This window comes from Macrobrachium rosenbergii, chromosome 42, assembly GCF_040412425.1.
Source record: "Macrobrachium rosenbergii isolate ZJJX-2024 chromosome 42, ASM4041242v1, whole genome shotgun sequence".
Classification (NCBI taxonomy): Eukaryota; Metazoa; Arthropoda; class Malacostraca; order Decapoda; family Palaemonidae; genus Macrobrachium; species Macrobrachium rosenbergii.
In genome coordinates this window covers 25,698,879-25,843,057 of record NC_089782.1, presented here as the reverse complement: position 1 = coordinate 25,843,057, position 144,179 = coordinate 25,698,879, and the positions used below count along the sequence as shown (strand labels likewise).

At 37.5% G+C, this 144,179-nt stretch overlaps 2 protein-coding genes and 1 pseudogene across 2 annotated transcripts; 1 reads left to right on the top strand and 2 right to left on the bottom strand.

The window, feature by feature from the left end:
* Window positions 1-21,959: 21,959 nt before the first annotated feature.
* LOC136828103 (zinc finger protein PLAG1-like) lies at window positions 21,960-53,709 on the bottom strand (annotated as a pseudogene).
* Window positions 53,710-58,913: 5,204 nt separating this feature from the next.
* On the top strand, window positions 58,914-131,707 carry LOC136828101 (ER degradation-enhancing alpha-mannosidase-like protein 3). Its single transcript, XM_067085880.1, is given in 20 exon segments — window positions 58,914-58,936; window positions 81,729-81,774; window positions 83,686-83,786; window positions 91,309-91,504; window positions 101,077-101,187; window positions 101,500-101,716; window positions 104,790-104,905; window positions 106,176-106,301; window positions 108,619-108,723; window positions 110,019-110,206; window positions 111,250-111,409; window positions 111,790-112,080; window positions 113,341-113,380; window positions 113,383-113,537; window positions 113,845-113,964; window positions 115,020-115,242; window positions 119,205-119,768; window positions 124,393-124,541; window positions 124,815-124,925; window positions 126,500-131,707. Coding segments are annotated over 19 exon segments (3,573 nt in total). The 5' UTR covers window positions 58,914-58,936; window positions 81,729-81,744; the 3' UTR covers window positions 127,070-131,707.
* Window positions 131,708-133,842: 2,135 nt separating this feature from the next.
* LOC136828105 (probable RNA-binding protein EIF1AD) lies at window positions 133,843-142,350 on the bottom strand. Its single transcript, XM_067085881.1, has 3 exons — window positions 142,218-142,350; window positions 137,256-137,405; window positions 133,843-134,548 (listed from the first exon to the last, which is right to left on the bottom strand). The coding sequence occupies exons 2-3, from the start codon at window positions 137,373-137,375 to the stop codon at window positions 134,102-134,104; spliced, it is 567 nt and encodes a 188-aa protein (XP_066941982.1). The 5' UTR covers window positions 137,376-137,405; window positions 142,218-142,350; the 3' UTR covers window positions 133,843-134,101.
* Between the last annotated feature and the right edge of the window lie 1,829 nt (window positions 142,351-144,179).

Here is a 144,179-nt window from a genome sequence, read left to right as displayed (position 1 = left end):
GTAAAGAATATTTCGACTTTATGGCTGTATGGACTTTACAAGTTTCAATGTTTCCCAACCCTGTATGTCACATAATGACTTCAGCCATTTAGAAAAGGAGTTTCTATCTTTTCAGGAAACTTGCTTACAGCCAGATTCACTTTTAAATTTATTTTCCCAAAATCTTGTACTTTATTTACATTAATGATAATTTTGTTATACAGCATCTCAGAATACAAGATGTATCCAAGGGCCACCACTAATTTTCCTTCAAGTTGAATACCATCATCTGCTTCACTTTATTCTAATATTAAACTCGTTTAATTTGCTATTTTGGCCCTTGGACATTTAATATGGTTAAAACAAAAAAAAGTGTTTTCCACCAAGTCATTTTCTAGAAAATTCAAGTTCTGCATCAGCAAGTTGCATGAAGGAGGACCTCCATATTTACATGCCCTAAAAAATCAGATTGCTTTTATATCCCTTTCTGAAACAAGCAATCCTCATTCAAGTGGATTTTCATTAATTTTACATTAAGCTTGGGAGGGGGGTACTGTTATCATCTACCATAGAATTATATATCTTTCACTGACAAAATTACCAAGTAAAACCATGCATCTCATAGGTATTTAAGATCTTCTTGTTACAGTAGTACTGATGGGACAAGAAACATGTTGACATTCTGTAGAAATGAAAAATGTTAAAACTTATGAAGTTGAAGAAATATAATGCTGTACTAAACTAGTGAAATCAGCATATTTGAAAAAAAAAAAAAGTATAATATACTTTCGGAAAACTGATGAACATTACTCATTAAGAGCCATATTAAGAAGGAACAGTATATCATTTACTGTAGTCATAAATGTCTAGGACAATATTTTACTACCACTACTCGAGGCTACTGAACTTGATGGAAAGGAGGATGCAAATGTATTTTAAAGTGTGCTTTAATAATTTTATGGCCTTTGATAATTATGGTAATCTCCCTAATTTTATACTGTTTACTTCTTTCCTGTTGCCAGAACACACTCTAAAAAAGGTGTACATGGAATTACAGTACAAGGAACAAGATTTTTTCTTCAAATATGTAGTGTACATAATTTCTTAAATTTATTTCGTATAGTTTAGATACCCCATCACTACAAGCATTGAACCCAACTGAAACCCTTACTCCAATGGCAGGATCCAAAGCCATGTATTTTGAGGCATGATACAAAATCCAGTTGGTTGCGATTTCCCCTCTTTTATCTGACAGTCATTGAAAGTTTAAACAGATGATATTCCTGTTGTTTGGAAATTATTTTGAAACATTCTCATAAGTCCTACATGGTTGTTATTGAAAACTATGAAGATGGTGCTTTTAATATTCTGTCATTAAAAGATCCACACGAGGTACGTAATTATAATCGTATAAACTTATGATTAGAACTTTGATGAAAATATGAGTGTTTTTGGTGACAGAGTAGCGTAGATTTTCTCAATTGTTACTCTATCGAAATGAAATACTAGAAAATAATTTATTGTCCACATGATTTACAAAACCCTGTGTGTGGAAAACATCATCAACAAAATGAGACTGGTGAGTTATCTTTGTCATCTGTTTAAAGTGGTGATGCAAGCCTTTTCAGCAGCATATTATTAGTATTTCTGTATTAAAAAAATTATCAGAAAATTCATCTGTAAAGCAAATTACCATAACTATTAAAAGCTTTTTTAATGAAAAACAAAATTATAGAACTGCTTTGAATCTATACATATCCACAACTTTAACATAATCACCATTTTATGAAATATTTTGCTGACAGTATTGACAGACAAGCATTTTTATATTCCATATTCCAGAGTATGAAACTTTTTACAGAACATGGCCACTTTTTTTTTTTAATATCAGTTTAACCAAAAAAGATTGTGCAGCCAAAATTCAGGGTGATTTCTAAACAGTTAAGACTAGTATATTTGAAAATCATATATTAAATGGAGTTGAATACAGTAATCTATAGAGGTGACAGCTTTTTCTACAATATATTTCATGCTGAATCAGGAAAATATTAATGTTTTATTGTATCTTTGTTCCATCCAAGATATTTAATTACAGTATTCTCTTGAGGGAAATAACTGGAAGGGGATTAGCATATGTCAAATTCTGGATAAAAAGCATAATTGGTTCAAACTTAGGCTCTATAATTAATATTTTTTTAATGAAATCTTGGACTTGATTCAGCTTTAGTGCTTTAAAATATGTTATTTAAAATATGTGAAGTTTGCACAAAATTAATTTTTTTCCATTCTATTTTTATCCTCATGGCAACAAGATTTTTATAAGTAACTTCAGTCTGTGTTATAATAACATTATTATCAATAGAGATTCGTTGCATGTTTTACTCTAGTAATTGGGTTTCCTAACATCAAGTTCAGCCTAACACAATAGTATCATTTGGCATTGATTTTCAAAAAGACACTATTCAGATCACCATGTAAACTGTCTTCATCTCTCCAAATATTAAACAAGACTCCTTTAGTCTACGCACTGTTCTACTGAATTGCCTTAGAATGTCACATACCTAAGTGAATTTTCATTTATGTAACATGTCACATATCTTAAGTGATTTTTCATTTATGTAACTTAACTTTAGACAATAAGCCTGCCATTGCAATAGGCATCTCACTAAAAAATCAATTAATAAAACAGGTGGAAAACTTTTCTTTTTCTCATTTTATAAGAACAGTTTTATTGCTTTTAGCTGCCCACATAAAATACCTTACCATGAATTCCATAAAATATAATTGTAAACATGTACAAAAAACACAGCTCAGTAGACTGATTCATCAATGATTACTGTTAAGAATGAAAGAACAATACTGCTGTCAGATGAGAAAAGGAAAGTGATGACTGGGGGAGAGGGGAGCCATCATTGCACAATACCCTTCAAGAGAAATGAAGAGGAGTTGGCATGATGGAGAGTAGTGCATTTGTGGGTAAATAAAGCATTTGCATATACAGGCAGTCCCCAGTTATCAGTAATCCAGTTTTTTGGCGCTTGTATAACGACGAAAATTGGCGATCTTTGGCGCCGATATGCACCAATTTCCGCTTACTGGCGGCAATACATAGCTAACAGAGGCGCCGATCTCTGGTTATTGGCGCCGAAACTCGCCGATTTTCGGTTATCGGCGATTTTCACTTATCGTCAAGCCGTCGGAATGGAACCCCGCCAATAACCGGGAACTGCCTGTACTGTATTACCATAGTTCCCTAGTAATTTGATAGCATGACCAATAAGGGTGTAAATCTATCTGAAAAGATAAGTCTGTAATACTAATATAATGACAGTCACATTTTACACTACAAAGGCATTAGGTACCTTATTACTAGACTAAGTTTTCAAAATATAAAAATAGATAAAAATATAAAGTATAATTTAAATACTATTAAAATTTTATTTATGATGTTGTTGATCTATAAATACTAAAGAGATGCATGCATTTTCTTTCAAAAGCAATAGTATAGCACTTTTAAGTATTGTGCATATGGATGCAACTTTGCAGAGTCAAAAGATTAGAATGTTTCATAGCAGTGTGAATAACTGCATGTGCTTTTTGAAGGATGCCATATGACATACAGAAAGACTCTGCTAAAGCTTTCTTCAGAAAGACTCTGCTAAATCTTTCTTCAGAAAGACTATGCTAAAGCTTTCTTAAGTACAAAAGAAAATCTTACGTAAGAAGCACCAAAATATATGTAATCTTGGGAAGGCTCAATGAACACAATGGTAGGGTTCTTTTTCATCACTCTCTTCCATAAATTTTCCTTTAAAAAATATACATTATTAACAATTTTTTCTCAAAACATTTTTTGTATATATTTTCTCCATGATATTGATGATGTAAAATAGCCATACCACTGTTGCCCTTACTAGCTCCAATACAGCATGAATTTGAGGGAACCTCAGCAATGTTATTTATCAAATATGTTTCAAATTTTCTCCCAATTCCTACTTACTAAGAAAAATTCATATAAGCCTTAATATAAAAGATGCAATTAAGGATATCTGGATCAATTCTTCATAGTGTGACTAATCAAGGACCTCCACACTTCAAAATCACAAACAGCTCATGGGTTCATGTCCTAACAGGGAAGATGGTGAATTCCCTCATTAAAAATTTACAATGTGAAATCTACAGACGTTTTTATTCATGATTTTCAACTGTTTAAATACCGAACAGCAATTGATAAAAGACAAAGCTGCGAATAATTCCTTTACGTAGACATTCGCCCAGAAATACTTCACCACTTTACGAAGACTATGTCCCCTGGGTAAAGAGCTAGCTGGCCATTGTTTAACTCTAAATACTAACATATGAAGAATGAATCTTGACTTTCCTATATTTACTAATGAAATACCTCTTACATACAAGTTAGATGAAGCTTCTTTCTGCTACAATTTCAAGGTAAAACTCTAATCATTCCAACCTTCACCTTGTCAAATGTGTCACTGGTGTAAATATATCAAAATGAGAACTGCATTTTACAAGGTGGTTATGACTGACACATGACCCATGACATTGTGTCCTTACCAAATTCAGGTCCTCCTAGCACCAAAAAGGCAATTGGCAGTGATCCTTTACCCTACCACAGGTTTAATTGGATATTTGCCTATGCTGAAGCTACTACTTATCATGTACTATGTTTAAAGTGACATTTTTATACCTTTTGAGATTCCTATCACAATCCTAACTTACAAAATCTGGTTTAAAATAGAACTACACCCAGAATTTGCCACCATTTCCAGTTCTTTGGTAATTCAACACACTTCACTTCAAATAAGCAAGTGGAAAAAATAACCAGGGGTAGATTTGATTGATGCTTATATGACCAAGCTACATTTGAATCTCTTACAACATACGAAGTTTTACAAACCCTTAAACCACCGAAAAGCAACTCATGGCAGTCATTTATCTCTTGACATAGAATACTTATTCAATTGCCAAACCAACCAATGTTATTAAAGGATGAACATCGTGAATGTGAAAAGAAAAGAAAATAAACAAACGACTTACCCCAAAAATAAAAATGGGTCATATTTTTTTAAAATCTGCTATTTTGTTTCATCCTCTTGACAAAAAGCTACTGAGGAAGAAACAATCTTGGAACGTACTTTATAAAGCATCAGGTATTACTAGGTAACTTTTTCTGTTGACATTTACTTTATCAACACCAACAAAAATTACTGTTAATTTGAAGTATGAATATTATATTAAAATTTTCATATACTATTCTCTCTCTCACAGATGATTTTTTTTTTTAGAAACCTAGACTACACAATGCGTAACACAATTTGTATACAAGTGGGACCATCATTCTAGTAACTATCCATTTTCATTTTTGATTTCCTTTGTTACAAAGTATTTGGTAAATAGTGGATTTTCCATGTATTAATAGCACCAAAACCATATTTTGAGTGTACATCCAGCACTTGATTTTTTTATCTTTCCCTGAAGGAATTTCAGCCCTTGACATTTGGGTGACATGCCCATTACTCTAACAGGGCCACAGAAGACAGGGATGTCTTGGCCTGACTGCAATCACATATGAGATAGCAAAGGACATGTTACCCAGTGGTCAAAGATCCAAATCAGACAAAAAGGGCAGATAGAAAACAAAATTAGATGTAAACAAAGTTCTGGTCTTGCTGCTATAATATACATATGTTACTTCCAAATAATTTACAGACATTGGGGTTTGTTGCTACTGAATATATTTACAGATAAAAAAAACCTACTATGCCTTCTGATTTACTCCAAGTAATCCTTTTGATATTTAATTTTTATAGTTTGACAAGGTCTGAAATTACTTCACATGGTAAACAATACAAATATGACATAAATAAATAATCCATTACACAGGTAAAATTTGAGTGCACTGAAAGTAAAGCCCAGCTCTTCATAAGCACTTGAATTGTTTGCTTTGCAGACCAATTATTGAAGTGCAGGACATGTCAGAGAAAATGGGATCAAGTTTTTTACCCTTTTTAATAAACATCCTAAACTACCTTAGTGAATAAACCTAAATCAACACCACTCAGGTCAGTTACTTGCAGGGAAAAAAATTAAATGCTCTGTGTACGTTGGTTTTTCAAGATGTTATGAAAACATTTCACTACAGTGGATTAATTCCTAACCTTCAAGTAATCTGTTAGCTTTTGCTAAAATGGTATTCCTAAGTTTTACATACCAATGTTAAATCTGTAACTTTAGCAAACTCTCCAGTGTGCATGCCTCAATAATTGCCAAATGAGTGGTCAATATTGGGAATTTAAAACATGGGCCCTTAACCGTTCATTTTTCTGTGCAAATCTGCAGTTTGACTTCAAATTGTGCTTTGACTAACTATCCTAATCCTCTTAATCCTCTTGAGTTCTCATGACATAATACCCCTAAAAATGCACTATTTGACCTTCAAACATGAGTATTTATTTGGGCATGAATTTTGGCAAAATATCAGATGAGAAAATACATGGAGGAGAAATTTAGTTTTTTCTAAAATTCACTGCACTGATCAAAGATATTATAGTGACTATCACAGTGCAAAAATTACAAATGTTCATTTGTGTACTGGGTGTCTAGACATTTACTACTTACATAGTAAGTCATGAAAAGTGCATGAAAATAAAACTTGGCCATAGCATTAATGAGTATTCAGGAATGGGTTGCCTTAACACTTTTTCACCACTGCACAATGCTTTGTGTCAATGATTTACAAATGAAACATTTCAGGATAAATGTCTTGACTGCAAAGAAAGTTTCTTTAAGACAATCCAATTTGAGTTCAATGTCATCTTGGCTAGTTGATACTTATAACTGTGGCTATGAGTCTAGTACAGTAAAGAATTCACAAATTCATAAATCTATGGCTTCTGGATAATACAAAATTATCCTACAATGGCAACTTTTTTATCTCCTTTGAAATAAATGCCAGTATTAAAAAAAATATTTCAAGACAGTATCTTGTGGCAGATCTCTTGAATGTAATTTCAAGTTATGAACAGTATTTGAATTGACTCCACTTAGGTGTACTCTATCAAAGCATACCTAAATCATTCTCGTTTTGTGTTCTCTGTTGAAAATGTCTTAATGACAGCATTAACAATATCTCATATTTATTTATTACTACAAATTGTTAAACTAAATTAATGAATGGTGAACTGTACAATCCTCAAATAAGGCTGATTAACATTCATAAAATACATATGGCACACTTGATAATACGAAAGAATATTTTCTGACATGAATTGATCTGAATGGGCAAAGCATACAAAATCAAGACTTGGTGCTTGCTGAAGATGCTCATTGGCAATGTCATCTCCATGACCCAAAAGATGACCCAGAAGTAGCTTTTCTGAACAGATGTTGAGTAACTGATCACACTTGAAAAATGACAAAATAATTCTCAAAAAACAAAAAAAAAATTAAAAGAAACAACTTAGCTGCAATATTTGTACAAAACCCAGGTGGTGCACTACAATAGTTACAGATATACAGCACAATATGGTACTCAAATAATCTTCAAAATTTCCTTGATATTAACCTATCTTAAATCAGGTATTTGTGTGTATAAAGAAATCAAATGATTCTTAAAGAGAAATCAGGTAATGCCTAAGTATAAAAATATAAATAATATATCTCTCCTTTACTTCACATAGCCTCTAAGTAATGGCAACGCTGCTTCCATCTGCTGCACCTTATCATTTACTTGAGCCAACCTCACAATACCCATGGCCAAAGTGTCTATCCTCTTCTCTGAGTCCCTGTCCAAATACTCATCTGGGTGCCAGCTTTTATTATCCTTTTTGATAATTATACAAAAACAATGGTTTCTATTTTGGCTAGGTTGTGCAGAACAGTGAATAACAAATTTTAAATCTATGGCTTATGACTACATGCATTTTACTATTTCAAGAGGAGAGTAGACTTTGATAGCTTAGGCCAGAGGCAGGAGCATAACAAAATTACACTAACACACTGGATCATATACATAACACACCCAATATTATGGCAATGTGCTTATCAATAACAATATTTCACCCTGTGTGCCACAACTAGCTGCTTAAACTACCCTTGAATTTTTCTTTTACATTTTTCTTACTGCAGGCATTAATTAATGGCTACCTGTACTTCACTGATACCACTGTACCACATTGTAGGAAGCTAGAATATGTTGCAGTTAATTGGACTTGCGCTGAAAAGTCAACAATTGCAAACAAGATAAAATTCACTGCTGTACTGTACTGCAAAATAATATTCATGTACTGTAATACTGAACTTCAACAACTACTATACAACCCAAAACATCATCAGTATACCGTAAATTTGGTAACACTACGCAGCACATTTGTTTCCTGCAACTGACAAAGTTCCTTTCACTCATTAACATCAACTACAAAATGGAACATTTTAATTTTATACACACTTGAGGTATTCTTTGAAGACCTACTCTCAAAAGATGATAAGGTTATATAAAAAGACCATCAAGATACAAGTCCCAGCTCTCACAGGGCTGGCTAACATATGTATGCATGGCAAACCGATACATTCATCCTGTGATTCTGAGTACAGTATTTTCGGTACCTAAAACAAATTATAAAACAGGAAGGGCACTTAGAGGTTTTGCCATTTAATTGATTTAAAATTATACTGAAGCATTATTATTAAATAGTTCTATTTTGTAGAGACTGTTATATCAAATCACCTTTCCTGCAACACTACCTTCTGAAATGAAATGAGCAGCTTCAAATGCCTAAGAACATGGAGTTAACAAATGATGGCTCCCCTAGAGACTATGAATAACACCATCATAAAACAATTTCACATACAGTATACTTGTCATCCAAGCATTTACTCCTACAAAGTAGTATACTTGTCATCCAAGCATTTACTCCTACAAAGTAAAAAAGCAAGAACACTCTATATATGTAAGGCAAATTTCTCTGGGATTATAAAACCAAGGCTTCAGAATGACTACTATCTCATCTTAGGTAAAATTTGACTTTGCAGACTCCAACAATACTAAATATAGGAGTAAAATATTCAGTCCAATAAACATCAGCTGTATTTTTACTACATTCAGCAACTAACACTGGAACTCAGAGAACCCTGGCATTATTAGTGTATCTAGAACATTATGATGTAAAAAGAAAAAAATTGTGCTCTCTAAATATGAGCCTTGCTTGCCTGAATGCTTTGGTTTAAAATAACACTTAAGCATCATCTTTGCACTTTATCAAATCGCTGGATTTGCAAAGAAGGCCAATCTTAGAAAATTTCTCCATGTTATTAAGCACTAAAACTGTATCCTAAAGGACTGCTATCATGACTTAAAATCAAAGTTCTGTCTCTTTCACTACAGCCCCATTAATCACATAAATGGCTTAATTTGCTTCTGCAAATGTTTCCTTTTGTGTCTGAAAACAAAATACTCCCAGGATCATCAGGTATGTATTAACTAATAACCTCATTTTTCATGATCCTGCAGAGCTTTTAGCAGCTCTCATAGTATTCTCAGGGGATTTTTTTCTGGGTCACATTTACAGCACTATTTTATTTTCCAGTGTTTATCATTTAAAATACAATAATTTCTTTGGGTAATTTTTTTTTATTGCTGTAATGCTTCGTGTAGGCGATGAAAAGGTAAATTTTACTTTTGACAAGTACAGTACAGTATTTCCGTTATTATCCGAGTTTTGTTCTGAAACTGTAGTTCTTTTGCAGTGTTGCTTCATTCTGGCTTACTAATATGTATAAATATATATTTCACGTAGGGAAGGTTTCTGTAGTATACTTGATTTAGGGGAAGTTCCTGCACTGTAATTGAATTAGCGAAGTTTCTTTTTACTGTGTGTCGTTAACCAGCTACGAAGTTATCAACAACAAGGCGCACATGAGTTATTAGCTTGTGCCTGTTTGCTTTTGTCACTTTCTTTTTACCCTTTTTGTTTTCTATAATAGAAACCTCAGAGTAAGTACTGTATACATTTTTTCTTTGCTACAGTTTCGGCAATTTATGCGTTTACTTTAACCTTTTCTGTGAAATTTCTCTTACACTTTAAAGAGTAAGCAGGCTAAGTTTTGTTCCTTTGCTTCATACTGTACAGTATTTGTTTTTACCTGATTATACCTTCCAAGCAATCAAGATGGGATCCTTCTTCCTCAAAGTAGGCTATTTTACTTACTTTTACTATACCATATGCATCAATTTCTCTTGCTATCTGAGCATGTACCTATCAGTTACTAATCACTTTTCAGTGTAACAGCAGGTTTTGGATAATTTTGACTGTCATATGTGATGTGTAATAACAGACTGCATGTTTATCTAGTTGTGCTTTGCTTGTGCTATTACACATATTTAATGGTTATTATTACCTTTGTGGCATTTGCTGTGCAATGAGCAGGTATCCACTACATCTCATTGCACTTATCAAAACTTTGTAGGGTATAGGTCCTTCAAATGAGACTTTCCATTTCCATGAAGTTGTGGTCTCAATCATATAATAATACTGACTCCATTTCCCTTTGCTGTGCTATCAAGCATCAAGTCTACTGCCCTAAGCTACTTTTGCCAGGCCTACAGGGATTCCCGTACTGAAGGGTCTGCTACTTATGCTTCAGAACATCTGACAATGATGTCAACTTGTTCCACATCTGGGTAAAGAATGCTGATCCTCAAATGCTGGCTTAGTGCAGTTGTCACACTATCCCTATCTGCAATTGCTTGATCATTGTGGCCAGGATGGTGAGGAAATAAAACATCTTGTGTGAAATTTTGGCTGTCATTGCTACATCAAAATAGATCCATGGGCTGTAAGGGTTTCTCTATTCAATCCTCACCGTCCCTGTTTACAGGCATGACCCCAACATTTCCATTTTTGGTGCAGTCATTGATCTTGGGAAGTAGAAACCATGCTTTGAGACAACCATTAAAGGAGATGTAGAACAGTTCATTTGGTGTTCTTAGCTACCTGTCCACATTTCTGAAGACTTCCACAGTCACATGTTCAAATTGTACAGCATTCCTCTTCAGGTTGGAGATGGCAGAGTCTGTGGAATGATCCATTAGGAAATGAGAATGTCTGATTAGTTTTGTGTGTCACATACTGCATCTGATCTGATTTTAGTGACATGCATGCATAAAAGATGGCATAGTTTGCAAGGATATTCAACTGAACCCAGAGATGGTGACAATACTGGCAGTGATGAATCAACTTCTGGTCCTCCTCTCAACTTCTGGTCTTCCTCATCACTCAAGTTATTTTTGGATGAGAGATTTTCATCTTGTTTAGTAGTTTGAGCATATCCTTTGGTCAAATGGTGTTAATCCAGGAATGAGCACCTTGGCTCATCAGAACATAGTCCATGCATCTACTTCAGTAACATTACAGTCAGTCCCGGTTAACGGCTTGGTTTATGGGGCATTAGCAACGAATCGGCAATTTGAGCGCGAAAAATAACTGATTTCCGCTTATCAGCGCCCGATAATTGGGTATGGCACCGATACACACCTAACATAGGCGCTGATAACCCGAAAATCGTTTCGGCCCAATAACCCACCCCCGTGATTTTCGGTTATAGAGGCAATTTCGGTTATCATCACACCCTCCAACGGAACCCCATAATCTGGGGACTGCCTGTACCTAGATTTAACCCCACACACACCCCCCCCAAAAAATTGTAAACAACAATTTGACTGGAAGACTGTCCAGTTATAGTCACGTAAGACTCTTTTAGAACCTTCATGATGACAAGATGCAGTTCTTGTGATTAATAGGAGTCCTGCCATCTCTTTTCCCATGGGGAATTTGATATACTGGCTATTCCTATTCAAAAGCAGTAAGCCAGCCTCTGACAACAACAGATGACTAGGTGCTGGACATTTGGGGATAGAACAGCATATCACTGTTCATGAGTTAGTCTTCTTATGCCTCAATCCAAATGACTTCTGGTAAAAAGTACCTTTCAATTGAATCTCTCTAGCAATCACACTTATAGCTGTTTTTCTTAAGAATTTGGACATCCTTCATCTTCACTTGTTCCTATCTCCTCTTGGCTGAGAAGGATTTTTTAGAACTATCTGCTGGTAACATTGCAAAACATTTTTCAAGTTGGGAAATTTCTGAGACATTTCTACCACCACCATCAGACTTGTACTCATTATAACAAGCAATCACAATAGGTCATGCTATCTTTGGGAGTGAGGTTACAAATAATTTATGACCTCATATTTCATTCATGACACTCGCCTGTTGATCATTCATGGCACTTGAGAGGTGTAATCTTCAGATATTTTGGCTGAAGGTCTGTTTTCCATTTCTGAAATGAAACATTTGTGTAATATAAGCCTTGCTCTCCATTACACAGGTTTTGGACCATAGATTTTACAGGCTTATGAGCCAATAGACTTTGTTCCAACCTCCTCTTAGTACCCAAGCATTTTGCTAGACCCTACATGCACAAATAAACACTAGGATTTTCAACATTTCAGCTTGACAGTCAATAACGATGCAGGCACATACAGGATTAGTGGAGTTGTGATGAAATGAATCAATTATCACGGCTCAAAACAAGCTTTTTATACAAACCCATTAATCATAGAAAGAAACCTGCCTCCTTGCAGCCGATCATACCACCTGGCTTAAAGTTTCCACAAAAAGTGAAGTTATTGGTTAACTACACACCTAAGGTTCAACTTGGCATGTGTATAGTGCAACCAACTTTTTTTTTAGTTCAAAAAAAGTGACCAGGGGGCATTTGCAGATGCAAAATAAGTCATACTGTACATATACATAAGTAATGGGTTTGTATAAGAACTTACTTTGTAATTAGTTTCATCACCTACTGCTGTCAACTTCAAATGTGCTGGTCATAAGATATATATAAAATTTTCCACAAAAATAAATAAATAATGCACTGCCTGCAGTGTAACTGCTAATATGTCACAAGTTAAAAGCACACCTATTTCATGCATCACCATACTCTGTACTTACCTTTCATTACTCAACATAAGAAACTGAGAGAGGAAGAAGGGAGTACACTTTAGAGCAATGCATACTGAAAATCTAATGTCACTTATCAAATATTACCTAAATATAAAAATTTATAGAAAATAAATATAAATGCTTTATATGCCAAGGATCATGAATATACACATCTCAAAAACAGCCAGATATGGGTGTCAACTATAAAACATACATGGTAAGCTTAAAAGGCCCTTTCATTTGTGAACACTAAGGACAATTAAATTTAACCTGTTCTCATAATTACTCAAGTCCACTGTGAAAATACTTAGGGGTAAAGGGCTGTTTTTAAAAACTTTAAAAAATTTTATAAATCGTAGAAACCACTTTAGTACTCACGATTTCAAATTTAAACACTTTAAGATAATTCAGCTGAGAATGTATAAAGTGTCACATATCAGCAAATCTATTTAGTTAAAATAGTCAACCGTTCATATACTTGGGATTAAACTCACGAAATTTTGGATGCTTACACTGTCAGCATTGTCATATAAAATTAATCCATGCACAATCAGCCCTCTTTTAATATGGTCTCAAAAACCTAATCTGTCATACTTGCTTTTCAAAACTATTCAGTGATACTTTTTACAGAACTCCCATGGATACCACCATACAGAATGCCAATAGAAAGAAACACTGTGATCACCAGCCACACTGATAGCAACTACCATTTGAACTAAACACAAACGGCAGCTGTTTTCCCAAAACAGTAACCAAACCCCGTATTATTTTCCTGCTTCTAAATATATCAATGGTGGTAGTTTATGTAGCTTAAAAAAAAAAATTAAGAGCGCAAGGCAATAGTGTACCTTGTTATGAAGGTACAATATTGTGAGAGTTTACAAGGTCTTTTAACTTTTATATCAATCATTTTTATCACTTGCTACAGTAAGCAAACATACCCCAAAGCAGTCAGTTCTTAGGGCACAAAATGTATTATTATTATTATTATTATTATTATTATTAAGTAGTTAACTATATTGCCGTAAACCCTCAAAAATGTTAATAGCTGAATGAGTTTACATTGTTGAAAATTTCAAGAGGTGTTTTTAACCGGATTTTTTCGCTTACCATACAATGTTTTGTGAAATTAGGTCAGACAACATTTCATGGCTGTCATGCCGAATTTTGTGTATAAGGGCTGGATCATAAGGGAGAGCAATGGCTCACCACCACCACCAACCAATGTACCTACACATCATTTCATGTAAATTACAGCAAAACAAAATTTATTCAGTATCCTTCTTATAGTGTAATTATTACTGAATACAATAGATGTTTTTATGGCATTTATTTTGTGTTGAGTCTTCTCTATACAACTTTCAACATTTTCACAAGTGTGTAGCTATAAGGATATTTTACTGATGTTTATTTTTTTATTTTCTTTAATATTTTCGTCTTGTGATATGACAGATATCCACTCAAATTTGCTAAAGTGAATTAATAAGATACAAAGTACACATGTTTATAGCAGATTGGTGGGCAGCAGTTACAGGGAAATTGATGTGGTAATTTGTGACAGGTCACTCGTTTAAACTGTTGAGTAAATTCCAGGGGCACTGCTGTCTCCTTTCCATTCTACCATATTGTTGTTTAGTACCATTTGTGCTGACCTTCTAGTCTCCTCTATGTTTTCTCTCCAAGTGGAGCTGTGTGTGTGTATGGGCGTTCCACGTGTGTGGGCATGACAGACAAAGGCACTGAATGGTCACACTGCCAGGTCAACAACAGATGAAGGCATTCACCATTTCACATGTCAGGGCATTTACAGGAACCATTAAAGCAGATGCATTCAGGAAGGGGAGGATATCATGCACAATATGTCTGCAAATGCAATAGAGAATGTATGTAGCATTATTTGAAAGTCCTTAATATTTCCGGGTATTCTTCATTGTCTATTCTTTTTGGTGCAATCCAGTGATGGGTTTTCTAGCGAGATATATGCCATTACATTACTCAGGAATGAATCAACTTTAGCTACCAACTAAATACGATTGCAGCACCTAGGACACAGCCTCTGCAGGTACATTTACTACTATTAAGGAGAATATGTTGTTTAGGAAGAGCAAATGGACTGAATGGTTATTTTTTACAGAACTTTAATCTCCTAGGATTTACAAAAAGAATAATTTTGTAAATAATACATTCAAAAATGAATAAATTCCTTTGCCAAGATGAATATGTGGCTTAGGTTTCATCCTTGACATAGTTGCACAGGATGGATTTAACTGACTGCTGCCTTGCTTTCCAGCGCAAACATCTCTCTTGGAAAAAACTATGTTTGTAAAGCCTTTTAAAAACTGTGCAAATAAGTCCTAAACAATATCCTCAGTATGAAACAGACAAGGTATAAAGCCAATAGTTGTTCCACCAAGACATCAGGGTGCCCATTTTCTATGCTCTGAAGTTTGAGAATGGTGAGCACTGAATCAGTAGTTCAGACAATGCACATAGGTTTACTAACCTGGTGTGAGCTTCTCTTGCTGTTTGTACATCTCTGCATGTGTTGACCATTCTAAAAGACCACCAGATTTCTTTTGCAAGAGGAGTTGGTCAGGATATTTACACTACCCAAAGGCATGCCTCAGGTAGATGGGCTGAGGTTCTTCCACTTTTTATTTAAATCTGATAGCTGTACTGACTCAAACTCGAGCCTCCCCAAGCCCTGGGTGTTTTAAACATGAACCTTCAGCCCTCAGTACCAATCATAAGGAGAAAAAAGTCCTCCACCAATGTGGGGCAATCTGTCCCAGACCTGTTGAGTATGAAGGATTGTTAAGGATTTCCCTGAGATATTGACTTTTGAGTTGAGCTTTCCCATAAAGCAAGTTCTGCTGGGTGGGTTCCCTGTAAAAGCTCGTAGGACAGGTATAAATGCATAAAACATCTGATTCTGAGGTCTAAACATACAGTCCTAACTTTGCATCCTCATGCTGAAAGACACAGGGAACCAAAATGGCTTCAGACTGAATTGTGCACTCATATGATTAATGACAAAGTTGACCAAGATTTGATGACCAAATACAGACTCAGTCCTCAGCCCCAAGTGACTGCAGAAAAAGAGAATCCAGCAAATATTTGTTCTGAATTTCTTTTAAGATGGTACAAGAATTAATAATCTTAAGTGACAGTCAATACACTGGGATCTGAGTCTCATTTCTTGTTTATGGAATGCCTATCCTTGAGAAGTGTGACTTCTAAGGAGTAGGTTTTATGGATTCCTGCTGATTCTAAACTGACCACTACCTCAGCAAAATTAATATCCAATACTGTAGTGTACGCTTCTTGGTAAAAGCTCTCACAGTATTGTTTTTCTTGCAAAGTTCTGAGTACTTTTATGTGAAGAGGGTGTCTCTTCTCTTTAAGTGTATCCTTGGATTCCATGATTGCATTCTTAAGCTGTTAATTTACGTAGCAAAAGGATGAGTCTTGGCTCGTAAGATGTGGTAACCAGGACAACTTGGAGCAAGCAAAGGTAAGGTGATATCTGCTGGGCAGTACTGTCAAAATCTTAAAATACAGATCAGCTATAGCCCCAAACATTGCTACACACTTAAGACACTGTTGGTCAATGCAATTTCTGTGTATGAGCTTGAAAAAATCATAAAAGTATTTTTTGGAACAAAAAGTATATTGTAATGTATGAGCTTGAAGAAATCAAAAAAGGATTTTTTGGAACAAAAAGAACTGAAAAAATTATAAAACTCTACAAGCCTTAGGAGCCAAAGCCACAGTACATAGTGCATTGAGACAGTCGAATGTGCACACACACTATCCAAAAAACAGCCACCAACTTGAATGTTGCCACTTATTTTTTTCTTTCTCAAGATTTTGTCAGTAAAAATGGGGTGCATCTTCAAGGTCACAATGTCTTCAACCCCAAGAAATGTATTTTAGACATTATAATTAAATAAATCTGTGGATTAACCCATAAACTTTGAGGACTGACCCATAAACATGTTTGGAACTGGAAGGGGAAATAAAATGGTGGGACATTTTATTCTAATAAATGCTTGCAATGAACTAGAAAGGTAGTGACCTGATCATTTGGAACTTTTGATCATTCTGAACAACTTGGTCCCAAAGAAGGCAAATACAGTAATTGAAATTCTACTGTGCTATCAACTATTGAGTAAGGTGAAAGAAATGGATAGCCTGGCTGCTGAAAAAAACGAGCCAATCAGTGATAGATGTAAGTAATAAAAAGCTGACTAGATAACTCTAGTTAACCCTTAAAACCTGAGAGTGTGGAAATGAGCTTGGTCAAGATAGATGATGGACACAAATCTTAGTGACTAGTGCTTGGACTGGGTCTACTGTAATGGGGAGTGGTACCAATAAGTGCCAGCAGTTAAGTGCAAAAAGTTAACCTTGTTAAGAACTTTTAAGCTCCAAACTGTTCCTGGGACAGGCTTTTATTTAAGAAAAAAAAAAAAAAAATGACTATTAACAATTTTGATGATTTCACTGCTAAATAAAGTCGTCCCTCGCCATATCGCAGTTTACTCATCTTGGTCTCACTATACCGCATATTTTTAACTTATATATATCTAGATTTGTATTGCGGATTTTTATCTAGATATGTATCATGGATCTTTCACTATATCGCAGGATTTTGCTGTATTTATTATTTTTCTTTTGGGGTAAAATAAGCATTTTCCAGACTAAAAAATTAGAAACAATACAGTGGTACCTCATTTCTTGAACGTTTATGTCGAACATTCCGTTTTTCGACTGAAACTTTTGAAGAAATTTTGTGTCGTTTATCAAACAAATATACTCGTACTTGGACCTGACTGACTGTCTTGTTTATACTTGTATTTGACGGCCTACTGCGTACTACGAGAAAAACTGTATTAAAATGTTTTTTCCTTTACAATATATAGTTTCATGATAGCCACATTCAACAAAATAAATAGAAGAACAAAGCATTTCACGATAAAATTTAACATAAAAAGATGAAAAAAATCACGTCACCACGGTGACGCACAGCTGCTTTGAGATGGGAGGAGTGTTTATATTGTTGAGAAGAGAGTAAAAACATTACTGTATGTACGTAAAAGCAGTAACAATTCACATAAAGGAAATAAAAGAAGGAAATTTCACAATGATACAATATAAAAACAATCAAATGCAATACAGTAACAATAAGAAATCAAAAAGAGTCTTACTTGAGCAAATGTTCGGGACTGGGCTGAGAGAGACAGTAGAGGAGAGGGAGGGGATTGTGGTGGGTTATTGGGCTCGGAATATTTATCTCTTTCACTATGTTTCGCCCATTCCTTTCATCTACACTTGACTCATCCGAACCACTTCTTTTTGTTACAGTAAATTACCTATCGAGTGACACTTGCTTTTTTACAATTTTTTAGCACTGTAAAATAACTCATCCCCACATCATAAAAACCCACTGGCACCGTGTTCAGCTTCTGCGTGCCTTGGATTGTTTGTTTAAATGACTTCCATGTGAAAAGTTATTTGATCGTTCTTTCCTTTTCTTACTTGCATTTTTTACTTATTACTTGTTTGTTGCAAAATCCTCATTTTTATTGGATAATTTTAAATTCTACCGTTTGACAACAGTAAGTTGATGTGTTATGGCATAATTGATCTCCTAGTACTCAAGATCCAAGTGTAAATGCATCAACAATCATGCAAGCGCAAGGAATTGTTTTCACATTTGCTGGACGCTGATTACTCTCTCTCTCTCTAACATACATGCACACAGACACAGAATCGGACACACACACTCGATTCCTTTGACTATCCTTGCAAAATGTGAATAAAATTGATTTTGTTATCAACCTTTGCCTACTGCGACCATTTCGGTTTTATCGAGGGTCCGTCTCTCCTCCACGTCAATCCCGCGGCCATCGCCATTTTCTGCGACAGTTCATAATTTTTTTTTTAATTACGTAGGCTTAAGAGTGTAATCACCGGAATTATTTTTAGATTCTGTGAATGGACCCGTCTATTTATAAAACATCTGGCACTCCGGGGAATTTCCCGGGATGAGAAGATAACAGTAAAAATTACCTTAATTTTCCCTTGAAGCAGAGTTCAGATTTCGCTTTCCTAGCACCTAATTCGAGTTTTAGCTAAACTGAGAGAGAGCAATGCGAGCTGATTTCGTCTTGTCCCGCGTGGGAATTTATTTGCACCTAAATAATTCGCTAATCCGAAATACAAAGGCTTAAGAGTGTAGAAAGTGTATAAGTGCATAGGAAGTGTTTATAAGAGTGTGGGAAAGGTTTCTCAGAGTGGGGAGGGTTTATAAATCCTTAAAATATATATAAATAATAAAATCAATATAAGTTCGCTACTTCGTGGATTTTCGTCTATCACGGGGTTTCTAAAACCTAACCCCTGCGATACACGAGGAACAACTGTATGTACATTTTGGCTCTTGTATTTTAAAAGTATCATTTCCTAATACACCACAACAAAACCATGATCACCTGTCCCTAGGATGGTACCCATTAACACCACACCCAAGAAAGACATTATTCAATATGCACCTTAATGGAAGGCATCAACCATTATGTTTAAAATGAGGTACTATATTGTAAAAATACCAATACCCATCTCTCATGCTAAAATATTGTGAAACTACAGAAAACACATCTCGCTACCTTCTGTTATTAAAAAAATAACCGGAAAATGTAAAAGCACAAGTTCTAACCAGGCAACAGACAAAAATTCTGTATGTCAGGACCCGGTTAAGCAAAAGAATAAGAAATAACAGCTGAGGGCATTTCTTTGCAGCTGAACATTCCCCTGGCAGAACAAGGGAAGCATTCCTTCAAGAAAGTTAATTTCTTGGCCAATCAGTTACACAAAATGCAAGATGTAGAAGTATTTTAAAAGATTTGTTCACTGAAGGCACACCTGGGGATTAAACTGATAGGGCAAACGTATGTAAGTAGCTGAGTGATATGTGATTAGCATAAAAAAATCCCTTTATCATTACAAACAAAATTACTAAGACATTATCTACATGTCCACAGAATTTTCACACAAAAGCAATGTTTAAATTATTATAAAAAAAAAAAATTAAAGTCTCTCTGGAAGTTCCACCTAAACTCTATAATATAAAAGTTAACATGACCATCAAACTCTTGATGAGCTCACATAACTATCAATTAAATGTAAAGCACCCACTTGAAAATGGCTGACAGACAAGCAAACAAAACTTCGTTTTAACCTTTGATAATGCACTGTAATAAGAAGAAAAAATAACTTGACTTTCCATCTAAATTAACAAATCGGGTGTTAAGCAGTTTCTATTTTTCAAAATTATAAATGGGTTCACAACAGAAATTTTGTATCCCTATAGCAATACTTCACTGAATAATAATAAATGTCAACAACAAATCAAAGATAATTTTAGCATACTGAATAACACATTTAAATATATGTACCTTATAAAAAAAATAAAGAAATATTTTTGTGAAAACTACAACTGAGGTAAGAACTATATAGAACTAGAGGTAGAAACAGAAATCTTGCTTGGATACAAATACATCTTTACATCCTACTATAAATTGTACAATGCCAGTTTCACTCATAAAGACTTGCAATATATCACTAAGCCCATTCAACCACCATAAACAAATATAAGACTAGCAGAGTACTGTACACTAATAAAGGCTATCTGTAAAGATACATATAGTAATTTTTTACAAAGTGATTTTGTTATACATTGTAATTGGTTTCCTTTTTTTAAACCTGTGAATAAAGAGTAGACTTGACTCTTGAAACATACCTTTGCAGATAGTTTCAATATGACTGCTTGTTTCAACATGACTGCTTTGTTCACACAGTGGAAGTAAGGGCATACTGATACAACATGCCTTTACAACAAAACTGTGACATGCCACTAATTCATAACAATCCCAGAGGCAAGAATTGATAAAAAACAATTCATACATTCAGTTTCCATGACATACTCACACATACCACCACAGGTCTCGTAAGACTTCATAAGCAGAGTAACAACAGATATCTTTGTAAACTGTCTCATGCAACAACTTTCAAATCACCAAAAACGAGCAATTATAAACCCAGCAAAAACATTCTTCACGTTGTATCTGACATTTGTTACGGATAAGGTAATTCAGGATACTCTATGAAATAATCTATTTTCATGAGAAATTTAAGTGTAACTGGCTTTCACTCCAGAAATACCTAGAAATAACAGTAACAGAGACTCTCTCTCTCTCTCTCTCTCTCTCTCTCTCTCTCTCTCTCTCTCTCTCTCTCTCTCTCTCTCTCTCTCTCTCTCTCTCTCTCTCTCTCTCTCTCTCTCTCTCATCTAGAACACATGTGACCAGACTACTAGAAAGTAAACACTAGCTAACTCTGAGCTGTTCCTGTGGTCATTCAAGTTTCATTTACTAATTTGCATCTTTCACTAGCCATGCTAGAATAATTATGTTTACAATTCACTGGAAGGCCTTTGTTAGTGTCAATAGTTTTTCATCTTCCATCAAAGTTACTTGTTACTGAGAACATTTGATTTCAGTGAAGTCACTGTTTCACAACAACATACAGTATGCAAATACAGTATATGGACGCAAGTCACTGTAGTAATTCTTAAATTGGTTTTCTGTTCCTGTAGATCATTCCTAATACTGTAACCATTTTTTTTTTACTCTTGAGACACATGAAATCTAAACTACATCCCACTTGCGGAGATTGTACAGTACTCGCCTAATGGACAAATTTTGCCTACAAAAAAGGTTGTGATGGAACCACTTGAGTTTGATTAAGTGAGATTCGTGCACTGCTGAGGTGACTATTTAGCCACTTTTCCCAGGTTGTAGTTACCATAAGGTGATGATAATAAACCATCAAGAGATTCAGCTCCTTGGCATGACTTATTACCACTTGGGCCTGTCCTGCTAGAAAGACATCTTTTTGATTTTTGCTCTCTGAATTAAAACTGCACATATGACAATGAATTTTATACACAAAGTTGTGCATTAGTCATCATACTATAAGGTTTAACCAGGTTCATAACTTACTCCTGGCACAATGGGTTCCTTATAAAATGTGTAAGCTGTGACATTCTCCATTACCCAAAGAGGAAGGAGTTCCAGAACTGAAGAATTACAACTGCAATTTCTTGTTAGCTGTAATTAAGAATAAAAAAATTTTTTGATCCAATGACCATACAGTTAGCACATCACTCAACATAGATTCCCAATCACAGTTTAGCCATGAGTGGTTCACTGTCTGTCTGTAGATTTTGTTAACATTTTGAAGTACAAATCTGAGACCTTCAACACTAACTGAATCTAAAATTCCCAAGTTTACCATAGATGAATGGAGTAATTGACCTTTATATAAAACCAATGGAATATTACCTAATTAAATTATAATGTAATGCCCTTGGCATCTTGTATGTATTGTCAATTCCTAAAGATCATACATTATTCTCAGCCAACCGTTTTCATTCAATCTTTGAAAACTGTCCATTATATTTACATCACAGCAATATTATCACTTAATGACCCATGACCCTTGTCATTGTCAAGGAAGAGTAAAAAGTGAGTAAGGAGGTAAAATGGAGAAAAACAGGAAACCAAAAAAGAATATAGAATATTTGGACTACATCTATGTGCACAGTTTCTAAAAGTTCAAAAGCCGCTTTGCTAAACTTATAAGCCCTACATGAGAAAGTAACTTAATACAGTCCACTACTTCCATGCTTTAGCTTATGGGATATGACAACCTTACATTCCATGAATAATTCCATCATTGATGAAAGGTGTAAGTATTGGATGTATCTGAAATGTAAGAGAATGTAACCTATGTACGTCCCAAAAGGCAAGTGAAAAATACTACTTTTTTGCACATGATGCACTGGTTTCCCTAAGAGCGATGATGACTTTGGGTCCCGATACAAGAGTACATTACACAAACTTAGATACATATCACACATACAAAGTGTAAGGACTTTCCTACAGCCCCAAGTGTAAAGACTTTTCTACAGCCCTTCCAGGGAGATCTTATTGCAGAGTTCTGCAAAGATCACTGGGGACCAAATATTTCAACATTCCTTTTTCAAATTTCCTTGTAAGTAAATCACTTATACTGTACATCCATAACCATTTTCACAAACTCCTTCAACTTCATGCACACATACAAAGCACATGCAAACAAAAGTCTTATCTTGCACACACACACATACTTTACAGATATGTATACACAGGGTTTGAAAATATTTTGAATGTGAATTTCGCTTTTAAGGGAAAAGAACAAAACAAGTCCTATCTCTTATGCCTTGGATAATCGTAATTTTTAAATAAATAAAATTAAATAGTGCAGAAATAAAAATATAAGCCTACCCAAATTCCATGTAGACACCCATGAAGCTACCTTACTAACCAATCCATCAACTTTGTACTCCAGTTCGCTTACATCTTCCTTAAATCTAACAGAGGTAGAAGAAACTTAAAAATGAATATAATCCAATCTTAACAATACCTCTACAAATCCTCTACAAATGTAAAAGAAATCAAAAGATAGAGGAAAAGCTATAACTACAGGAACTACACAAATAATGACTACTGCAATACAATAGCATAGAGGGGATTTTGCCATCCAGGTACTTTGGTCCATCTGATACATGGTTGGTGAGAAGCGCATAAAGCTCTATGAAGTTTTGTTTGAATTCGTTTTTAAAAGTAAGTGTAAAAAACTCAGAAGTTACTTTCAACTTACATTTTTCTGACAATACCAATGCCTAACAATATGACTCATTCTCCACAGAATATACCAGGTACACACAGACTATGGAGTAATGATTGAATATTGCAGCAGACGCTTATAACTAATCTGGCACTACATTAAAAGAAAAAATAACAATTCATCACTATAAAACATGAGGGAATCACCACTTTTCTTTTCATTAAATGAATTCCCATGCCATACTTTTTAGTAAACATACCATTTTCACATTTACATTGTTTACATGTTACACATCTTAAATAAAAAAGAACCCTGCCTGTTTTAAGTTAAAACTACTTCCCTGTTCACTATTTCTTCCCTGCACAAGACAACATTAGTTCAGCTTGTATCACAGATTTCACTCAGTCCCCTTAAGGGAATGCTTGGTCAAATCCTGGAAGTGTAGGAAGAAGCGAAGCAGTTGTGGTAACTGCGGCACTAGTGGTTGGTGTTGTGGTGGTTCTGACAGCAGGGATCTCCTCTTCAGTTGAGAGCTGTGCTATGGACCCAGAGGAATGGTGAACTGAACTGCCGGAAACGCCTGGTGAATCTTCCGTTAAGATAGTAGACGGCATCATTCCTCCTTGTCCAAAACCTTCACTCTGGATACCACCGAGGATGGAGTGTGTCACCATTGGCTCTCTGGTAAATATGGTTCCTGGTTCAAGCACTGAAGGGCCCTTTTCCTCCTGTGGGAGACGTAAAAGTGTTGATTCTAAAAGAACTCTATGGGACTCCTCTTCTGTCCGCTGAGATGCAGGCTCTAATAATGATGAACCAGCAATATTCATGGAACCAGATGGTAAATACATGCCCAAAATTTTACTTAAATCATCACCTCCCGGATCTATTTCTTCCATACTTGGCTGAAGTTCTGGCTCCTCTTTGATACTCTCTTCAAATATCCTAAAGTCTGGCTGGAATGAAGGTGATACAAACTGAGTGTCACCTGAAGGATTTAAAAGACCTGAAGTGCTTGGCAGACTGGATGTTCCAGAGAGTCCAGATGGTCCTGCCACTGGCTCTGGAAGAAGCACCATTGGTATGGACTGACTCCCAGATGCAGGAGGTGGAGATGAGGCTACACTAGCAGTGGGAGACATTGCTTGGGTTGCTGATGATGTACCTGGCGTACTGACATCTAATCCCTCTAAACGACTAACATCTGACATGCCATGGCTTTTTTTCATATGTCTAACTAAGTGATCCTTTCTTCCAAACTTTTGGGGGCATTTTGTACAACTGAAGTCTCTTTTTCCCGTGTGGACCACAAGATGTCGTTTCACATCTTTTTGTACCAATAATTAGTCTGTGAAGTGATCTAAAATTTCTTCTCGTCACTCTTAAATCTTAGAATCAACATGAACCGTCAAAGAATAAATTAGGTCTGACTTTGTTTCAAACATTTTCTGGCAAATTTTACACTGCAAATCCCCTTCTTCTGCAGCATGAACAGCGCAGTGTTTTCTATATGACATATAAGAATTATATTCTTTCCCACAATCAGGTCTCTCACACTTAAACTGCTTATTGGGATCATGAATCTGAATATGATTCTTCAAATGATCTTTGCGATGAAAACTACGATTACAAAGGGGACACTGGTGTTGTCGTTCAGTTGTATGAATAAGCTGATGACGTACAAGTTTAAACCTTGATGAAAATGCTTTATGACAAAAAGTGCATGAAAAAGGTCTCTCTCCAGTATGTGAATATGAATGTTGCTTTAGCTTTCCTGGGCTAAGAAATACCTTCTGACAAACTGAACATGAATATACACTTCCTCGGCCACGGGGACTAGATCGAGGACTTCGTCGTTCTGGAGTTGCAACAGGAAAAGGCTCAGGATCTTCTGACTCTGTGGATGATGCAGGTGAACCAAGCTCTTGCTTTACAGAAGTCCTCACCTTTTCCTCTCTATGCTGTGGAATTTCACTCTTGGGTGGTGTTTTCTTACCTGAGGTTGATGGTGCTAATCCAAGTTGACTTCCACCACCTCTACTAATACTTTTCTTACCTTGTCTCCCACGAACACTTGTAAGTGTTTCCCCTTTTGAACTCTGATGCGCTTTTGAGCAACGGTGATTTGAAAGGCTGGCAGCACTACTAAATACAACCTTACATCCTCGACAACTAAATCTCTGACGAGTGCGAAACTGCCATGAAACACCTTCCTCTGAAAATACAGAATACACGGTAAAAAACATATGAAAAATTCTTACTGTGCGTGCAGTGCCCTCATCAAGCCTAATAAATCATTTTTAGAGCATTTTACATAGGTTTCTTCATCCTCTGACAAGTGAAGAGAGGATAGTACCCATGATATTCAATTTTCAGCCCTTCTGTAGTAAACCTTAAGTCCTGACAATATACAGTACAGGGAACATGCAGTTGGCTAATAGAGTATCTCTTAAAATGCGAGAGGATTCTCACTGAATCACATGTTGCATTCTCTCAGCAAAGGATTTGTTGAAGTTGTCATCATGGAGTCTGGACATTAAGTACAGTATGTTCAAGATACATCCTCTTAATGCTTGGCCCAACTCCTATCTACAGGATGTTGCTAAAAAAATAAATTTCTATACTGTTTAAAAATTTCAGTTTTCTTTCTCAACCAAATAATTATAGTTGGATTTACCCAATGAACTCTGCAAGAACCATGACCAGGATAGTTTGTATACCAACCCATCACCAGCAGCATTGACACTTACAGGCCAGCCAATATATGCATTAACAAACCCATGACCAGGCAAACTTTAAGGTCTGCCAACTTTAAAAAACAAGGACATCAATGGAAAACGAGACACTCCTCTACTTATGAAAGAGTTAACATTCCAAACGGCTGTTCGTACATTTATTTTGTTCATAAGTTCAATTTGGTATACGCAAAGTCAATACGTACAGTACTATTTATGTTTTTTCATACTAAAACCTAAAACTAGGACAGTACTGTTACTGTATTTTATAGAGCATTTTATTAATACAAATGATATATAAAACCTAACACTAAACAAATTATGATCATATATAATACAGTAAAGTACATGCACAGTTTTCTTACCTTTGAAACTGTGTCGTACGCTTGTCATGATGGATGATGAGAGGGGGAGGGCAGTGTGGAATTAATACAGGGGTGGCAGTTCATCAGCATCTTTTTCTTTGTTTTCTTTAATTTCTTCAGGAAGGATTTCTTCAGGAAGGATTTCTTTATCACTTTCCTCTTCATTATGCTAAGAGTCATCGGAGGTGGAGGCTCTTGGGTTAGAACAACACCCGGTTTAAGGCAATACCTGGTATGGTTTGCATTGTTTTTCTTTTCTTTTCACCGTATATGATACGATAACAATGGAAAGCATCACTGACTGTTGATGCTACTTTTGAGAATCTCTCAACACTGGGGTCCTGATTCTCAAAAATAATCAATACTTTTTCTAGAAGAGAAAATCTCTCGGCCATCAATTTTGTTTCAAACTTCTTTAAGGGAACAAGTTCTTCTTCTTCTTTTTCATGTTCTTCTGTTTTTTGTATTTCTTCCAGTCCATCAAATCCCCATTCGTCAACTCCTCTGAATGAGTGTCAAACAGCTCTTGAAAGTCCTCTTCCCCTATGTCAAGCTTGAACTTTTCACTGATGTCAACGGGACTGTTAAGGATTAAGCCCTTTTCCTCCTCTTCTTGATTAAACCCTCTGAAGTCATTTACAAACAGTGGGCATAAGGCCTTCCATACTCCATTCATGTTGATGTCACTTACTTCACGCCATGCAGCATCAATGTTCTTTACATAATTGTAAATGTTGTAACCCTTCCGGAAGTCACGTAAGGTCACATCTGCGTCATTTACTTAATATCCTTTAATGCTTGCCTATACGTATGGCGAGTGTAGTAGTTTTTTGAAATTTGCTATTACACCCTGATCCACTGGTTGAATGATGAAGCTGTGTTAGGGGGTAAATAAACTCCTGATCCATTGGCTGAATGATGAAGTTGTGTTACAGGGGTAAATAAACAACTTGAATATCCAGATGGAATCATCTAAGTGCAGTGGGTGACCAGGGGCATTATCCAAAATTAAGAGTCTTGAAAGGAATGTTATTCTCTCTGTACCACAGCTTGACTTCGGGGATAAAATGATGAAAAACCAGTCCTCAAATACAGCAATAGTCACCCAAGCTTTCTTATTGGACATCCAGATTATGGGCAGAAAACTTTTTGTGATATTTTTCAGTGCCCATGGATTTCCTGCACAACAGACGAGGAGAGGTTTTAGCTCTATGTCTCCCAACCAACTGCCACCCAGCAGTAACATTAGCCTATCCTTTGCCGCTTTAAATCCTGGCATCATCTTCTCTTCATGGCTGATGTACATTTTTTCTGGCATTTCTTTCCCAGAAAAGGCCTGTCTCATCTGTATTAAAAATTTGCTGAGGGGTATAACCTTTCTCAACAGTTATTTCCTTGACATCTCAGGAAATTTTTCAGCTGCGGCTTTGTTGGTGCTTGCCGACTCACTGCTTACGGCTCGTTTTTTGAAGTGTTGAAACCATACATGACTTGCAGCAAATGCTTCATCTTTAGCACTTTCGCCAGCCTTAGCCTTCAAGTCATTGAAAAGGCTTTTAGCCTTTTCTTGAATGGCTAAGTGGTACACATCTTTGTCTCTGGTGTTCCATCAAGATACTGCAAAAAATTCTTCCATTTCTTCTACCACCCTCCCCCTTCTCTGACTTATAATTGTTGACTGCATTGGCAAAGCACTTTTCAGGTGTTTCATAATTCTGTCTTTGTTCTTCAAAACTGTGCCAATATATCATCAAGCGATTCATATGATAATGGCACATTATGTCAACCATTTTTTCACCCTTCTAACTTCTTTATTACTGCCACTCCAGTTTCCACTAAGATGGCCTGCCACTTTTTAACACTACCACTTTCATCACTGGCCTTGTGCTTGCCATAGCCATGATAGATACCGGATGCGGTAAATATTTAACAATAAAATCAGACGAATGAATCGCTGCACAGGAGAAGAAGTCTCAGCACTAGCATAGGTACAAAGAATCTGGGATGCCTAGTGGCATCAGCTACAGTGCTGTTCAGCATTGGTGCAGGCAGAAATTGTAACTAAGTCGAGGCAGGCCCTCATACCAAAATTTGCACTTGCTGGTCGCGGCCTGGAGGGCCCTGATCAAAAACTGAATCTACGAGCACGGATGTTCATATCTCTGAAAGTTCATAAGTAGAGGAATGTCTATGCAAATGCTCTTGGCATTAAAAAAAAAATAGAACTTCTCAAAAATCTTTTGCATCGGCCACTGGAAGCTGAAAGTGATTTTTATTTCAAACCCTATGCTGGGCCTGTTTTCCGAGACGCTTGTAAAAATACGCTAATTTTAGTGAGTTATACATGTTCTTTCTCGACGTTTTTGATAAATTTGTCATAAATAATAAAAAAGTTATCACAACAAAATCTGAATACGGCTTATTGTTGTCATGGAGACCAGTATGTAAATTCTGATTTATGGCAAATTTTTAAAAATAGTGGCATAAACCACTATTCGGCTCAGCAAACTTACTCCACTCAAGAATATTTCATATTTATTTGAATGTGCTTTATGGTACTGTATCATACATGAATCCAATCTGTGATGAATTTCACATCACTGGTAAGGCAATTCATCATACTTGTACACTGTATAAATAAAAACTGGATATCTGTTTTCTCCAAGTTATCACAACTTTTTTTAAAAAAGAAAAAATCTTTTCATTATGGCTAACTTTTACTCATGATGTTAGTTGTTTATTTTTTACCATTTTCATGCATATCATGATCAAGATCAGCTTTTCTGCTTTAAAATAACACCAAGTTCATTAAAGTAACATGAAGTATACGGTTATAACGTGATAAAAAAAATTTACTGTGACGCATTTAGCCCAGTCAGTGAAGGATGTGTTCTGGCCCAGTCAGTTTCTGACACCCCCACCCACCCCACCCCCTTCAAATCCTCAAAAGGTTAAGTGAATCTTAAACAGGCAAATACAGATTTTTAACAGAAATGTTTCAACTGTCTTGAAAATTCCAATTGAACAATAATAAAGATAAATTACTTATTCTCCAGACCTTAAAAAATACAACAGACATCAAATGCACTTACCAGCTAGGATTCTTGTTCCCATCCTCTCAGCATAGTCCTTTGAAAACCATACTTTAAGTTCACATTGTGGTGGTATTTCCTGGAAATACATAATATCACACTACAAAAGTCATTAAAACAAATGGATCAATTATTTACAGATATCAGAATTCAATACATATTGTTAAGTAATTGCAGAAAACACATTTTGCTTCTAAACCTAATAACTCATTATACGAACTAGTCTATACATATATTCTAAATGCATTATGGTGTATCACCAAATCTGTAATCCTACAATTTACTTGGTTTTTTCCACAGGTAGGGCTTAAAATCGAGATTTGAAAGGTTGTAAAAGTGGTCAGTCATGTGATGTTTTACTTCTGTTAAGGAAACTAATTTCAATTTAACCAACTAAGACAAGCTGCAATATACATTCTCTATCAATCAGATATCAGTCCATGTGGATAACTTCATTTAAGCAAATCATCATCATAGTAAACATTTTCACTACATATTTCCTTTTAAGGGGGTTAGATGTACAACTAATTCTTTCCTTGCTTCTCTGTCCAGAGCTCTTTCTGCCTATCTTCCAGGGTCTACTTATCAAAGGTTAATACAAGAATAACCATTAATATCTAGAATAAAAAAAGGTTTATTTGATGCAACAAATGCATTACTCCTGCAGTGTTTAGATTGTAAATATAAACAATGAGATCACTCACCTTTATTGTAGCAAAATATATTTCCCCTTTATACTGAAAAGCAACTAAGTTCTGCTCAGATTTCTTTTCTGCTGGACGCACAAATATCATCCAGTTGCTGCGTTCTTCTTGCTGTGTATCCAAAAGAAGATAATCACCTTCTTCCTGTGTAATCTTAAAAACAATTCCAAACCTAAAAATAAAATTAATTTGACTTATTAGGAACAGTCACAAACAAATGCTTCTCCTTGTAAACAAACAAAATTCAGAAAATTTTTAAATGTTCTTTATTGTTCCTCTTCTGAAGTGTGCTGCTATATGGTAGCTACCAAACAGTGAAAGTTAATGAAAAGCACAATGCACTAAGTAATATGGTTGAGGGAATTGGCTGAACACCTGTAGTATAGTCAACAATGCATCATGCAAGAAACATTAGCAGTAATCACAAAATGGCCAATTTATATGATGGTCATGTCTTATGAAATGAAAAGGTCTTGAAAACTTCCCCATTGTCAGAGTACTGAATATATATGGTAGTCTTTCATTAAACTTTTTTTTTTTTTGTTTTGTCCACCCAACCTAACTTTCATACCTCTCCTGAATCTCCTCTTCCACAGTTACTTGTCGGCTGCCTGCAAGAATTTTTTCAGCTTGTAGGGGTCCAAACTGCAACCGTTTACCAAGAAATTCCTTAGCATATACTCCTACACAAAAAAAAAGTATAATTAAACAATTGTGGCAGCATACTAAATGCTATATTTTTACAACAAAACAAGTTGTTATACAAACCCTTTCATCATAAAACAGCCTTTTAACTGTACAGGATGCATCTAGGTGCTGGAGGCAAAACATCCAAAAAGAACATTTACACTGCACATACTCAGCCAACTCCCCTTTACTTGGAGTACTTTAACAAGGCTCCTCTTGAAGACCAATCTCCATATATGTGAAGATGGAAGGAAGGCACTAGAGTTAATGGTGAAAGTATTAAAAACTTTTATTGTAAAAACAAATTTGTCAACACAAATGCACTGCTACTTGAGAAGGAAGAAGAAACAGATGACTTCAAGTAGGAAGATGGTGCTGTCAGATGTCCATTAAAAGGATAAAGACTGGGAGTTGGTAAGGGCAGGCCCAAAAGGCTTAAAGACTTGCAGGGGGTCTGCATTGGAAGAAAATCAAAAGATGGACAGCCAGAGTCCTAATCCTGAGTGAGGCAAGGTCTCCTAAGGATGTCTGAGCACATGTAGGTCCTCGACTCACAGTGGGGATCCATTTCAGCATTTGGCGCCATAACTTGATGTTGCATCAAGTTACAGAACAGTATGCACCATTAACTTGATGCCTATTCTTGCCGTTAGAGCTGAAAACAGCGCTTATGTGTTCAAGTTAGGGTGCTGTGAAATGCTGTTAACGGCGCTGAGAAAGCACCATAGGATTGAACCCGCCGTAAATCAGTGACACGCTATATAAATTTCATAGCAAAGACAAAACATTCTCTACCAAAGAATGAAATCCAAGATTTGTAAGACTGAACATTCAAGGAGTAGAAGCATGAAAGGAAGCCATCCATCAAAGACGGACTCATAGAACTCATAGATGTTATAAAGGGTGTACCTCCTAACCTGGGAAGAGCAGTGAAAGGACAGCAAACAGGAGAATCTTTCTCATTGTCAGAGAGAGTACAGCATTAAAAGAAGCCCAAGGTGATAAATAACATGGCCTAAAAAGTCAGAGAAAAGTGGCACATCCACTATTAGGTCAACTGGTGAGCGGTGCAGTCAAGGTCAACCCAGAACTGGACATACACTGGAACTCCAGGAACTGATTACTGAATTAGGAAATCAGAAAGACATCTATCATTCATTTACACGAGATCAAAATGAAAAACGGACTGGAGATAAGCAACATGAGAATTTTAATCCCAAAAGTGAGATTATTCATAACTCCAAGACGATGACCTCTTTAGATAACTCAGTGGTCAAGGGAACGAGAACCTTAGTTGCAAAGTAGTCATGGTGACTGTGACCACAATGCCTGAAAAACTTAACTCACTGAAGAAATACAGGTTCATAAAGCATATGATACCAACTGATGTCTGATGAGGCCCACAACCTCACCAGCATCTGCCTTAGCAGCTCAATGGTCAAAAGAGTAAGTGTCCTGACCAGACCAAGCCTGAAGCATGACATCCACTGTTCAAGCCACAGAGGGTAATCGCAGATTATTGCACTAAGGAGGATCAGCATTCAACATCCACACTACAGATCCAAAAAAGGTTTCCCGATCTGTAATTGGGTTGCAGACATTCAAAGAAAGGCCATCTGAACTGAAGAACTTGCAGAGCCTGTCTTCTGTAGTGAGACCCTGAAGCAAACAAGGCAGGAAAGAGGTCAAACCTCTTAGTTAAAGCAAAAACTAATAGGAGAACAATTCCAAACATGTCCTTAAGAGTGACCAAACCAAACTCCCTAACTTCAGGGAGGCAATATCCTAAATAGGTGTAGGCAAGATTTTAGGAGAGCCCTCCCAAACATCAGGTAGGATGCTCTGCCCTAAGATGTTTATGGGGGTACAAGGGAGTGGCAAAGCCCAAACTGCTTGCCTTAGGTTAGGTAAGGATGTTTCCCTGTTAGCTATCCTCATAGTATATTTTTGCCACTCTGAAAATGTTACTAGATTGGTCACTCCTCTGTTACAACACTTTTAATGGTCAACCATAATTTAAGACATCTAGAACTAGCAGATGTTATTTTTCAGCTCTCATATGCTTACCGCAGAGGTGTATCACTCACACAGGAAGGGAGAAAGTCCTTCAAGAAAGCTATATTTATTAATGAGAGACACTGTTTCAGAACTGTTTACATATCTATATTAAAGTAACTACAAAGACTTTTACTTTTGGTAATGCCAAACACTCTTGGGAAGAGGAAGTTATCCAGAAGATTTTCGGTTGTTATTTTCATCTGATTGATCATCTTAATCAACTGTTTATTTATTACTATAAAATCCTTGTAGTAGTGTACAGTTATCTGGAAATTTGAAGATACATTATTTTACCTTCAATACCAATACATCTGGAAGCTTCATACAAGGCAAGGTAGTCTACATAGTGCCACAAAGTATACTAGCCATGAATCCACTATCCACAGCTAATTGTCTTATTAAAAACGCATCCATGCACCAGGGATACATCACCCTCAAATTCTGACTGGCACTTCAAATAATCTGCCACTGTAAACAACTGAAAGAATCCTACAAGCTTTGTGGATTTGAGTTTACCTTGAGATACCTGGAACACTTCAGCCTTCAAGTCCTTACACTTTCAGGGTGAAGAAGACCATTCCTTACTTTGCAACTTTCATAAGAACTGTAAAAGTAGCCACTTCATTCAGGTTTGTGTTTGTGATCTATGAGGACATATGGTTCTATAGGGAGAAGTTAAAGAAGAAATATGTCTGACAGACAATAAAATGACATTTTTATGATAAAATGAAGTTTCATTACACTTACCAAACCACTGTAAAAGCTTTAATCTCTTAAATTTCGACACTTCCGAGATATATTTTTTCAAATTTTGTTTGGAACGCTGATATAATTGGCGGGAGACCCAACCTCACCGGATGTCAGTGGGGGGGAGTGGAAGGAGACTAGCCCAGTAAACAGCTCCAGTTTCAAGCTCGGCATACATAATAAGTGATAGCCTGAGATAACGCCTCCCCCTGCAGGGAGGAGGCGGCCTTTAAGTTACAGTGTTTTGGTAAGTATAATGAAACTTCATTTTATCATAAAAATGTAATTTTCATTATAATACCTTACCAAAACACTGTAAAAGCTGATTCCACATTTAAGGTGGAAGGGCAGGGGATGAGGTATCAGTTATCGAAAGAATACATCATAAAAAAAAAGGGACAAACCCTAAACATGGGCATCATATGGATCCCTACCAATAAAAGGTAGGTGTCTCCTTACCTGGTAGATGGGCTTTTGCAGGGAGGTGCTGCTGCTGGTTGAAGCTCCGCTACCTGCAGAGGCATTGGGCGTAAGCACTGCTAGCTACTCTGCTCCATAACACCCCTAGTAGTCAGGGAAGTACACCGCTGACTAAGACAAGGGGTGACTTTCCTTTGCTCTTGCCCTGAGCAACTGGAAAGCAACCAGACTGAAAACAGGCCTCACCGCCTAACCTAAAACTAGTTAAAAACAAAACATCCCCCTTTTCTATACCCTCTATAGCTAAAACTAGATTGGAGGGTACTCCAGGTGAAGTGAACACCCCCAGCTTCCCTTCAACTCAGCAACCATAAAATCACAAGGAGAAGGTAAGATAAAGAACCTATCCCCCTAGTGTGTTCCCCCTAAAACCAAGCCAGCTACAGATACGGGACCTAACACAAACAGGTCCTGGTACGCAACTTCGACCTCCCTAAGGTAGTGAGACACAAACGCTGATTTCGATCTCCAGAAGGTGCTCTGTGTGATCTGCGAAAGTGACTTATTATGACGGAAAGCCACTGAAGTTGTTATTGAACGCACTTCATGAATGTGAGACTTGACTAGGCGTCGTCCTCTTCATTGATGTGTCTGTGCGCCTCTAGAATGAGTTCCTTGACCCAAGAAAGCAAGGGCATTTTTGGATAAAGGTCTGGTTGGGTCTTTCACTGAACACCAGAGGTTAGAGGAATCTCCTCTGATGTTGGCAGTTCTGGCTAAAGTAAGCCTTGATAGCTCTAACAGGGAACAAAAAAAAGCCTAATTCTTGAGGGCCAGCCACTTGAGAGGTTTTGAACAGTAAAGGATTGAGGCCAAGGATTGGAAGGAGACTCATTCTTGGCCAAAAAATTCAAGGTGAAAGAACAAACACCATTACCTTGTGAAAAACCCACTTTCTTGTCAATGGCATGTATTTCACTAACTATCTTTGCCGTTGCTAAGGTAACCAGAAAAGGAATTTCTTAGGTAGGTCTCTAAGAGAAAGTTCTTCTAAAGGTTCGTACCTTGGAGACATCAATCATCTCACAACTACATCCAGATTCCAGGCAAGGGAAGGTTTTGGAGTCTTAGCTGTGTCTAAAGACTTGAGGAGATCTCACAAGTCTCGGTTATTCGACAGGTCTAAGACAGGTCTAACCCTCTATGGGAGAAGACGGAGGATAGCATGGCTCTGTAACCTTTGATGGTTGATGGCATCAACTTTCTTGAATCTCTTAAGTAAATGAAAAAAATCAACAAGTTGAGTTACAGGCGTCGAAGAAGAGGAGATGCTATTTTTTTCTACACCAATTCCTGAAGACTGTCCACTTGGATTGGTATAATTTGCTAGAGAGTCCCTTCTGCACCTCGCAATAGCCTCTGCAGCCTTGCTTGAAAAACCTCTGCTCTGATGAGCTTCCTGACAGTCTGAAGCCTGTCAGAGCAAGTGGACAATCCCTGGTGGAACTTCATTAGGTGGGGTTGTCTGAGAAGAGACTTCCTTTGAGTTAGAAGCCTTGGGAAGTCTATCAGGAGATATAGCAGTTCCAGGAACCACTCCTTCCTTGGCCAGAACGGGGCAATAAGGATTAGTTCGACGTTCTGATGGAATTTCATTTTGTTTATCACTTGCCTGATGAGCCTGAAGGGAGGAAAGGCATAAGCAAACAGGTTCGTCCAGTCTAGGATCATGGCGTCCACCAAGTGAGTCAGAGGGTCTGGAATTGGCGAGCAGAACACTGGGAGACGATGGTTCTTGGAGGTAGCGAAGAGGTCTATCATGGGAGTGTCGCACAATTTCCACAGATCTGGGCATACTTGTGGGTGCAGGGTCCACTCCGTAGGAAGAATCTGGTTCCGACGGCTGAGTTGGTCCGCAAGAACGTTCAGTTTTCCTTGCACAAACCGAGGGAACAGAGCCACCCTGTTGCTGTCCGCCCGCAGAAGAAGGTCCCTCGCAGTCTCGAACAGGGAGAAGGAATGGGCACCTCCCTCTTTCCGAAAAATCCTGGAGAACAAGGTGAATGGCCAACAGTTCCTTGGCACTGATGTGGAGCTTCTTCTATTCAGCCGACCAAACCCCTGACATCCTGAAGTTGCCTAGATGTGCTCCCCAGCCAACATTGGATGCATCTGAGAACATCTGCAGAGATGGTTGTCTTGGGAGGAGATCTAGACCCTCCAAAAGTCTTTCCGGCGATTTCCACCAAAGAAGATGTCTCTTGACGTCGGGGGGAATGTTGAAGATCGTGAAGTCCAGTTGAGTTCTTCTGTCCCAAGAACTCTTCAGGAAAAACTGCAAGGGTCTCATGTGTAGACGACCTAACTTGATGAATTGCTCCACTGACGACAGAGTTCCCAGGAGAGCCATCCACTGACGGGAGGAACAACTGTCCAGGAGGAGAAACTTCTCCACCGTAAGAAGGCAGGAGGAAACCCTTTTGGGGGACAGAAAAGCCCGAAAAGCTACTGTCCAGAGTCATCCCCAAATAAAGAACCCTCTGCGAAGGAATTAAGCTCGACTTTTCCGTGTTTACCAGAATCCCTAAGGTTCGAGCTAACCTTAGGGTTCTGTGAAGGTCCTCCATGCAGCGGTCCCTTGATGATGAATGGGTAAGCCAGTCATCGAGGAACAAGGAGATCCGAACTCCCTCCAGGTGGAGCCAATGACCTATCGGGGCGAGAACCTGAATGAATACCTGCAGGGCTGTCGATAGGCCAAAGCAGAGAGCCCGGAACTGGAAAACTTTGTCCTTGAAAAACAACCGAAGATACCTCCTGGAGTCTTGATGTACTGGAATGTGAAAGTAGGCATCTTCATGTGTCGAGGTCACCATCCAATCCCCCGAGTTAGAGCCTGAAGAACGGAGGCGGTTCGTTTCCATGGAAAACTTGGTTTTCACTAAGTACAGACTGAGAAGGCTTACGTGGAGAACTGGCCTCCAACCCTGATGACTTGGGACTACAAACAGCGGTTGTAGAATCCTGGGTTGACACGTCCTGTACTTCTTGATGACTGTTTTCCTTAAGAGAGACTGGACTTCTGTCTCTAAGGCCGAAAAGCTTGACTGAGCCTCTTGAGTATGCTGTCAAGGAAATGGGAGAGTGGAGAGAGGAGGAGGTTGGGCGAGACGGAAGGCGGTAGCCTAGCTGGAGCATGAATCATCCACTGATCTGCACCTCTGTCTCTCCATTCCTCCCAAAAGAGACTGAGTCTGGCCCCCCCGGCGCAAGGGAGGACAGGGTTCCTACTTACTGGCAGGACGACCTTGGGGTTTAGAGGGAGAACTTGTAACCTCTGGAGTTGGAGCGGGGCCTTGAGTAAGGTTTGGGTCTGGCGTTACTGAAGCGGATGTCTGGTAGAGGAGACACCATCTTGGTTGAAGGAGCGGGGAGCAGGCCTGGGTTTGGCAGAAGACATAGACAGGATGTCGACACGTCTTCTTATCCATGGCTGAAAGGATGTCTTTCACTATCGATTCTGGAAAAGGCCTTCCTTGTCAAAAAAGGTGCGAACATCAACGGCCTTCTTGCGAAGAAGTCACAGCCTTAGATAAGAAAGAGCACCAAGTCTCCCACTTCTTCAGAGTGGCCATGGCGAAAGGGAGAAAGATTAAGCCTGCCGCATCATGGATAGCAATGTCGGTGCAGGTAAGGAATCCGTGATTCTCCAAGGCGTCTTCTGCAATATTAGACCGCTCAACTTGTTTAAAAATAGCTCCCACTGACCAATCAAGAAAACTGATTAAAAATAGCTCCCATTGACCAATCGAGAAAACTGACAATCTCTAGGAGCTTGTGAGGTTTTTGGAAAGGTATTCTACATCAGTGCAGAAAAGAAAGTCTTGGCAGCTTCAAAGGAAATGCGTCTTGAAGGGTCCACAGGGAGACAAAAGTCCTTGTGCTGAGATTGCAGAGCCTAGTGAAGGAGAAGTTCCTGTGCTGTAATAATTTTGCCTCCTTTTCGACAGCTTTTGAAGGAGGGCACGAAAAGACGATTTACCGAGGATCTCTTGGCTTCATATGCCTCTACCTCCTTCAAGGCTTTCTTGGAGGCAGTGGAGAGTACCAATTTGGGGAGGAAGTGTTAGAACACTGTTTTCCCAGTAGCAACGTGGAATCGGGCAAGAGGGGCTGTCAGCTGAAAATGTTGAGGGTACGACTGCAACAGAAAGTTGAGCAGAGAGAAGCGTAATGGGAAGGGCACTGAGTCATGCGGGACCTTCCTCTTCACCAGAAGAATCGGTTCCGTGCCAAGATCGTCCAGGAGTTGAGGAAGAACAACTGTTGGTCCCCAGGAATACAAAGCACTTTGCGGACTACCTTTTCTAGCTTCTCTTCCAGCAGACTAGATTCCTGGAGGAGGAGGAGGAAGAGGCACGGGAAATTGAGGCAGATCCTTCTGGAGAGGGCTAGGCATCTTGAATGACTTAGGTGACTTGGGAGAGAGCGTCTGAAATGGATCTTCTTGATCAGAATCCCATGCTGAGTGACCAGGTGTAGGGCTAGCTGTCCTTTTCTTACAGAGTTTAGGGTCCCTAGGGCAGGAATTATAAGGAGATTGCCTCTTCAAGGGTCGAGAGGCATGATCCCACTCTGCGATGACGAGGAGGGGAGGATCTGAAAGAGCTGGAAGATGAAGAGACTGAAGATGAACTGCTGCTACTCTCATCTGAAGAACTTACCCTTTAGGGAGTGACATTTCAAGTCGAACGTCTTGATGAAGCTTCTGGGGACACGATCCTGTGACATCGACAATGTCGAGAAAGTGACGAATGATGGAGAAACCTACGAACTAGCGGCGTCGACTCTTGAAGCTTTTCGCGCTTCGCGAGGAGTCAAGCTTCATCTTTACATTAGGACTAAGGCTTTTGATTGCCTTAGAGGACGAGCCTGCTCGTGGGCAAAATTTCTGACCTTTACCGTAGCCTCAGGACTGCTGCCTTTGCTCAAAAGTCAGAAAAATGAGCAGACTCACCTGAAACACGATCACGAACAACACTGACGTCATCACCAACACTAATGCCTGGACTATGGCGCGAACGCACTAAACTTAAGACAGAATCCATGAAAACGTTCATTTGCGCTTCCATTTGAGTTCTGAAGAGATCAAATTCTGATTTATCAGCCTCGAGGCTGGGCTTGGCTTTAGGGAAAACATACTGGGAAGCTGGTGAAGAAGAGGGGGGAACAGGAGGAGGGGAAAGAGCAGCAGTAGAGGAGGGAGGATGAGGGGAGAAGGAACAGCCGGTAAAGGGGATGACAATGATGCCATCCGCGAAAAAGTTAGCCTAGCTTCCTTATGCTTAAAAGCCTTCCTATCCCTATCCTTAACCAGCTTTACCTGATGGGAATTTGTATGTGTGCCAAAACTCCTGACCCCATTCAATATACTCACTGCATGTGTTCTCCTGGGAACACTCCTGACCTACATGCCATACACAAAGAGCGGTTGTACTTAAGTTTAACAAGTTTAGAAGAGCACAAATTCCCTCTTTAAACTCTAGATCCAGAGAAGCTGGAATCCGACATAGCTACCTATTTCACGGAGCTAAGCTAGCTAGGTTAACAAACAAGACACTGAGTACTTCACCAAAAAGACATACAAAAGAAGCGCAAGAGTGAAGTGAATCCAAACAGTTTGAGATCGAACGGACGTGTGAGATCACGTTCACAACATGCCGAAGATTGAAACTGAAGCTGTTTCCTGGGCTGTCGATCCTTCCACCACCCCAACATTCGGTGGGTTTGGGTCTCCGCCAATTATATCAGTGTTCCAAACAAAGTTTGAAAAAAATATATCTCGGACGATGTCGAAAATTTAAGAGATTAAAGCTTTTACAGTGTGGTAAGGTATTATAATGAAACTGTACGTTTGTAAGCACATTCCTACTTGCCATGCTTCTTCCACTGCCTAACCTTTGACATCAGTGTAGGAAAATCGGCTGGCAGAGCAGCAGGCAACTGTGTTGATGAATGAGGGGTGGTAAGTGAGGTGTCCTGGTTTACTGGACAGCTGACCTTAAAACTCTTCCAAGAACAATCTTTGACCACCACCAAGGATGGGGAAGATTCTGCTGCTGATCTGGGAACTGAAGTACAAGCAGACATATCCATGACAGCAATCCTGACCCATCTTACTTTCTATAGTAAAATTAACAGTGATCGGGTGGCCAGTCCTGACACGTTGCAGGTGAGGTGGGCCAAGCACATCTCTCCCCGTCAGGCATGGGTTAACCTGTGCGAGTTTGACGAGGTTACATACTAAAAATATGGGGGGGACAGTGAAACAATAGAAGACAAGTATCAAACTTTACAAATGGAAACCCATTAGGTACAGGAGAAAATAGAAAACTGATTATCACCATCTTCAATTAAGCACTAATCCATATATCCCGGCACCACCAAAAACCAAACATTGGAGCTATTGCTGAAACTATGTTGAGGTTCTGTTCTTTGACAACACTAAGGCTAATTGCTTCCAAAGAGACACCTGAAAATCATAAGGTGCCAACTTGTTGGATTACGTGTATCCAACCAGAAAATTATCACCAATGGAAGATGAAAGAAAAATTAGGCTGGAAAAGGATGAAATAAGATAAAATATATGAAGAGATGAAAACAAAGGCAACAGAGAATAACCTGAAAATTCTGTTCAATCTTAACAGTTCTATTGACATGAACATGAAAGCACATGACTAACATGTACCCTAGGATCCAGGTGGGACATGCATCATGCTCTGGTAGACAAAAGACTGCAGTGTCTAGGACATTCGAAGACCACAAATGTGAGCATATGTAACTGCTGGGATTGCGATGAAATGTTAAAATATATATTAAAATACCAGATTTTTTACATTGGAAAAAAGATAGCAATAGCACTCAAAGTTAAATATGTACTGTATTTGTGCAAGACCAGGACTTACAAATAATTACTCTATGCATCTAGTATCATATGACTGTTTAAAAAAAACGATCGTACCACAGCACAACTTGCCCAACAGGCAAAGCATGCTGATTTTTTATGCAAAACCTATGCTCTTCTATTTACTACCAACTCTAAGGCAAAGGACATTCATATTATCAACAAGGTGTAAAGTTGCATAGATGAAGAATAAGGAAGACTGGACCTAATACATGTGTATATTGTATAAAAGACAAACTGGCCATGATATTTGTAACAGTAAAAAGGTCCCCTTACTCACCTGCAAACAACTTATTTTGCCTGCTGATGACTAAACTCATATTATCGGAGTAACACAAGGTTTGTAAATCACACAACATGAAATGACCTAAATCTTCAAGCAAAACTAGCTTTCCTTTCCCCATTAAATGAATCTCCCTTCAGTCCTGATATGCCTCAAAAACTGGCATTTCAACAATTCATTTGGCTAACAAGGTAATTCTCATTTACCCTAATGAACTATATTCTAGGAAGCTGATTTATGGAAAGTTATGACAGTTAAGTTAATAGACAAAAATTATGTGATTTCAATCAAGATGAAGTGATCACTGCCATACAAATACATTAGTAAAGACCTTACGGATATTGATCTGAAGGTTTCATTTGATGGGATGGGTATCTTAAAAGCTCTTGCTGACGATGATGATTGTCAGGGCATAAGGCTTGGTTCAGGAAGCTTGAACACCCTCAAAAAGGGGGTAAAGCATCCAACAACAGAGGCAACTTGACACCCTGATTTGTTGAGCTGTGAGACTATACCTGTATGAGTAACTTCGTCTTTCAGCAACAAAATGTGGGGTATCGAACGCCGTGCACGTGTTGATACTTCTGTGTCTGCTACTTTCTGTAATGGACCATGCTCTTCACAATCACCTTCTAGACTTTGCTGACAATCCTCACACCCTGAAAAGGCACCAACCATTCCATACTATTTATTTGCTACCACCAATAATGACTCTGATTTACATTTAATCACATTATTTTAAGCCCTCAAAATGAAATACTTTCAAAAAAGCAAGTGTACTATTTCCAAGCCAAATGTTTTCTTTTTCTTCATGTTATTCTTGGTTAGAAAAATCATTTCAGTTTCTGGGACTGTTAAAGAGAGAGAGAGAGAGAGAGAGAGAGAGAGAGAGAGAGAGAGACAAAGAAAATTTTACATTTCAGGGTTCACAGACAAAAATTATTTGTATTTATATACCTTAATGGCATACAAAAAGACCACTCAATAACTAATTATTTAGGGAGATAGTTAATGAATGGTGAGACTTCCTCGTACTAAGGGGTGTTTTGTCAATCAAAGGGTACTTGTAATGTACATATCCAGTCAAATCATAATCTCTTATCTGTTTAACCACAAAACCCATTACAGTACTGTTACTCAACCTTTCATACATCTGCATAAAGTCCCAGACACTCCAAGCCTGGAGTAAAATGCCTGGCTGTTACCATGAAGTGGTGGAAGGTGGTAGTTGGTGCAGTCTCCCTAGAGTCTTGGGTGGCAACTAGGACCACTTCCTGTGTCTGTGGACTTGTTCACAGTTCACAGTCTCCTCTGTTCTTGGATTGCTTTACCCATCATTTCCGTTTTCGTATAATACATTTTTTACCCCTGAAATGTTTTAACAGACAGTTCTACATATTTTTTCCTTCCTCTGAATTTTTTCATTACAGGGCCAGAGGCACCCAGCCACCTTTCTGCAGGTGTCTTTGGGTTATTTTCTGGATTCTGATTTCCTGATAACTTTCACCCCAGAAAACAAGTCTACCATGACAAACAGACCAATTCAACACATGGAGACAAAATCGTCCAATGAAAATTACACCATTTTTATTGAGTCTCGTCATGCTGCGAATAGAACTTTCCATACAGCCAAGAGATATTACAAATTGGCATCATCTGTCTCTGTCTTTGGGTCAGGCTTGTCTCCCATTCCACCACTACTAACAGATGATGGTAGATTGGTTACTGGCCCAAGGGAAAAGGCTGAACTGCTTCATCAAGCTTTTGAAGCTAAGCAATCAGCTGAGGATATCCCTCTTCCTGATAATTGTCATCCTGAACCTATTCTTACAAAATTTGCATTTCGCTCCACGGATGGTAATAAAATTCTGGAAAATCTTGACAGCTTAGCTGGAGTTAAGAAGATTCTGATGGTTTCTTCCCTTTGTTTTTTTTTAAAAAGTTTCTGATGTGTTGTCTCCAAAGATTACTAGATTTTATTGATTTTTTTATGTCGACGTAGGATCTTTGTGGATGAGTGCAAGCTTAGTAATACAGTGCCTGTTCTAAAATGGCATATCTGCAGACTGCAGTAACTACAGGCCAACCTCTATTCTCCCTGTGCTCTCCAAAGTTGCTGAAAAACTTAATTTCAAGCCGTTATATAAGTATGTGGAATCTCAAGGATAAAGTCAATATACATACAGGAAGCAGATGGGTACCTGCAATACTCTTTGACTTGACATGTTTGCAAGAACCTTGTTAAGGGTTGAGTGTAGGTAATTCAAATAGATTTTAGTGTTGCTTCTGATTTAGTAAATCACAAGGCACTTGTTTATAAATGGGATCTTTAGTGAACCATGACCTACTATGTCTGGAGTTCCACAGGGCAGTATTCTTGGTCCACTGTTATTTTTAGTGTATACAAGCGATATGGTTGTTGGCCTGGAAAACAAGATTATTCAGTATGCCAATGGTGCTACACTCACGAGTGTAGCAAAGTCTCCACTTATGAGAAATGAAGCTGTCCTCAGCCTCAGTGGGGACATGGACAGGATCAGGTAATGGTGTAACCAGTGGAGTATGAGGTGGAACTCCGCTAACACAAAAACACTAGTGATTAGCAGACCTACAGATTTCCCACCCCATCCACCCCTTTAGGTGGATGGAGCTTTGCTATGTGTGTGTGTGTGTGTGTGCACCGAGTCTGAAGCTATTCTAGGCGTAACTATTTGACTCACATTTAACAAAAGTTTCAACAAATGCCGCACGAAGTTAGGTATTGTTCATAAGGCCACATATATTTATAACAGTGATAAAATCATTGCAACCTGTTTTTGGTCATTTTACTTCCTTTAATGGAATGCTGTTCTCTGGTGTGGAAGTCTGCTTCTGCCAGAGATTTAGCTCTTTTAGTCAGAGTGGTTTATGGTGGTAGGTTTCTGTTCCCTAACATTAGCAGTTATGACTTGGACCATCGACGGGTGGTCTCTTGTTTGACACTTTTCGTAAGTTGTACTTCAACAGAGATCTTTCATTCTGAATTAACAGATCCCCCTTTATCTGCTCAGAGCAACCAGATTCAGTGAACAGCAGCACCACATATACAGTAAATACCGCTGCCGAACTTCTCAGTTCCAGGGTCCTTACTCCGGAGATGTCGTGCAGTAGGAACTTAGAGAATTTTAAAGTGAAAATGCAATGCATCACTACCTACTACTCTTCTTGCATTTTAATACATTTTTATCTACTTATCAATTTTATTTTTTTATTTTTTATTAATTATTTTTTTAATAAGTGGGGCCTCTTCTCTGTATTTCCCTTACTTCCCTTACTTCTTCCTAATGAACACCATATTCTTTGGAAGCGTGAATTTCAAGTCAATGGCCCTGTCTTGTTCATGAATAGGTTCATCTACTGACTAATAATAATAATAATAATAATAATAATAATACACACATAATAATAATAATAATAACAATAAATAATAATAATAACTAATAATAATAATAATAATAATAATAAATAATAATAATAATTTGTAGACCTCTTTTAAACAGGTTCTATTAAATATTGCTGTTACTGCATTTATTTTTGTAGAAGACTTTTTCTATTTTCCTTAGCGGACTTCTCTTCGTGGAAATTGCGTTGCTAACAGCTGGCGCTTATATTTTGTCATTTCATGGGGAAAAGAAGTAAAAAATCTGGATTCTGCTTTATATATTATATACAGTTAGTTCTATACAGTTGTTGCCGTGGCGGTTGACAGACTCTTCTGTCATTCTCCAGGGAGCTAGTGAGAGATCGCAGATTGCATAGGTCGCTCTGACGATCTGCGGGCTTCAGCCGAGGGGTCATGGACAGCCAATTCCTGATTGGTTGCGATGCTGAACTTCAAGGCAAAAAATTTTCTTGTGGCTCAATCCTAACAGATCTTCGTAACACCGGGAATATCATTCATTCCCAGCATTCCCATTGGCCTGCATTGCGTGATGTCATGCTGACTGACATCATTGGTAGTTTTAGCTGCTACTGGGTGGAGGGGAAATGATGATGTCGTTACAACAGAAAGAAAAATAATGACATCATCTCATCCTCCGCCAATAGCAGCCAAACTATCTGATGTCGTCCAATTGGTTGTACTATTGGGCGGAGGATGAATGATGTCATTATTTATGACAGAAAGAGTAAATAATGACATCATTCATCCTCCTAATAGCAGCTAAACTACCGATGATGTCAGCATGACATCACGCAACGGCAGGCCAATGGGAACGCTGGAAATGAATTATATTCCAGGTTGCGAAGATCTGTCCGATCACTTTGCGCAAAATTAGCAGTTCGCCGAATGCAACCAATCAGAATTGCTGCCCATGACCCCTGAAGCCCGTATAAACTCAGAGGGACCTATGCAATCTGCTGTCGCCTACTAGCCTCACTGGAGAATGACAGAAGAGTTCATAAACGCCACGGCAACAACTGTATAGAACTAACTGTAAAGAACATATAAAGAGGCAGAATCCAGATTTTTACTTTTCCCATGAAATGACAAATATAGGTTGTTAGCATGCACCTCCAATGAAGAGAAGTCCTAATAAGGAAATAGAAAGTCTTCTACAAAATAAATAATAATTAATAATAATAATAGTAATAATTTATTTAGTGTTATGTTATTTTATGTGCTTGCCTGTGTGCGTGATAAGTTTTGCTTGTTTCGCTTTCCACTCTAGTTAAAATGATTTTTTATGCATTCTAAATATTTTCAGCAGTGTACTGCATCTATATATTTAAAGTTAATATCTTTTCAGTTTTTTATAAATACGCAGTGTGTAATAGTTTTTCCTGCTTACTGCTAACAAAATGCTGCATGACACTTGTTTTTGGTGATTATTACTATCATCATCACCCAAACATTATTGTCTTGACCTGCCTGGTATGCTTTGGATCCAGCTTGGTCAGGAGACAAATCACTGGAGCATCCACTCCGACAACGTGAAGAGCCCCTATCCCAGCCACCCTGAGAATAGGGCCCAGAACTGCATCAGCACCTCAGGAACTGGAAAGGCCAGCATTCATAGTCGTGGGCACAATCATACCAGCTGGCTCAACAGATTCTCCAGCAAGATGAAAGGGCTCAGAAGTACAGTCCTACTGGCAGGATCCAGGGAAGACAATTCAGGGGGGGGCTTTGAACTTGAAATAATCCCCTTAAGGGATTTTGAAGAGTTCAAGGCTGGTCATTTGTCTTCCTTGAATCCTTCCAGTAGTGTGTAACTCATCCCAGTCTCATGACTGGCCTGAAAAGAACACACCTGCTACATCTATAGCCTGTCACTTCTCCCTCATTCTGTTAGGTGACTTCATAGTGTCAACATCTCAGCAGGTCTCTTCCAGCTCATTGCTGTGTACTCCCAGCCTTTTGCCTTATTGGTCTTGAGTTAAATTTTTTCTCAATTTTTCTCTATCCTCAACCTGGCTTAATACTTCCTTTATGGTGTTATTTGTCCATTGGAGGGAACTGACTCCCGTATGTCTCTGTCTACCTAGATTGTTGTTCTTTCTGGGGAAGAGTGTAATTCACAATGTCTTCTTTGTCTAGTTTGTTAACATCCTATTGAATTATCTTCTTGAGCATCAGTATGGGGATCTGAGTATATGTTTTTTTTTCTGTCTTGTGCCTCACTTCCCAGGAAGCTTTATTAGCATATATATTTTTAAATTTTTAGATTATAATTTCCACTTTATTTTAACTCTTTTCAACACAGATTTTGAAAATTTTGCTGGTAACTACCACAGGGAATGGCCTCAAGCATTTGAGAGATTATACCTGAATATATGTACCTATTTCCTTCTCTTGAATGGAATGTGATAAGTGAAGTGGTGAGTTCAGTGAGTTGTTTTGGCCATTAGCAAAGTTCATTCCCCAGGCCATCAGTGATTTTACCCAGTTCCAGTATGCCCCAGTGAAGGTAACAAGGTCTGCCAGGTAAAGCTTTGCAGTTTGTGAGGAGAATGACCCTTAATTATCATGCCTGTTCTGTCCGCCACAGCAGCGTTCACAACATTTGGTCTGTGCAGACTGGGATGTGAACCAAAGATTCAGTTTCACTGGGAAGAAAGCACAAAACTGGACAGAAGCAACAGCTAAGACCTAGAAAGGTACACCTGCCAACATCACAAACTCACAAACTCAGGCATGCAGAACATGGAGTGACAGCAGACCAACAGCAGGAAAAGACTGGCACTCCGGAGCCCTTACAACAACCATTCCAATTAGGGTGAAGTCCCACTTCAGAAAGAGCACAAAACTTTTCATGCAATAGACAAATGGACTATGGAGTTGGGGGAATCCAAATGAGGCGTTTAGGGAGAATAAGAATAAGGAGGAACTTCTGCATCCCATAAAGCTCTCAAAATGAGAAGCAAGAAACAGCTATAAAAGAGACTGGCAGACACAGAAAGGATTGCTGCAAAACAAGTGTAATACTAAAGAAGCCAAGGAGTCACAAGGAGGACTAAGACAAACAAGGAAAACAAGAGAATACTGCAAAGACCCTACAGATGTCAAGCAGACATTAAACAAGAACTACTAAAGGAATCACTCAAAGGCACATGAGAAATGGCAATGTTTGGGTGTTAGCTCAACACAAGTGGACAGAAGAACCCAAGGGATGACCAAATCATGAAAAGGACTCGAGGAGGCAATACCCTCAAGGGCATGAGACGACAAATATGGGTATAAGGTGACTTGGCTGTGAGAAAACAGGAGACTAAAGAAGGGCCCAGTGCAACTCCCAGAACTCCTCAGGAAAATGGAACAAGGGGGTTGAAGGGAAATGACCAGACACTCCTATGCAGAACCACACACGCTAAAATAAAAAGGCAGAGAAGGAGTTTAAAAAAAAAAATCAAGGGTAACAACAGTATATGGCCCAGCAGAGGATGGTATAAGATGATGATAGACTGGAAAAAACAAAACCAGCAGATATCTAAAAAAATGTAGTTCTCAATCCTGCCAGAGGCAAAAAGACTATACTGATTCTCCAAAAATCTGATGGGGAAGAACGGGAGGCTGAGAACATAAAGGCAGACAAAAGTACGCAAAGAGCTAGAAGCTGGCCCAACAAAGAGAAGGGACAGGCATCAAAGTGGGAACAGGGTTGAAAGGACATAACCAAAGAAAGGGGAGTCACTGCCACTGAACAGCAAACCAGCATACAAAGCTGAAGGAGAGTTGAAACACGGGCTCATGAACAACCGGCAGGTTCAATCAGAGAGGAGAAGGCACTATACTCCAACCAGAAGCACCCCCAGCACAGGACAAAAGGAACAACAGACAAAGAGCTTGAGCCCTGAAGCTAGCAATGACAGGAAGATTTTAACAAGACCCTGAAGGAAGCGCTCACACACACACAACCATCTTTCTAAGAGGGAAAGTGGCACAGGGACATGGCACATTCTAATAAAGACTCAAGAGGAAGTGGCTGGAAACAAACCATCTAACTTTAATACAAGCACGTCACCCACCATGAAGGGAAAACAGAATCCCCACACGACTTGACTGAGGGCAACCGAAAAACTGTAGGCACTACCATTCTGTGAAAGGAGAATAGGTGTGACTATAGTAACATTTTTCCCTGAATATTAGCACAAGCGGGAGGAAGTGCAACATTAACAATATAAGAAACGGATATGAATATATAGACAAAGAGTGCGGAGCAGCTGTTATCATAAGCAGAATGAATGATTTTAAGTTATCAGGCATTGTGATACCCTAAGCAGAACAAAAACACTAACTGTGACTATGTAAAAAAAAGAATAACACAATATAAATATTAATTCAGTCTTGAGAAAGGATTTTGGTATAAATAAAAAAAGAATAAGCAAAAATATATGCAAAAACTGGAGATAATACACATATTAATGAACATACAACTAATGAAAATCGCTGATAAAGGCTACACAAGCCAGGTGGGAATGCAAAATGAATTAAAAAGGAACTCATTAATGGAACGGACATTAAATAGTGTTTTCTCATAGAGACCAGTTGGTGACAGAGAACAATGTCTGATGCAAAACAACACAAAAAGGAATGAACACCAAACCCTTAAATCCATTAATGGGGAAAAAGGAATGCACATGTAAACTTTTCAGAAAATGTGAGCATGAAAGAACACAAATTAATAAATAAATAAAAATAGATGAAAAAGCACAAAAACTGGGAAAGAACTCTGATGTAGAGTTGGAATGCTCTGCACACATCCAGTGCAATCTGAGCTACACATGGAAATGAGGTGTTGCAGACAGGCTGTGCATGCAGGGTGAGACCTTTCTTTTTTCAACTCTTCAGCTAAATGCTGAAGGGTCCAATTTACATGGAATAAGCAGAATTATGATTAATGGGTATTGCATTATGAAATTATCTTCTTAATAACAGAATATTCTTCCCATAAATGCTTTATGACACACCACATACTTACATAGCTGGAAATCATGGGTCATCCTAGGCTAGGGCCATAAAAGCATTATAGCAGCCCTCATGGTGCCTCTGTGTCCTCAATTCCTTTGGGCTGGAAGAAATGTAAAGAATTTTATCTTAATAACATGTTTATTTCTAATATGAGTTTATATGAGTATTAACAACATTTCACAGTTCCTTTGCCATATCAAATTAAAAACCTTATATGAGTTTTGTTTCATAGATACAGGAAATTTCAGATTATGTTCTTATTTTACAAATATACCTAAATATCTCAGTTCCATATACAAGGGAAGTGCTGTCAGTGAGCCTTTCGTGGCATACTGTACACATTATAAAAAGGTTCTTTGTAGCATACTCTGAGCCCAGTATTACAACCCCTTCCGAGTGTTTTACTTATCCATTCCAATTTCCTTCTTTCCCCTTGGCTGTTTAATCTCTTCTACCCTACATTTTCTTCCCTCCTTGTTCTTTGAATGATGCCTTTTGATAACCTTGGCATTACTATGAACCAAACCACTTCTTTCATGTTAATGCCTTCATTCCATGGCAGACCTCACCTGGTGCAGACTTGTGGTTTAGATTCCACAATAAGCTGTAGGTCCCTTTGCTAGGTAACCAATTGGTTCTTAGCCACATAAAATAAGTCTAATCCTTCGGGCCAGCCCTAGGAGAGCTGTTAATCAGCTCAGTGGTCTGGTAAAACTAAGGTATACTTAACTTTTTGTATGCCAAGAGGTGAACTCCAACTATGCATTTGAAAGCCATTCACAAAGGTGGTTATAGAAGGCTCCATGCAATGAAAATGATCATGGAAGTTTAACCCCAGTAACCATTTTCTGCTCACCTAAAAGGAGGTAACCTCTCCTTAATAAAGGTCTTGTCCCACCAATGCCCTACGTAATTGAGTTTCACAAGAAGGGGGGATTAAAAATTTCTAAATAACAGACTGATTCAGACAACCAACTCTCCCTTCACTGAGACATGTAAGGGACATTACTCCAATACCAAGATCACTAGGGTAAGCATATTATTGGTAGTAAAACAGATCAGCATATAGTGCTACGTTATGGTAATACTGATTTCTCAGTGAATTCTGAAGAGCACATATACTGCACTAGCAAAACAAACCAATGTGACATCTCATAATAGCTACGAAGAATCAAAAACTGAATTCTCAATAAAATTCAAAACAGTATGCTGTTTTGTATGTGATGAAAACAATTCTCTATCCTCAATTCAGTGCCCTACATGAAATCTGGCTAATTCATCATGTGCTGCTAAAATAAAAACAAAATCTAGAAGAATGGAAACAGCATATAGAGTGGGACTATCATATAGGCCCATGCATGATATATAGACCGACTTCGAAGCCTATGTCCTCTTCTGCCCATATTAGCCTGTCAAAAATCAGTGGTGATTATGACTTGAGAGAACTACTACCAACTCTATGTATCTCTAAAATGATGCCAGCAGAGGAACTGAGAATAGCAGTCTGAGATACATCACCATCAGAAACCATGGATATTGGCCTACACAAGAGTAATTGTCACTAGAAAAGACAACATAGAACCAATCTCCAGCAGTGACCAAAGCATTAGCACTAAACTAGCACATCAATTACTGCTGTTAAAAATAGGAAGACAATGAAGGTTTTATCTAACCCATACTCAAAAAGGCATATAGAAATGCAAAATGGAGAGCCACAGTGTGGCAAGTTCCATCTACTTCTTGTTTCTTAAGGAGAGGGAAGTAGTTTTCTGAGCTGAAAAAACTGAACTATCTGAAATAAGGAGTGATTACACATTTGATGAAACATTGTTTGTTACATGCCATCAAGAAGCAAGCCTTCCAAAAAGTTTTCTGCTACTTCAAAAGATAATTTCTGAAAGGCAGGCTTTCAAAAACTTTAGTACTTCTGCAAAAGATAATTTCTCCCTTTATCAACAAACAAGCTGAGAAAAGGATAGATTGACATATCTTGTGAAAATGGCAGATTCTCTTCAAAAGATATGTTGATCCTCATACAATACTGAATGTTTTCAAGCAACTAAGCTTTGTCCTGAAGACTGTAATCTGGGGCTCAATCATGACAGAAATATTTATAAATCTCCATCTACTGTAGGAATACATGCTAAAGGTTGATGGAAATATACATAAATCTGCATTTACTGTAATGGTACACGCTGAAGGTGATGGTACCATAATTTCCAATATATCTTTGACTTGAAAACCGTTACATAAAGAATGAGTTGTGCTTTCTTGCTTTATATGAAAGTTGACTCTGGACAGAGTGCTTATTAACTTAGCCTGGCACACGCATATTACTATGTTTAACGACGTTTAAATAACATTTGGGCTTCCTTTTCAAAATGAATTGAGCTGGCCTACCCTACCCTACAAACTACTCAGATGACTTGTTTTCAAGTTTTAAAGTTAGGTTAGCCTAAATAGTTGGCATCACTTTCAAAAACTTAGCCAAACCTCTATTTCTATATCCTAGGCTAGAAATAGGCTAGGCTAACTAGCGTGTTATCTTCATGATGGGAGAATTAAATTTGAAGCTCAATCATTAGGCTAGGGAAGAGGAAAATATACATTTCTTATTAAAATTTGGTTTCTAAAGATACAGGATTTGTGGTAAAAAAAAAAAAAAGGTATAGAGTAGACCCAGGTTATGAGTTCTGGTGTAACCCAGGGTGAAAGAGGAAAAGAAATAAAATAGACTCAGGGCTAATTCAACAATTAAGACTAACAACTTCCAAATTGTATGCATCTACAACCTGACTGCATAGGCCTGTTCATGGACGGCGTCATGCCTCTGTGGTTGAAGCTAGACGACCTAACATGTCTAGGCAAAGTCATTTAACTAGGTTATGGTCATGGGTTACCAACCTGTCCAGAGACAGTGGGCAGAAGGCATACGCACTTGTCCAGTTTCACTCTTCCCGAATAAGAGAGGCAGGTTGCTTGCCACCAGCATTTGTAACGTGCGCAAATATGTAATGTGGTAATAAGCAGAACGAGAAACAAGTCACACGAAACTGATACCAGTGGTGATATTTTTTGTGGGACTGACCCAATTTCATAATCAGATGTAATCATCTTTCCGACGGCACGTAGCAAAAAAGATTTCACTTGATAATAATTAAAATGAGAAATACGTCACACAAGTGAACTGGGCTGAACGATTTCATAGCCGCGATAATCTGTAGACTACAGTAAAAGAAACTGCGCATAAAATCTACAGAACTAGCACCACGTGACGTAGAATACCTTGTTTACACCCATAAAATAAACATTATCGTTGGAGACACGTTTTGATGTTTACATCCGCCAGGACGTTCCCTTCTTAAGAACTCACTAAATATGTATGTACCAGCATTAACGTCTAATTTAGTAGTTATTTTAGCGTAATTCTCACTTACCAAGGTCTTGATATGGCCCATGTGGCAGACATGTTTTGATTAGGAAATTGCTGGAACAAAAACGCGGGAAAATATAGGTTACTTCGTCGTGACTGGTAAGCAAAACATATCTTTTCAAGGGTTTTAATCTCATAAATCATTGTTGTTTATCAATAATTTTAATTTTATTGCAATATCATTAGCTTACAATGCCAAAATGAATTTGAAGATTTTGTGTAACCTTTCTTTTTAGTAAAATATACTTTAGCTCCCAAGATCAATGCTAATGACGTCATACTACTACTACGGCAAACCCATTGAAGTGATTGGTGGATTATACTACGTTGGCGCAGAGACCCATTCATGAGCGGTACCTTTAAATATTTGTAAACATTAGAGAGGGCGCCGTTGGAACATCGTTCGCCTCTGTCGTGATTTCACCGCGAATTGGTTTCCGAGGAAAAATCAGAAGCATGGGTCATCTCACCGTGAGTTTTTAACAAGAACAAGGCAGTAGTTTTACCAAATTTCGAAAGAACGTCGGGTATAAACACACGAAAACACGGAAAGTTCCCCGAGATTTCTTAATGCTCCCGAAAGTACCTACGATTTTGTTATGTTGATCGAGAAACTGAAAGGTCATACTTCAAAGATCACGCAGATGCATTGCAGAGAATATGCAACCTATACGGTTTTAATCGTAAGTTCAATACTGAAATGAGTACATCATTTGTGAATAAATCAGAATTATAGTAAGCACTGATGTTGCTATCTTCTCTAATGGTTTCGGCGTTCGTAATCGTCTTGGGAAGACATTTTCGCATATGGCTCACATTTTTTCTTGAGACATCAGCTACTGAAACCCAGATTTTTAAATTCCGGGATTACATCTATTCTTCTCTTTTCTTTAGAAAAAGGAAGAAATGTGTATTTCGTACCTTTCAAAGCAACAGGGCACCAAAAGACTATGTCGAACTGCATCTAGACTGAAAGTAGCGAGGTATGTTAACATCAAAAGCATCCGTGCGAGCTAAACATTGTTAAAGTTAACGCACTTGAAAATAAACATAAATCAAGACGATTAATCAGAGTTGCTGGAAGAAACAGAATGGCCTTAGACTGAAGTAAAAGAAAAAAATATTGCCATTGAATTCTTCTTGCGTGCATTTCTAGTGTCCGTTATCGTTTACCGATGATGCAGTACTGCTATAAAAAATAAAAGTGACTCCCAGTTTGTATGGTATTGTTAATGAAAGTTTCACAGTAGACCACATAATTTGTATGAGTGACTTCAGATATCAAGTTGATTTAAGTACTGCCTTAGACTTCGTAAATCAAAAACGATACCTGACTTACAGTTACGATCATGGACATTGGTTAATTATCGTCTCTGATGGTTACATAATTATTGACCTTAAAAATAGTGTGGTTCAGCTGATGATGTACTTTGCTGCAGTTAGTTACTCTCTCCTCAGATGAAATGAAATAATTACTAGCTTTCACAGAGATGTGGAACAAACCAGTAAGTAGATACAGGCTGCCCAAGAGCAAGAGCCCGTGCTGGCATAAGGCCAGCTTTAACTAACACAAAAACAACAACAGCTGATCTCATAGCTTGCTTTAAATTCATGTGAGTAATTGTGAACACGTAGTACAAATGGATGTTTATTATTTGGGATGCGTGCCTACGTTTATTGTTACAGATTCCACTGCAAAGACTGAGATTGTTCGCTGCTGTATACTATACAGTAGAGTTGAATGCTAATCGGAAGTACCATTAAGCACGGATTTTACATTTTCGAAAATAAAAGCGACCCTTAGCCATTGCTCTTAGGATTTACTTTTAACTTTACCAGGAGGATATCGCAGAACACACTGCTCATACCCACTATCAATATTGTTATTATATTAATAAGGTTTACTTTAATTAAGCTGTGTTTACAGATTAGACCAAAATTTGATTAACACTTATAGATTAAAAGTGCGTTTGATCCTCTAGTATAATCATTTTGAAAGAATTTACCTCCTTTACAACGACTCTCGGTAAAGAATTCATCAAAAGATTTTGCAGCTTGGTGAAAGTCTGTGATAGGGTTCCATACGGTCTTTTGAAGGCATTTCAGCCCCTACTTTGTGAAGAGATGCAAAGAGGGAGGGCGAAGAATAACCAGAGACATTGAAAGTCATCACTGAAGAAGTTTCTTTCTCTTAATGGCCCCTTGAAAGGTGCAAATACCACAGAATCTATCTCAAGACGTCATTTTAATAGGTCCCCTAAGTGGGGTAGTGCTGTCAGTGCACCTCACGTGATGCACTGCAGGCTTTACTTAGGGGTCTTTGCAGCGTCCCTTCGGCCCCTAGCTGCAACATCTCATTCTTTTACCATACCTACGTTCATATTCTCTCTCTTCCATCTGACTTTCCACCCTCTCTAAAAATTATTTCCTAGTGCAACTGCGAGGTTTTCCTCCTGTTACACCTTTCAAACCTTACTGACTGTCAATTTCTCTTTCAGCGCTGAATGACCTCATAGGTCCCAGCGCTTGGCCTGTGGCCTAAACTTCATATTCCATTCCATTCCATTCATTTCACATCCAGATTATGCCGAACAATTTTTTCAAGATAACTTTACCACACCGATTGAAATGAAAGTGCAAACATGATAGGTTTGACGCCCACTGAAATATTATTAATCTGATGACATGATAAGGACTTCCTCCATAGATTCAATTAGGGAGCAGTTACTGTTTTACATGTGGTGGGGCAAATACATTTCCATGGTCCTCTTGGTGCTGCAATGTTCATTTTGTTCCAGTTACCCATAATATAGATTGCAAGGTGACTTCGAGTTTGTGTGTGCTATCCTTGATATTTACAGAAATAAAGAACAACTAACTTTCTAACACTCTTAAGTTTCATTTTCTTTGTTAGTAAATTTAATGACTTTGCCCATATTAAATGTGACTCCGTTGTGTTAGTAAACAAGCTTCTGACCTCTTTGATTACCAAAGTACACTGCTGTTTGCTTTTAGATAATGTATTTCTCTTATATGTTTTATTGGAGAATTGCATTATTTGTCAAGTAGCCTCATTCAATTACTTTGCATAATCTACTTGATCACTTATTTGATGCCAGTTGAAAGAAGCCTAATATTTTGAGTAAACTGTATTTCCAATCAACAAGTGTTTCCCGCAGAGGAGTAGTGCCGTCAATGCACCTCGCGCGGTGCACTGTAGGCATTACTTGAGGTTCTTTGCAGCGTCCCTTCGCTCCCTAGCTGCAACTTCTTCCATTCCTTTTACTGTACTTCCGTTCATATTATCTTTCCTCCATCTTACTTTCCAACCTCTCTTAACCATTGTTTCATAATGCAATTGCGACGTTTTCTTTGTTACACCTTTAAATTCTTTTTTACCCACAATTTCCCTTTCAGTGCCGAATGACTTCATAGGTCCCAGCGCTTGTCCTTTTTTCTTAAATTTATATTCCTACTCCCTTTCAATCATGAGTTGCAATCCCAATTCAGATCTTTATTTCAGAATTATCATATCGTATTGGCGTGCTTTTTTCCAACGTCAGTTTATTCTGTTTGCTTTATATAGTTGTGTTGTCACGTGATAAATAAATCTCCTTGAAAACAGCTTGATTTTGTCTCACATTAATTCCGTTGACACACTGTATTTCAGTCATTACGGTCGGAATTGTGATAGGCATTTCAATGCAGAGTTAATGTATTTGGCGTCTATTACGCCAGGCTTTGTAACAGAATCATATATCTATGAACTGGCTTAGAAATATGTAAAGGTTAACAATAATGCGTTGAAAGTGTTTTACATTATTAGTTGAAAGTATCACCTGAATTTTACTCACGTGTCGTAGTTTGTACACATGTCTACTTATGGTGCAAATTTTAGCGTTTTGTTGTATCCGATTGACACATTTTGTAGTTTAGAGTATTAAGATACCGCAGATTTACGCATAATACCATTATGTCCACTTCGAACATTGCTGCTCATGGTGGCGTAATAGATGGTGTAAATTTCAGGAGACTGCGTCATGAGTAAATTTACCCCCCAACAGCTACTACGCACCATGCAACTTTGTGCTTCTTGCGCTATCTGGTCTGACTGACACATCTAGCAGCTTCTAAATGTTGTACTCATATCTTTTATATCTCAGGGTATGTAGCGTGCCACTTAGTCACGTAATAAAGTATTCTTTATTTCCTGAGCGGTGAGATGGGGTCTGTATTGATTTGAGGCGCTCGAATATTTTCTTCCGGAATTATTTGTTACCTATTTGCGGGAAGGATTATCATACAGGATCTCGAGAAATGCCTCATTGAAACTAATGATTGATCAGATCAACTTCAAGAAATTGAATGTCCTGAGAAGATCGTTGCTCTGACTTATCTCCTTATTCGTGACATTCGTAGCGAGGACGAAAGGAGTGTTTGTCACTTTTTCAAATTGCTCACTGTACACATTTCATGATGGAGAAGTTGTGAATGCCTTAGGATTAATAGGCTTATAGTGAGCCCTAGCGTATTGTCTCAGTCCCCTTCATACAGTCCTGGCTTATGGTATCTTTGCTGTGAAGCCTTTCATTTTCAACTCGGCTTTTCTTTTTAACTGAATTCTGTTATTTATAGGTTTTCCTTAACTTCGACATGCCGTTGGAAGATTCGTTGGGAGTAATCAATTCTAATCGCCAGTTTCATGCTGTTGAAATGTTGTAGGCGTATAGACATTTGGTGTTGTTACATATCTAATTACATTCAAGAATAAATTACTCAGTGACTGCTAACTTGGAATAGCTTTCGGGGAAAGAAATTAGTCTTTTCAGTGAATCATTCGCAAATGATACCGTTTGACTCTTACCAGTAAATGCTACGTAAGCGGGATTATATAGTTGCATAACCGGGTTACTGTACATTAGCAAATTTGAGTTTCTGAATTGTTTTAGTGGGTGGAGAAGACTAACTAAAATCAGGTCCTTCCATCAAAGGGTACCAGTGATCCATACTTTCTCCACAGGTATGATGACATCCAAGATTAATGGCACATCTCTTGCACGAACCTGAGAAAATATGATGACAAAGATGGGGAACGTCATCTGGTCTGTGACTGATCTTTCAAAGCCTGAAATGAAGCGCGGATATGATAAAATGCTGACAAAAGGAAACAGCGAAGTTCAAGAAATTATTGTATAAAGGAAAGTCATCGCAAGCCTCAAGTGATCTGGTTGTCTTGTCCAGGGCACTACTGAACGATGGAGGTGAGTTAAAAATCCTGAAAATCAGTGTTGTAATGAAGTACACGACTTCCGAGGCCGAGGGCGAGTTCGGGTCCACACCATCCGAGTTCCAGACCTAGGGCAGGGCCGACGTCAGGTTCAGTGTCTGATTGTGCCCGAGTCAACACAGTGTAGCTACAGTCTGGGTTTGAGATTTCTACCTCTATAAATCAAGTAGTCAACAAATCAGTGAACCAAAGGGGATGTAATGTGGGGGAACTTAACCTGAATAGTCAAATAGATGCATTTAATCATGACAGGAAACAATTTCTAACTTTGTACATTCTTCAGCGTTCACCCTTATAACCAGAAATTTACTAGAAACGCAAAACGGTGTGTATTACCGGTTGAGGTATTTAAGATCTATCGGAATGGCTGCTTACCAGAATTTCGTGAATTTAGCTTGGAGATTGCTCGGCCATGATGTGTCCATGTAGCCTTGCTACACACTTGGATATTTTCACTGTGGCCAGGAAGCTATACAGTCTAACTTAAACATGTTGAAGTAACCTCCTGAAACTGAAAATGGTCTATAAAGATGTTACAGTTCCTGAAAAGGGCTTTGAAAACAACACGCTATTTTAAAGTGGGAAATAGCAAGTATGATTTATGTTTTGAACGATTAAAGTTTGCCTGACCTGTTACTGATAGCAAGAGTGTAGCTGAACGCAACCTGAAGAGATCGGTTCGAATCCTGTGGTAGCTGGTAAAATGAGAGATTTATTTATTTATTTATTTATTTATTTATATATATTTATTTGTTTGTTTGTTTGTTTCGGTCTTGCTGCCAGGCTCTTACCTACCACGATATAAACTACCAAGGAGAGGGACAAGAAGACAGTGAAAGATTAAAGTAAGGCACTTTGTATATGAAAAATAAATTTGTATGAATTAGTCATTACGGGTATAGTCGGTGCCCCGTTCTCGTCTCCAGGAAAAGATAATGAAGCGTTAATATGCTTGGTTCATGCAATTATTTTGGCCCTAATTTATTTGCTCAGTAACTTTTTTCGGCACTGTTTTTTTCGTTATATGTTAATTAGTAGCTGTTTGTGAGTGAGAGAAGTATTTGCTGATTGATTTTTCATCATGAGCCAGAGTCAAAACAATAAGGTTTCTTATTTACACCGTGCATAACTAACATACTCAAAATTGATATGATAAAGGTACTACGTGTTTTTACCTTAATGTAGTGACAACTCGTGACAATCGAAAACATTTGCCCTGACAGATGCATTCAGTTATCATTCCTTAACATTTAGCATACCGAATATACTTACATATATGTTTATATCGAGACCAGAGCGAACCCTAGATCGAGTCCGAGTCGCAGAGTTTGGAGGCCGAGGCCGGTCTCGAGACGTTGGGCTATATATATACTGAACAGAAACTGGTGAATTTTCATGACGTCCCTCATCCCTAGTGTCAAGCAGTTTATGAATCGAAGACCTAGGTGTCAAGCAGTTTTTATGACTCAGGAATTGGGACCCAGTTTATTAGAAGACCTAGGTAATTGGGAACTTTCAAGCAGTTTATGACTCGAAGACCTAGGTAATTGGGAACTTTCAAGCAGTTTATGACTCGAAGACCTAGGTAATTGGGAACTTTCAAGCAGTTTATGACTCGAAGACCTAGGTAATTGGGAACTCGGGAAGCCACTGAAGAACATCGCCGTGCTGTCAAAGCAGTTTATGACTCGAAGCTAGGTAATCGGGAATACATTAAACTGTAGTCTAGGTAAACGAAGCCAGAACATCGTTGTGCTGTCAAAGCGGCTCGTGAATACATTAAACTGTAGTCTTGTAAACGAAGCCAGTAAATTCCTTGAAGATGCTTAAAACAGAGAGTCAAGCGCACTTAAAGTTTACGCTTGCAAATCTCATTTGGTTCCGTTCTGTAGGCCTTGCGGCGCCACTTGGTGCGGAATTATTTAGCAAAGAGTATTAATAGTGAGGGGTACCGAGATCGACCGCATTTCACCTTGAAATTAAGGGTAAAATGTCACGGGCGATAGATTCTTCATGAAACGTTAAATGAGTGGGAAGATTCCAAAGGCCATTATTGCCGAATGAGACGAGCCAGATAGAATACCCATATATATAAAGGCTCGGTTGAAGAGAATTATATAACATTAACAGTACACGTGCAAATTATTTGTAAATATTGCAATAAAAAAACTTGCGGAAATACTTAGTAGTTGACGTGTTAATGAGAAAAATCATGGAACGGTTTGCATTCTGTACTTCTGAATCGATGAACCCAAGATCTGTGGTATATATATTGACATTAGTTTCACTTTAATTTACATAAAACAGGCAGATCTGGATTCCATGTCTCAGTTGACATCTTGCACACGAAAATATTCATAAACAGCGTGTAAGTATGCCGAATGTGCATAAAGGTTACCAAAACTGACATAAAAACCACAAACCAATATTAGCTGCCGAATGTCTGTCCACGTAGCGACATCACAGTCGTCACGATCACGGCTGCCCATGGAATATTCATCGAGGGTGGAACTGTCGTGCTGAAATATGCAAAACGTTATACTTGGATCGTCGAAGCCCAAGTGGTCGACCTTGAGCCGTGCAAGTGTCGAGCGTGTTCGCGTATTGGTAACGTGCACAAGGCGAAGCAAATAATGAGGATGGTAGGTTCGGTTTAAGGTCAAGTACATCCCCGTAGCTTACAGATATGTCCTTGTCAGGCGCTATTGTTTGCTTTGATAATAAGATGAGGTATCATATACATATGTATAGTTTGATTGTGAAAATATGTCTCATGACTGGCTTCCTATTACGACTCAAAAACTTCTGCTGTCGACTTTGGTAAATGTTTCGGACATACTTGGGAAAACTAATTCTTTTGTTTCCACTACCTGTGATTTTGTGAAAGAGTTGCACTTAAATAATCTTGCTCGTGCAATCTTCATTCAATAATATTATTGCAACGTTCAGATTAGTTAACCACTCTTAATCCGGGCTGTATCTCGTAACTGTTCGATTGCTTATTTTCTCCTCCAAATCTTCGATAATTGGAGAAATTTCTTATAAATTGCAGAGAATAATATACAAAAGAGAAATCAACCATGGGGTCGGAATGGTCATTAAATAAGCTAGACGTGTTTTGAATTCAATTCGACCTTGGTAACATTTAGACGGGAGTGGAGTTATAGTGGAAATACGTATACCTTATATTTTCACTCAGGCGTAACATCTGCTCTTTGTCATTTTTTATTACAGACTTAGAGCTCATACTAACAAATCTTTCTTTTTTTTTTATGATACGAAGAGTTTAGAAAGTATTACTAAACGCCGCACTGATCCTTTGATAAGGTAAACACGCTCTCTGATGTCGTGTGTGAATTAAATGTCCCTCATTTCTTTTGATCCACTAGGAATTCATCTCTCTGACTGTCTTTCTGTCTTAGGACAGCATCTCTCTCTCTCTCTCTCTCTCTCTCTCTCTCTCTCTCTCTCTCTCTCTCAAAAACACGCGCGGACTTACTCACTTTGTCTTCTGCTTCTTTTCAGCCTGCATTGGTCTGGTCCCTAGATTGTTATAATGGCAGCTGTCCTTGATGACTTGAGAAATCTACCAGGGAAGGTAGTGCAGCTTTCTTTTCTCCTCGCTCTGAACACCTGCATCTAAGTTTCACTTGTGGCATATGTCGTTGTTCAGCTTATTCCTAATATAATGACTACTCCCACCTAATCATTGCCAATTCTTCTTGAGCTAAAACTAAACATCTGTCATACTCGTTGTTCTTTGTCGAAAATGTGGCAGTCTTAAAACACCGTTTCTGATATCAGTTTGGACTCCCAGTAATGAGTGATCTATTCGTTTATGTTTCAGTCACATATTAAACGTTTTCCAGTTGTAAAAATCTTTGAGAAATCTTATGCTCTTATTTTTTTGTTTTTGTTTTCCAAGGCCATCGACTTGGTCTGGCGCGAGGCTTGAGTGAACGCAGTTCTACCTATAGCATAAAATTCCACAGCGCCCACTGATTTAAAGTTTCTTAATGGGTAGCTCCATCTCTGTTTTAATTCATGGTGCTATATCTGGCTATTTCCATATTGCTCATGAAATACCACTGGGCTTTGTTCTCTCTATCCTCCCGTGTTCCTTCAGATGACCTATATACCTCTTGTTGCAGTCACTCAGATGCAAATAATGCTTCTTTTTCACACCTCGTCTTTTCGTTCTGGAATTTTCTTTGGAGATAAATGTCAGATTCACTTATTCTATTGTGAAGACACGAATGAAAGATAACACCATTATCTGAGACATGAGTAGAGAGGGCTGCATGTAGTGCAGGGCTTCTAGATTAAAATTCCTTTCAGTCACTCCTCCCTGTAAACTTTCAGGTTTCTGTGCTATTTGTCAGATTAGGAAAATAGAGCCCCCTGTCATATGTCATTATTTCAGTTATATGAATATGAGCTTTTCAGTCAAGAAACATGCCAAGTGCCATTTTTAAAATATAATAAATTAGATTAAAAAATACTTAGACCCAGGATGGCGCTTGGCATGTTTCTCGACTGATAGCCTCATATATAGTAACTGTGTTAGCAGGTTCATGACATTTTCCTTAAAATAAAAAGTTTGTTGTAAGGTGCCAACTTTGATTTTTGTATGTCGTTTGTATTTCTGGGCATTCCTGTTCTGCGCAGCATTTTTACCTTGGTGTCGAACTAATTAATACATGTTTTGATAATGTTTCCCATACATTCCTGGAAGGCTGTGCTTTCTCTATTTTCCTTAGAATGGTTTAATGAAAGGACTTCCTCTCGTCCAGAACTGGATTTTCGTTTCCATCCATGACTCAGTCATAAGTTCCCATTCCCTCACATGTCCACGTTACAGTCATTACTTATAGGCTGTTCTTTTCAGTGTTGTCAGAATGTGCGTATTGCGATGAGTCTTCCTTAATATCTTTCTCACATTAAAGCAAGTATTGTGCAAAGACTACGGACTTAAATGTCCAGTTTTCCCTATTACTTCTGGGCCGTTACGATGGAACTTAACCCCTTCTGTTTTCGCAGTACCTTATGGCCTCTGTCGGTTTGAGGTGATCCCGTCGTCACCTGTAAAATGTCCCTCATCTATGCATGATATATTTTCTATTATGAAATCACAAAAGTAAGAGAAAAACACATTTATTTTGTTCTTTCATAATTGTACCAGAAAGTAAAGGTAGGCTAATTTGCCTCTCTCTCTCTCTCTCTGTGAGTCTATAAATATGTAAATTGCTTCGGATGAACTGGCAAAATGCCAGTTCATCGTGTTTTCAGGTGTATAATTAATTTTGGAAATCATTGATAAAGCATTCAGTTACTGAAAAATTATACCCCATAATTATTATGTACACATTCGGAAGACCCCACAAGGGAAACAGGTGTACTCACATGTTTGTTCACAAAGTTTGAACAGTTGTGTTGCGTCTGGGCACAGATGTCCCAGGTTGGGAAACTACTGTTTGAGGTGTTGACGAACATCTAGAAACAAAAACTGTATTCTATTTATTTTTCATCCTATAGAAAAGCCTTTCTTTTTTGTTATTTCATTTCTTTTCCGCGCAGTTACACTTACCATAAATCGATGGATATTAAAGATTAAAATCTGAACATTTGATGTAACGGTTGTCACCGTAACTTTATTTTGATCGGCAGACTGCATAGAGAATATTGGCCTGCAGCACGTAAGGGTCGTTCTCTGACTGGATTAATAAGAATAAAATATCATATATGTATGTATATATATATATATATATATATATATATATGAATGTCTTTTACTGTACTACTACAGTATAATATGAAGATAAGAAGGCCCATAAAACACTATTTGAACGTTGCAACCATATATTTCAGGCACTTCCTTCTGTGCCCTGTTCACTGGAAAAATATGGACAGATGAAATGTTACAAGGGTATATATACAAAGCATATATAGGTGTGGAATTAAGTCTCCAATGGTATGCAGGTGACCGTTTCCCAGAAGGAGGAGAGTAAACTGTTCCTAGTCGTTTCGGCCGTGCTCCGCTTGGCGTCGATTCTGTGGTCGTGTGCCTGGAACACTCTTCACGAGCGGTCTGAGGATTAAAGCGTCGATGTCGTCCGATTTCAATGTCACTCCTGAAGTTCATATTGTTGGTTTGATTGATAGCAGATTCAACATCTTTCTTTTGTACGGACAGCTACTTTTGAAAACCAGCTCCGCCCCACTCCAGTTTATGATATGTCCTGTATTTCTGATATGTAGGAAAATCCCCGAACTCTCCGAAGCAGATCTTTTGTGCTCTGTTATTCTTTGCGAGAGCAATCTACCTGTCTCCCCCACGTAAATGTCATTACAATTGCTACACGTATCTTGTAAACTCCGGCTTCTTCCCTTTGTTATTTAAGTATACGTTAATGAGCGAACTCAAATGGAAAATGAAGGTTGTTGAACTGAGTTGTTCGGTGGCTTTTGGATGTTTTTCGTCGTACGGGGACTTTATTTTGTTGTTGAAATCTATTTGTCTGTTGTGAGTGGGACCTCTATAGTATATTTTATTCGCTTTGTTAATAGCCCTCTCGATAATGTTTGGTGGACAGAGCAGTTGTGTTAGGTGTTGGCGGATCATGTTGAATTCCATTCAGGTACCCATTTGAACATATCCTAAGTCCTCCTGAGGAATAAGTTTGCACCCCTACCATGATCTTGAGTGGAACGTCGTGGTGTAAGAAATTAAGTAGGAAACAGCGAAGGTGGGTTTTCTATATACTGTAAATGCATATCTGTTCTGTTCTCTATGATCAGTACATCTAGGAACGGCAGTTTTCCGTCCTTTTCCCTGTGTGTAACTAACAACGTGTTCTCTTTCAATGGTACTTTTACAAACAAAAATTTGGCTACAGCATGTAAAAGTCCCCTATCACCTCTTTAGCAAATCCTATACATGGAATATTTCGAAACAGAAATTTGTCAGCTATCAAACCCTGTAATATGATCTGGCCAGATACGTAGATGATATCTTTACTTTCTGGGACAATAGCTAGAGACTTTGACAAATTTAGTAGGTACAAATTCATGGGTTCCGACCATAAAATTCTAAATGGAATGGGAAAAGGACGGAAAACTGCTTGCCCTAGACAAAATTGATCATAAGAGAACAGAAATAGATATGCATTTACAGTATATAGAAAACTCCACCTCTGCTGTTTCCTGCTTTAATTTCTTAAGCTACCAACACATCCTCTGTAAAGATCTTGGTAGGGGTGCAACTTATTGGAGAGAGGGCTATTAACAAAAGGAATAAAATATACTATAGAGTCCCACTCACAACAGACAAATAGATTTCAACAGCAAAATAAAGCTCCCGTACGACGAAACATCCAAAAAGCCACGAACAACTCAGGTCTAACAACCTTCATTTTCCATTTGAGTTCGCTCATTAACGTATACTTAAATAACAAGGAAGAAGCCGGAGTTTACAAGATACCGTGTAGCAATTGTAATGACATTTACGTGGGGAGACAGGTAGATTGTCTTCACCAAGAATAACAGAGCACAAAAGATCTGCTTCTGGAGAGTTCAGGGATTTTCCTGCACATCAAAAATACAGGACATATCAATGACTGGAGGGGCGGAGCTGGTTTCAAAAAGTAGCTGTCCGTACAAAGAAAGATGCTGGAATCTGCTATCATCAATAAAACCAACAATATGAACTTGTCAGGAGGAGATTGGAAATCGGACATCGACGCTTTAATCCTCAGACTGCTTCCATGAAGAAGTGTTCCAGGGCATGACCACACCAGAATCGACACAAACGGAGTGTGGGCCAAAAAACGACTAGAACAGTTTACTCTTCCTCCTTCTTGGAACAGTTTACTCTCCTCCTTCTAGGAACAGTTTACTCTCCTCCTTCTAGGAAACGGTCACCTGCATACCATCGGAGACTTAATGCCACACCTATATATGCTTTGTATATAGCCATTGTAACATTCATCTGTCCATATTTTTCCAGTGAACAGGGGCACAGAAGGAAGTGCCTGGAATATATATTGGTTAAATGTTCAAATAGTGTTTTATGGGCTTCTTTCTATTTTATATATATATATATATACTCTATATATATATATATATATATATATATATATATATATATATAAGGTACTTTAATTTAATATTTACTGAATATCGGTGCTTTTCCTTCCTCACGACCGTTATCAATCTGAGAAATAACCTTCCTGATAATTGCCTCGAGCACGCATACGATCATAACAGCTGACACTGAGCCAAAACCATCGATGGTCAATTGAGAAACAAACCAAAAAAAGGGACAAATTCTTGAAGATATCTTTGCTACCAGTATGAAATATTCAAGATCAAGAGTAATCTCAGATTTCTTTAGGCAGTCAACGGTAAAGTCTATTTATACAGCAGTATCGTTCTCTCTCTCTCTCTCTCTCTCTCTCTCTCTTATATACACAATCATATATATATATATATATATATGTATGTGTGTGTGTGTGTGTGTATATATTCTGTATATATATGCATGTGTGTTTTGTATGATGCATTGTTGACATATGAGATGGTAAGGAGAAACTGCAGAAACTAGTGAAAGGTTGTGCGCGTGTTTGCAAGAGCAGAAAACTGAGAGAGAATGCGAGCAAGATTAAGGGTATGAAGTTGAATAGAAACCTGGAAGATGGAGTATTGAATGTTAATGTGGATAGTGGATAGGATGATGGAATAGGCAATTCACTTAGTAGGGGAAGCAAAAAAGAAGCGGGTTTGTACAAGAAGCTAAGGAGGGAATGTATGGAGGGATTGTTGGACTAGCTCTCCCTAACTGAATCGAAGAGCTGATATAGAATGCTTGCGAGTTGAACTGTTTATATAGTAACAAGAATTCTTAAAGCGAAGAATTTGGAGGTACCCAGAAATATTAATGTAAATGTAAGTGAAAGTTTGGATCAGAGTATTTCAGACGATTTAGTTTTGTGGAAGTGCAGATGGCAATAAATGGGTGAAAAAGTATTTTATTAAAAAATGTTAGAAGGAAAGAGAGAGAAGATTTAGAACAGGTTGGACAGATGATGTAAAACAAAGGACCTTGTTATCCAGGAAGTGCGGAAGTGGATATTCAAGACTGGGGAAAGATGCAGCATTTGTTGGGGGTGTTTGATGTACTGCTGATGTGCCCTTCTGTTTGGGTGGTTGGTTGTTGGTCTAGACTCTAGATTAAGAGGGCTTTATGCCAGTATGGCTTCTTGTCTAAAGGCATCCCATAAGTTTGATCGAGTGTGAAAGGGGAGTAAGAGTGCTGATGTGGACCTCTGAACTCTGCAAACTAACTGAGACACACGATTTTTTTAATAAGATAGTTTTTATTACGACTTGCAAATAAGCAAGATGATTCTGATATACAACACAGTTTCTGATTCCCAGGTAGGCCGAGTCAGTGAGCTATGTAACTCTCTCTCTCTCTCTCTCTCTCTCTCTCTCTCTCTCTCTGAGCTGATTATTATTATTGCTGTAATTTATTTCTGCTCTAACATTACGCTTTGATAGCTGCTTTCTTCAGCTCATAGTCTGTATACTTTTTACAGTAAAGGTGTGAAGACATTGTATGATTAGAATGGTAGGCCTACCATTTGCTTGCATTATTTAATCGGTTTTAAGGCCGCAAATAATTGGTGGAAAACTCAATGGAATGGTGATTTTAAGAAACTGCCATCAACAAAGTAGCAACATTGTTTTAAAAATCCCCATATACCTCATTTTCTTTGGGCCAGACAAGTTACGAATTAAGTAACAAAATAAATTGAATATTTACTTAAACTGGCCAAAACAATAACATTCCTATTGTGCATCTAAGTAAAAAATCACATTGATTAGTCTCGTCGTAATGTGATAACAAGATCCAGCAATATTGCCTCAAGGAGCATCTCAACATCAGATTTAATATGCAGTCAGCAAATGAAAGAGACGCTTACGATTATCATTAATTCTTGTCTGTGTCCTTAACCTCTCCCCTGGTTAATCCAGTAACCGCGTTAATCCAGAACAGCTGTTCCTCATCAGAAGATCAGTCAACCTCAAATGTAATGAGCTTCGCATACTGTAAAATGACTTCACATTCTCTTAATCTCAGTCGTTGTGGTTTTTTTCTTCTTTTTGTAAAACTGAATTTACATCGTGATCCCTTTTTTTCTGCTCTGTGTAGTTGAGAATGCCTTAGGATAAGGACGAAAGATTTTGCGTTCCTTTGTTTCACTTCATACTGTATATATGTATATATATATATATATATATATATATATATATATATATATGTATATGTATATATGCATACATGCATATTATACACATATATATATATATATATATATATATATATATATATATGAATATCTTTTCCTGTAATACTACAGTGTAATATGAATATAGAAGGCCGCAAACACTATTTAAACGTTGAAACCATATATTTCGGGCACTAGCTTCTGTGCCCCTGTTCACTGGTAGAATATGGACAGGTGAAAGTTACAATGGTATATATACAAAAACATAAAGGTGTGGCCCCAGGCCTCCGATGTTATGGAGTCTAATGAGGCCAAAAACCACTAGGGAATTTGGTCTTTCTCCTAAGGAAACGCCACCTCCATAACATCGGGGGCCTAGGCCACACCTTTATGTTTTCATATATATCCCATTGTAACTTTCCCACCTGTCCATATTCTGCAGTGAACAGGGCACAGAAAGCTAGTGCCCGAAATATATGGTTTCAACGTTTAAATAGTGTTTTATGGGCCTTCTTACATTCATATATATATATATATATATATATATATATATATATATATATATATATATATATATATTTATATGTATATATATATATATATGATCTGCTAAGTAAAGGACTAGTGTCGAAAGGCCTGCAGCACTCCGGTGTTTCCGTTTCCTTCGTGGATTTATCTTTGTATCTGCTAAAGTAAAGGACTAGTGTCGAAAGGCCTCCGCAGCACTCCAGCGTTTCCGTTTCCTTCGTGGATTTTATCTTTATTTATATATATATTCATCACGTTCCATATTTTCGTGATTCAGTTATACACACACACACACACACATATATATATATATATATATATATATATATATATATATATATATATATATATATATATATATATATATATATATATATATACAATATATATATATATATATATATATATATATATATATATATATATATATACAGTATATATATATATATATATATATATATATATATATAGAGAGAGAGAGAGAGAGAATGTATTTGACCATAGCAGAAGCCAGTAATTCACAGGTTCGTCCTTGAAGTTCATCTACTAGCAGTGGAAATAAAATAGGCTACCAATTTTTCTGTTTCCCACTTTCCTAAAGAATAAACCATTGTCAAAATGCATCCTGTGAATACCTTAAAAACGTTTCACACGCTGAAATTTCCTTCACAGTTTCAAAGATTTATTTTCGACAGACACGTTTGAGGAAAATGAGAGGCGTAATGAGTGAGGGATCTATGAGAATTCCAAGCGTTTACGAAATCTACAGCATAACAGCAGCCATCTTGAATCAGCTGATAGTTGTAGTGACGTATACATCGCGATGCCCTAAAAACATTACATTAACCCCCTGTGTACAATGTCATTATTAATTGGAAGAACATAAAATCGATTATGAATATGTTTTCTTCATTTTATAGTAGTGTTTGTTTCATAGTGAGTGCAATATGGCTAGTTATAGGCGTTTCAAGTACTGGGACTCAATCAATGTCAGAAGAAGAAAGGATAAATTTAAAGTAAGTTTTTCATATTTTGATCATAATCTTGTTCATTTGGTTGTGAATCCAAGTTATGTTTTTATTCGGTAAGTAAGTACCTTATACAGCTAATCAGTTATAATAATATTAAGCGTTTAGACGCAGCTATTTAACCAAAACTACCTGTCAAGTGCACAGCGAGTGACAGCATCCTATTATTTTATTCCACAACCTGTCAAAGAGGCAGCAGCCTCGCGTTATATTATAGTTTTAGCTTATCTCTAACGTATTTTAGGCTTATCCATTTGTAAAAGAGTCTAGGCTAAGTACTAGACTGACAAGATTTGAAAAAAATTTGGCATATATAGGTCTGGGCTTTGAACGCAAACTAGGTTATGTCAGGCCCGGGGAGCCTACGAGGCCAATGCCCAGCAGGATTGCCCAGTTCTGTTATCAAAGACCCGTCTTGAAAATCGTGACGAATTTTTGTTTTGTAGTTCATACCACCAAGCCTAATTGTGTTCGGGTAATTCTAAGTATTAGCTCCGCCCCTGTTTTTACCTTGGAAACTTTTTTTCTACACTTTTAGGGCTCCTGATATTGGCGGTGAGTTAGAAGGTAATCGCCGCCACGGAGCTACTACTTATTTCTACCTGTGTTTGTACCCTAACCGAAATAGGCTAGGTTTGGCGGGCCGGCCTTAGTGCATAAGAATGGGCCAGGTTAGCCTGTTGAGAGGATTTCACTAGCCTGCATAATAACTTCAAATTCTTGTGTTGTACTGTATACTCATTCTGACCTAACCTGTGAGCCATTCCTTAGTCAGAATATGATTATTCTACTGACAATAGCCTTGAATCTCAGGGTTTTCTGATCACACTTCTCCAGTTCCTAATGTGGATACCTTTGCTTTATATAATATTACAGGCCTTAGGTTATGCACACATCCTAGATTTTTGCTGCCATTACTAATGGAATTCATTTAATTATAAGGCAAGAAATTAAAAACTTGTACTTTCATACTATGCTGTAATTTCCCCCCGGCATGGAAATGCAGCATCGCCTTTGTTCAGATGGTGGTAATTATGGTATTTTTTCTCAATGAATTATAATTAAGTAAATAATGCTAACCAATCTGAGTATGATAACTTCCATCATTTTCTAATGCTTTTGTTGGTACTCTACTCTCTCTTCCCTATTTGCTCTTAAACATTGTGGGCATAAAACTTCTAAGTACCGTACTATGTGTATAGAAGCATACTTAAATGTGTAATGCACATTCCTTAGCATTGCTTGTGGTGCCACCCATTGCATTCAAGAGACAGTTCTGAGTTCACTCCTCACCTTTCTGACAGCATACATGTGACCTTTTTCTTGACAAATTTCTTTCACACCAAAAACCATGCAGTTGTTCATCAGGGTCCACTTTCATATTCATATGTTGAACATACAATATACTTATCAGGATTAACCTTCAAATCAAGAATAATCTTTATTTTGATCATTTATGATTTCCCAAGCAATAATTTTACTATTATTTCTGATAATCTCTATCAGTTTTATGTGTTTTGGGGTTGTTTGTTAATTTTAGATGTCTTAATAGATGCACAGTTGCTTTCCAAATGGCACTAGGCTTTGGCCACAGCTTTTTGTTATTGGTACAGGGAATATCCCAAGTGCCTGAGATCTTCATTGCAGTGGAATATGGCCATATGTACCAGTTACGTCACAGATATATCTATCTGTTGTTAGTAAAACGTCATTGAAAAGTAGATCCAGTACATTACTAGAAATATGAGACAGCTTTTTAGTCATTTGGTGAGAAGAGAAACAGAGTTTCAAAGCTGGCCTTTCATGCTGATATGTAAAACCAGGTGAAGCCAGGCTGTGCTTAACATGAATGCTCCCATAGGTAACAGAAGATGCCTTAGGATTAAGGAAATATTCCATACATTTTTTCTAATGGTAGTCAGATATGTAGTCCTAAGTATTGGGGTTGCAGCAATTTCCAAATTCATATAGCCTACTGTCTTGGTGGCTTAGGTCACCTGAACTTCAGAAAGTGGTGGTCCCAGGTTCAAGCCATGCTCATTGTTTGATAGATTGCACTGGCAACATGACCTTATCATTTCTGTGAGCTAAAGGTGGGGTGCCATAGCCTTGCTTGTTGATTTATCAACAGCCACTGCCGTGTTCTCCCATGTGTGTCTGTGTTCAGTTTTTGGACCTCGTTTGATAACATAGTGACTTCTCCCTTGCCTCTGCTGCTCATTAGCAATCTTTGAGCTTTCTGCAAATTAAAAGCATAAAACTAAGATATACAGAATTTGACTTTTACAGGATTTACTTGACAAAGAATATACTGCAAGAACAGTAAATTTTAGAAGATGAAAAAATAGCTGCACTGTTAAGCATTCTAAGATATTCTGTAAAGTACACTTTTCAGCATGGTGGAACAGGTACTGTTATACTATGCAAGTTAAAAGGAAACTTCCCAGGCAGCCACATTGACTGTGGGGTGGGAGGGGAGCCTAATGAATTTTAAATATGAAAGTAAAAAAGCTATGAACACAAAAAGATTTAATTACTGAGGCAGGTATTTTTTTTACTTATAATCACCAAGTAAATTGCTCTTTAATTGGCTGGTCTGATGCACTTTTTGAAAATAGAGGATAAGGTATTAAAAAATTTTCATTTCATGTCTCGGTCTGCATGCTAAGTAAAGTGTAATAGCATCCTTGCTAGTCACCAGCATCATTATTCAGAAATATTTTTGAAAATACAATCTTGAGGGACAGTCATGCAGTATTTTGAGTTGTCTCTTACAGGAGCCTTAGCATTTTGTAGATCCTATAGAACTGTTGTGGTTACTTCTTAACTCTTTCACTTGATTTGTATGGCAAACAGTTACATAATCATTCATAGTGATCTTTTGTACTGACATTAGCGTTTTTTTAGGTCTATTCTCTAGTATACTATAGAATACCTTGCACTTGGATAAAGAGATTTTTTCCATGCATCTATGGCTTATGATAAAGACTTACTTTCTCTCCACAGGGTATATTTCAGTCTTTTGCGGAAAAAAAATATGTATTATAGCCTGTTCATAAGAGCACATATCGCAGGTTAAGCAGTTTAACCTTTCATTACATATAAATCATCACTTTGTATTTGTTAGCTTCTGGTGACTACTTCATTGTTCCTCAGTTTGGAGTTGATTTATGGGGCAGCAGAATGGACATCACTCACATTGATGACACAGACCTGCTTCATAAAATAATACACACACCAGTAATGGTTGATAATACTGGTTGTGACAAGATGTTGAATTTTAGGTAGCTTGGTACTTTATTATGTGATGTGGAACATGGTCATTATAGAAGTGTAAAGGCTTTGGGTGATTTATGATGTGGTTGCACAGTTCAAGTCAACTTAAAGGTTTTGTTAGTATCTAAATGTACTGAACTTTTTGTATGTGTCTGTGTTTATTTTTTATATAAGTAACTTACCAAGCAACTACATAGCTTAGTTTCTAACTATCATGGCAGCTTAAAATTTTAAATTCTCAGTAACTCTCTATTGTCTTGGTGTAGGTAATTAGACCCCACCCACTTTCTGGGAAGAATAGGTACAACACAGTCAAAGAGCTCAATTCTTGTCTGCCAGTCAACGACCGATCATCAGTTGGTGGAGCAGCTCTTGTTGGAAATTTCGCCAGATGGTAGTGGCTTATGCCTTATTTGGTAAAGTATTCCTTTGGTATGGTAGCGCGCTACTCATCATTAGCTTAGCTTGTTCTCAATGTAGACAATTTAATTGACTGATTGTGACTTATGTCTGATTCTAGTTTGTCTATATTAGGTATTGCAGCAAAGGCTGTAATACCAGACTAACTGCAACATGACTCGCATATCAAGTGCTGCCATTGCAGAGGCCAGGATTTATTCTTTGATCTGGGCGTGAAGAATGTAAAGATTAGACCAGGCTGAAGCCCTAGGAGAGCTGTTAATCAGCTCAGTGGTCTGGTTAAACTAAGTTATACTTTGGGGAAGTGGTAAGTTTTGTACACCTGACAAACTTCAGAGAGACAGGTAGAGAGAGGCGGCTGCTAGAGCCGGTTGTGGGTTTAGCTGAGCCAGGTTTTTCCAAAGCCGATATTGCCAACATACCCTGTTCCGTCATGCCTGCACTGCTTTTTCCTCCGCATGACCAGCTGCTCCTCAAGGCCTGCTCCCATTCTTTCCGAACCCACGTCATCACCAGCCTCAGCTGTATAGACCAGTTTGGTCTGAGTGAACACCTTAGCCTACATTGGGTCTTCTGTTGAGGTCCGATAGACAAAATGATTGTAATTAGTGTTGGTGCAAGTGTAATGACAGTGAGGAGGCACTACTATCCACCAATGCTCCGAGACAAAGGTCCCTGTCAAACTCCCCTAAACATGGTAAGAGGCAAAATGAAGGTCCAAGGGAGGTCAGTTGGGTTTGCCCATGGGTAGTTGCCCCCTCAACCGAGCTTGTTGTTCATAAATCCCAGGACTTGGCAGACAGCCGTTGGAAAGGCGTCCATACAGATGTGTATGCTCTATCATCCAGGGACTTGGACTCCAGCATGGACAGAGGGTGTACTAGGCGCTTTTCAAACCTTTCTTCTCCAGGCTACGGAAAGGGCATGGTTCGCCTGGTTGAGTACGCCTCCACTTCCTCGTAGTTGCCTGTAAACAGAGAGTGCAGTCCACTTCCTTCCCACAGTTTTTGGGATAATCCCGATCGTGAATCTCATGAACCTTCAGTAACGGAGCACTAGTATTTGGCACCAAAGCGGTGTTCCTCTTTGAAGAAGCTGTTGTACAGTATCCAAACGCCCATTGATGTCCAAGCGCCCAGTGTCCAGGCGCCAGTGTCCACACGCAATACGCAGGTGTTCCCCTGTGTCCGTGCATCCACCTGTGGCGGTGTGTCCTGTCTGCTCGGTGCCAGTAGCCAAGCGTGTGGCGCCACTCCCGGCTGTTACAGATCCTTCATTGGAACCTATCCAACACCATTTGGATAGCACTTTAGGACTTCTACAGAAGCTGCCTTCATTGACACAGAATCCTCCAGACTTAGCTCCTTCCTCTACGTAGTGAGATGAAGAAGCCATTGAACAGGAGCAACCTACTTCTGCTTACGTGGCTCTCCTGGAATACAGTACTTCCTCTTCTGCTAACTTTTTTGTCTACAGCGGCCCCGACATCTCCGAGTTCAGCCTTTATGATGAGACAGCCTGCAGAATCTGCCAGGCTACCAAAGATGGTCCTTTCATCATCATCTAGGAGGGGTTTATCCAGTATTGATGGTTGGCTAGCAGAGAAGAGGAATCTTGGTAAGTCTGTTTTTAGCACTCCTCCCTCTTGCTTGTCTCAAAGAAGGTATATACCTATCTTAAGCCACTGAGGAAGCTCCTTCCTTGTGAGTTTCTGCCTTCTCCCAGGGGGACTTCTCCAGTGTCATTGACTAGGCACGGAGATCAGCTTTTAACTCTGCCAAGATTATGTTCACGTCTTCGGAACTTGATAATCTAGTCAGGGATGTGTTTAAGGTCTTCAATGTCTTCAGTTTCTTAGACTGGACTGTGGGGGCTAAGGAGATTGAGGGAAACAACACTTTTCAAGAGAACTTCTCATCAGACTGGCTAGGAGTTCTGTCATGTGCGAATAAGGCAATCAAGGATGGCTCCCAAGAGCTGGCTGCCTTATTTTCCATGGGAGTTCTCAAAAAGAGAGAACTGTGGTGCACGTTCACTACAAAAGGGGTCACTCCCTCCCAGAGGTCGGCTCTCCTATTTGCACCTTTGAATCGATTCGCATTATTCTCTCAAGCTACAGTAGAACACGTTGCATCTGACGTACAGAAGAAGTCGACTCAAGATCTGCTAGTGCAATCTACCAAGCATCCCAAGGAGTCAGGCTGTCGTACTTCAGTCTGGTTCAGTGCAAGAACAGTCTTCCCGTTGCAACAACAGCTCTTTCGAGGTGGCAGAGCTAAGTTTCAGCGCTTCCCGCGCATGAACCTCCGGTCAGTCTGACCAGTTCAGAAGTCGTCCTCTAAACCCACCTCTCACAAGTGAGGATCCTGTCCTCCGTGTCCCAGAGGGGAGCCAGGCTTTCTCCATTTTTAAGACAAATGGGGCTGGGAATGAACCTGGTTAATCAATGTCCTCAGGAGGGCTATTCCATCCCATTCAGGTGAAAACCTCCTTTAGTAATCCCACCCATCAGCTTAACAGCCTACTCGGTAGGTTCGGAGAGGTTTTTGAGCCTGTCAGAAGAGGTCTCGTCTGTACTCGGGAAGAGAGCTGTAGAGTTAGTTGAAGACATAAGCACAGAAGTTTTTACAACCGACTGTTTGTCGTCCCCAAGACAATGGGAGGTTGGAGACCTGTCCTGGACGTCAGCGCACTGAATTTCTTTGTTTAGACTACCAGGTTCAAGATGGAAATGAACCGAGGAAGTATCTAACTTTTGTGTTCCAGGGCAGAATCTTTCATTTTCTGGCTCTGTGCTTCAGCCTCTCGACAGCTCCGCAAGTATTCACCTGTGTTCTCGCCCCTCTGACAAAATGGCTCCTCTCATGGATATCAGTGTACAGTATGTCTGTATTTAGATGACTGGCTTGTGTTCCCCATCAAGAGCAAGATGCATGGAGGACCTTCAGAAGACACTTCTCCTTGCCCTAGAATTGGGCCTCTTAATCAACACACGGGAGTCGCAGTTAGCCCCGACACAATTATTTGGGGATGAGGGTCGATTCTCTTACGTTTTCGGGCTCTGCCGTCCCACAAAAGGATCCAGTCCTGCCTCCAGAAAGTAAGAAACTTCCTGTCTCTCCCATGCTGCTCGGCCAACGAATGGATGAGTCTGCTGGGCACCCTCTCATCCATCGAGAAGTTCGTGCCTTTAGGAAGACTACACACAAGAGTCCTGCAACTCTTTCTAAAGGCCAGTTGGCACCGGAAGACTCTTCCAGACTCTTTCATTTTCCCCATCACTCCCGAGATCAAGGATGATTTTCAGTGGTGGCTCATAGAAGAAAGATTTCTAATAGGGAAATCACTGCATCCTCTGAGCCTCAGCCTAACCTTATACCTGTACTGTACTCAGATGTATCGGATCTGGGTTGGGGGCTCTTACAGACAACATGGAAGTTTCGGGACATGGTCTCTAGACAAGAAAAACCACACACATCTCCAGAGCTGGTGGTTTATTTGGCCCTTCGCAAATGGACAGTAATATCAATAAGGTAACATCATTCGAACCAGCACAACTGCATTGGCTTCTATCAAGAACCAGGAAATCCTTCTCCCGAGAATTGTGGGATCTTCCTTGGGTCATCTCGTTTATCCAGGGCAAATTAAACATTCTTGCAGACGAGTTAAGTTGTTGTAGACAGGTTCAACCTACAGTATGGGCACTGAACCCACAGGTTTGCACAAACCTGTGGAAATGGTGGGGAAAGCCATCGATAGACCTGTTTGTAACGTCAAGGAACCTTCACCTCCCCTTAGACTGTTCCCCAGCCCAGGACCCTCTGGCATGGGCAACAGATGCCATGCTCCAGTATTGGTCGAACCTGGATGGTCGCCTTCCCATTGTTCAGCTTGATGAAAGAAGTCCTAACCAAGTTCATATCCCACAGCAACATGTCATTGACTCAGAACTGGCCCCCATTTTGGCATAAAGGTGGTTTCCAAGACCTTTCAGCCCACCTGATAGACTTTGAGACTTCTGCCTCAGAAAATGAAGCCTCAGCTAGCTCTTTCAAGGGGTGAGTCTGCAGAGCTGTGGACTGGCACTCACTAGACCGGAGTTCGATCTCCCGGCCAGCTGATGAAGAGTTAGAGGAATTTATTTCTGGATAGAAATTCATTCTCGCTATAATGGTTTGATTCACAATAAGCTGTGGTCCCGCTGCTGGTAACCAATTGGTTCTTAGCCACGTAAAATAAGTCTAATCCTTGGGCCAGCCCTAGGAGGCTGTTAATCCAGCTCAGTGGATCTGGTAAAACTAAGGTATACTTCTTTTTTTCTTCAAGCAGCCTCACTTCATCAGTTCCACCAAGGCCTCAGACTGTCAGGGAACTTGTCAGAGTGAAGGGCTTTTCAAGAGAAGCTGCAGAAACAGTCATTAAGTGCAGACGTCAGTCTTCCGCAAATGTATGCCAGGCGAAGTGGGCAGTCTTTTGCAGCTGGTGCCAAAGACATGGCGTCTCTTCTCCTAAAACCTCTGTAGCCCAAATTCCTGATATTTTTTATGTTCCTGAGGTTTTCTCAAGGCTTAGCTACCTCCACCATCAGAGGTTATAGAGCTGTGTTAAACTCTGTGTTTAGACATAGAGGTTTGGATTTGTCTACAAACCAAGATATAAGTGACCTAATTAAGTCTCTGGACACTTCGAAGCAAAAGAAGTCAGTCACCTGGAACCTGGATGTGGTTCTCAAATGGCTCTCGGCTCCTCTATTTGAGCCCCTTCTCTCATCATCTCTGAGAGACTTAACTAGGAAAACCCCCCTTTTTGGTTTCCTTGGCTAGGGCAAAGAGGTTAGTGAAATGCAGGCCGTTGATAAAACAGTTGCATTTTTGCAGGGAGATGTGGCCTGCTCATTCATTCTCGGATTCTTGGCAAAGAATGAGACCCTGTCCAATCCCTGGCCCCGTTCGTTCACTATCAAGAACTTAGTGGATATCTTGGGACCAGCAGACCAAGAGAGAGCTCTTCTTGCCCAGTAAGAGCATTGTCAAAGCACTATATTGAAAGGACCAAAAGGACCGGAGGCCCCTCTCATAACTTGTGGTGTTCAGTCAAGAACCCCTCACGTCCGTTGTCCAAGAATGCCTTGGCCTTCTTTTTTGAGGAGCGTAATATCCGAGTTGCACTAGGAAATTCAAGAGGATGTCTTTAATCTTTTCAGAGTTAAAGCTCATAAAATAAGAGAGTTGCCACTTCGTTGGGTTTTAAGTGGAACTTATTGCTCTCCACGATTCTTCAGTCAACATATTGGGAATGCAAATCATTGGTGGTCGCTTCTCATTATTTATGTGATGTGAAGACATTGCACAGGAATTACAGTACTTTAGGTCTGTTAGCCATGGCTGGCATGGTATTGGGGGACAAAAGGTAGGGGGTATTCCTTCTATTCCTCCATCTCCTTGCCTTGAGAAAGGTTGTTGAGTCTTTTGGGAAGCCTGTGGGTATCGTGTACCTGGAGTACCCACCAGTTGTTGTTTTTAATGGATGGGTGATGGTTTTGTTTTTAGTAATGTGTGGGTAACAGAATTTTCTGGTTGATTTCGTTGTACTGCGCCCAGGGCAAGGGCACTTGTTTTATTTTGTAATGCTTTGGCAGCCCTCGGCTGCAGAGCTCCCACTGATGTAGAGGCACCCCTCAGCTTTACTGCCGCTTCACTACAGGTTGAGATGAGCTCCAACCAGAGGCAGTATCTTCCTGTTGTAGCTCTCTCACCAGGTAAGGTTACAACAAGCATTCTACCAGTGCTAGCTACTTTTCTATTTCAAATTCATCTCCATTACTGAGTGTTTTTGGGTAATATATGCCCATGCATCCCACCTCCTGTCAATGTGTAGTTACTTGGTAAGTTACTTATATAAAAATGACATTTTTATAATAAAATAAAATCTTATATATACTTACCAAGTAAGATCTTGATCGGAGCCCTCCCTTCTTCCCTCTCATGGACATAGGGCACAAACGAATTGAGCTCATCAGCTTTGTTGTACCTATTCTTCCCCGAAAGCGGGTGGGGTCTAGTTACCTACACCAAAATAGTAGAGCATTACCGCGAATTTCAAATTTTAGGCTGCCGTGATTGTTAGAAACTAAGCTACGTAGTTACTTGGTAAATATATATAAAACTTTATTTTATTATAAAAATGTCATTTTCATCTTACAAAAATATATATTTGTGGGTGAAATATATATAATTGAAGTGGGGATTTTTTCTTTCATAGTATAGATTGGTCACTGTACGACGAGAGGATTTTATTGAAATCTCTTTTTAACTAGAACATATGTTTAAAACCTTAGCAAGAGACGGGATATGTGAATTAAAAAATACAAATTTATGCTTCATTTATCTTACAAAAAATTATAACAAAGCTTTCCACTCTTAAAAGATGAAGTATGTGAATGCTACATATTGATGTTTCCTAAAGTTCTTTGTACAGTTCTTTGTCACTGTAATGGGAAAGACATGACAGCTGTGAGGTACAGTGTTTGTAATGACTAACTGATATTGATTTGAATTCGTTTCTCAAGGTCATGTTACGCAAATATCACTTTTTTTTTCTTTACACCCTTGACAACATCATATATTTTTGGGAAGTCACTTGTTTGTTCCTACTGAAAAGTGAAAAGTATGTATTAACATTAATCATCTGTAGCATATATAAGAAGTTCACTCTTGACCACTGGATGATACTGCAAAAGAATCTCTAGCTAGAGGTAGATGCTCTTGGTCCCATAGGATTGCTTAATTTTTGTATTTGGGTTTGATCATGAAATATGATACTGTACTAAACACTTTGTTGAAAGGTTAAATGATGATGTATTATGGGTATGATTAGTTATAGCCCAGTAGGAGCTTTATATGTCATTGCGGATATTCTTTATACACTTAACATCATTTCATGGTCACTTCAAAATGTTAATGAGTCATTGAATTTTTATTTCTGGAAGATTTTGATTAGAACATTTGAGATTGTCTGAACATTTACTTTAGCCTTTTGCTGATGTCTCTTTTTATCATTCTTAATAGTGTTAGAGTACAGTGACTATTTCTCATTAGTTACTTTATGCAATATATCTAAGTGTGTAATTTGAGCTTAGTTCATTTGAGACTTTATAAACACTCGTGTAATTTTATTTTTGCAACTAGAAATTTTACAATTCTTAATTCTCCTTTTCTTTTTTCAGGGAGGAGGCCAAAGAAATGTTTTATCATGCTTACACAGCTTATATGGTAAGTGTTAATGATAATTCTGGGTATTTTTAATGCAGTGTCATCTTACCTTATTGAATTTTAGGATTTTTGAAACTCATATCTATAATTGGATACTGTTCAGTATAAAGTACAGCTACTCTATTCTGATCCTTATATTTGTAATGTTTACTTTTTTTACTACATTTTTTTATCACTAGTGAAATATTTTGTTGTTTTCTTATTGCCTTTGCCAAGGAGATTGTCTTTGGGTTAGTTGTCAGTCTATTAGCAGGATTATGTAAAACTAATTAATGGGTTCTTATAGATTTTACTATTATACTAGTATTATGTTTTAGTGTTGTATCCATAAGTTTTATAATTTTAGTCGTTGTTATTGAGGTTGATGTTATAAAAAAGGGGGTAAGTTCATGCTGTTTATAAAATGAAGCTTTGGCTTCGCACTTAGTACTGTATACTATTCTGTTATATGTCAATATGCTCATCTAACTGAGGTACTACTGGTCATGCTCCCAACAAGGGGAGTTTTGTGAAAAGGACTCACTGTGGAGGTTCTCAGCACCACACCTCTTCTGGAGCCTTTTACGTCTTCTTTATACAGGTGTTTCACTTTTCTGCTGAAAGGTGCAGGAACAAGATCATAGTCCAGTATTGACTAAAGGATGATTAGTTAGGGGAGTTGTATAACAGTAGAGAGGAATTAGAGTACAGTGTAAGGTTGATTAAATGATGAAGCATGCAGCAGAGGGTAGCAGAGGAAAATGGAAGCTGCTTGAAGGTTCTCACCAACTGTTGCAGTTGATTGCCTTCTTTCCTTTTCCTTTTATCTGTTGACAGTGATGGCCCTTGATGCTGGATTGGACTTTGTAGAGAAATTGGTATGCATGGCTTCATCACTACTTTGTGTCTGGGGAAGCATGTTTGCATGGTCTGGTCCTCCAGTTCTTGAAAGTTTTCATCTCTTCCTCACCTTAATTCTGATGGTGGCCATCAAGGGATACTTTGGGTTTCTTAGGTAAATTGGGGTTTAAGAATAGGCTTCTTTGCTACAGTGGACATATCCATGCTGGTGAGGTCAAGAAACAAACCACTGAAACTGCAGTCTCCAGTATTAGAAGGAAACATCAACCCCCAGCATGCTGCTGACACAGCGTTTACAGGGCCAGAAAGGCATTTCAAGGAAAAGTCAAACTTAAAACACATCAAAGTGGGATTGAATATGTAAAGTGCAGGAAAGTGAATGTGAAAAAACACTTAATAAAAATGGATGAAATAGTACAATAACAGTTAAAAAAAACTTTGTGTAGAGTCTGGGAAGCACAGCACTCAAGTTTCTTGCTAACTTCTATCCAGAAATAAAAAAAACCCATAGCCAGTGTATAAAATATCTACCAGGCAAAAGATATCAATTAATCTTTAATTAGCTTAGAAATAGGGAGGATGAAATTACCCTAGTGGATGAATTAAATATTTTAGAAGTCAGTGAAGATCTGGGGATATCTGCGAGCTGTCCAGCAGAACAGACAGAGGAAAGGTGGGGCAGTTAACTACTAGGAACCCATGAATTATAGCTGTGAGTGTAGGGGTACTCACACTCTTGTATGTTAAAAAAGAGGTAGAAGTATATGAGGGGTACTTTAAGACCATAGATGTTGGCAAATACATATTTATAACAACTAGATACATACTTCTGATCTTGCATACTGTATTTCTGTAAGTTGCCTGTTTTGAATAGAAGTTTAAAATAAAAAAATAAAACACACAAACAGGCCCTCTTACCAAAGATTTCCTCCGGAATTGCTGGAGGATCTCATTTACTGTAGTTTATGTACTGTATAGCATTTATTTCATAATGTTCTTTTGAAGGTACCAGTGAAGCATGATTCACCACACTTCAAATATAATAAAAATAATGTATATTATACATTCCAGGACAATGCTTATCCAGCTGATGAACTGATGCCCCTAAGTTGTAAAGGAAGATGGCGAAATACCGAGCCTTCGAGAGGCGATATAGATGATACTCTTGGAAAGTGAGTAGGATTTTTTTTGTCCGTAGTTATATATTTTCAGAAGTATGTTTCATTGTTTGTGAAATTCTAAAAATGAAAGTGATTGTTAAATCATTTTACACAAGACTTGCATTGTAATAGAATACTTGTTAATATACTCCTGAACACCTGAATTAGCCCTGGTCACCTACCAGCCCAAACTACATCCCCATAACCTACGCATCGCTAAGTGGGTAATTAACTGTCAACATTACCAGCACAGGAAAATCTAAACAAATGAGTTACCTAGCGTACCGTTGGCAACGCTGCTGCAAGTCCCGCTGAGTGTGGCGAGATCCTCAATTGCTTTTTGTTCGCCGTGCTGCTAGGACTTGTCCTACATCAGGTGAATTTTGGTTCTCAGCCCGACCCCCTTATTTTGTTTTTTGGATTGGATAACGGCTTGGACTGGTTTATCGCCCCCCTTCTCTTCTGGATTGCTTCTTTCTCCGTTTTGACTTGGCCTGGCTTGGATTTGGAAAAATGGATAAAATGGATAAGACACCATTTGACAACACCGGCTTCACATCTGCTTACTGCCGTGACGACGAGCTCGCTACGCGCTGGAGACACCACAGCCCATCGTTCGTGCACAGCCTGCAAGAAAAGGATGAGTACCCTCAAAAACGACAGACATTCGTTGTGCATAAATTGCAGGAAGGTACAATGTGAGCGTCAATTTGAGATGTGACGAATGTAGGTCATGGTCGAGTAACACAGATGGAGGATTATCTCAAGCATAGAAATCATTGGCTTCTAAGAGTAAACGTAAAGGATTCAGGTAGAAACTCAGGGTTTTGACAAAGAGGCTTTAGAATCAGAATTATTTAGGAAATTAGAAGACAAATTGTCAGCCAGCATGTCTAGTTTATTTTCAGAGTTTCATGTCAAAATTAACAGAGATAAAGGATCAGGATAAAAAGTTAATAGGGACACAGAACCCTAATGGCTCTTTTTCAGCTCCCCTGCCTGTTCCAGAATCATCCCTAATGGGTGCAGGGGGTCATGGAGAACCATGAAACCTCAAAGCGTATGATCTACCCCCCTGTGTGAGCAGGCAGTGTCAGCAGCAGATTTCCTTTCACCCTGGTAACGTAAGTTCTAAGGTAAAATCTAATTTAGGTTTGACGCAAAACAGTTAGAGATAGTGTAGTAAAGAATCAGAAAGATAAGTTGAAGGTGCAGTCGGTGAGTCAGGTGTCATTAAGGTTGCGGCTCCATTGTTGGATCAACAGCGGTTCTTTCCAGCATTAGGCTCTCTGCAACAAAAGGTTGCAAATCGGTGGAGGATGATTCAATTTTGGTTCCTAGCTCTTCTAGTGTGGAAGGTTGGAGAGTATCCCTTTCTCTTCTTCAAGTTTCTTCTTCCCCCTCAGGACAAACCTTCGTCCCTTTCAGAGTCAATTCAATTGATCAATTGCTGAACATTGCAGAATATAATGCTGATCTGTTGGGACTCTCTAAAGGCTACAGATCTTTAGTTATTAGAAATTGTTTTAATATTGGTTTTCCAACATTTTGAGCATGTTTGAAGAAATCTCCCTGAATTTACAATGATGCTTTACAGGACTATCAGGGGAACAGAATCAGTCTATTTTCTTTCCTTAAAATCTATGGCTTCTTCTGTATCTACAGGCATCTCTTCTCTATTACGGTTTCAAAATCTTCTTCAGGTTTTCTCAACCGGGTTCCCGTTTAGGTCATTCTTCAGGGAGACTTTTGAGTTTCTTCTCTCGCTCAATAAGGTTTACTCTCTGCACCCAGAGCATTAAAAGACTTGCCTTATGGGACAATCTTCCACAAAATTTATGTTCTCGTCTTCGGGCCTGTTGCAGTGACATCTGGTATGGCTTCAAAATGTTCCATAGTGTTCAATGTTTCGGCCCCAGGAAACTAGTCTCTTGCAATCATCCAGTAGCATTACGTTTTCAGATGACAACCTAGCAAATCTCATCCCAGGCAGCTAGTTGCTGCGGGTTGGTGGCACTGTTCTCGCAGTTTCCAGTAGTTCGAACTCATTCCGGCTAGGATGACTGGTAACTTATCATCCACAATCGCTGATCGTTCCCACTTGTCCATGAAACGTCATCAGCACTGGCAGTCTCACTGGTTTCCCGTGTGGTTACCCTTCTTCTCTCTTCCCTCCTACCTTCTTCAGCCTTCCTTCTCTACCTTTCCAACAGGTGTCTCTGTTCCTCCGGTTAGGACGGTTTTTGTTGGTCGTTTCGGTTGCAGGTCAACATGGTTTTTTCCACCTTGTTCTTCTTCATCAAATAGCGGAGTGTCTGCTCTGGCGATTCCTCATCAGCATGCTTCTGTTATTCAGCCTAGTTGGGGTTGGCGGTATTGCGGCTTCTCCGTTTTCTGAGGCGTGGATTCGCCCAGGTGGTCCGCCTCAGCTCCACCGTTGTTGGAAGTGCGGGTTTGCGCAGCATCTTTCGTGCCCGCAACATTGGGTTGATTCTCCAGGTGTGCGTCTTGCGCACTCAGGTATTCGTGTTCCGGGTTAACAGTTCAGCGCGTTTTCTGGGGAGTCAGTCTGTCTCTGTTCCTGTCTCGACTCGGTCGGATCTTTCTGATAAGGATTTCTCTTGCGAGGAAGGATCCGGTAGTAGCCCGTTCTCCTTCAATGAATGAGAACGAAAAGTATAAGCCGGATGGTGGACTTCATTCATGCGCTTTATCCGCAGTCAAGGCTCCGGAGGAGCCTGTTCAACCTAATCAGGCAATGTTCGAGTCACTGTTTGCAAATAAACCAGTGGTTGCTCAATCATCAAAGAATCTAGACTGGTTTGGCGTGTCGAGCAGGCATTGAGGGAGTGCGGACCCGGTAGGTTAGCGGCATTAATTGGGTCGGGTAAGCAGGGATTCAACCTTGTTTCTTCCTTCGGAAGGGGTTTTTACAAGGTTGCGGTAACCCTTCTGGGTGTCAGGGTCCCTCTTAATGAATCAGTGGAAGCTCTTCTATCTAGGATCCCTTCTTCGAATCGTTTGGTTTCTGTCACAGCTAGAGAGGAGAGTATTTTGAAGACACTTTTCGTTCGGTCGGAGGCTCTATCCATTCAATGTGGATGTTATCTGGTTTAATGGGGTTCATTAAACAGGACGATTATTCTCCTCGGACCCGGTTTTGTTCGACACAATCTCATCATTTCGGTGTCAATGGGACTAGACATCGGCAAACATATCGGCCGGTTATGCGACCTTCTTCAGTAGGAAAAGGAGGTTTCTTTCTGAACCATCTACCTCCGCATTATCTGATATTCACAAAGGGCTCTGTTGAGCACCATTGGCGCCAACAGTCTTTTCCAGGGAGGAAGATGTATCAGCGATGGTAAATTTCGTTTCCTCTTCTTCAGCTGTCGAAATCACAGCAAGCCATGATTCAGTGGCAGCACAGTGCTCAGATCTCGAGAGGTTCCAAGGATGACATCTCAGCCAAGCGGACCCTTCCAAATCACCAGTCAAGGTCCCTAAGAAAGTCTGTTTCTCATCCAAGACTTCTGTTTCTGTTTCAGATCCAAAACCTTCTGTCCTAAAGAAGGTTTTCGGAAGTAGGAGACATTCCCTCGTCTGCACCGGTAGGAGGTTGCCTAGCTCCATTCTGGAAATCTGGGAAGGAGTATGGCGCGAGAGCAGGTAGTGGAAGTGTTAAGGAGAGGGCAGAGTCCCTTTTCGTTTCCTGCCTCCTCTATCAGCTCACCCTGTTCATCTTCCCAGTTATTCCCTTCCTCCATCAGGGAAATAGCTGGCAGCAGAAGTCGAGCCCTCTGGGAGAAGGGAGCATTAGAACCCGCTCCTTCCCCAGGTTTTACAGTCGGATTTTTGTGGCTCGAAGTCAGGAGGATCTTGAGACCCATCATCGATCTTTCGAGTCTCAACCCCGGTTTCATCATCTCCCGGTTTTCATATGGAAACTTCTCAGTCAGATCTTTTCGTCAGTCCGAGAGATGATTGGATGATTTCAGTAGACTCTCAAGGGCGCTTATCTCAGGTTCCGTCCATCAGGAATCTCGAAGTTCCTTGCTGCTCAGGTCCAACTGGAACATTCCATTTCAAAGTCCTCTGCTTCGGTCTGACCATTGCAGGAGACATCTTTAGGGTGGGATGTCTATTTAGCAGACATAATGAATTGTTGGGGTTTCCGAATGAGGAGATATTTCGACAGTTGGTTAGTTCAGGCTTCGTCGGTAGACGAAGTTTTGCAGGTGAGGGACTTCTTACTGAACTTATGTCAGAAGTTAGGAATCCGAATCAACTTGGAAAAGAGCTCACTAATTCCAGCTCAGACAAAGACGTATTTGGGAATAACAATTCAGATGCTTGATTCATGGAGGAGCGGTCTGGTTTCTGAGTCAGGGAAACATTCCCAGAACAGAGCTCAACCTGGAGCCTGTGGAAAAGCTTGCTGGGTCGAATGGCCTCCTCTCACTTCATGGGTCTGAGCCAACTAAGGAATTGCTGATCGGGAACAAGGCGCGAACGCCTGAAGGATCTTCTTTGATGGTGGAGAAGAATATCATCTGTACACAGATGTTGATCTTGGGGAGCAACCCTGATCAGCCCAAGGCCTTGGAATCTGGATCGAAGGAACATCAATTACAGGGTGCTAAGAGCAGTAGAGCGGCTCTTTGCTGATCAAAGAATAAATAAGATAGTAACGCTTGTACAATGTAACAGCAGTGTCCTATCTCAAGAAGGAGGGGGAACAAAATCACAAGAATTAAACAAATAGCACAGAGAATTCTCCGCTGGTGCGGATCCACAGAATTACTCTGGGTTCCTCAGTTTGTGCTGGGAAACTCAACGTTTTGGCAGACGCCTAAACCGGGTGCACAAGAAGTTCTGGGGAGAATGGACGTTGGTGCAGGAAGAAGTACAGCTTCTATTTAAGAAATGGCCAGCAACCATAATCTTTCGCTCAAAGCCAAATTTTTTGCCTTCCAGCATACTCCCCAGTAGCAGATCCTCATGTCTTGCAGGACGGACACCATGTGTTGCACTCTGGAACGACATGCAGACGTATGCATTCCCTCGTTGAATGATTCAACAAGTGTTAATGAAGCTCAGGATATCCTGCAACACCCAAATGACGTTGATTTGCCTTTTTCTGGCCCCAAAGACCCTGGTTCCTGGACCTTCTGACTTACTAACGGATGTCCGGTTTTCCTTCCAGAGAGGAAAGATCTTCTCTCAGACAGCCGCTTTCCATTACTACCACCAGAACCTCCGCTGCTGAAGCTAGCTGCGTGGAGACTATCCAGCGAGCAGCACGTCATGCAGGACTCTCTAAGGGGAGTGGCTCGCCAACTGTCTTTCTGTCTGAGAAGATCAAACCAGGAGACTGTATCAGGCCAGGTGGGCGTTGCCCTTTCACCAGTTGGTGCCGGAAACAAGGTCATCAGATTTCACTTCCATCAATAGCAAAAGTAGCAGACTTTCTTCTTTTTCTGAGAAAGAAAAAAACTTCCTACTACTCGATCAAGGTTACAGGTCAATGTTAGTAGCACATTCCGCTTCCATCTCCAGAATTGGCGACCAGTAGAATTCTTCACGCTCTTAAGGTCTTTGAAATAGAACTCCCAGTTCTTCCGCTTCGCCACCATCGTGGGATTTAAAGGCAGTTTTGACTCATCATAGATTGTCAAGAATACGAACCATTGAATCACTGTCACTAAGGCAGTTGATCAAAAATTATTATTTCTAGTTGCTCTGGCCACAGCTAAAAGAGTAGGAGAAATTGAGCTGTTTCAAGAACTGTCTTTCTCTCAGGGAAAGATATTTTTCTTTCCTTCTGCCGGAATTCATGGCAACCAGGAATCGGAATCAAATCCTTTACCCAGAGCATTTAGAGTAACGTCTTGGAAGATTTCGTGGAGGTGACGCTTTTAGAAATGCTGTTATGTCCAGTTAGGGCGCTGGGAAGGCTTATTTGTCGCAGACAGAAAGCTTTTGCCTCACCGAAGAATGCTATTCGTTTCTCCCAGATGTCCTTCGCGTCGATCTCGAAGAATGCTGTAAGTTTTTCTAAGAGAAATGATTCAACAAGCATCGGCTAATTCTTCATCTCTTCGAACCTTCAACTCCTCTGAACGCCCAAGAGCTCATAGTAATAGAGTGGGTGGCGACATCGCTGGTATTTCTCAAAAATTTCTCAGTGTCGGCAATCCCAAGCAGCAACTTGGAAATCCAGTATCGGTTTTCACTTTTTCTACCTTAGGGACATTTCAATTCTCGCCGGAGAAGGGTTACTCGCTGTCCTTTTGTGGTGGCCAATTCAATTCTTTAGTAAAGGGTAGATTTAAGGGGTGAGGGCGAGCAGGTTGAGCAACATAGGATAGGAACTAGAACTATCAGTGAACGATCCATAGGAAGTCTTTTGACATTAGTACAACTGGAGTTAGGTAACCAGGTTTTCAGCCGTTTATTCAACCTCTCGGCACAAACTCGGCAACGATGACTTTCAATGAATCAGAAGAGACTGCACATTCAACTTATCCTCCATACATGAGGCCAATAGCTACATGGGAGGTTTGTCGTTCCCACTCCATACATGAGGCTATGAATAGCCACATAGGAGGTTAAGCCATGCTCCACTACATGCAGAGGCTTTGATTAGCCACATGGGAGCGGGCTTCTTCATCCATGGGAGGGCTTTGAATACCACATGGGAAGTAGCTCACCAGTACTGTGACATGAGACTGACGCCATGCAATTTCTCTTACAGGCATCCCCACTCGTCATGGATAACCATGTGAGGATTCGTTTATATGTAATAGTAGGCGAATAATGAGTTACCTGCTTTACTTGTTGGTAGGTCGGTCTGACTTAGATTGATCCCACCTCCACTAAATTTTGTTAATCAGGCTATTTCAGGTGTTCAGGGAGTGTATTGCAATATGAAATTTTCATAATTGTGTTAATATTGTCACGTTTACCTGAACACCTGAATGGTTCCCACCCTCCTCCCCACTCCAATCTGATTAATGAATAACGCAATTGGGGATCTCAGCCACACGGCCGGGGCTTGCAGCAGCGTTACCAACGTTACACAGGTAACTCATCTGACAAGATTTTCCTGTAAGCGTTGGTAACGCTGACAGTCAATTACCCACTTAGCGGGTAATGAGTTATGGGGATTTAGTTCGGGCTGGTAGGTGACCAGGGCTAATTCAGGTGTTCAGGTAAGTATTACAATATTAGTTTTATTATGAAAACTTCATTCCTTGTACTGTTACGGACAGGATTGGACTGTAGTTATAGAGAAATTTGGTATCTTTAATAGTTACAACTAACATAATACTCAAAAGCTACGACCACTTAAAGTAATGGTAGCTTTTTCTTTTGATGAAGTGTTTCAATATTTTAAGGGAATCATGTACATACTTTGTTCATATTCAGTAATAATCTACTGTAATGAGATTTGGTTATTTGTTGCCTGTCATACTGTAACATATTTGAAAAGTTATACCATTAACGCAGAATCTATTTTTGGTTTTTCCAGCTTCTCTCTTACTTTAGTGGACTCATTAGATACTTTAGTTGTGATGGGAGATATCGAAGAGTTTGATCGAGCTCTCCGATTAGTCGTGAGAGATGTGACCTTTGACCATGATGTTGTTGTGTCAGTCTTTGAAACAAACATCCGAATGGTTGGAGGTCTTATATCAGGCCATGTAATGGCAGAACATCTAAATCAGGTATGCTGCTTTGTCATCATGTTATGGTTTGTGGGTTAAGAACTTTTTATTTGAGGTTAATAGTTTTTATGTTAAATTCAATGCTAAAAACCACATGATAAAATACCAGTGTTTTGCTTGTGCTTTTCTCCTCAGTGCTCTCTTGGGTGCAACTCTTGTGTTTGTTTTTTTATAATTTATCCTCAACATAATTTCTTGTTAGCTATAAAATAGAAATAGCTTTGACTTGAGGAAAATTCTTGACATGTCTTTAAGCCATAGGTAGGAGAGCCAAGGTGCTTTTGCCTGCATCTGTTTGGTTGATTTGACCATTACTCTCATCTCCAGAAGATTAAGCGGGAATTTCATATCAGTAATCAGTCCTTATAGAAATTTTAATCTAGTTTCTTTCTCTGATAATGGGGACAATAGGCCTCATAAGGTTAAAGATTTTCAATGCATGCACTTACAAAATTATATTTTTTTTCCCATTAAATTGCTTCAAATCTGGCTAATTGTATGTTTGGTGCAGTTGAGACTGATGTTGCCCACTATATAGTACAGTATGTACATTATTTGACTAAACATGCCTAACTCTATTTTTTTGTATCTTTGAAAATGCAGAGTTAATATTCAGAAGTGGAAATTTAATGCCATAAGTCATAAATTATTACTATCATTAGTATCGTGACTCAAGATGGAATCACGATAGTGCATTTATAAAGACCAGTAAGCAGTCATTTATCTTTTTATTTTGTAAGGGAAATATTATGAACATTATGCAAATGCTAGATGTAGAAAATTATATAAGTTATTGAATTGTTTGTAATAATAATATTTCTTTTTGTGTGTTTTTTTGAAGAGTAAAATACACTCAATGGTTGTTTGACTCTAAGCAATTTTTAACGAGTTATTATGATTGCCTCGTTAGCGAATGCGGTCGAAGCGTGGACTTCAGTCAGCTCTGACTGATTTGAGTTAGAACGAACAGTAGCACGGCTCAGTTGTGTAACAGTGAGGTCATTGTTACCCTGTTTAACTAAATAAAGTAGGGGAAGGAATTAACACAGCTTCGAGAGGAGTTCTTACCATCATGTAATACAGCTAAGTTACTGATTTTATAAGTGTTTTTGTTGAGGTGATAATATTGAAGGGCATGCATGCACTATAAGATATTGTTACTGGCAGGCATTGTAAAATGAATAGGATTATTCTTCGGGTTGCCGGATAGGAAACTTTACAATAAATATTTTTAAGGTTAGTAATAAATATAAATAATCTATTTCTGGTCAAACAATGATTTTATTTATCACAGGGTATAGTAAAATTAAATTTTATACATGAACACAAGCTAAATTCTCGATTTATTGAATGAAAGGAACAGAAAGAATCTTGGAAATCTGTTAATGAACCTGGTAATATGCAACCAAATCAGGGTAAATTTAGGTTTTCATATTGATTGAATATTCTATATGTTTACTATTTTGGATTCTTTTGAGTAAATATATAAATGGTGCCGTGATAGGGTTATTATGGTGATGATTGATAATTGGTAACTGATTGATAAACGATATTTTTAACTTTGATATGGGTGTTTATAGGTGAATGTTTATAGATGTTTTTACCTGTTGAGTTTCATGAGAAAGTGTTCGCTTACCGGGTTTGTTATGACTAGGTTATTGGCAATTTGGTTTGAAACATAAGTGAGGAAAAATTAGTGAGTAAGAGATTATCATTTCCTTTAGTAGTTTGCACTCTATTTGATTGTTAATTGTATTTAAAATTTTGATGATATTTAATGATAATCTGTTATAATTGAGTGATTAATGAACTTATTCTGAAAATTTTCATTTTGAGATTTCGCTTTGTAATTTATCGATCGTAAGGAAATCATGAGTAGGAATTTTGAATTGGTAACCTGTTCTCTTTAGATTCATAAGGTTTAACTATATTTGACTATTTATTTACATTTAAAAAGTTGAAATTTTGTATTTGAAAAAAAATTTAACTTTCTCTTAAGTGATTGAAAATTTTATATGCGTTATACATTTTGAATTGATCAGTGTTAATTGCCACTAATTGAAAACATTTAAGTATGAGTTAATTTCCAATAGTTGTGATTTTTATTGAAAATAAATTTGGAAATAATAATTTTGGAAAGTTGAATTTGGTAATTCATTTAATAGTTGAAAGTGAAGTTAATAAATTGGTTCTTTCCTATGGTGAAATTTTCGAGTTGTGTTAGTAGTTTGCACTGACATTGATAATATCGTTGTCGACACACGGCCATTTGTCGTGATCGGGCATCCATTTATGGAGTTAAAGCGTCTCGCATTAATAAAGAATAATGAAATGCACAGGCGTACATCTTGTTAATGACCGAGCAGCTAAGTTGAAGTTTGTTTAAAACGAAACTTATGCGGGAAGGAATTTAATATAGTTGTTGTTGCAAATAAATACATAATGCCACTAAATAATTATTAGGTAGTTCCTTCCTACATCCTTGCTTGGTCTATTTTTCTCCTTTTAGTGAACAGTTTAGTGAATTAACAATGTCGGACATAGAAACATCAGACGAAATGTCAGATAATGAAAATGAAAAACAGAAAAATGCATAGTGCTGATCCTAGGACATTCTTAGGTATGAAAATGGAAAAGTGCCTTTGATAAAATAAATGAAGAAGAGGAAACCCTTTATTTTATAACACACTCAATAGGTGGTGCTACTTGTTATGATATCACATCTGAAGAAGTAAAGGGGTGTGAAGTAGAGGCAGTTGCGCTTTTTTGTAGGAAGTAATGATATAGATAGTGAAGATGCTGGATCAACAAATGATATTAGGAATAATATCATAGAACTTGCAAATGATATCTCCAATGTGGACGGAGTAAAGATAGTCTATATCGTTACTGTGGAACCCGTACAAGCCTGAGATATGTAATCTATAACGAATATCGAAGAAGTGAAATAGGTTGAACCAAAGGCTACGTAAGTCAATCGGTTATTATATCATTAATAATGGTCTCACTGAGAAGGATCTAGGCAATGATGGAGTTCATTTAACTCAAGAAGCCTCCTGGAAACACTGGCGGGAAGAATATATGAAAGAGTCAGCAGTGATGCTGATTCAGGAGAATGGTAATAGCATAGTGGACCCAAGTGGGGTGGGGATGGGGGACTCATCTAGCATTGCATTAGTTATAAGTTGTATATAATTATTGTGGTAAGTTTTGAAGAAGTGAATTTCTCTTGGAAGTGTATTAATTAATTGCATTTAATGGGGTGGTTATATATTAAATTGAAAATTGTTGAAAATACTTAAATTGTATATTTTGCATAAACCATTGTTTGTTGAAATTGCTGAAAATTTGAAAATTTTTATTGGTTTTAACTGGTTTGATAATAATTATCATTGAAAGTGACGGACAGAGCTTTGTGAGGTCACGAGGTGGTTACAAAGGGTGTAATCACCAAATGGATAAATAAGATAGACTCTGCTATTGCTGCAGGTAATGTCAATACATTGTCTTCAATTAAAGATTTACTTATAAACAAATGAAGACTGTGCAAGAACTGAATGAAGATATTAACTTTAACCACTGAAGAAGAAGCAGAATGAAATGAGGTGGAAGAGCAAGCAGAGTATGAAGTAGTAATTAGGGAACACATTAGTATAAGTTGATCAATGCCATAACAGCGATATCAGGAAATGGTTCTCCTGGAAATCCTGACCACACCTACAGATTAATATTAGATTGCCGAAATTGGATCTCCCACATTATACTGAGATGTGTTGGTGGAATTCCTTCTGGGAATTATTACAGTAATATTGATACACCAGCCGAGGACTTGGAGCCAATTCAGAAATTTTCATACAAAGCTTACTCACAGGAGATGCTCTAAAATTGATTTCAGGATTTAAGTTGGAAACTATGACTATTCACATAAGCTATATCTCTTCTCCAAGCCACTTATGGGAAAAGGGATGAGATCATGAAATTCTGGTAAGAAGATTACTAGAAATTAAAATCCATCTGCAATTCAGAATCATTGCAAACATTCAGAGCAAATTTTGAATGCCTGATGAGATCGTTGGAGAGTGAAAAACTGGAGTTGAAATGAGCTTTTTACATTATTTCATTATGGTAAGTTGCCTAAGGTGTTAGTGAAACTGTAAAACGCAGGTGTGGAGATTGGCTAGTATTTGACATTTAAGAAATATCTAGAAGAAGAAATTCACAATCTAAGATCTTTCTTCTCAGTGGATGTAAATAAACCTGGAACTCTATCAACAATATCTACATTACAGTGAATCAATCACAATCTGTTAGACCTAAGAGTAAAGGAACTGTGAATAAAATTAGTTCTCAACAAGCAAGAAAATGTGCATTGTGTGAAGGCGGTACTGAGTGGACACAGTAAAACTTATGCCAGTAGGGATGAGAGACTGAGAAGTCTCGGTTTTTACTGATTGTGTTTTGTGTGTGCATCGATAAACACTTTAGTGTAGATTGTGAAAAGCAAAGTTTGTGGAAACGGATGTAGATTAAAACATCATCATTGTGTTTGTGTGATAAACAACAAACCAGCAAACCAAGTAAAACCAGCAAGTAAATCAACAATTAAATCGCAAATAAACCAGCAAATTTCACAATAATGGTGTGCAAGTTTGGAACACTTTCCGTGAAGTGATCAGGGTCAGAAATCCAAGCAGAGGTCCATTCTACCAACAGCCACAATTGTGTTAAAGGGTAAGGAAGACATTTAGTACGCCGGTGATTATTGGACACATGCGGAGGCTTAACCTTTATCAGAAGGTCAACTTAAGGACGGTGCAGTATAGATCTAAAGGCACGGAGAAAATTGTCTTAAGGGTTATTGACAAGCAAACCCATGAACGAGTATGAGACGGTGAGTGTTTCCATACCTTATAAGGGTAGATTGATTATTATGGATTGTATTGTGGTAGACGAAAGTTACCAGAGATACTAAGAAATTCAACGTTAAACGAAATTTGAAAACGTTGTGTAAAAACCAAAATTTGTCTAGCGGACAAAGATTTTTGATCTGCCTGCTGGACAAGCAAGCACCCATTGATATGTTGGTAGACGTTGATAATGTCTATAACATTTTACACCCCGGATTCAGAAAAGCTGAGAAATTGATATTGTTAACTACCATATTTGGATATGTTGTGACAGGGTCCTGTAATGCTCCTCCAGTGCAGGGAAACCCAGGTAACTGTGTTAAAGCTAGCAATTAACGAGGAAGTAATTGAAGCTACTCATAAATATTATAATGATGTAAAGAATGATTTGGATATTTTGTGAAACTGTCAAGTAATTATTGACTGCAATGAATTGAGAGAACATGATCGAAAGGTTCTAGAAGACTTTGAAAATACCATTGTATATTCTGAAATGAGAAGCAATATGTTGTGGCCTTACCATGGAAGTCTAATAAGCCAAGGCTTCCATCCAATTATGGCATGGCGTTGGGCGGGTTAAACAACAATATGTGAAATTTCAGAAAGATGAAGCCTACCTGAACCACTATCAAAATCCTGAAGGATCAGAGGATGGGGGTTCATTGAAAGAATTGCAGATAAAGCAAATCAGTTGAAAATTGTCATTATCTAGCACATCTCATAGTGTGCAGAAGATAGTGTCACCACTCCAATCAGAATAGTTTTCATGACTGTTCCTGAGACAAAGGTAAAAATGGATTGAGTCTTAACGACTGTCTGGACTGGACCACATATTAAGATAGATTTGCTCACATTCTTGCTGCAGTTCAGAACTAACAACCACGCTTGTATTAGTGACATAGAAAAAGGCATTTTTATGGTGCAATTGAGAGAAGAAGACCGGAACTACACACGGTTTTTATGGTTGCAAGACCCAACGGATCAAAGAGCAAGTTAATCATATATAGGTTTAGGGTGGTATTTGTTTGGTGCTACGTGTTCTCCGTTTCTGTTGAATGCCACTATTAAATCGCATCTGGCTAGCTGTTGTGAAAAGATACGAACTGCTGAGATGGTGGATATGATGAAGAGGGGATTATCGTGGACAACTCCTTCAATTTACGTCCAACAGTGAAGATGAATTGATAAACTTATTTTTTGGTGCAAACAAAATATTGTACGGCGCGACTTGTATTTAAAGGAATGGACTAGTACAGTGATCTTTTGAATACTGTCGCGGATGCCTATCACATAAAATCAAAGAGAAACAAACCTATAAAGTCTTAGGCTTAAATTGGAACATCTCTAGTGATGAACTAACAATAACACCTAGTCATCTTAAGACCGTCAAATAAAACGTGGAAATTCTAAGTGCAATTGCCCAAATTTACATCCTTTAGGAGTGCTTATCCCTATTACTGTCTGAGCTAGAATATTCTTGCAGGATTTGTGGAAACAGCAGTTGAAATGGGATGATCCTACCAGTTCCTTTATTAAAACAGTGGAATGAGTTGTCCAATGACTTAGAAAAGTCTCATATTTTCCTTCTCCGGAAGCACTAATCTGGAGAAAGCGGATTATCTCCCATTTTTTTCTGTGATGCTAGCATAACAGCTTATGGATTTAATGGCCGACGAGGCAGTGGAAAACTTCGTCTCTGATTATGGCAAAGGTAGAGTAGCACCCATTAAAAGAGTTGACTGTACCTAAATTAGAATTAATGGCTTTGTTGTTAGGTGCAAGATTGTGTAAATTTATAGTTGAAACTTTTGAAGGAAATAAATTTTAGAAAATAATAATTTGGTCTGATAGTGTTGCCTGGGATGGTTAGTGACAAAAGAATATTTCAGTATTTGTGAAAAACAGAGTATTGGAAATTAACTCTATAATCATGGGATCGTCTTTTCTTACGTCCCATCTTCAGAAAAACCTAGTGACTGGATTACTAGGAAAAAGAAACAGAAGAAAAGAAATAACTCCTTTTGGTGGAGGGACCTCCTGGTTAAAATCAGAAAAACCACACCTATCCTATTGACAGGACATGGGTGAAAGAAGCACAAACACAGGAAGTTATTCAGGTCCATCTTGTAGGAACAGTGAAAAAAACCCATCTGACTGACCTGGGGAAAGATTTTAGTAGAGTGGATAAATTTTGTAAAACCCTTATAGCTTGATAATACAATTTATTCACAATTGCAAAATCAACTGGTTGTAGGAAAACTGGAAGTTTTAACCCTGGAAGAACTTCAACAAGCTAAAAAATAAAATGATTATCCATACAAAAGGAATACTTTCCGGAAGAATATAAAGCTTTGGAAAGGGGGATAAAGTTTCAAAATTGACCTTTATTATACATTGAATTTTCTTGGAAGAAGGTATTATAAGATGCAGAGGAAGACTAAACATGTCGCATAGGCGCGGAAATAAATTCCCAATCTTGCTGCCCAAAAGTTGTTTTTCTCACAAGATTGATAGTAAGGAGCATCACTGTTTACAAGCTCACATGGGGAGTGCAATGCAACCGTGGGGCAAGTGTGAGACAGGAATACTGGGTCCCATACAGCTTCGCCAATTATCCAAGTGTAATACATCATTGTATAATCTGTAAGAAAAACTGAGAACTTTTCGTGTGAATATTGCACCATTGCCAGAATTTCGGGTGCAGAGAAAACAACCCTTTTAGCTAGGGTAGATTTACAGACTAACCAAGGAGAAACATCAAAATCCTGAAAAGCCTATATTGTAGGGGTTTGTTTACTTGTCCAGTTACTAGAGGAATCCACATCGAATTAGTAAAAGATCTGTCCTGCGATTCGATTTCTTATGGTGTTCCAAAGTTTGTAGCCGGGGATTTCCTTCTTTAATGCTAAATGACAATCTACTGCCTTTTATCGCTTCAGATTATTTGAAAAACATGGCAGAAAAGTTCCTAGTGCAAGAACACTGAATATATAAGATATAAATGGAAGTTCATACCAACCAGAGCACCTTGGTTTTGAGGCTATATGGAAAGATTGATTGGTCTTTTAGAAAACATGTCTGAAGAAGGTAATGGTGAAAGCCTTTCTCAACTTTAGTGAACTTTCACTAGTATTTACTGACTAGACTTCAGAAGCAATTATTAGTAGCAGACCCATAAGTTATACTCAGGGGAGAGATCTAGACCAGTTGGATATTCTGACGCCCAATCATTTGTTTTAGAATGGGTGGAATCTTTCCTAGAAGTCATAGATTGGAAAGATGAAACTAAGGATCCTCTGTATGGAAAATAAGGATGTTGGAAAGCCATTTTGTACATCACAAAAAATGTGATGACCTGTGTGGAAAAGGTGGGAGAGAAGATATTTAACTTCTCTCCGAGAAACTCATCAGGCGGGAATCAGACCACGAATTTTGGCCCAAAATGGGGAGATGTTGTGTTGATACCACGATGAAGGACCGAGAAGTCGTTAGAGCTTCCGGTCAGATTGTCAAGTGCATTAGGACCGGATGATGTCTTCTGGCGTGGTTGCTAAAAACCCCACAAGGTCAGGTAATGAGACCTGTTGTCAAGCTTCTATCCTTTGGAAATTATGGCAAGAGACTGATGTTGTCATATCTGAAAACTGATAACAAGAGCACCGACCAATCCAGGAAGCCTTTGAGCAGCTACTGAGAAGCCAGAGGAGCCATATTCAAGCGGGACAATTATAACTGTAAATATTGTTTCTGTTTGTTGGGAGTGTATCGTGACTCAAGATGGAATCACGATAGTGCATTTATAAAGACCAGTAAGCAGTCATTTATCTTTATTTTGTAAGGGAAATATTATGAACATTATGCAATGCGAGATGCGAGAAAATTATATAAGTTGTATTGAATTGTTTGTAATAATATAATATTTCTTTGTGTCAAGTGTTTTTTGAAGAGTAAAATACACTCAATGGTTGTTTGACTCTAAGCAATCTTTAACGAGTTGTTAGGATTGTGCGTTAGCGAACGCGGTCAAGATGATGCGTGGACTTCAGTCAGCTCTGACTGATTTGAGTTAGAATCGAACAGTACCGCTCAGTTGTTGTTTAACAGGGGAGGGTCATTGTTACCCCACGGTAATCTCGAAGTAGGGGAAGGAATTAACACGGCTTCGAGAGGAGTTCTTACCATCATGTGCTACAGCTAAGTTTACGATTTTATAAGTGTTTTGTTGAGGTGATAATGTTGGAAGGGCATGCATGCACTATAAGATATTGTTACTGGCAGGCATTTGTAAAATGAATAGGATTATTCTTGGTTGCGGATAGGAAACTTTACAATAAATATTTTAAGGTTAGTAATAAATATAAATAATCTATTTCTGGTCAAAACAATGATTTTATACGATCACAGGATATGGTAAATTAAATTGTATACATGAACACAACGCAAATTCTCGATTTATTGAATGAAAGGAACAGAAAAGAATCCTTGGAAATCTGTTAATGAACCAGTAATATGCGAACCAAATCAGGGTAAATTTAGGTTTTCATATTGATTGAATATTCTATATGTTTACTATTTTGGATTCTTTTGAGTAAATATAATTAGATTGCTTGTGTTTCAAAGCACTCATAAATATTTAAGAACAGTAAATCAATCTTATTTTTTAAGCTTTATGGTGCTCTGGGATGGTATCGTGGAGAATTGTTGACTATGGCACGTGACCTTGCAACAAAACTTCTCCCCGCTTTCAATACTACCACGGGCATTCCTCATCCAAAGGTTAGTTTACTTTTATATTTTTTGTTGTCAGTACACTTTCATTTGAAATTTATTCTCCCCGAGATTTTCAATAATGAAATTTTACTATAAAATGGTAATCAAAGAAGTTGATGGTTTTGAAAGAAGGCCAATTATGACTTTTCTGTTTTGAATGACTTTATCAGTTGTAAAACTCTTGTATCAGTTGCAGAACTGTTCTATTTTAAGTAATCATGCATTCGTCTCATAGGGCATTATCTAGCATTGATATAAGTGTTCATAAGTACTTGGTACTTTATGGTATATGTGTTAATGACTTGTTTCTTTAAACAGGTTAACCTTAAGTATGGCATGAAGTCGCCTAAACTTCAAACGTCACGTGATACCTGCACTTCATGTGCTGGAACGATAATATTAGAATTTGCAGCTTTGTCACGTCTCACAGGAGATCCTATATTTGAGGAAAAGGCCCGTCAAGCAATGGATTGCCTTTGGAGTCAAAGGCATAGGGGAAGTGACCTTGTTGGAACTGTTCTTAATGTACATTCTGGTAAGGCATCACATTAAAATTTTTCATGTGTAAGGAAAAAGACTTTCAAAAAGGTGTACATACAAATTACTGACAGTCTTACTTCTACATCTGCTCAAGGAATTTGTTAGAGCAAGACAAACCAAATGAAGACTATTTGCTTAAAATGAACCACGTGGTATGTAGTGTTAGGTGAGATGTCTTCCCAAGTAAGAACTCCCCCTTATCAGAACTTTCACATGCATTCATCTCCAAACTTTGTTCTTTGGTTAATGAATGTTATGTACATACTAAAGGCCATTTGCAAAGTCCTGTTATGTATATATCATTTGACACTGACATTTGATTATTTTTTTTTCATTTTTTACTTTCATGTGTTAATCAGAGTTATATGTGCTTAGGAATTTTGATATACTTGTGGTATGTTTATAGGTTTGAGGGAATAGGAAATTAACAGTTTTATCCAATTTTTCTTGAAGAGATATAGTCAGTGATTTTCTTTTTCCATTTCTCTTTGTGTTTTTGTTGCAACTTGATAGTTTGAATCATGTTACTGACCAACCCAGTTAATTTCTGTTCATGACTTTCTGTTTGTCTTGTTATTTGCTATTGAGAGGCCGTTCTAGGTTCTTAATAAGTTTTTAATAATAAGGATAAGTGACGGTGATAATCCAGCACAGTGAATATGAATGTAGTAAACAAACACCAAATAACAATATTTATTACCATTTTCAAAATTTCTTAAATATAAATCAACAGTACCAGTCTTACTTACAGCTAGAAAAACATACTTTATGCCAAACTTTACTTAGAATAGGTAGTGTGTTATAACCACAAAAGGTTCACCTAAATCTAATGAACTGATCCTAAACCAATAAAGGATTATCCTTAATACTATTCAAATGGAGCAGACCCCAAAATTCAAATACAGGCGGTCGGTTCCTAATTCCGTTCTTGCGCGTAAACAAAATCAGAAAATCGTCAAATCGAAAAATCATGAAAACCTTACTTTAATGCTTTTGCGGGTGCAAAAACGATGATAAACTGCATTAAAATTGGGTTTTACCTACCTAAATTATGATTATTCTGCGTTTGGGGCCATATTTCTTCCGATCGGCTAAACCAGCATCGTAAATACGGTAAATAATTTCAATAATCTCAAAATCAACCTCGTGTACGGACATGGGGGACTGCCTGTACCTACAATTCTAAACAAGTCAGAAGGAGAGAAAGAAGAGCAAATGAAAGGTAGAAAACTAGTTATAAATAACAGTAAACACTAAATACAGTAAATCAATATGGGAAATTATTTTAACCTGTAATCATGACCCACACCAGAGTTATGTTTCGTATATGATCAGGGTTATCTAACCCAAATCCTTGGTCATTCTGAAATGTACACTGAACGTCCTGGGTTTCTCGAGACTATCAGTCAGTAAAACAAAAGTACTAGGCATCAGGTGAAGGCGACAAATGCGAAAGTTCCCGAAAGAGAACCAAATGTTTACCTTACCTAATGCTGCACTCCCTACCTAGCCTCCTTTAACACTCAAACAATCCCAGACGTGCATCACAGCAGTTCCAAGACCCTCAAAAGCCAGAGTCACAGCTAAAGCCTCTCTACAATGCCAGGGATCCAGCGCCAGCCTGTCTACCAGCAGTGGACTCCTCAGCAGGGAAAGGCAGGGAGGTCATAGGTGACTTCAGTCCCCTGCTGAGGCTACAGAAAAGAAGTGGTCAATATATATGTGTACCAGGTGTCTTCTTCACACACCGGCGGGTCAATTTCCAATGGAATATATAGAAAATCTTCTCGAAGCGTGATTACGAAAATATATATATTCAGGCTAGCTGCTCACAAGTCCTTCTGGTATGTCATTGGCCAGACTGACCCCAGCAGGCGATACCATCCCAGGCGTAACACCTGGACCCGTCACTCACACTCTGTGAAACTAAATAATAAAAAAGGTTAATAGGGTTTGTTACGCCTAATTAACTATTGAAATACTTGACAACATAAAATTATCATACGATACATGACACATCGCATAAAATAAACACACAAGAATACTTTATAAGAAAACAATAATTAAACTCGATCATGGCCGATTTAAAAATACATCCTAAGTAATTTACATTTACATGACACTTGTATATTATACCTTGTGTTTTTCTGTTATTTTTGTACAAGTGAGTATCAGTTAATGCAAAGTTTGCTTGTTTGTGTAAGATTGGAATTCTTTTTTTCCATGCTTCATGAACTATTCTTTTGCAAAAGTAAGGATATTAAGGTCTTACATAGCAGTTACTCATTCGTACCTGCTTTTTTATGATGTAAGATTATTTGCTAGGGTTTGTTTGCCACTTTATTCATGCAGATTCAAGAGTGCTCTCCCAGACATCTCATTTTGGAATGTACTAGTTTTTCAAATAGGTCTGTAACAGCTGAAAAGGAAAGGTACTGAGTATGCAGGCTACACAGCTTCACCCACTTCTTCGGGAAGAAGGGAAGAATGAGCATTCCTGTATTGCTGACTTACCACCCACTGTCACGCTGGCAAATAGTTCACTCCATTGGATTAATGAACTTCGTATTGAATGACTAAACAAGATGAACCTGGAAGGATTTTGGGTTTGTTTTAGAGGACAGGATTCCTGTGCAAGCCATGGGCAACACTTCTAGTGCCTTCAGTCCAAGACATGGTGACACATCTCTGAATCCACCAAACCCCAGGGGTTTGACAGGCCACAGTGTATGTGAAGTTCTAGTACGTGCAAGTAAAGTGCAAGGAAAAGGAAGACTTATGAAGTAATAGTCATGATAATGGTAACATGAGTGTTTTGAAGATTTTTATTCAGTAATTTGGGGCTAATAAGCACTTGTTTTGCAATGAAACTTCCCATCCCTTCAAAAAGATACATTCCAGGGAAGAATGAGCATGCTATCAGTCCTCTTGGGTTTGTATCCAAAACCCACTAATAACAGGTATCAAAGTACTTAAATTTTGTGGAATGAAGAGGTTATTCAGAAACACATTTTGTATTTTAATGTATACTACATGATTTTTTGTAATAAAAGCATTGAAAATTTCAGGTGATTGGGTAAGAAGAGATTCTGGTGTTGGAGCTGGCATTGATTCCTATTACGAATATCTCCTGAAAGCATATGTGTTATTAGGGGATGAAGGCTACTTAGATAGATTCAATAAGGTTAGTTAAGCATTATTGTATACTGTTAAGCATTACTGTTTTAAAATTTAATGTATTGTGTCTGTTGGCATATCTTCAAATGACCCCCATGTAATAGAATTGTTATAGAATTTTTGCTTCATTATTGTCATATAAAGTGAGTGACATTTCACTGCAGAGGGTTCTGCTAGTTAGACTGAAAGTCATCTGCTATTTTTAAATTCTTGTATAAATGCATACTAACATTTTGTTCGTGCTTTCACTGCCAAAAGTGCCATTCAAAATTGATGTTAATGGTCACTGTCATACTTGCATTAGTTATTTAGCAAGAGTAAATGGAGACCAAATGCCCTACCTAACTCTGCAAGCAAGTATTTATTTTTCTACCCATCACTTCGTTTGTCTCCAACTTCAAGAGAATTGATTGCAACCAGTTTGTTTGATCAGTGACTTTGCAGTTACTTCTTCACTTAATCCTCTTCCCCTTTGTTTCCAAGTGGGAATCTCTCTCTCTCTCTCTCTCTCTCTCTCTCTCTCTCTCTCTCTCTCTCTCTCTCTCTCTCTCTCTCTCTCTCTCTCTCTCTCTCTCTCATATATATATATATTATATACTGTATGTATTTGTTGCTGATTACTCTAAGTTTAATTATCACCCTGTCTCTTTCCTCTGTCTCTTCTTCTTCCTCCTCTTATTATCTTCATGTTTATGCAGAAAAGAGCATTTTGTTGCCTTGGTTATAGCCTTTGCACTAGAAAAATTTCATTGATATAAAAAGTAGAAATAAATAGGAGATAAGTTCTATCTTTGACATGGTTCGGAGAGATTTTAGAAAGAGGTTGCTTATTTGAGTTCATGGTCTCATTGACATAACAGAGCTTGTCTCCACTGAGTGCCAGAGGTCAGTAATATAGTTTTTATATTAAAGCAAATCAGAAATGTTAGCAAGTTATTTTTTGTTGGTGGTAAAATACAAGCATTGCTTGGATATTTCCACCTTGCAACCTCTCATAAGAGGAGGAGGACCCACAATAGTTTGTGTGATGCTTGTGTTTCGAAGTGCTCATTTTAACATTAAGTGAAAAGAAATATATGTTTTAGATTAGCTTTTATTGTACTTAGTTTACAATTAGGTGTAAAATTTGACTGATATCGTTCACTTTTTCATTCATTGTCTCCAAAAGTTTTTATTATCTTTTCTGAAAGACTGAAAGAAAATTTCACCAAAATTGTAGCACATTACTCTTGTTTAGAGAAACATTAAACTAGCATTGTATTATTATATATTTTCAGCATTATAGTGCCATCATGAAATACATCAGCCAAGGCCCCATGTTGTTAGATGTCCACATGCACCGTCCTCATACTACTTCTCGTAACTTCATGGATGCTCTTCTGGCATTTTGGCCTGGTCTTCAGGTATGAGGTTTTCTTGTTTTAATTTGGTTGTGCAACAAACTACTTATTTTACATATGCCACAGGGCACTGTCTTCTTAAAACTAGCCAGGCAGTAATTATTGCTAAGGGAGACTTTTCTCATGAAGAGTCCTGTGTTTTGCTGCCAAACAATTTGCTCTGACTTTGTTTGCTTGATACTATTACTATATATGATAGTATAACCAGACAACTGAGTCATGCCTTTAGGATTTCACATGGCTGGCTGAAAGGATATACTGCATGAATGTGAAGTGAAAGTGCCCGTCACTAAATTCCACCCTTATTTTTTTGGATCAGAGATACACGTCCAATAATGCCTGAAGGTGTCCATTGAATTTTGTTGGAGGAGTTCTTAGATAGAGGCAAAAGTTGTAAGGCAGAAGTGTGTTCTTGATAATAACAGCTCAGGAAGATGAGTTGTGTGTGTGAAGAGTTGAATGCTGTGCACTGACTTGTTGAGCGATTTCCTGTGGGTGGGATGGAATGAGGCATAGTGAGAGAGAGAGGATATTTTAGTGATTTCTAAGGTACCGTGCAGAAAGACTTATGAGTGAAAGAGAGGGAGAGGCACACAGGTATAAAGTGTTTATTCTTCAATTGAATAGATATTAATAAACCATATTTGTCTTATCTGTTGTAGAACTTAAAAGATGCAACGGTACTTTGCAGAACTGAATGTATCAGGGAGATAGAGAAATAGAGTACAGTGTGTTTATTATACGTGGTTTTTTGTACACACCACTGTAAGTAGTGTCTACAATTACTTTTGTGTTATGTATTTTAATATTTCAGCAATTGCAGTACAAAATTAAGTGGAAAAGTTATATCTTCATGTACCTTGGGGAAGATACATGAATAAGAGAGAGAGAGAGAGAGAGTTATACTTTTTACAATTTGGTATACATACCATGTATTGTTAGGTATTTAATTTTTTTTGTGAAAATTATATCCAAGGTTGCATACTAAATTCAGTAAACAATAGTCATGTACAGTGTAAACAACATCGAAAGAGAAAAGGCAATTGATATGCAATATTGCAATCATTTTTGGGGCACTACATCTTTTTGTTTTACTCTTTCATATTATATCAAAGTTAGGTAGTTAGATCACTGGCCTTGCCCATAGCTCTTTTCTAGAGCTTTATCACTCCAATGGAAGGGGTTTCTACTGGTACTTTCTGTAGTGTCATTTCAACCTGTGACCCATTGAGTTTAAAATTTACTGTTTTTCACTCAGCTAATCTCATGGGCCTGAAACAGGCCACAACTTTCATGACGCAAAATTTCTGAATGCTCTCTTTGCATGGTTTAACAACTTCAGAATATATTTCTTTTTACATATTCTCAGTCTTTCCCCCTCTCATTCATATTTTATTACTTCCTATAATGTTAATTCCTGATTTTTGACCTTCCCTATGCTTTTCCTTTTGATGTCAGGCCTGTTTCATGAACATCTGCAGTGATAGCTCTAAGTAAAACAAAAATAAATGGATAGAAGCATATTAAAATAAAAATATCTTTGATTGTTTGTTATTGCAGTCTTTGTATGCAATAAATTGCCATTTGTTTCATGGGACCCTTTAATCTTAATTAGTCTTTATTCATTGTGAAACAGACCAAGTCACTCCAACATGAAGAGTTATATAAAGAGAAGTCCTACTACATATGCCCAGTTCAGTGTCCACTGTCTGCTAACCGATGCCTCTGACTCTTTTGTTTGAATTGTTTTTGGAAATTTGACATCTTGCATTTGGTTTTTCTGTTCAGAGGCTTTTCTGCTTCATTTTCCCTCCATAGCTATAATTCAGGCTAATTATGACCAGTGGGTTTTGTAAAACAAACCTTTTTTTACAATAAAACAAGTTTTTATACAAACCCATAAACATAAGTTTTGGTGGCCCCTCCCTTCCCCTCAATCTTCTAGATGGGGGTTGGCACAAAAGAATGAGAAATGATGGTTAGCAGACAGTGAGCTGTGATATGGGCACGCACAGGAGGAAATTTTTCTTCCAGGTTTTCATGTTGGCATAACTGGGTCCATTTCACATGTAATTAGGGCTTGCATTAAAACTTGTTTTATTGTAAAAACAGTGTTTTTCGTATCATTGACTAATATGATACTTTAGAGTGATTTTGATCTTATTTGCTTTCTTTCAATATTTTAAATTCATTGAATATCAGGAAAGTTACAACAGTCCATTAGGTATTCTTTTGCTCAAAACTTTTTATTCATTGGAGTATAATTAGTCTTATGTATAATAATGTATGTGGCATTACATTTTATTTTGTTCTTTTCCAGGTCTTGAAAGGTGATATAAAACCAGCAATTGAAACTCATGAAATGCTTTATCAGGTGATCCAACGACACAATTTCTTACCTGAAGCATTTACTACAGATTTTCAAGTAAGTTTCCTTTTTGTTTTTTTAATTTTTTACAGCATCGTGTGGAAATTACAGATAATTTTGCTTATAAGTCATGTTTTCATATCAAACCCATAAATCATAATCAGCTTTATAGCCTCTAGTCATTTTAACACAGCAGGAGACTACTCCGCAGCTAACTGTGGCAGGACAATACAACTAATTTTCATTCTTTTCGTTAATTTTTCAATTTCCGTTTATCATTTTCTAATCAGACTCTTCTTTTTTATTCTTTTCCTGTTTTTCACCTGAAAAATGTAGTAATAATCATCAGCTACTGTCAGTATTTCCTCTGATTATATTACACTGTTTTTGAGTTTTACCTCGTACTGGTGCTATGGCTTAATACAGTGGTTTATTCATATTGGTACTGTTTTAATATGAAATTTGATATATTATTGCCTTTGGTTTGCTTACTCCTGAAAGATTGTTAATAATTAGCAATTGCTTAGATACCATCTTGCCTTCATTCTATAAGTTTTCTGTCTTATTAATACCCACAATGTATAATAAAAATCCGTAAATAAATAAGTTAGCATGAGCTTTGAGAGCAAAGACTTTAAGCACCTCCTTCTCAGTATTCTGTTTTTTTCATGAAACACTAATGAGGGCCTTTCAGGTGTTTAAAGTCTTTTTGTTTTATCTTTAAAATACACCTTTATTTTTATAGTAATAATTTATTTTGGCAATGGTTTCTAACATTGTAATTTCTCAGCAATTACTTGCCAGTAATGTTGAATTTCCAACTGATTTAAGTCTGCGAAGTAGTGATAAAAAGAAAATCGATATGATAATGATTTTATGTTTTGCCACTACCCAGTGAGTAGTTCATACCTAGCACCAAGAATTTGTTGTAAAGCAAAGCACTAGTGTGTATATTAATTTTTCATTGCTCTTTATTAATAAAGCCTGCTAACTATCATTTGTTTTGATCATTTGCTCCTGGAGCAGCCTGGTTGCATGAACTTGACCAGACAGGTGATCTTCCTGGGTTTAAGTTTCTACCTCTTGTGAGAATGGTTAGCTGATCTCTCTGGTCTATATTCAGTTTGACACACAACTGTTTTCAGATGACTGAGGAAGGGTTAGCCTTTTGCATGTGAAATGGGTAGCTCTTCACATTATGGGATGTCTCATTATTTTAACTACCACTTCATCTGTCTTAAGCAATTTAGTTGTGATTTTCTGTATGATTTAGCATGTAGGGTATGAGTAATAGGTTTATGCTTGAGGGGCAAATTCTGTACTTGTGAATTAACCAAAGGTTATGGTTACAGGTTCATTGGGGAGGTCATCCACTCCGGCCAGAGTTCCTAGAATCTACCTACCTCTTGTACCTTGCCACAGATGATCCATACTATCTACGAGTTGGAGAGCAAGTTTTGCGTTCATTACAGAAGCATGCTTGGGTTCCATGTGGTTACGCTGCTGTCAAAGATGTTCGCACAGGTGTACATGAAGATAGGTGAGAGATTCTAATGTTTTTCAGTAACTACTATCACCATCACTTTGAGTAAGTTTTTTAGTTTTGTTATTACCTAAGTGCTACTTACATTTCCATCTGTTTGTGATTTTGCTGATCCTTGCACATATTGTAGAAACACCGTTTTGCCAAACCTGTTTGGTAACACATTCCTGAAAATATTGTACAGTAATATGAAGTTTAACCAAGTTGAAGTATAGAAGATACTTAATGTTTTACAAACATGCTAGATGATACTGGTTCACCATGTTGGTTCCAAGTTACCGATATGACCTGTGTTTACCATCCAGTCTTGTTGCAAAATGCCTGCCATATATTAGACATGGCCAAATACTATTTGTATTAGAGGCTGTCTCCTGCATAGGATCAGTTGATAGTGACTTAGTGTTGCATTCTAAATGCTGGTTCTGAATCTTATTGTGTGGATTCCTTTGTGGATTATCATGCAATTTTTCATGTTAGGTTTCTTTAAAAGTTCTTGTATTTAGGACCCACTGAACACATTTGTGTTTTGTAATATGGTTTATACCCATGCAGTTCATTAGTTGGGGGATAATTTTTATTTGGTTTGAAAGCATGTCAGTCCATGTGAATTTTATATTCAGTATTGTTTCCATGTTTTAAGCAATTTAATTATAAATAACGGATTTTATGGGGGGTGGCGGTTTAGATAATTTTAATGCACTCGTGTGTAAATCAGTATAGACTAAGACACTGGGGTAAATGGAATTAGGGTTGTCAGTAGGTTCCCTGACAAGCTGACATGCACATGGAGGTAGGATTAAAAATTTGCAGACACTTAGTTTTAGTATTAAACTCTTAGGAGATGCTTAAGTAAGGAAATTTTATTTAGGTATAAAACAATTTACACTGTTAATGTTTTGTTTTTATTATGTCGCAGAATTTGAGTGATTCATACTTATCTGTATGATATCTTAAAAAGATATGAATAGTTGCAGCTTTATGTAATATTGAAATCCAGGTGGTGGTGTTCCTGTTGTACTTATTTTTTGTTTCATTTTCAGGATGGATTCCTTTGTGTTGTCCGAAACCTTTAAGTATCTGTACCTGCTATTTGCTAAACCCAGTGACCTGATTATTGATATGGATCAATTTATTTTTACCACTGAGGCTCACCTACTACCTCTCTCTCTTGCTAGACTCTCAAACCTAACTGTGGTCCCAGTAAGTACAGTGATTAACTGTATTTTGGTTTTATGATAGTTCATTGTAACACATTGTGATTAGTGAGAAATAAATTTATTGTTGAGAGCCAACTTGAAACAGAAGAATTGAAATTTGTGGTAATACTTGTAATCTCATGATAAAGCCCCTAATATAGTATGAAATCCTTTCAAGGTAAAGTTAGCTAAAATTAGTTTGTTTATCTTTTCATTAATATAAGGCTAGAATTGGAATTTGGAAACCTTAAGTCCTTTCTGTTTAAATGACATTTTTACTAATTTAGGTTGTAGTTATCAGATTTTCACCCTGTACTCATATAGTTCTCACTACTATTTGTTAGTAAGCTCACAAGGGCATAAAATCTTTTCTTTTGTTTTCAGGGTCCAGATAACCAAATTGATGCTCAAGACAGTGATGTGGAATATGCACGTTCATGCCCAAATGCTCATTTTCTTTTTCCCGGTCGTCATGAATTTGCAGAAACTATTAGGAGACCCCTCAAAAACTTTGTAAATAATGTTTGCCCGTCACGCAAAACTATGCAGAGGAAGTTAAGAGCATCAGAATTCCAAGCTGGGAACAGTGGACACATGAGACTCTTGAGAGATATGGGCATCACCATAATGGCACTTCCTGACGGCCGTGTCCAGTTGCTACACACATCCTCTAATGTAATTAAGCAGATATGTGTTCATACACATTACACTTTCTCTTATGTGCATTGAAGAGTCTATTTAGCAAAAACTCACCAGTGAGAATCTTCATAAAAGAAAATTTGTAGTAAAGTGATTTATAAGACCTCCCATGCATTGGGAGTATTTCCCCTCCTTACCATTTCTCTTTAGAGATGTTCTCATTCCACATTTGTTAATTGATGAGTGGGTACTTGCAACAAGTGCTCTTTGCTAGGTTATCTTTTGAAAGCAAGTATTTATTTTTAGTATTCATTTTTAGGTATTTGTCCCTCTTTTTGTCATGTAATCAGCAAACTTGTGTGCTTCAAGTACTTTCCTGTTACTGTATAATCCACATACTACATACATGTGAATTTTAATATTGATGTGTTTTTTGTTGGGTTTATGTGTTGGTATATTTAGGTTTATGCATTTTATTTGCACATAAACAAGTTATTGTGTATATGTGGCTCTTTTCCCCTTGTAGTTTGCAAAGAACCTAGTATTGTATAAGTATTGGGCTTGAGTTACAGACAAAAAGCACAAATTAGTTTTATCTTTTTGTTTACCAGGCACATGCCTCTTTTTTTTTTTTTTCTTTCTTTTTTTTTCTTTTTTTCTCCTCGTAAGGCCTTCCTCTCATCTCTTTTTGGATTGATTTGATGCACATTTTCATGGTTCAGCGGTAGAATGTAGGAATGAGAGCATTAAGAGAAGGTAACAGCTAAACTGTTCATACAACCACTGTTTTGTTTGTCATGAGTAGCTATTCAGAATTGCAGTTGGCTTTGAGAGAAGTAAGAGGTTCATAGCTGTAGACTAAAAATAATTTTGGGATAGTGTATTTCTCCTACAAATGACATCATGGTAGTTAAATAGCATGTACTATTTTCATATTCATTGTTTCAGCAGCCTTACATTAGGAGGTGCTAAAGCCATTCACTTACATTTGAGTTTAGTTCTGCACAGTTATTTGAGGCTAGTTATAAATGATTTGTTTAACCAGACCTCTGAACTCTTTTAGGGTACTTCTCGGGCTGGGAATGTGTTATTTGAGGCACATGGCCCAGATTGTACTTTGCTGATATCTTCCTGTTACTTTTAAAATAGTTTGTTCAGACACATATGAACCTATGCTTTCACATACGGAGTACTCCACTCTTACCTAGCTTCGGCTTACCTAGCTTCGGCTGTTCTCGACTCATCTCAGAAAGCAAAATAAAGAAAAGAAAGCACTACAAATTCATTTCTTTTTAGGCAAAGTCATCAGATGATGCAGAAGAGGGACTTCTCTTTGTACAGAGATGATAGAACTAAGTAAACTGCAACAAGAACAGCCAGAAAATCCACCTCGGATGGTGTCCTTCAGTCACAAAGTTGATGACAAAATAACTGTTACTACTATTCAAGCAGGACCTGCTCAGTTTGGCTTAGACCTTAAAGGAGATGTTACGGTACGAATTTTAATGTATTTATTATTCTTTTTTGTTTATTATGAATTATTTAAGGATGGTAAGTTGAATGAATAAAGCAAAGTTTGCAGTGTTGAGCTTTATGCAAATTTTGAATAAAGCTTTAAAGGAGACTAATTTCTGCGTGCATTATGTTGATTACAGTAATATTGTCGCTTTACTAAATACTGTACTGTTGATATTTCAGAATTTTGGCAGTGGTGTCTGTTTACCCAGTAGAATAAGTTTGTACTTTCAATAATTCTTTTTTAAAGCTCCTTATACAACAGTTCTTTACTTTCATATGAAGGTGAGCGGAAAAGTGGTAAAGGCTTCCCCTCTTCGTGCTTGTGGGGAGATTGATAATGAAGATGAAGTAAAAGGGAAGATAGTGATCATGGAGAGAGGAGACTGCATGTTTATTGAAAAGGTAAAATATTATACTGTGCCTGAATAGTTATAGATTCTACTTCTATTCTGGATGTATTTACATTACAGGTACTGGTAATGTACATAGATATTGGTTATGCAGGAGGTTAGTTAGTTATAAATGATTTGTTTAACCAGACCTCTGAACTCTTTTAGGGTTCTTCTCGGGCTGGGAAGATTTTAACTTGAGAGAAGGCTGTAGAGGTGAAAACTGTTCGGTTTTCCTTTTACAGTAACTACAAAATGCAACATATATACAGTACATCAATTCCAAATGTCAAGCATCAGAAAAATGCTGTAGTAAAGAACTATAAGAACAGAAACTGTTCATAATGCAGTACTCTATATATGAATTTTGTAGAATTCAGTATAAAGATTTTATTTTAATTATTTAAGTTTTTTATTTAAGAATGCTGTATACGGTCTTTAAGGTATCCATGCCTAATTCCTAACAGAAAAAAGATTGGCGTATAGCAAACCATTGTTTATTTAATTCAATAACTCTTGGTTTATCATTTTTACTAAAATGGATTATTTCAACTAATCTCTTCTGTGCATGACATCTTGCACATGCATATAAATGATATAATGTTTGGTTCCTTCTGAATATTTGTGATGTTATTTTTCCTTATTTATCCAGCAAATATAAAATGAAAGTTTTGGCTTCCATTTGCCAGGGCATGTTGCTTGTCTAAATTAATGCGTTGATTTTAAAGACTGCTATCTTTTATTCCTTGTTTTTCATCGTCAGCTGTTTGTTGCAAACCATCCTTCACCATATGAAACAAATAGTCTTATTTTGTAGACTATCTCTGAACATGAAAACAAACATCCCTACTTTTGTTGATATGTTTTGTTATCAAGAGAATTCATTAATCATGAAAATTACCACCTCAGAAGTTTTAGTTTAGTATTGTTGCTAATTATACACAAGAAAAAAAAAAAGCATTGGTTGATATGGATAAGAAATTTATTTAAGGTATACCGTTTTATTATTTCTTCTTATTGGATGTAAATATTATTGCCAGGTAAATGATGCTCATTTTTTTTCACTAGGCTCGAAAGTTAGAGAGTTTAGGAGGAATTGGAGGGATTGTTTTGGACAACACTCCTGGAACATCAGCTTCAAGCTCACCAATGTTTGCCATGTCTGGGGATGGTACAGATGATGTCAACATTCCTCTCGTCTTCTTGTTTGCTGGTGATGCTGAAATTCTACTGAAGGCCCTTCAAGACAACCCAGATTTGGAAGTGACCCTGGGTGACTTTGCTGATAAAGGTATCACCAATATTTGTTTGCCATTGTGATTTAATCTTTAGCATTAAGATATCTTTCCTTTTTAACTCAGTTTTTTAACCAGTCTACCAGGTTGAAAATCTTGACTCCTGTAGGGCTGGTCTTTCCTGTTTTCAGTCAGCCATATTTTCTTTTTCAGCTTTGTTATAGTTTATAAAACATATGTCACATGACCAAACATGATATAGGGATGTGATTTATTGCTTTTGTTGAAATTTATATATAAATTTTCAGAGGTGTTCCATTAGAAGCTTGAAAGAAATACCTGACAAGCTGTTAATTTACTTCAGTAGTAGTAGTAGTTGATTTGTCTGAAAACCAGTTGAAGCAACCTCTGCTGTTTTCTTCGTGGTTAACCCATTTATGAAAAATGGAGAATTGTTTTTGTTGTTATGTTAACCGAGGGATGACTCTAAGATTAAAACAAGTTAGGGTTAATTAATACTGGACGAGACCTCCCTCACTTAGCAGTCTCCCAACTCACTTGCCACACCAAGCCACTAACAGTCTGGATTTCTTAAAGAAACAAGCTCACAGTGTGATCCTCATTGGTTAGATTCTTTTGCCTTCATAATTCATAAGTTGGTTTACTGATTTTCTGTTTGCAATATTAACATAAAGTAAAAAATTTTCATGAAGTGTTCTAATTTTTATCTCTGACCTCAAAAGTTAGAGTTGTAGGGAGTGCAGAAATGTCTCTCCATAGGCAGTGCAGAAATGTCTCTCCAAGCTTCTGATAGCTCTTACTGAATTTTTATCACATTAACTTCTGCACTTTACATTGGTCAACATCCAGCCAATTCCCTAACTACCACTCCTCTGAAGTCACCTTGTAGGTCTTAGTATGTTTTGCAGTGTAAACAGTGAATCTCTAATCCTCCCTATCAGTAAAACTGACCTTTGAATACATTCAAGTCAGTCAAGAATTTCTATGTCCATGAATACATTCTAGTCAATCAAGAATTTGTATGTCCACAAATCACTCCATCAATATATGTAATTAATGCAGCAATATAATTATTCCCCTTTCCCCCAGTTATACTTCCCTTCATCAGCACCAATTCACAGTTTTAGGGATTTATTGTAATGTAAATGATAACAGAAGAGGATGAAGAAATGGTTACCTAAGTATTTGATAAATCCGGTGTGTTAACTATAAAAATGTTGCATATTTCAAATGACAAGTGTCCTGTTAATTTGTTGGAAGTTGAGCACTGGATTCGAAATGTTTAATTTCTACTGTTTCTTGGCTGAGGGGGGGATATCATGAATGTTTAAGCCTAGGCTTTACTATTGGATCTTCTATGCTAATTGGATTTTGCCACTAAACAGAAGGTCAGATCCTCGATATGTTTGATAAGCTGAGGTACTACTGAGCTCTACCAAATTGTAGCTCTGACCAACACCTCGACTCCTGAAAAGAATGCATGCTCACTTGAGCTTGCCCATTCTTCAGGACTTGGCAGTTCCCATAAACAGCCTTCTTTGTCAGTATATCCTTCAGTGCCATTTTAGTCTGGGTAAGGAAGATTTGAATAGCTAAGAAATCTGTTTTGGATCAGAACTTTCCTCTTAGTGAGGTCATTTTACATGAAGTTAGTCATAATGAATTAGTATTAGTACTGTATAAAAGAAATATGCTTGTTGCAGTCAAGTAGATTGATAGGGTATTGAAGTGATGGATGTTTCAATTGCTTCATGAATGTGTTTATGAAGTAGTTATGATTGTAATAATGTTCATGTATCTTCATTAGCATTTGGGTTGTTTCGGCCGTAAGCACGTTTACGTGCAAAATGGGCACCGTGTTTAGTACCAGCCCCTTTGGGATGTACGTAAAACATGAAATGATAATGGTAAATACCATAAACATAACGTCTTACATTGTTTTGGATGTTATGGCCGAAACGACCAGGACCGCTTCATTATCGCCTGCTTTCCTTTCCCTCCATCTGAAGCAGATGGTAACAAGTCTGCACTCACCTGTGTCATCATAGATACAGGTGAAATGTAGCTTAGCATATTATATAAAACTAGCTGCTACCTATGCCAAGCCTAAAGCCTGATGAGGCACTTGAAAGTTCAGTTTGAGTAAACCGAATGTTATCATAACTATGTTATTAAACCTCCATTTGAGTGAAATAAGTTGAGTATATAAGAACTACTGTTTTCTTCCTAAGTAGCAATCTAGATATAACAAGTTTGTTATTTTAAACACATAAAAATAAACTCATATTTAACATCCACTGCTTAAAATTTGTTATAGTATTGTAGGTGCCCTCCTCCCAGTCCATACAGTTAGTTAACAGCATTTGAGGTGGCAGTGTGACAGGTGAGAGATGGAACTTCCCAGTATGGACGGTCTCAGCCAGCATGATCAACACTATGCTTGTTTATGAATAGGAAGTCAGCAGTTGCAAAGCCTATAGGCATGAAAGAATAAGTAGAGTAGCTTTTATTTATTGAGAAAACAACATGTAGAATCTTGTGTTTTTGGATTATGCAATTTAGTTTCTCAAAAGTTAACACTTAAATATTATTGTTTTTTGACAACTATTGCTCATATTTTGAAATTTAAATAATTACACAACTGTACTGCACATATAAACTACACTTAAAGTATAAACTTTTGATGAATTTTAATAGTATAAACTTTTGATGAATTTTAATGATGACCACTTTTAGAATTTAAACAGTGCCATTGAATTAATATTGAGTACACTCTTATTCATATATTTTTGTTCTTGATTTTTTTCTTGCACATAAGAAAAGCTTTGATGTATGAAAAAATATGAAGACTGATTTGTTTCTCCACAGACCCACATTCATGGTCTACATAGGCCCCAGATGTTGTAGTCATGTGTCTAACAGATTATAGAAGAGCCGTCGTTGCTATAGAGAATAAGTACGCGCTGTGCACCTCATCACGGTTGCACTGTAGAGCGTTGCCAAGATTCTTTGCAGCGTCCTTAGCTCCTGACTGCAACCCTTTTCATTCCTTTATTGCCTCTCTATTCATATTGATTTCTTCCACGTGCATCAACCTCTAACAGTTGATTCATAATGCAACTGCAGGTTTTTCCTCTGTTACGCGCACCAAGTCTTTACTGTTTCAGCACTGAATAACATTGGCAAAGCCTCAACGCGCTGGCTAAATTCTATATTCTGTTCTGTTCTGTAGAAGAGCAGTGGTGTTACTTTGCATCACTATTGTTTCTCTTTTCATGTGTCTTGCAGTTGTTTGCATCTTATAGTTACCTAAATTGGCATTTGGACAGTATATTAGTGCTGGATTTGTGATGAAACAAATCTATTTATGTCAAAAGCAAAAAGGATTTTTTCTCACAAACCCATCACTCATAGAGTGTCATCGTGGCAGCTAACATTCCAGACTGCATAATAAAGTGAGGCAGTTACCTGCTGTGGACCTGTGGATCCAACTTATGTATGCAGTACTAACACTCCTCTGTTTAATAGACAAAAGACGGCAGAGTCTGGGACATTCGAAGATCAAGAATGTGTGCCTTTTATTAGTGATAGGTTTTTATAAAAAAATAAGTTATCAGATTCCCCATCAAAATTTAATATGTGATCAGTTGACTTTAAATTTAAAGTTTGCCATTATAGACGTCACTTTAACCCTGTTTCCACTACACCATTAATATTGATTTTTTCATTATTTTTTTTACTCATAAAATTGTTATTTTTTCATTTTTATTTCTTTAACTTATAGTGGTCTGTTTAATGGTGTTCACTAAGTAGAAATTCACTTAGATCAAGTTTCTATTCTTTGCATGGCATTTTTCAGCTAAAGACATACACTATGGATGTTGTTTATATATAGAGTACTTAGAGGACTTCATATTTTTAACACCACTGCCTCATAGTATTTGGGAAAAATACACAAGTGAAACTGTATTTAATCAGTGTTACAATTATCTTCAAGATGATCCAGATGAATTTGAAGTTGAAAAATCTGAGGAAGAAGATTCTGTAAACTTTGAAGAAAGTTTTGACATCAAGATTGATAATTATATTGATGAGTATGATGTTGGTGATGACGACAATGATGACAGTAATGATGATGATGAAAGGGATGATGACTCTAGTAAATGTACTGTTGATAGTTCAAATAGTGTCAAAGAAAGTTTGCGTAATTCCCTTGATAGTCTTAATGAGAATGAGGCCAAGAAAATCAAAGTTTTGCATGAAGTTCCTCTTGAGTGTTCAGAGGAAGCAAACCTGCCAACGCAAGCAGTCAAGGGAAAAGAATCTAGTTGGCATGACAGTGCTGATATTAGAGCTGCTGAGAACAGTCAGTTAACAAGTAGTGACAGTTTGAATCATGAAGTGACTGAAAGCAATATAAAACTTGATGATAAAGTGGAAATAGATGCAGTATATGCCCAGGCAGATAAGAAAGTGGCTGGAGACATGAGGGTAGAAGATACCCCTAGTTCTACTGATTATGTTACTTCAGAAAAGTATGATTCTCCTGATACTGCTGATGGTGAGAAAATGAATGATCTTTTGGATGATAATATAGAATTTGTATCACCGGAAGAGGGGGCTGATTTTTGCCAGTTTGTTTCTCCATAATAGGTGAAGGTTGCATGGTTTGTAAGGTTGGGTATGTTAGTAATGATGAAGCTTGAAATTGCAATGCTAATGTGTGTTTAACCACAATGTTCTTGTTACAGCGTAAATTACATGTCCAGACGAGAAGTTTGCTTACTGTGTTGTGTGACGCACCAGTGAACTTATCCTCTGCTTTTATTTGACTCACTTCTCAGAGTGTTTTTTCACTGTATTGCATTGTTTCTCTTTAACAGTGTACAAATAAGTGGAGTGTAGTGTATGATACCTTAGTTCTAATTTTACTCTATATAGATTTAGTTCCATTATGTTAAAACAATTTGTTATTTGCCCTCAGGAATGATTTCTGAATAACACTGAAATTTCTGCAGTACAGGATAATATTTCCTGATGATAGTGAAATAGTATCACAGAATATGTAGATTGATAATGCAGTTTACCTTGTGATTTCTTGTTGTACATCATCTTTATAAATCCATTGTCTTACAAAATGTCAGTCAGTTCACTGAAAGATCTTACATTTTTACCCTAGCATCTTTTCTTTTGATGAGGTTTGTTTAGTGAATTGCTTATATAATTACAGTAATTCTTCAATCATCTGCACTTTCCACATTCTGACTACTCTACATCCATGACCACACATTTTCTTGCTAATTGTTAAATGCACTTATTGTACTAAATGGCAAAACTATGAATAATAGAGCATTATGTGCAAAAGCAAAGACTGAACTGTTTGGATGGGAGCATAACAAATATCTCTGCCCTCCCAGGTAGACTAGCTGAGCACTGAATGTACTCGGATTGGCTCAGTGAGAATACTGATTGGTTATAGATGAGGAGGGGGAAGGGAATAAATGGGTGACTCTGTTGTTTTTAAACTTTGTGGTGATTTATATATTACATACAGTATGATAGACCAACTATATGTATTGTAATGTTCATAGAAAAGGTTATTTATAGTAAATGCAAATGTCAGGGGAGTATTGAACATGAGTACAGAGCATTTCACTGACATTTTGCTCTGCCATTCAACAGGACTAACAGTTGTTTTTTTTATTGCTTGACACATTTTCACACAACACCGCTTTCAGTATACTTACACATGTGTGTGCACACATTACATACAGTACAGTACCTTTGGGGTATCTTTTGCTCCACGCTAGTTACTGGAGCATGAATATGCAGTTTGTATAGGTTAGGTTACTCTAACAAGGTTAAGTCATATATTTTGTTTGCTGTTTCATAATTTTTTGGTTGCTATATGCATAACATACAGTTGCTATAAAAAGGCCATGTTAATCATTCTTATTTTAAAAAGCCAGAGGACTCATTCTTATTTGGATTCCAAACAGTTATTGTTATTTATTGTGCTTTCATAGGCTAGCCAGTATTAGGCTATGATTTTTGGTTAGTCTAGAAATAGCATAGCCTTTGCTGTTTCGTCACCAGTCTGGGACCATACTTTTGAAATATTCGCACCCACCCTTGGACTTGTTAGGGCAAATAATTAGTGGATTACTGTACTTGTGAAGGGGTCAGTCAGTGCCGTGATCCAGTTCTTTCAAGGTTCCTAGAGGTATTATTTTCATTAGGCGAATTCAGTAATATGTGGATCATACTGGATGTTTCAACTTCTTTATGCCATTATTTCTTACTTCTTATTTAAGAAGACCATTTTGTATTCAGTAAAAAAGTATTCTGGTGCCTGGTATTTATGAATCTTTTATTCTACTAGTGACATAGTTGATAGCAGAGACTTGGAGCCTAATCTTTTGAGATTTTGGTGGAGATCCAACACTCCATCTGTGGTAAAATACACAAACTTCTAGCTTATTCTGAGTCAAATAATTGTACTGTAAAGTAATATCTTGAAGTATGTAAAGTAACAAAATTATGAAGTCAGAATGGTGCATTGAAAGTCAGCTGAGAACAGAAATTTCTTTAATTTTCAAACCTAACAATTTCGTGTCACATCTTGAGAAAGTATAGTAAATTCTCTTAGGGACATGCTTTGCTAAGGCATTAGATACACAAACACTTGATGATTTTATTTTCAGCCCTTAGAGGTCCTCATAGTTGTAGTTTGGATGTTAAATTGAACAGGCCCAACTTTCATGAGTAACTATCCCCAACACTCTCCATACATACACTAGTGCTACCTGATGTCAAAATGTTTTTGGTACAGTGCTACCTGATGTCAAAATGTTTTTGGTAAATGTTTTGTTAAATTCAAGGAATGAAATTTATTTGAAGGTATCAGAATTTCAATGGGTTAATTGATTTATTTTGAAATTGATTCATTATACTGTACCTTATTATTCTCAGCCTTTGGCAATGTATAGTGTTGCCTTCAACTCTTGACTTTCTTTTTGAAAGTTCGTTATAAAATACAGTGTAATTTTGTCAGAAAACTGAATATAAGTCTTAATATCTTTTGATTGTTCATGTTTGGAGATAAGCAGCATCCAAGATGAAATTTTCCACAGAAATGGTCTCCCTTTTTCAGTTGCAATTATTGAGACCAGGTTAGATTTTATGTCTTGTCATTCTCCATGACCTACCCTCCCAAAGTGACTTTCCACCATCTTGCCTTTTGCCAGGGTCTCTGGTGTTCATGCATGCTACTCATTTTGGAGTTTATCAGTATTCTATTTAGTTGGGGTTTCCACATGATACCATCAGTCTTTACTTTCTTATATAAAACTGCAGAACTGATGTTGGTATACTTGTGGATGCTAGTAAGTATAATGTTACTTTAAAACACGTGCTCCTCTGCCTTTAATTTATGTCATTTGTTTAATTCTATTGTGACAAGTTGATGACCATTTTTGCCTGTCACAAGAATATTCACACCTTATAAATAAATATTCAATGCTAAAACAATACCTTTTGGAAACTAATACTAGAAGATAACACTGGTCACAAGAATATTCGCACCTTATAAATAAATATTCAATACTAAAACAATACCTTTTGGAAACTAATACTAGAAGATAACACTGGAGAGGGTCGTCATCTGATAACCATAGGTCTAATTATCTCAGTTTACATGATGAATAACAGATTTTGGCTAGAACTAGGTAAATACTGTCATACTCTATTGCAAAATCTCTTGAACTAAAATATCTGCAAAGTATGTGTTATTGTGATTATTCAGAAATTAAAATTATTTCCTGTTATTTGAGTGATCATTAATTTAATGAATTATATCAGGTGCAACACAAGGAGTCCCTGTTTACCATTAATTTATGGTTCCATACAAGGATGGCATCTCATGGTTTCGGGGATATCCACCTGCAAAAGGTGCAGTTGATCTCAGTACCAAATATGGCTTGCTCTTAAAGGAATAGGAATGTAGCTATGTATTCCAAACTCTCCAAAAGGGACTTAAAAGCCAAGCTTCATTGAATATCTGAGATTTCTGTAAAGAAATTTTTATATTGTGATGTGAACTACCAGATGAGATAAATTTATAGGGTACTTCCATTGACCTGCAAATGTTGAATGTACTGTAGTAACACTGTCAAATGTAACCTCCTTCACTGTAATATAATAAAATTTAACATAGTTCATATAAAATAACCTTTCATACCTCCCCCTTTACTTTGATAAAGGGGTGGGTATGAAGGGTTAGTCTCAAACTCAGCTTGTCTTGTTAAATTAATAACAGTAATGATTGTAACAGCAATAGTGATGTTTCTTTTTCTTCAGTGGCGTGAAAATACATTCTTGAACATCTGTTTGTTAGTGTACTTAATACAAATGTTAAAACTTGCTGGACTTCTTGTTAATACAAATCTGGATGCTTTGTGTGTTAGAAATTTCCAGTGCTGTGTTGGATTTATATTAAAATGGTTTTTGTTTACTTATATTAAGATTCATTTCATTTTATTGATATCTTCTCGCTACATAAGAAATTTTCAACCAGACCACTGAGTTTAAAATCTTACTCATGTAGGGCTGTTTATTACAGGCTAGGACTTCCCTTAAACAGACATAAAGATAAAGTTAGAAATGGGGAAGCAATACCTGGGGTATGTGTAACCCCTAGTTCAGATTTTTATTTGTGCTAGTGTACATCCATATTCCCAGGCACAAATAGGTGTCTTGAAGCCATATCTATTTTGTATTCTCACTGCTTCCCACAGTGCTTGTCCATGAAATTATTCAGAGAATGTTTGGTTCTACTGTAATTGTAATGATCTCTGATGAATTTGAAAGAGGAATGTACAGTAGTTGAATACAGGGTGTATTATTTCAGATATGAGCTTTTCCCAGTATTTCACACATTCAGTATTGATATTCATTATGTGGTTGTTTACATCAAAATTTTACTGATTTTTCAAGTGCTTTACTGTTTATTGGGTTGAGGTTAAAGAAGTGTCCTCAGTAGCCTGTGTACATTATAATTTCATTAAATGATGTTATAGAAGCTCTGATGTGTTCTTGTTAGTGAGTGGTCATCTTAAACATCTTTAAGGGCATGAATATACATACAGCAGAACATTATTTTTTGACATTTCCTGATTTAATTCCAGATACAGGAAAGGGCATTGTTGAAGAGGTCCAAGTTCAGATGACAGATACGTTGGAAAATATTGATGACTTAACCGTTGAAACTCACAGTGATGATAGTGGAGTAACAGTACCTACTGTTAGATCAATAATTAACAACAAAAGATATCAGGTAAGGCTTACACTGTTGCATGTATATGTAACTCCTCTTCAAGGATTGTTTTGTATAACTTGTTTGGATGTTTTAAGAAACCAGTGACTTGAAGAAATAGTTGTTTGATATATATTTGTTGTTGGTTATAGCTTGTAACTTTGCAAAAATGTAAACCCTTGCCTTACTGGAACAAGTCACTTTGGCACTAAAGTGGCTGGTCAACTAGCAATTTATAAAAGTTTTTTTTTTTTTTAATACGAAACTTACATTCGTTGCATCTTTTTTTTTTAGGGTGGGGATAGCTTGTCAGATGATGATTTAGTAACAGTCGTTGAAGGCCAGCTGGAGACACAACAGGCACGTCCCCTTAAGGATTTTGAAGTTCGTAAAAGTCTCCAGATGGTGAGTAGATGTCAGATTTTTTCTTTTATATGCAGTCCTCTTGGTAGTCTGTTTATGTGAAAATCCAATTTCATTGTGCTTTAAATTAAGCTATGCATGTATGCATATTTGTAAAATTCATTCTGTAGAATATTCTTATGAGAGCTGGAGTAATGTCTAATGAAAGTGAAATAATAATTCTATCATTTAATTATATAACAGATATATTTTACCAGCTTGATGAATATTTGGGCTGTACACCATTGAATTATTTTATTATAAAACAGTTTATATAGATGTGGACTACCAAACATTCTTGCTGGACCATTTCAAGAGTTAAGAGGTTGCTAATTTTGGCAAGAGTTCATGGTTTGCTTACAGTTATTTGAGCTGCAGTTTAATAAAATTTTTGGTAATGTAGTATCTAAGTATTGTGTTGATAAGGATGTAAGGTATTGATATGAAGTATTTGCATTACTCAAAAGACAGGAGAAAAACTTATTTAATCCAAAAAGTGCCTAACAAATTGGCAGTTTGTGATAATGTGCAAGGAACTGCTTTTTTTGGTATTGTAGTAACCTTGTTTTATGTTTCTGAGTAATGTTATTGTAGTCAAACTTTTAACAAATTGAGTCATATTTTTGGTGCAGTATACAGTATTGTAGTTTGTCGGCAGAGCCTCGATGTGGTCAGGTGACCAGCAGTTCGGACTTCATAGGGGTCTGTGGCGCGGGTTCAAATCACAGGCTGACCGGGTCAGAAGGCAGACTCTTTGCTATCCATGCAGACACCCGGGATTATGTATGTAACCAACGGATAGGTTGCTTAAGCAAATGGGTGTTACAGACTAATACACACACAAGCAAAGCCACTCCAGCATCTCTAAAAACATAACAGACACCTCACACGTCTCGACACTGTCGACCTAACCAATCAACTCTCCCTAAACTGCTGAGAGAAAGAGGAGCTGGTGATTGGTATGATACATGCACATACTACATTGTCTATCGATGTCAGGCAGGGCAACCGATTGAGACTCTGGTCTGCCCCAAAGCCAAATCAAAGTCCTTCAAAAGAAGGCATTTTGCTTACCCCACACAAAAAATGGAAAAAAGCATGTTAAAAGAAGAAGATTGTAGTTTGTCTGGACTTTTTGGAATGTGTCAAAGTATTGTATTGTAATTAGGTTGGAGAATTATAATGTTACTTGGAACTTATGGTTAATAGTCCTTCCTAGGGGATTGCACTGCAAGACCAAGGACAACATTTGTTGATGTGTTACTAAAAGAAGTTGATATATGATGATAAATATGCTCTGCTTTTGCTATACGAATGTACTTGACCATTTAGATACACCTCTGATTCTGCAGACAAGTTAATATGCTGCTGAACTGATTTGTTGTGTAAGATTTCATGTACCTGTGTTTTGACAAGATTTCATGTACTTGTGTTATAACAATGCTTTTCTAATTTAAATTTTTAGAGTAATATTTTCAAGTTAGTGTGAAAAGTTAGATTATAAACTATCATTTTAGATTACCCATGTATACTACAGAATGTTGCATAAAAAAATGATTGGCTCTTGCTTTTTATAGGAGATCCTGAAACTATTAGATGAGGCTCAAACAGCAGAGGAAATTTTGATTGCTGCTGTGCGTTATATCAACATCAGACAACTTCAGGATCAGCCTTCAAGCTCTGCTGTGTCTGAATTGCAAAATGTGTTGATAAAGAAGACTGCCTCCAATCCAGGTTTATTACACTCCCTGTTAAATGTTCACCTAAGGGAACTCATAGGAGCTCTTCCCCAGCAGTCAGCCCATCCTTCAACTTCAGATGCCCCTGAAGTGGACAATTCGCTACATAACCTCCTTACCCACCTCTCAACTCTAACAGCAAATCTAAGAAAATTTCTACCTGTGACCAAGGATACAAAGAAAAGTCCATCAGAGCAACTTTCTTCCCTGCCAGCTGGACTTAAGAAAGGGGACTTAAATGAAAATAGTAAAGTCGATCATTTAACTGACAAAATACACGATAAGTTAAAAAAATTAAAGAAAAAGTATGAGGGAATGATACCTCAGCATATAGAAGATATACTTGACAATAACCAAGATATGTCCTCGTCTCTAACCAAAGACGCTGTTAAAAAAGATGAACTATAATAGAGCAATAATATTTTTTGAAGAAAAATCTAAGTTTATCCTGATGATGCGTTCAATATATGGTTTCGTTTTCTCTCGTTGTGGATTTTTTGGTTCAGGTGTATAGTGAATTCTTAAATTTATTTATTTATATAAAGGTGGATAATATAGTGATAAATGTGTGCTATGATATATACAATATATATAATATATTGCACAGGAAATGACTGGAGGTTGCTCAGGGGAGCTGCTTATCACTGTGATATAAGACATTAGTGGAGCAGTTGGTTGTTGTGAGTTCATCAAATATTTATTCATTTCAACATTCATACTCAAATCAGTGCTCACAAATCCCTGCAGGGCTAAATTATATGTGACAGACCAGTGCCAGTGTTGAAAGGTTCTGTTGCAGGAAAATAAACACAACAGCAAAGAGAAGATCCAAATGTTTTTAATAATTTTGTTTTACTTTACTGATCTTTGTTATGTGAGTAATCACGATCGCATATAATTTGGTCCAGTAGGTTTAATAATACAGTACATCTTTGGTGCACATGAAGTGTCATGCCATAGTCACTGGAAAACATTCCACCAGCCTTACAAGAAAAAATTGCAGTAGATATTCCTTGCAAAAATGGAAAAATGCATATTGTTTGTATTTTTTATTTTACGGGGAATATAAAGTTCAATAAATGAGGATATATCTTCAAGAGCTCATCAGCAATTTAATTTCATGGTACCTTTAATGATCTGTACAGTTCATTTCCAGAACTTGTTCAAATACACCTTTATCTATGTTTGTATGAAAAATGTTAAGCATTGTAGTAATTCAGTGCAGTATCTTGTTCAGTGGAAACCTCATCACTTCATATGTCGATCACCTACAAACAAGACCACTACCACTTTCCTTGAAGTAGTTATTTATTTTGGAAAAGCTTTATTTCGTATGTGCAGTTTCACAAAATCCATCCTGTACAAGAGTTATACACATTTGCGTGGGACAAAGAAGAGTGATTCTGTGCTGTGGATGAACTTGAACAGTTTTCAGTGTTGTTTAAAGGCTTCCTTCTTGTAGTAATGACTCTAGGAAACATTATGGAGAGGTTATCAAGTCCCAGTTTAGGCTGTGAAGTAAACTGCATCAAAGCAACTGTATGTGAGATATTGATTAGTTTCATGAGGTTGGGTTTAGTGGGTAAGTGCTTTACTGGTGTCATTTTGCTTAAAAAGTCTTTTAATAAGGATTCAGGAAGCTTATACATCTTCAATCATGCCAGTTTCAAATTAAGTGGTATTCATGTTAGTGTTATTGAAAGTGATATATTTACAGATGGTAAGTGGAGTTGTTACTTTAATTTTTGAAATTTCTAAACATAAATGACAACACCTTTCTTTAGGACTTTCATTTGAAAGTCGTCAATAATTTTCATCGGGGTTTTTGGATGAGTAATGAAAGGCTAAGGGGTGACACCACTCATGATATTCTCATGTTAATGCCTGGATTATCATGTCAGCACTGGTTTTTAGCACTGATTAAACTTTGGAAAGGGAAGCCTAGCATTAAAAAGTTAATTTTTCTGACAATTGCCACTAAATTTTTTCTTGGCATGTTATTTTTAAAACTCAGATGTTGCCTCAAATTAAAAATGTGTTGATGCAGTTTGAGGTATGTGGTGACTGGGATGAGCTGAACGATGGTTAATTATAATAAAAATACCATATATGTTTTTTTTTTTGCTAAAGTGCTCTGCCATTTTTATTACAACAGGTATTGCAGCCAAATGTAAGTAGAATTTTTTGTTCTTTGAAACAGACAGCATATTTTTACTATATATATTTTATGGTATGATTTTAATATATTCATAGATGTCTTCACTTTAAAAAAAAAAATATTTACATTTTAGAGGTATATTTTTAACAGCAAACATTTTGGAAGAATTTAAGATAGGGAACTTAAATATGATTATATGTATACCAAAGAATTCCATTATATAAATTTAAATGTTCACCTTTTTAATTTGAATTTTTGGGAAGACTTGTTGGATTAAGGATCTCAAGTTCTTATGAGAGTTCTCTTTATAATTTCCTGCTTGAAAATCATATTTTGCAGTACTGAATACTATTAAAATTGAAGTACAGGTTCAGGTAATTAACAATTTATTCAAGGATCTACTTATTATCCAGAACATTCTGACATCCTTTTATTTTGAAATAAGTATCATCTTACATATAAAGGCTTTATTTTGTGTTTCCATCTTATAATAATCTGGTATCAGAGGACTTCTTGATAAATCTTGAGACAACCATGTATTCTTGTACACAAAGCTATTAGGAGTCTCAACAACATAAGCTTGTGTATTAATATTCTTGACTTGGGCTTTGTCTTTTAAATATGCTTTTTGAATACTTCCCTTATTTGTGTTTTATGCTTTTTGGATACTTCCCTTATTTATGTTTGAGAACCAAAAGCAAGGTAAGAACTCAAATGAGTAGTAATGTGACATAACTTTCATCATCCAGATAGTGTTCATGGCATTTTCTGTCTATCTTATCAATGAATAATATTTTAAGATGTGGAACAGTTGAACTCAAATGTCACTTACCCTTATTAACAGCCAGTAAGATGTTAGTGATAGACATTTCAGAGTTGTAGACTGAACCTTTTCTTCATTGTATCATCATTTACGGTAATCTTTTTCTGAGTATGTACATTACAGTAATTTCATCTAATTATGTATGGACACTGTATATGTATTTGGATAGTGTTGGACAGAGGCTTGTTAATGTTCTGAAATCAAACTTTCACTGAACTACTTTAATAATTCTAGTACAAAGTAATTCACCTATGTACAAGAAGTACAGAAATACCATACCTAAAACATAGAAATGTATCGTATATGTGTGTGGCACATAAGAGTAAAAATGTTATTATTGTGTACATGAAAACACTCGTGCAGGTTACCAGACCTTCAATTACGCATTATCATTGGCATTACATTTTTTTTCATTTTCCATCAACTAAGAAAGTATTTCAAGAAAAATTAATGTTCCAGCATCACTCCATTTTTGGTGATATATCCATACTGTGTCCAATCTAGCACTTTTCACAACTTCACTTGGAAAGGAGTGGATAGTTACTTCATTTGTAGCTTTTACTTGGTTTTCTGAAATTCAGTAAATATATCTTTGAATCATAGTTGCCCTTCATCCCTCCCGTTGCTGTCTTTCTCTTTAGAATTGGGATGGTGTGCCAAGATTATTTTGTATGACTTCCTTTTTTTGCTCATAACATCTTCAGAGGTAAAGCTCAGTAGTTTGCATGTAGCATTGTTACCCATGTACTGTATTAGTGTAAAGAGTGGATGGCCCAAGTAAATTGTAGGAAGGATCACTCTACCTGCCATTGCTGGTAATGCTATGATTAACTCAAAATCCTGAAGTGAACATACATAGTCTTGATATCACAATTACCTTTATGTAAATAAAAGTTTATATTTTAACTTGAAATAGTTATAAACTAAAGTGAAATGTACTTAAAAGTTGGAATTTTGAAGAATATTTAATCCCTTTTAGATAACTTTGTGGAAAAAGATTATAAAAATGTTGGTATATGTGGTCTCTATAGAGCAGCAATAAGAGGATAGTTGTACTATATGGATGCTTGCTCATTTCCACAGGATGAAGGTAGTGATGTTTAAAATGTAAATTAAGAGCTCATTAACTGCCATACGATTTAGTTACAAAATGGTTAACAAACCTTCAGTTCTTCCTCAGTGAAATAGTAAGTTTTCAGTCACTCTTAATAGAGAATAATTGTTTGAAAAAGTAACCATATTGATTTTATGGAAATTAGGTTTTAAGCTTATGCCCAGTATTAATTTACATGGTACTTCTTAAATGATCAGTGATTTGGTAATAATGCAATCACAAGTTTAGCCCCAACAGTCTTGTTACACATACGGGTTAGGAATTGAAAGTTTTCAAATGTATTTTTTTCACTGTATAATCTAGAATATGCACCATTTATCAGTATATTTCAGTTTATGGTGTTGCTAACTACGCATACAGTTTTACAGCTGTTAGCAAGTTAAAAATGTGTATGTTTATCTTGGTAAAATATTAGTAAATGCATAGGTACAATGGTGCTGGGATGTTTTTATGCATTTTCTTTGTTTTTTATTACTGTTACTTTCTATGTCACTGTATATTTTATTCTACTCATTTTGCTCCTAAAAGGAACTAAAGCCCCTTCAGGGAAATTTTAAAAAATCATAATTCACAAGTCTGTTTTTATTTTTAAAAGATTTGTAAACAAAAAATTAAGAGGCTTGAAGAGATGAATTACAGTTCTTTTAGGGCTGTTCCTTAACATCGTAAGAAAATATTTGTGTAACTTGTACACTCATACACAGAAGTAGCTTTTGGACAGAGGAAAATTTATTAATGTTAGCTTTTCAGGTAATAAATCGTGTGTGTAGGTTGACCAAAGCACAGAATCTGTCTTTTAATTGTTAATAAAGCATGATGGTACTGTATGACTGAGTTATAGACTGGAGCCGATTTGTGTTACAGTGTGCGTGTGTTTGCAAGTTGTGCACCAGTGTGTTTCTATAATGTGCTAGGGTTAATGTGAAAATTTTTTAATAAAAGTTGAAATCATCCAGAGTTTCATTCAAACTCTGCAACTTTTTGCACTTGCTGCATAACAAGCATTGTGTAACTTTTGCACTTGCTTTGTAACAGGCATTGTATGAAGAACTTTAAGATCAAAGTTTTTTCTGTTGTACATCTGAAAAAAAACTTTGATGCTTGGAGCCTCTTTAAAAAGGTGTCTATAAGAATATTTGAAACTTTTTTGTTACTAGATTCTTGGTGTTGTTACATTGCATTTACATAACATTTTCAGGTCCATAAAGTGCACACCCTCCTATGTTATCTATCCCATGCAGACTTTTCTTCTAGTTTCCAATGTCACTTGTTACCAATAAATTATCTAAGAAATTATTAGCAAGAAATATTAAAAATATATGATATACCAATAATTGGGTATACTACAGTAGTTGAGACAGGTATTATGAATTTGCTTAATGTAATCTTTTAGAATATTTTATTGGTATACGATTACTGCATATTAGTTATTAACAAAGTAAAAATTATTAAGTGAATGTCAATATAAGTGTACTCTTTAATACAACAGGAATCCTGATTTTCAGTATATTTTACAGGAAAGTGTGTGACATCACCTTGCTGTACCCGCGAAGAGTCACGTGCAGTAGTGAAGGAATTTTGTGGTAAATGCACAAAAACCACTCATGCTCTATTCTTGATTAATCATCTGCAACAGCAGGACTCAAAACTAGCCAAGAATTTACTGACCTTGACTAGAGCAAACATTGTGTATTATGACTGGGCCCGTGGGAAAAACTGTGAAGAAATTACAGTAATGCTTATTGATGTCTAGACAAACCTCATGGATGTTAGCAAAATTTTGTTCAAATTTTATTTTTCTCTTTTTGCAGCTAAAGATCTGGAACTTTACGGTTCCAAGAAGGTTTAGTGCAGAACACATTGAAAGGATAGAAATATGACAGTGACCAGTGTCAGAACAACTTTTGTCAGCTCCAGAGTACATCCTAAAGTACTCTCTTTCAAAGAGATGGGTTCAATGAAAGTGCAGTAGTTGCTTCCATGAGATCTTTAAGCTCAAAATGAGCCTAATGATCTCTTGAGAAAACCATTCCAGCTCTGTCTGAAAGGTTCCTGATGGAAAAGGACCCTCAGGTCTTCAAATATTCCCCAAAGCGTGAGTTTGATCTTCTCCAGTCTGTCCTAGTGAGAGCTCTTGGAACCGTGGACAGGAAAGATGGGACTGGTGGTTCACATCACTGAAACTTGTGATGAGGCAGATTCATAACTACTCAAAATCATGGTCCACATTCCTGGAGACTCATGTGATCAGTCAAAACCAAACTAGTGGCTACACACAAATGGTCAAGCTTGTGTATGAATCCTATGTCTGCACATGTAAATCAGGAGTTTTGGACACAGCAGGCACTGCCTGAGGATAAGCACAATTACACACATACAAATCATGGTACTCCATGGTATTGTACAGTGGTAACCTGTTGCACACAATCTCAGGATCATGCACATGCAGAGTGAGAAGGCAGCACTAACTATTCTCTACATGCTTTGGCTAAAGCTTTGAACAGGAAGAGTCTAAGCAGACATGGGGACACTGGTTCATGAGCAAACTTAGAGAACATGGTGTCAAAAACTACCTGTGGCAGACATCTCACTCACAGGTTAATGAATGCTGTCACCAACCTCTGAAGAAATAAGGCACTTAATCAAGGTCAGAAGGGCTTCTTGTGAGAAGGCTTCTTCCTCTGGAGGCAAAAAAGATAAGAAAAACAGGATTGACAATGAGGAAGCGAGGAAGATGATAGGTGCTGGCTACTCTTCACCTTACCCTGCCCACAAATTTTACTCTTGGATACAGCAGATAATGTGCAGGTATCTCAACAAGCAAGACAACTGCTACAGGAGGCTCGACGGTGTTGAGTTTTTTATTGGGATGTTAATGTCTGCAATACTCCAGTGAACTGACAACAAGACCAAGTAGCTACCTTGTTAACAAACCTCAATGACCATCTCAAACTCGTGCTGAGAAATAGCCCTAAATAAAAAGCAGTAATCTGTATTCAATAGGAATGATTACTAATACACAACTAAGAATAAAAAATTATACTAGCTTACATTAAAACAAATAAAGGATAAGAATTCCTTGGGAATGTTACCAGGACTTTATACATGTTTTATTAAAGATTCCCCTTATGAAGAAATATTCATACAAAAAGTACACATAAAAATTTATAAATAATATTCACCAACAGTAACATATGGTTATTTTAACAAGATTAGCTTCACCTTCATTGGTACTGTAACACCTGAAAGCCAACAAGTCCTTTTTTTTTTCTTACAGCATGCTTGGCAAAGTTATTTCAGGTAAAGTCATTTATACCTTACAAATACAACCACTTCCGTTACATTTTAGTTATTAACACTTCCATCATTGTTGTCCAATTGTTCATCAGATTCAGTTTCACTATCACTTTCTTCTTCAGAGTCACTGGACTCAGTCTCATCAACATAAACATTTGGTCTATTCGGATTTTCAATCAAAAAATCATCTTGTTCACTCTCTGAGCCACTTTCGTCAGTCTGTTCGTTGCTGACCTTAATACTGTCCAGTCTGCTACTAATTTCCTGTTCATCTTTGCTCTCACAGTCCTGCAGAGTAAATTCTGAAGGCCATTTACCATTTTGTTCAATAAATCGAATATGGTCTTTCATTAGGATTCGAACAATCTCTGCCCGTACTTTATTTCCTTCAGGTATGGGCTCTGTCACCACATAATTTCCTCTTTTAATCCAGACATGTTTGCGAAACTTAGGAGGCATTGATACAAGGAACTCTTCTCCATTTGGTGCAGCAACCTGAAAAGATCCAGATGTCACTGACCTACAAAAAGATTAAAATAACATGGCGTGCTGCTTAAAAATTTGTTAGTCCTAAGATTTTAAGGTACTAAGAATAAAGTATTTCAAATTACATACTTGAAGTTGAAGTTAAATAATCTATTCATACTTGAAGTTAAAGTTAAATAATCTATTCATACAGATTTACTATCTTTAACCTTGAGAAAAAACCTAACTGCCAAGACACCCGATGATCATATGCTGCCATGGACAGTATTTATATATGGTATCACTGCAAACACTTGAACTGTATGTGAACACTGCACATTTTCTTACTAAGGAAAATCGCATTACGGTACTGAAAGCCAACATTCAATAATTGTTTGCAGATTTGCATTAAAATGCAACTAATCTAGAAGATGTACATAGCTGAATTATGCTGTTTTCAGTGATGCAACTGATAGTAAAGCATAAACATAAAAGATATATATGTGAACAATTCAGTATCAAAAAGGCACCAGTAAAAACTATGTAAAGTGGCAACATCACAGATTTTTAGTAGTTACTACAGTAGCTGTTAAAAATACCTACTCTGCATACTTTATTAACAAGAGCATTATACAAATTAAAATGGTCATATCAAAGAGAAATACAAAACTACACGTTAACAAGTAGTCTAGCAATTTAATACAATCTGAAAAATTAACTCCTGGTAAACTTAGCCCAGATTAACCCAGGATTAATTAAACTGGTGAACTAGGTAAAACACTGCATTAAGGTGTTACTACTTGCAGTACAAGTAGTTGAGCAATATCTGACAAAATTTGAAAAATTAACTCGTGGTCAGTTAGCTCAGTATAATCCCAAATTAAATAAACTGCACTTGAAAATCCATTAACATATTAAATTCATCATTGTTCATTAGTCCTGGAACTGTCAGTAGCCAACAAATCTAGTGTCTCATTCTTGGTCATGTCAATGTCTTTATAATACCTGTTAGTGCTGTCAGTTCACTTGACACAGTGCACTGTAAGCATACTAAAGATTGACTGAAGCATTCCTTTACCCACTAGCTGCACCCACTTTTAAGCCATTTATTTTATCTCCTTTCCTATTTTTACAAATCTCTCTCCACATCTCAAGTTCTGCTTGGCTTTATGGCCAAATTTTCATGAAACAAATGAAATGTCTTTACAATGATCCAAGATTCAGCATTACTACAGGTTGACTGAAGCATTCCTTTACCCACTAGCTGCACCAACTTTTAAGCCATTTATTTTATCTCCTTTCCTACTTTTACAAATCTCTCTTCACATCTCAAGTTCTGCTTGGCTTTATGCCCAAATTTTCATGAAACAAATGAAATGTCTTTACAATGACCCAAGATTCCTTAATAGTCTATGACTGTAGGTGATCTTGTCCTTAACTGTAAAAAAACTTTTGATCTCAAGATTGAGAATTTGAGTTTCCTGTCCTAATCCTGGCCTAGAGTCTCAATTTCTGTGGACCTGTAAGGGTATCTGCTGTTGCTATTAAATTCTTTTATTTTAAAGGTTTCATCATCTACAGCAAGAAATATCCGATTGTGAAGACATCTGAATTATAAGAACTAAAATTGCTAACCAACTTACTTTACAAGAGTGGGTTCAGTATTTTCTTGCTGAACAATAAGCAGGATGTTCTATCGGGTAGGATTCCCTACTTCTCCCACTCTAAAGGCACAGAAACAGAATGGTTACTCAACTCTGTTCCCTTCACTCTTCTCAAGTGCATGGGCCCTCTGCACCTCAAACCTTATGCCTCGGGCACATTTCCTTTAATGCATTACTCCCTTTGTAAATGGAACAACCCAAAACTTAAAAGATGTATTCCCTTCAACTTGAAAACAAGGTTGTATTATTTCTAGATCTTGAGATCCTGCTATCAAATATCTATCAATCTTAAGCCTTTGATATATATATACAGTATATATATATATATGAACATACATACATCCACACATACAATGAACAGCAGGACTTAACCACCCCTGCCACACAAGTACTCTGAAGCATTACTGGAATTGTATTCTGTGATGGCTAGCACAAGCAAGGTAATGCAACTGATACAGCATGAGATTCTGCTGCTGCCAAAGTATCTATTATTATTATTCACAAGATAAACCTTATTCATATGGAACAAGCTCTCAGGGGCCACTAACTTGAAATTTAGGATTCCAAAGAATATGGTGTTCATTCGAAAGTAATGGAAGGTAATGGGAAATAAAGATGAGTTATTAGAAAAACAGACAGATTAACAAATTAGTCTAAAATAAATAAAAATGTACGTAAAATATTAAAATATAAGTTGAATTGTAATACAGTAGTAATACATTGCATCTTTCCTTGAACTTCCGACATTCCAACTGCATGAAATCTAAAGTATATTTTAAGAGGATGAGTAGAACCAACTACTTACTTTTAAAAAGTGACCCAATGTGGAGGAAGAATCCTATTTATTTAATTTTTAAGCTGTAACTTGACAAAGCTTTCCCATATCTTACTCAAATCTTAATATCCAGTGTAACTGTATAACATAAACATTCCAGATAAATTTTCATTTAAAATGTCTCCAAAACCACTGGAAGAATAACTCAATTAACAGTTGAAAATGCATAAAAAATTTAATATCGTCATCGTCAAAAGTAAAGCCACTAAAATTACAGAGCTAACCCTGCTGAACTTACTTGATGCAAGTTGTTTCCCCTTGCTCTAACAACTCTAACAATCGACTGATGTTCTTCGGGTAAAGAAAAGTCTTCATAGAGCTCCCGCTCCACATGCTTTTTCTTTGTAGTGACTGACATTACGCCTTGAGCAGATTTCACATGCAACAGCTGTAAAGGTAAAAAATATAATATAAGAATTTGGACATTTTGCTTTACATACAGAACCTCTGCCTGCATTATATGGTATAATACAAAATAATTTTCATTGTTATCTTAGGTGATGCTTCTTCTTAAGGCTATTAACAAATGCAAAAGTTAGTAAAACTCAATTTAACACTGTACTGGCTTACTACTAAAAAAAAAAAAACAACTCATTCCCTTAGAAAATCCTTAACTTCTCTGATCTTCAGGACTAGGCAAGTTACAGAATTTCAGCTATCTCTTGTCGCACAAAAGGAGTTAAAAAGCTCATCCTCACTTGGATAGCCAATTTAACACTAAGAAGAATCAAATCTTTCAACAACCTTTACAGTAGAAGCCTTACTTTTGTCATGTTCTGACAGTTCTTGAAATTTACCTAAATTTTAACTTAATCCTTTCAAATGAATGTCTACATTCCACATGAATTTTTACAATAGAACATCAGTAAATTTAGTTTCTTCATATATCGATACTACAGTACTGTACTGTGATTTTCCAACACTTGAAGCTGGGACTTGCCACCCTCCCTTGCTCTGGAAATAATTCCAAAGAGTTATGCCTTTGATTACCTCCATGCTGCATGAACTATGTTGCAAAATTGAAGATAAACCTGTGTAATTCAAAACACCAACATTCATAATCTACCATCCCTGAGCTTTGTGGCAATACAAGTCATGAATGTGCAGGGAGGATCAAGAGGGTTCACATACATAAGACTCATGAGGAACAGAAACAACAGGATCAGCAGACAAAGATGTCTTTTGATAAGGCTTAAGGATACTCTTGAGCAAAGGTGCCCCAGAGAACAGTAATGACAGGACCACTTGGTAATGGAATATCTTATAAGCTTGGACCTGTAAACAAGGAAAAAACAGCAGACTTGTGATAAAGATTCATGAGTACTGCAGTACGTATGCCAAGAACACTGGCACAGCAGGTGTGCAGTGGAGTGCAATGAAGCTCTGGACCACAATGAAGCTAAGAGAAGCAGCCAAGGAGACTGAAGATGCAATGCTCAGAAATGAAGAGAGGCCCTCCAGTAGTGGAGTATACCTTTGCAGTCAATTACTCAGAAGCTGGTGTAAACACAGACGCAGCTGGGTATGCTAAAGCCAAGTACATACGAGGCATCTGAGTATATATGGGATCAATCGTGTGCAGGGGCAGTCGAGTACCCAGCAGCAGTCTATATACACAAGACCAGAGCTTGGCTAAAGACTAGTCAGGTACACGAAGGCACTTGCAAATGCTAAAGTAACTGAAAGGAAAGGGAGAGGGAGGCCTCTACCGACAATACCAAAGTACTAGGGGGAACAAATACAAGAAATGGGACAGCAGGCAGCACAGCAATGACAGATTGTAAGAACACAAGTAACTCATTCATGAATGAATCAACTACAGTGAGGAACTGGTCTTGGAGGACAGAAGAAACAATCATCTAGAGACAGGCCAAGAAAGAGTTGCCTACTGAACAAATGCTCACTCTGATGAGGAAGGGATGGGTAGAATAACAGCCACAGGAGGGAGCAAAACCTAAGTAACAATGGTAAAATGAAGCAAGCAGCAGATGAAGAGACTGGTATACAGCATCCCTTCCATGGGAGGACAAGGAGTTCATCATGAGAAGCTTCATAAGACAAAAAAAAAAAAAAAAGTGGGGGGGGTTGAGGTGGTAATTACCTCTTTAGTTGCTCACCTTTGACATTGAACAACAGCATTCCAGAGGAAAAAGCCTCATCAGTCAAAGCTAGAGTCATGGTCTTAACGCTATGAAAAGAGAGTCGAGTTGTCACTGACTGTGCCACACTAAGCACAATACAGTATTCATACACATCTGTTCAGTTCCGATTTAGCCAGTTTTCGAGATGGAAGGGGATCCGCATTAGATTCCAGCCTAGCCCCAGGGGACCTCGTATCCTGAACTACTGGTTCCTAAAATAATTCAGGAACTCTGCTGGCACAGACCCTAATCAGTCTCTGAAAAGCTGATGATACTACCTGCTCTTCCTCGGCATCAGAGTCAATTTCGCGGACCTCAGGCTCATTAGAGGGAAATCCTGGGAAAGCAGAGGTTACGGCAGCAGAACCCCCCGCTTCTTGAGATGAAAGGAATTTCAACTCTTAAATAGACTTAAATTTGGAAGCAAAAACCTGTTCCATACCACAGGAATGGTTGGCTCCGCTTTGTGCCACGGCACCTGGCACCACAGAATCACCTGCACACAGGAGGCAAAACCAAAACTGCCGAAGGAGTCGACCTCAATAAACTTGGTTGGGAGGAAGATAATCCAGTCTGCTATGCTACTGACAATAGCAATCAAAGAATGATCCGCTTTCTAATAGGCAAATACACTGACCCTCAGGCTGCAAAGCCGACTGAGAGCACCTAAAAGAGGCTCAAGAATACCCCGAATCCTGCCTTGGTAACTGGGAAGCAGGCCGAAGCATCCGAGATGTCAAACGTGGTTGAAGAAAATGCCTAGAATGCTCAAGAGTATTCCGAGGCAACATAGAAAGGGACTGAGACTGGAAGCGTGATGCCTGAGGAGAACAGGAATTACAATGTTGCGTCCGCACCTTACGCATTGCCAATGGCGAATAACAGAAGCTCCTATTACTCTAATCTGCAGGAGAATCTAATGCTGACTTACGAGGCATCAAAAGTTGATGAGAGTGCATAAAAAAGGAAGGAGAATGTGGAGAACAAATGCATTCACACACCTGATTGCAGCTATCATAATGGAGAGGTAAGATTCATTTAAAAAATACAAAAAATGGGTCCACTTCATGTTTGCAAAGTCAGTTTTCCTCTAAAATACAGCAATTCCATTTATTTCATAAAAAAAAAAATGGGTACATTTCACTTCTGCAAAACCAATTTTGCTATAGAAATACAGTAATTCCATTTTACACTTTAGTGAGACTCTGGCGTAGTCTATCATCTGAAGAATAAATTAGGGAATGGTAAGAGAATCAATAGAAAATTACATCTCCCCCTTGTCCAAATGTGTCAACTAAAGGACACATCCCAACTTTACATAGGGTGCTGCACCCTACCTGATGAGGGCCTTTAGGTGCTGTAATGAAAAAAAAATAATAATTTCTCACCAAACATGAAATACTGGTCAAACTGCTAATATTGTGTTTTATGAATTGAGAATTACTATTGGTGCAAACCAATTGTTTTCATGTTTCCCCTACCCAAATTTGTAAAAATTATAGGTGAATCACAGAAGGAAACCCAAGACTTTTTAGGGTGGGGAAGTCTTCCCACTAATCTGCTTCGATCCATGACTGTCCAACCATGTCATAATTTCTCATATACTATAATTTTAATTATGGTTTTCTGATGTATTTTTATTTATTTTGACTTATTCTGAAGAAAGAATACTTGGGGTGATTTTAATGTTTTCTACAATAATTCTAGGTTAGTCTAGTTTCTTCATGTGAGTGGTTCACCAAGAACTCAAAAACTGTGTATTTCCCACAAATGTCAATTTCAAATTCATATAAAACATACTGGAATATAATAGTGAACTAAAAGTCATCAATTTAGATGTATCAATGTTTTTCATTAATTTTCATTTCTTTCTTTATTAGGCTATAGTTGCACACTGTTCTGCTAAGCACGATGTCAAATTGGGAGTGTCTAGGCTGGTGAAACCCCCCCTTCCCCAGCCAGGTCAGGGCACTGCACTCTAAGACAGGTTAGGGTAAGGTAAGGCTAGGTTAGAATGCATCCATGTTTAAATATGTCTCTCACCTGCTTTTAAGCAGGCTGCAACCTGTCGAAATAGTCCTTTTGTGCGCAACTCTTTTGCACTTTTATCCTGGTTTCCCACAAGGGGTCCCCTTTGTCATTTGGTAAACGCCTAAGGGTGTACTGTAGTGGTCTAACCAAGCATTTCCCAAGGATATACCAAATTCATCAGAATCACATAAAAAATAAAAATGTCAAGCTCTTTCACAAGTTTCAAAATGAGCAATCAAAATGTCAATATTTATAAAAAAAAAAAAATTATGGTGAATGTCCAGAACAACTTATGGTACCAAAATTAAAAGTAAATGTAATATTTTTCATATTTAAAGCGTTTAGGCCACTTTTTATAATGAGGAAACACCACAATTTCGCCATAATAGCTATGGAGGTTGGGGACAGGTATTGTCTAACCTTATAAGTCAAAAATCGAAAATCATTCGATGGGAACTAGTTTTTTCTGAAAACATTACACTGGAAACATTGCAGTAAAAACCTCATTTTCGAACTAATTCCAGTAAGATTTCGAGGATGCCGATTAGATAATCATTAATATCTTATGGTGAATCTCCTCAAAAGTGTTCAGAGACAAAGTTTTATTATTTTATATTGTGAAAATTATAGTGTGACCTATTTTCATATCTCTCACCGCAGTTGTTCTGGACATTGACCAAATTATGTAAGTAGACTATAATTTGTTAGATACCGTAGAAATCGGTAAACACATGGCTCGGACTAGCCTGTGCTATACACTTACACTTTGAGCGCCTCGAAACAGACACTAGGTAACTCATAATAAGGTCCTAAACAAGGTCATCCTAGAGTTCTAAATACCAATATAGAGTCATTAACTATATCGTCATGGTGATTTATATTTGGATGGTCTAACCTACCTCTAGTGTCGGGGGTGGACCAAGTTAAGCTTCGCCAGCCTTATTATACTTAATTTAATATTCTCTCCTTAGCCTATTTATCAAAATAAAGCTTCGATAATCCAGGCAAACATAACACATTATACTTACCAAAGTGCAATTACAACTGTAAGTTTAGAAGATAACGTGACTGCTTTGTAATTCATAACAACGTAATGTGAACGGTTTGTTATGATTCACTGAGAAAGTAATTTACTTCTTCTTCTTCTTCTTCTTTTGGAGTTTAGTAGCACACGTCACCCCAAAGAAGTGTCATGAAACCAAAAGGTAGGGCCAATATATTTGTTTAATAAAGTGTATGCTAAAATACGTCAAGTCTTAAAAGAATATGAATAAAGTAGGGAAAACTGAATTGTAAGTAAGGCAAATATGAGAAAATAAGAATTGCCACGCTTCATAGACCATTAAAGACAGTTCAAATGCAATGTCATTCTAACAGAGGACAAACTCAGTATACTTTACAATTAAATAAGGCATTACTTTAATGTCAAGACTTTAACATATGGTCCGGTGAGAGAAAAAACGAAGGAGTAAGAGACCTTATAAGCATCTTAGATAATCATAGACTGATATAACACGTGAGCAAACCAAGATAGTAATTGTGACTTGTCATATTAGTGTCATAAACTATTTAATTCTCAAATGGTTAGCGACAACCCGAAAGTGTACGTTGAGAAAAGCTATCTCCCCAAAAAATATAATTATACCTATTTAAATTTATAAAGAAATGTATAGAATTATTTCATAATATTCGAAACGGCGAAAATATGGTAGAATAGCAAAAGTATTTCTTTATATTTAGGTCATCGCTGACCTAAAAATAAAAAAAGTAGGCTATAGAATGTGTTCCACATCATGAGTCTTCTCCTTGTCCCTTCTTCAGGTCCTCTATCTTTTCCAGCAGGTGACAGAGACTGGCCCGTCTAAACTCTCATTACCCAGAGACCATCACTGATACAAAAAGAAGTTACTCGCAGACAAAATGTATGGCTAGTCATTACATTTTAGTATATAAGGAATATTTCTCTCCATCACATATCATGTCTCCCCACAAAGTTTTGTTCATAACAGAACGAAAGAATCGCTGACAAAATGGGGTCTCATTACGTCAGTTTGGAAATTTGGAACACGAATCTCGCTTATCTTTGTAACCGGGCAAAATCTGTCACTCGGGGTATTTCTCTCTCTTAGCGATTTGCTACCGAGGGTCCTTGTTGCTGTCTTAATACATGCTTTCTGGATTTTCTGCATTAAGTATCTAGCACCATGGACCCCCTGTGAAATTCGATTATTCATCATTTCCATAATACGAACACAGTTGTTATGATTTCTACTTTTTGAGGACAATCTAATCAAAATGATTGATCATTGCTTTCAGTTGCACTGTAATTAATATCAACGTCATTTTAATCTATGTTTTAATCGTGTCCGTCCTGGATCTTTGAAAATTCAATATGTCTTTACAATGCATACGTTCCGTCATACAATCGCAAGATACGCCCTTGTCATGAAGTCTATAGGCGGATTTTTTACTCTACGCCTCTGTTGGTTGTAGAGTCCAGAGTTCCACATCAGACCTCTTATCCCTTTCAATAACCTACCCGTTCTGGCAAGGCCAGATTAATCTAAACCAACAAAACTTCGTTCTCTGTTCTTATAAGAAAATTAATAATTGAAGTAAAATCCATTTGATGCGATTCCTACTTTGATTCGTATCTTCGGTGGTTATGGATATAATATTGCTGTAAGATTAAGTTGTAAATACAAAATTTAGGCCAAGTGCTGGGACATATGAGGTCATTCATCGCTGAAAATAATGTTGAAACAATTGTTAGGAGAAAGTAAGATGGAAGAAAGATGATATGGACGGAAGTACAGACGGAGGGGTTGCAGCTAGAGGCCGAAGGGGCGCTGCAAAGAATAAGTAATGCCTACCTAGACCTGATGCCTACAGCGCACCGCGTGAGGTACACTGACGGCGCTATCCCCCAGTGGCGTATGAGATTAAGTGGCGTTTTGTGTACGAACAGCACCAGTGTCAAATGCCTCAGT

Bases quoted from the DNA above. Each gene is read 5' to 3' on its own strand.
- LOC136828105 (XM_067085881.1), bottom strand. From the start codon at position 137,375: ATGTCAGTCACTACAAAGAAAAAGCATGTGGAGCGGGAGCTCTATGAA. The intron at 134,549-137,255 runs GTAAGTTCAGCA...GGATCTTTTCAG, and splicing joins GGGGAAACAACTTGCATCAA to GTTGCTGCACCAAATGGAGA.